A 144179-nucleotide genomic window follows, 5' to 3' on the forward strand; every position below is an offset into this window, starting at 1 on the left:
CACAATTGCGCTTAGATACACAATTATGAGCACAGAAAGTAACTCAACTTTAACCGCACAATAGGGATTTAATGTATGAAAGCCATATGTCCCAGGTGCTACAATAAAAAGATGATGAGCATCGGTTACTGTAAGTGCTGATTTAATTTGCCTCACACGTTCTCTGGATAACAAACTTTGCACGTTACATTCAAATGCATTTAGATTTTCTTCTCAGAATCTGTCAGTGTTGAGAGCTTTGTGAGCAAATTGGAATCAGGTTAAAGCCAGCAAGGAATTCTTAAATTGAAAAGCTACAGCAGTGGAGGGAGAGGAGAATTCCCACCTGGTGGCTGGCTGCAGTATAGCGTCTAAATCCAGCCTCCTCCATGTCAAGAGATGGGACTTGGACCAAACTAAAAATGAGGGTTCTGTCATTTTAGGAGGTCCTTATCACTGATGTATGTTAGTTTAATTTTTCTGGCTAAGTTTGGTTTAAAGTTGCATTCTGATGCTATAAAAACAGGGCGAAAGTTCACGATTGGAAGCTGAGACTGACTCGTGGTTGGCCGGGATTGTAAATCGGCAGGACCTTGCTAATGTTGCTCCATCCCCTGGTTGATAGGGCACGGAATCTGGCTCCAAATGCCCAGAGTTCATATCCAGGATATATTGGCTTCGTTTCTGGATAGTAGGAGCGGGTAGAGAATCATCGTCCATCTTTATACATCTTATGATTTGAATATGTTTGACAGCTATCATGTCATAAATATTCAACCACTGTTAACTTCTTAAATTCCTGTCAGGTGGCGACTCAGAGCCGAGCCGTTCTGATTTAGGGGGAGGTCTGTGAACTAGGTCTCGGCGCTACACATTTCTCGAAAAGACAGAGGGAATCTCTCCCCAGGGTGCCCTTACGTGCTCAACCGAGAGAATGAGTCGGGGAGAGGAGACAACGGGATAAGACGTTTTCTGGGAGACAGATAAGATGAAGCGAACTGTTGACAGACAGAAACCCTGAGAACTGGCCCTGTGTGAGCTGCCGTACAACAAAGAGTCAGACAGACAGAGAGAGAAAAGAAAAAAAAAATTCTTAACCTTAAGGAACAGAGCTGCCAGAGAATTCTCTACAAGTTGGATCAACTAGAAAATACTGCAGAGACAATCAGTGACACAAGCATTTCTGATCACATTATGTTCATTAGACATGGGGTCATGAGATCAGTGCGGGTACCAGTAATGATCGCGGCGGTAGAGCTGATACCGAAATAGCAACGGTTGCGTCAGCTGCTTCGCTATCTGCCGCTCCAGGATGAGACGTTTTCAAAGCTGATCATCAGTTAAGTGAAAGAGTTATTAATGCTTAAGTCTAAACATGTGCTTCCGGGTGAGGACAGGCCATTTAAGCAATGCACGATAATCCCGAGAGAACAAAGCCCCCGGATGAGCAGTAATCTGATGTGATGGGCGGTTATGTCTGCCGTCCTACCACCCATGTGGAACAAAGACGAGGCCGTAACATGGGCTGGCTCGAGCTGGGAGACAGGTCCACATTCTTATACAGCCACTGTGACACATTGCAAGGCACCAGTCAGATATTGCTCTGTATTACATGAAAAATTGCAATGTTCTTTGTAACCTGACAACTGGTACACACTGGGTAGTTGCTCTTGCTCAGGGGCTACTTGGGGGAGTCTGGGACTGTCACCGGCGGGTGATGTAAACAGCTACCTGCAGACAAGCCTAATCCTGATGACAACTGTGACAAGTGAAATTTCCTACTTTCTGGGATAATACACCAGCACGATGTACAGAGATATGGTCAGACAGAGGCAGCAAAACACAGATCAGAACGCTGTAAATGTAAATACATGGCTCTGAACAAACAGGTTTCTTTATCAGCTAAAAGCAAAGACATACCCACAGAGAATACTGCATATATACCCATGCAAAAGTTTACTTAATGACATCGAAACGTCATAAATCTGTGCCTGTTTTTATAGTTACTTTCAACTCTCCTATTCCTGCTCTGACTGAAATGACCTACAGATGCACGGTTCACAGCAGATGTACCGTCTTCAGTGCAGAAGCCTCCTTTTTGCTTCACATTAAAAAGCTTCTGTCCATAGCGAACCATGGGGCTTTTGTTGTGAAGCAGCCACAAGAAAATGCAAATGAGTTTCTCGCTGAGGTCGGCGTTGACTGATACTGATCACGCTCATCACGAGACAAGCTGCACTTTTGGTTGTTTTCACCAGACATCAAGCTCCCACTTGTGAGAGCCAAAGCTGATATTTAGGCTTTGACAGAACATGCTGGAATGTATTTGAGTATTTTTATGCTGTTTGTTCTTGACGGACAGCTGAAGACTAACTGGATTTTAACAGTATATGCTGCTGCTTTCTCTCCACTTCATCCTTTTAAAACCATCACAACCACTTCAATTGACTCTGGTTTGCTTTGATAAGGCACAGAAAGAGATGAGAGGATCAGAGCAGACAGTCCTGAAAACTGCATTTGTAGGGAAATCAAGTAATTTAATCGGGAACACAATCATTGGATTCGCCCAGTAAATCTGCACAAATCAAGTTAAACCACCACCTATACTGGATTTATTAGTACGTTATATAATCTAACATACTACTACATCATAAGTGTGTTAACTAACCAGGTATAGTAGCCGATCAACTACTCTAGCTCCCCGGCTACCCTGCTGAGATCCATGAGGATGGATGGACTTTCACATTTCTTGCTGAGATTTACATGAAAAGATCGATACCACCTTCATATCGCTGCTTTAAAAACAGGGGTACAGACAGCAGGTGGTAAGCTTCACATAAAGACTGAAAAGCAGGGAGAAATAAATCCTGTCGGCTCTGCCCAATCACGCAAATCTGCACCAATCAATTGCAAGGCTCCCAAACGTGTTGGTCTTTGGGGGAATGTAAAACGGAACAGTGCAAAATGGGGGAAACCATGATCTGTGTTGCACCTTCAACTCTTATTTAACCTCCACTGTTGCGGTATAGACAACTCCACTAAAGAGGAATTGTTTAAAGACTCCATCTCATCAATTTGTCATTGAGGCATTGTGTGTAAAATAGATTGAGCCGCATGAGCTCAGGCTGCATGAGCTCAGGCTGCATGAGCTCAGACTGCAGTAACTCACAGCAGGATGGAAATTATTGATTTCATTAAAACGTGACCCAGTCAGGCTAAAGTCGTTTGGCTACACTTCAAACAGACACAAAAAGCCACACATGCCTTTGGCTGATGTTAACATTCATACTTACAAACACTGTATATGAAAACAATTGCATCCTGAGCTACTCTGAGCGGCTGCGTTTATTTGTGTTTATTTCCTAATGTCCATTGCTTAGGATGTGGCCCATGAATCGAGACAAAGCTCCTGACTCTTTCTCCTTAAACAGGCCACCATACACCTGACAGACCCCATCTGTCACCTACGCTCTCCTTTCAGCAGAAGGAACATCAGTTTGATAACTCCACGCTGAGCGTCTGCTCATTTATTCTGAGAATGTTGCTTGTGAGTGTATTGTACTATTGAGCAAACTCCCATTGTGAGTGATGCATGTGAAGAGGAGCAGACAAAGAGAGAGAGAGAGAGAGAGGAAGTATCAATAGGATGACCTGTGTGTTAACCCAGTTTGAAGTCCCTGTGGACGAAAAGTGACGGGAACTGTCATCGCAAAAACTAAACACAAAAAGAGACGAGAAGAGAGAAGAAGAAAAGACGATCAGTTTAAAGCGGCTCCATTAAAACTCTGTCTGTTCCCTCGGTATCAGATTAACCTAGATGAGGCTTTTCCTGATTAGTTCATTAGACAAACTGGAGAGGGCCTCTGATCCGCCACTGCAGATTTCTGATGATACGGTGAACATCAACGGCGCCACGCTCAGAACAAGGTGCGTGGCCATGATGGTGATCTCTGCTTGTGTGGTTCAGCTGCGTTCAAACTCGGGGACATTTAATCCTATAACTGTGCATTGATATCATCAAGTGGGAAACGCTGGAACGTTCATAGAGTTTTACTGAAGGTTTCAATGAGGTTTGGTTTTGGTGAACAATTGAAAAAGTTCCAGTTCATCTCAGTACTGGTTTGTTTTAGTTCTACTTTATCCCCTTAAACTTGCACAACCATTTAACCATCGCAGGTGGCATTTCAGTCCAAACTGCTTTAAAACAGCACATCAAGAAAAGTGCTTAGAACAATTCAATTACACAAAATACTCCACAGAATCAACTGTTTGGAAAACTTCACAATAAAAGACCAGGACACGACAGCATCTAAAACAGATGCATTTTTTTTTTTAGGGGAATCATTTCATTGAAATCAACACAATCAGTGGATTATTTGGGCAAAGTAAATCTGCACAATGTACAATGATGTTGGGCATCAAGTTCAAACTGAAATTTGCACCAAATTAACCAGCGTCTTTATTGGATTCTTTAGTACGTTATATAATAGTTATCACAGTAATCATTTGTGTGTTCAATCTGTCCATAACAAATGAAGGTGCAGCCGCCAGGCAGTTAGCGTAGCTTCAGATGAACACTGAACGCAGGAGAAGAATTAGGATATAAGATGCAGATTAAGTGAGCATTAAAGGTGCTGGTAGGCCGGTCTTTGTAATTTAAAAAGAGCAAAGTCACTGTTTACCACTAATTCCAACTCTTTTATGCTAAGCTAACTGCCTCCTGGCTCCGGCTTCATCTTGAAGAGCCGAGGATGGTATTGATCTTCATCCTCTCATCTGGTTAAGTATGGATTAACTGTAGATTTATTTGCTAGATAATTCCAGAGCACTGTTGAAGCTGTTACCAAAGCCTGGGACGTGATGAGTTTGCTTGAATTAACACAGCGCATTGATCGCCCCGTAAAAATGTGGCATCCATTTAAATTTAAATCTTGCTTTCTTCTCTCTGCTCCATGAGCAAAGTGGTAGAAAATCTCCCTGGTAGCCGTCAATGGCTGCGTGTGTTTCCTCTATCAGCGCTAGCAGACACCATTGATTATTAACTAGACACACAGAGTGGAAATAAATGGACTGACACTGACTGTGTCGTCTCGTCTGATGGTTCCAGTAGCTATGTGATTTCTATTGGAGAAATAATTAGACACAGACATCAGGACCGTTACACTAACAAATGTCGGACTAAATTGATTAGCATTCTTTCACATAAATAATGTGACACTACGCTGCAAAGTACGAGGTTCTCTTCGGTTTTACACTAAGTGGTTTTCAGCGTTTGATTCAAATACCTGTTTGGATAAAGGTGTTAAACATGTGTGAGCAAGTTAAGCAGTTTACAGTGATTGGATTGAGTGGGTGCTCCTGTGTGTGTGTGAGAGAGAGAGAGAGAGAGAGAGAGAGAGAGAGAGAGAGAGAGAGAGAGAGAGAGAGAGAGAGAGAGAGAGAGAGAGAGAGAGAATAAAATACAGTCAGTGTAAGTAGTTTAAAATTACAGGCTTAACTGAGTGTTTGTCCTTGGATGTGTATGTGAGCCTTTGAGAAAATCGAAAAATAAAACACGTTTTTGTCCTACTACATGTGGTTTTACAGGCTGAGGGGGGGCACATTAACACCCCCTCCCACCTTAACACAAGTTGTCCATGAGCGTGCATAACGCTCATCAGCACCGAAGGCCTTTTACCTCAAGGTCGGTTCTCCAGCTCATTGAGCAGTAGATTTGAGGTCTCAGACACACTTCACCCTAAAAGGCCTCAGGGAGGAAGTTTGGAAACTAAACCAAACTACTCCTTGATTGATTGATTGATCCGAACAATAAAAACCTAATCAAAAAGCCCTCGCTGCATTTGGTAGAAGTGGCTTGAGCCTGGATTGCTCCGACAAGGAGGTTACGTTTTCTTTGCCATTTGTGTCTCCGTCTTTTACCAGGATTACGGGAAAACTACAAAACCAAATTTCTTGAAAGGGTGGTATATGGGCCAAGGTTGTTGTTTTTCTTTGGGGACACTTTAACAGATTTCCCAGAGAATACTCCACAGATTGTGATGAAAGAAACAACCTGACACCTTCAGGGGACTGATAACTATGAGTGTGTGCAATTTGGTGCAGCTTGATTTAATTTAAAGGGACTGTTGGGCCTTGCTGTTCTAGCTGGTTTGTTTATTTGTTGGTTTATTTGGTAGCAGGATTACACACAAAAGTACAGAACCGATTGCCATCAAACTAAGTGAAGGAATCGATCCTCAGCTGGGGAAGAACCTATTACATTTATGTGCGGATGTGGGTTAAATGACAAATAAATGCTTAAGGTTATCTGATCACTTCATAATTATTTTTATTTCTACTTTAGGTCGAGACATTCTTCGATCTTGGTGATTAGCAGCAGGTTAACAGTCATCCCCTGTTATAATGTGCTGCTGGTTAGTTTACCAGTATTCAGGCTGCAATTGAAAACCATCACTTTAAAGCCACATCAGTAACAAAATATGTGACACACTGAACAGCAGCACCTGCACTTTGAGTTAGAAAAGCTCTGCCATCAAATCCTGGACAGACTTTTCTTCTTAAGTGCTTGTATAAAGTGTTAAGTGTGTGCTTTTCCCCTGAAGAGACAGAAACAACACTGTGCCGTTGATGTGTGGATTTGTTTGCAGAAGTGTGAACAGGTAGTTTTGCTGTGTACCGACTCTGTGGGCTGCTGCTGCTGCGGTCGGCTGGTCACAGGCCTTGAGACGACTCGTGTCATTCTACTGAGGGGATTTACTTTTCAAAGCTGTTCTCAGTATTCTCAGAATTCAGCAGCGGTAGAATGAGGGTTGTGTGTGTGTGTGTGTGTGCGTGTGTGTGATTGTGTGTGTAGACGCTTGGTTTAAAGGTAAGAATCCTATTAGGAACCTCTTGGCTCAGTGCTTAGTCTGTCAGCTGACACCTCACCTTCCTGCACTAAACACTAGTTCGACTCTTGACTCGCTGTCTTGATCTGATTTGTAAACTGCCTGAAGATATATGATAACATTCACGATCAGAGTGTGTGAAAATAACGTATCAAAAAAATGATCTGGCAACATCGAGGATGCATATAAATATAGTTATTAAGTTTAATTTAGTTTTATTTCAAATCCTTTTTTTTCTTTATTATTCTGGTATGTACGTGTTTGTTTAAATTTTTACGAGTGTTTATTCTGAGAGATTGTGTGTGAGATATTATTATCAGATGTTGTGACACAGTATTTCACCAGTTTTAAACAGTTGTGTTTGTGGTGAAGTGAGAAATAGAACACGACATTTTTCATGAAGTGGCACTTTCCTGGACATCCAAGGTCAATGTTGCTTTTCATATATCCTGTATTTCTCATTCATTTCATTAATTTTCTGGCATTTTTATGTTCAAACAGGAATTTCCCCACATTTAGTTTGTAGGTACATATACTCAAACATGTGGGTATTAAAGATTTTTTTAATATGTGGGTACTAGAAAATCCGCAAGTTAAATATTAACCATGAGACAATTTTAAATACGTCTACTCTGTGCATCAGTAAAAAAAAAAAACGTTTTTACTTGTGTGTATCTTAACAGCAGAGTTTTAATTAATCCACTCACATCATCCACTTAAGCACTAGCTTTAAATAACTAGACAAATTAATTGTATTCCAGCTTTACTGATGAGAAGAGAGGATGGAGGAAGAGGAAGAGGAGGAGGAGGAGAAGTTAAGGGTTGATAAATTCCTCCTAGGACAACATAAGGACAGTGATCCCACTGCGGGCGGAATAAATGGCAGATTTTGGGATGATTAACTTCCTAATTTAAATTTAGAAACAGTAGATTTACAGTAGTTCATTCTGTCAACGTCTGCTCTTGCACTCTTGGTTAAATAAAAAAAAGGTGGCTTACATTGGATCTTAACACATTCAACAACTGGATCAAAAATGTGAAGTGATATGATACTGATGGTTTCTGTTGTCCTTGATTTTGTGTCAGGCTGCTGGTTATTTTTAACACTTGCATGATTAAACCAGGGGCTCACGTTGAAGATGATTACACTTCTCACCCCGGATGCTAAACTCGTGTGAGAATGTCCCTGCTAACATTTAAGCCCCTGGGGTTTTCTTAGAGGATAAAGTGTTGTTGCGTTCTTTTAAAGAATGTGTCCACATGGGAGGAGAGGAAGGGGGAAGATGGCGGATCAGATTTACTGATGTCAGTCTAGTTTTTATAACATGGGACAAAATGGATAAAGTTTTTATTTGACATGATATGTTGCTTTTTTTTTACGTTTTTTTTTTTTTATAGGTTGAAAATGGGCCATGTTTCTCTTTTTATGAAAATCTGATGGCACATAGATCCATCCAGTATTTAGAGAGGAAAGGGGAGGAGATAAGGGGAGGTGGAGAGGAGAGGAGAGGAGAGGAGAGGAGAGGAGAGGAGAGGAGAGGAGAGGAGAGGAGAGGAGAGCCAGCAGGCAAATCAATGGAGGAAAAAAGAGACATAGAGATGAATGAAGAAGGGGAGGGGGGAGGGAAGAGAGGAGAGAGAAAGAGAAGGAAACGCAGCATGAAATGATATTTAAATGTCAAGCTCGACCCAAGTTGCTGCATTTAAGGTCACGTGGGATCAAAATGTCAAAACGATAAAGCAGACTGTGGCACATGCACACTGTCACTTCCAACTCCTTCTAGGAAAAAGTTTACAGGACATTTTCATGACAATTCATACATGAATTACTTGAACAATTACTTTTAAACTGTATTAAACTGTAGAAGTCAATGTAAACACTGGTTCATACGCAGGTAAATCAATTTCACAATGGAGGAAATAAAACTTTACGGTTCACTGCACACTGTGAGTTATTCAAAGCTTTGTCTAACGAGTAATATTGATTAATATTGTTTATTTTTCACTCATGAACAACACAGCAGGAGATTTGATTAGGTTTTGTGTTTTTTTTTCATTTGTATATGTCTATAGATGTATAATGACAGAACATATACACAGATGAACATACATTTATGTGTATGTATAGGTTTGAATTGCTCAATAGACTTCCAGGACAAAAATTAAGACTGTATTATTGTATAAATATTATATTTTGATTATTTGTATGACAGGAAAAGTACTCTGGGTTTCCCAGGATGCATGGGCTCCTACATTTCCAGATGAACACTAAACTATGAGTCCAGAAACTTCTTTCACTTTCTTCTCAACAGGATCTGACTTCGTAGTAGTTCCTCTTTGTTGAGATTTTAAGAAAAGCGTGCAAAGGTCAAATCCAATCTGGAGGGAGCCCGGTGTTTGTGAGAGGGCTCGTGCGGAGGAGAGGACACATTGTCAGGCAGAGGGCACAGCAAAGAGCCGATGGCCTCCGACACCAGCAGCAGACACAGGAGGAGGATGAGGAGGATGATGATCCCCTTCATCATCACCATCATCATCATCATCATCCCCATCACCAACACACAAAAACCCCACAGATCACGAGCCAGCACTCGAGCTAAGATGTTTCTAAAAGCCTCACCTCGCTGTGGGTCAGTCTCACACCGGGTTGTACGGACCGGTCCTTCTCCGGCTCGATGCTGCCGCTGCTGCTGCTGCTCGCTCCGGGCACCGAGCGGCTTCTCCTCGCTCCTAGCATGCGCTCACGCTGCCTGAATCCAAATGTGTGTTTCTTTGCTCCTCGCGAAGCTACACGAGCGGACACAATGAGAAAGCGTTAGCGGCTACAGCCGTAGCGGCGGGTACCGGGTGGAGAGAGGGGCTGGTTCCGTGGAGAGGGACCCGGGCGGCGAGGCTCCAGCACCAGGAGCAGACCGAGCAGTGAGGAGTCGCCAGCGGGGGCAGGAGGAGCAGGAGGCGGCGTCGAGCTGCTGAGTTCCCGGGAGACACGATTTTCTGAGAGCCGCCGACCACCGCTGTCACCCCCCGCCTCAATACACTACTTCCTGTTGGACCCTTTCACAATTAAACTCCCACACACTCTCAGTGTGGAGGACTCACAGCGTTATATGCATATACACATACAAACACCAGTGAATACACATGTATATACGTGTGTGTGTGTGTGTGTGTGTGTGTGTGTGTGTGTGTACTTGTACAGTGTGTATATGTGAGTATGAATGTGTTTATACACAGATGTTTGTCTTTAGTTCGTGTATAAACGATATATAATTACACAGTAAATGGACATGTGTATGTTCTATATGGATGTGTGCTTATATGTGTGTATGTATGCGCATTCTAACATAATCTATATATATAATTTGAAACGTTTTTAAAGAATTAATATAACAAATCAGTTTGTATAAATTCAGTGAAAGCATCTAATTAAAGCAATTTGATAGATGATATAAATTTGCTTTTTTTTTTTAAGGAAATGGCCTGAGACCAGCCACGTTCTGCATTTATACCCGATCCCATCATCAGTGTGGTGACTCACTGTTTGTAAAGAAGCTTCTAATGGAGCATTTACTTTCTCTTAGACGGGTTAGGAATAGTGTAATAGACCTTCAGCATGACTCACCACTTAGTTCTACTTTCACTACTTTTCGCTGTTTTTCACTGTTTTTCATTGATAGAGAGGTAAAGTAGTGTTTTGAATTTCAAGCTATTGAACCTCGTCTTTGTGGCCCTCCTGTGTGTTTGGTGTAAATTCATTCAAGGACACTGTAGGGGTTATGTACACTCAGTTGAGCCTGTTGGTGCACGTACTGCAAACTACACTGAAGTCATTACTGATTGTTTAAAGCCCCTATAGAGAGGCCCATTAAATCAGCATGCATGGATGCACCTACAGTATTTACAAACTAGCACCACACTGGGAAATATTGTGCCTCTTATACATTACACTACCGGTATTTATCTCCTACATTTCAAAATGCTGGGCTGGGCACATCAGTGACAACTGCTGCAGAACATTTGATCCACCAGTAAACTTACAGGTTACAGAGTATTAGACTGCAAAGGTCATAATGATATAACAACTAAAACACTGAAATGAAAGACAATCATTCTTTAATATAAATATAATATAAATATTTAGTAAAGAGAACATTTCTTAAAATGTCTCAAGTATCTAGATTGATTTGAATATTTCTGACAGATAAACGTTTAGTTAATTACACACAAAATTAATACAAAATACATGAATGAAATGTTAATAATTTGAATGGGGCTTGGTAAAACGACAGCTTATATGAAAACCACACACAAACTTCACGAAACAATCACAATAGCAAGAGTCAAAAATAGACAACAGTAATAATAAGTAACATGCAATATTCTAGTGTCAGGAAATATATAGATAATATTGTAGAAAATATATACAAATATGAATAAACCAAATGTTTGGGTGTTTATAAGAATTTAAAACCATAATCTTCATTCAAGACCCAGATCAGTCTTTACACATTTAAAACAATTTATCAGGATAATCATCGATACTGACTGGTGTGAAAAAATTCCTAACTTGATATGATCTGGCTATATTGCCTTCCCTATGGTCTAATTTATCGTAACTATTTATTGTGACTATTTCACTGCCATGTGTTCACTTTTGTCCACGTCCTTAACACTGAAGTTAAATCTTCAGTCCTAACAGAGTCAGAGATGGGAAGTTGTATCGTATGTGGTGGAAATTTGGTCAATAAACAATTTTTTTTTATTTTTATTTAATTTGTAAAAGCTTTGTGCAAAAAGGATCTCACAGGCAAGGTGGAGATTGCAAGTGAGATGAAATGTGAAGTGTCATATTTAAGTGTCTCGGTGTGCGGTTTCCTCCTGACCCCAAAACCCACAGGGGTTGTGTGAATTGGTTGTGTAATGTGTCTGAAGTCATCGTCTGATAAGGTGTGACTGAGAGGCTGCATCCTCAATGTTCTGGAGAGGAAGTAGTATCATGTCTGGTTCAGGTGTTGTGTCAGTCAGATGAGTTCTTCAAACAAAGGACAAACGCAGTCCAACCAGAGAAGAGCAAAAGGTCACATGATAAGGTGACATCAGGATCAACTTCTGCAAGACATGAATAGACAATGGACCCTCATGCTAGACAGTGGTGCACCATAACGTTGATGTTATGGTAGTGTACATATTGTGATCTTTTTTTTTTCATTGTGCTTCGGCACTGTTACTTTAATTCTGTTTTTCTATTATTGCTGTAACAAGTGAATTTCCCCATTGTGTGGATAAATAAAGAAATCTAATCTAATCTAATCTAATGTTGAGCTGTACCCTACATTGACATTTCTGCTGTCTGTTTTTTTTGCAGAAAAATTCCTGACGGCCCCCCTTCGCTCAGCAACTTACTCAACAGGATTTATGGTGATGTGATGCACCTGTCAGGGGAACATGTGCACAATAAATCCAGACACTGTTGTCCCTTTGTTTACTGTGTCTGTTTCGGTGCCTCCTCCTCATGCCCCATCGTTTGAGTATCTTGTCTTTAGATGGATCCGAGCAGTGAGACGACCACGAGCTGAGGCCAAAGACAAATGTTTTTTTCAATTTGCATGTGTTTTCTTAATTTACAGTGCGTCAACCTCTGTCGGCCACTGTACCATAGCTCATACAATCTTCTTCTAAATCAGAAGTCATGACCTGCACTGATTCCAAATTGATTTTATTTGTATAGGTCATATTTTACACATCACAATATATCTCATAGGGATTTACAACATGCAACATCCTCTGTTCTTCATCCTCAACAAGAGTAAAAATACCCAAACAACTATTAACGGGGGAAAAAATTTTGAATCGTCGGAAAGAGACATATGTGAGGATCCCTCTCCCAGGACGGACAGAAGTACAATAGATGCTGTGTGTAACTGAGAACATCAGCAAAATAACAACATTTACTACATTGTTACTCTAGCGTCACACAGCACCTTTGAGTGTTTATAAAGTCCTAGTTTTGTATTGTATTCTTAACTGTTGCACTGCTGAGCTTCCCGGTTTCTTCTTGTCCAACACCTTTCATTGTACTGTTGACACTGTGCTATCTTGCATATGACAAATAATACTTTAAACTTGAAAGAATAAACCATTTGTAACATGATTGACAAGAGTATCAATGTATAAATATTAAGTGTTTGTCATAAAAACCAATAAGGTGTTTGTTTTGTCCAGTCTAGACTTCTGTAAACAAATATAAAGTATTTAAATATACAGGGTCCATTCTAGGGTAGAGAAAACAACAATTTAGATTAAACACTCCTATTGAAACATCACTAGGGTTATAGAATATATCAATTTCACCAAGATCTTTCACACTGGACCTTTAAAGTATTTTCACTTAAGAAAATGTCTGAAAGAGATGAAGGGAGCAGCAAAGACAAATTAATGGATGAGTTATTGTCAGTGATGGTGGAGTATGTGAGTTTCTAAACGGATGTGGACCGGGCGGAACATTTTCTCCTGCTTGACTTCGCTCGATGAGTTTCCCAGGTCTCTGTCGATCTCTGCTGGAGACCCTCCACCACTGCAACATGTGTTGGATTTCTATCAGGCACCGCGGAGGCCACCTGACGCGACGGCGCTGCGAGTGACGAAGGACCCAACAAACGGCGGCTCGTCGTCGGCTTCCTGGAGAATCAGAGAAAACAGTTTGAATCAATGAAACTTTATCCAGCAGAAATCCGACGCATCTTATTTAACACAGCGGTAAATATGTCATAGTTACATTCTGCAGCTTGTGCGCGATTAATGGGACGTTGTTTTGAGCGCGCAGTTTGTACGATGCTAGGTGAAATGGCTAGAAAACCTGAGGATGCGTCATGAAGAAATGGCGCTTTGTATGAATGGAGGCTCTGCAGCCCGCTGACTGCATGTGTTCTCAGTGTGGCCTTTACACTATTTCCACCCGAATGTGTGACGTTGCGCGATGCTAGCTAGCGCGATCTAAAAGTTAACGTGGCAAACACTCGGGAAAGTTCGCTCGCTAGGCTAACGTGTAGTAGTAGTAGTAGTCAGTTAGCTAGCGCTAGCAATGCTCAGCGGTTGCTAGCATGTAAACAGTCATGTTTCTGCGTCCCCTCGGTGTTTCAACCCTCTGCTAACTTTTTAAAGCCACGTGACGAGTTTATTAGTTTGGAAACGGTTTGTTAGTTTCTCGGCTACACTTCCTCCTGCCTGGTGTAACTTAGACATGTTTGTTCAACCCAGTTAAACTGTACCCAGCCACTGGTAACCTGAGCAGGTGCACAGTGTCCTTCACCACAGGAGTGTATTTGGTTATATTTGAGTTCACACAGTGTTGTTTCTCCCCTCTCCGTCTCTCCAGTGTTAGCCGGGCCAAGCGCTCAGTTTGCTGCCCCTGAAGGACCTTGTGGGGAAGGAGCCACAGAGAAGGAGCCATGTTCCTGTACAACATCACCCTTCAGCGCGCCACTGGCATCACACATGCCATCCATGGAAACTTCTCAGGTGAGTTGACCCCGGGAGGCTGTTGTCTGCACTGTTCTACACACTTTCTCCTATAGTGCATATTTTGTCCGATCTTCTTTTCACTCAGGTAATTGTTGGCTTGCTCGTTAAAGTCTCTGTTTACATGTCTGGTGGATTGTTCTTTAGTCTGACGGGATATATGCCTTCTGTTTCTGGATGTGTATAGTTGGGTTTATTCAGCTGATGCACAGGCCTGTTAATTTTCAGTTTTCAGATGGCTTGGTTTTTCTTTTTTATGACTACTCATAAATGGGAAGAACCACAACACTCCTGACTGTAGTATCAAAACACATGTGTTCTCATGGCTTCAAATAATAATTTTCTTCTCGTCTTGGGAAACTAAGATGTTTTTTCCACAACTGGGGTTTGATGTTTAAAATGAATCATGATGGTGTCTCATTGTGGGGTCATTCTCTCATCATTAGAGACACAAAGTCATAGATGTAACTTTTTTTTATGACTAAATATTTTCATTTGTAGGAGTTTACACGCGTGCAGAACATCCTAATGGCAGAAAAGAGCATGTATTGTTTGCATAATACAGCAAATGTACCAAAATGTATTATAGTTCCACATGAAATGTTTACCAAAGCGAGTTTCTTACAAACACTGAACTGTTGGATCTCATTAGTAGAGCACAGAAGAGCCTGTTGTGGAGACAGATGCAGGGTTGTACAAAGCATTATGACACAATTGTTGTAGATATGATGAGTTTTCATGTCTCTTCTCTGACAAGTCTGAAGAAAGATTGAACATCTCTGATCTCAGCACAAGTTTACTCACTGTACATTAACATGCTCCTCGGACGGTCCAAATTCCGGAGTTGTGAAGTCGTGATTCCAACCTTGGTGTGTGTTAATGAAGTTGGACCATGATTGGCAGCTTATGTGGTTTATAAAATGTGGCTTTATTTCATGACACAAGGAGCCTTCAGGACAAACTATTCAGAACCGTTTAGTAAAATTCTCCTGGGCTTCAACTATAATTTGCCCCTTTCTAACACATGAACATGCTGAATACTTAAACGTGTTGTTTCTATTTTGGTAGGAACCAAGCTGCAGGAGATTGTTGTTTCCAGGGGAAAGATCTTGGAAATAATACGTCCAGATGCCAACACAGGAAAGGTGCACACTCTGCTCACAGTGGAGGTGTTTGGCATCATAAGGTCTCTGATGGCATTCAGACTCACAGGAGGAACCAAAGGTTTGTAACCAAAGTTTCCGCTGCGCTTGCATGAATGTAACACGTCTCTGATAGGTATTTGTGGTACCACAGCAGGGCAAAAAAAAAAGAAGGTTACATCCCTTGTCAGCTGTTGCACAAGTTGGCTGGAAAGGATAGCAGGAGGCACAAAGGTATCACGTGCTGGAGACTCAAATGTGGAGCAGGGAGGAGCCTTGCTTGCCAAAATCCACCAAGTGGGGACCATGGAAATTTGATCAGCCAGATTTGAAATATGGATTTGTTTAATACTGGATTTGTTTTCAACAGGTTGTGGCTGTAAAATTAAAAAAACGTATAAGACACCCACACACGTGTTGTAGATATGATGAGTTTACATGTCTCTTCTCTGACAATTCTGAGGAAAGATTGAACATCTCTGATCTCAGCACAAGTGTCAAGCCCCTCAAACGGAGACATGGGAAAGTTGTTAAACATGGATTATACAATGACATTTAAAACGACCATTAAAATCAAATGTGTATTGGTTCATGTGTTTAGTTAGATACTGTTTTTGATGATTACTTTTGACGGGGGAAGATTTCTCTCCGATTCCCTTAAATCTAATAATGAGATTAAATGTTTGATCTTGATTTTTGTAACCTCAGAATAAACAGTCAAACCTCAGAATTACCAGGGGAAAGGTTTTTGTCAGAGGTACCGTATTTGTATGTTGTGTATTTATTCTTGTCTGTGTTTTTCAGATTACATCGTTATCGGAAGTGACAGTGGTCGCATTGTCATCCTGGAATATCATCCATCAAAAAACATGTTTGAGAAGATCCACCAGGAAACCTTCGGGAAGAGCGGATGTCGGCGTATTGTTCCCGGACAGTTTCTGGCTGTCGACCCAAAGGGCAGAGCCGTTATGATAGGTACGAATATCTGAGAGTTTACACTTGTGTTTTTCATTAGCAATAAATCCAGAGCAGAACATGCTAATGGCAGAAAAGAGCAAGTATCGTTTGAATAATACAGTAAATGTACAAAAATGCATTATAGCTTCACATCATGTCATTGACTGTTTACCAAAGCGAGTTAGTACTTTTATGTATTTCTTACAAACACTGACCTGTTGGATCACATTAGTAGAGCACAGAAGAGCTGTTGTGGAGACAGATGCACGGTTGTATGATTACAAAGTATTATGACACAAATGTTGTAGATATGATGAGTTTTCATGTCTCTTCTCTGACAACTCTGGAGAAAGATTGAACATTTCTGATCTCAGCAAAAGTTTACTCACTGTATATTAACATGCTCCTTGGACGGTCCCATTTCCTGAGTCGTGAAGTCGTCATTCCGACCTTGGTGTGTGTTAATGAAGTTGGAAAGTGGAAAAACACGGATGCTGTAAGCAAAATGTGTTTAGAGCATTTAAAGCACACCTTGATACCTATGTGTTTCCTTGTCCTGTCTAGGAGCAATCGAGAAACAGAAGCTGGTTTATATTCTGAACAGAGATGCAGCAGCGAGGCTGACCATCTCCTCCCCACTGGAAGCACACAAAGCGAACACACTGGTTTACCACGTAGTCGGAGTCGACGTTGGCTTTGAGAATCCCATGTTTGCGTGCTTGGAAATGGACTATGAGGTGAGGTCATGAAAACGCAGCATGAAGAGATTATAAGAACAGACAGAGTCCTCAAAGATCACACACTGCTGCAGCTGTGATGAGGGTGTCATGTCTCTTCTCTACCAGTGGAGAACGCCTTTGATCTCAACACATTTTTTCAAGTCATCTTCAGTGTCTCACGCTGTTATCGAGCTAAAATTGACACACTTTGCCAAACTCTTATCCTGTTAATTCTGTCTGTGTCCAGGAAGCTGACAACGACCCAACAGGAGAAGCTGCTGCCAACACGCAACAGACTCTCACCTTTTACGAGCTGGACCTCGGCTTGAATCACGTGGTCCGCAAGTACAGCGAGGCTCTGGAAGAGCACGGAAACTTCCTCATCACCGGTAGGTGTCTGTGGTGACACATCGGGGCAACAAAAAAAAGGTTACAAAAATTGGCTGGACTGTCAAATGTGGAGCAGAGACGAGCCTTGCTTGCCAAAATCCACCAAGTGGGGAAAATTGAAATTAGATGGGACAGATTTGAAATATGGATTTATTTAGTACTGGAATGGTTTTTCACGCACAGGCGTGGCTGTAAGCTTAATAAACCTTATGAGACACACATGTGTTGTAGATATGATGAGTTTTCATGTCTCTTCTCTGACAACTCTGGAGAAAGATTGAACATATCTGATCTCAGCACAAGTATCAAGCCCCTCAAATGGAGACTTCTAGAAACGAGTCCCACTTTGGTTACACTTTTTAGTCTTGACTTTTTGGAAAGGTTCATGCAGACTCCCCTGCTACCTACTTATTCATTTCAGTCCCTGGGTTCTTCCCTTATTTGTCACGCTCTGATCACAGATACTGTGAAACAAACGAATGTCACGAATGGATGATTATTTCTGATGTAGAGCTTTAATGTTCGTCAGGGTGGATGTTATTTTCTTTTGTTTTAAAATGAAAACATATTTGTGTGGACGTAGCCCAAAACACATTTCAAGAGCTACTTAAAGTAACAAGGGGAAAGATCTGAAAGTAGAAGAGCCCCTCCTGCTTTTGGATTCCAGCTGTGTAAATCATGACTTTTCAAAAGAAGCGCACCCACCAACTGCTTGTCTCTGTTCAGTTCCCGGTGGTTCCGATGGGCCCAGTGGAGTTCTGATCTGCTCAGAAAACTACATCACTTACAAGAATTTTGGAGACCAGCCTGACATCCGCTGTCCTATTCCACGACGCAGGGTGAGTAGTTAATACAATACCAGATCATAAAAAACAATGCTTTATACATCCACACTCTTTCTGATGTTTTTATGAAGGCTTTGAATTCTCTAATTGAGTGATGTTGTTAGGCAGTTTAACGAGTTCTGTGAAATGAATTATTTCCCTGTTTATGTGAAAGCTGTCATGATTTAGTTCACAATCCATCTGTGTCTGGTTACTTTGGTCTCTGTATACACATCTATTTTCATTCTGTTTTTCCCTCCTAATCTGTCCCATCCTCAAGAATGACTTGGATGACCCGGAGCGTGGAATGATCTTTGTCTGCTCAGCCACTCACAAGACCAAGTCTATGTTCTTCTTCCTGGCCCAGACGGAGCAGGGAGACATCTTCAAGGTTACTCTGGAGACAGATGAAGAAATGGTGAGCACTGATGGGAAAGAGAAAATGGGATTAAATCGTCACTTAGTTTATTCAATAGATTAATCCTTTCATTTTTAAACTGTCTCAAACTATTCACAACATACTATCAGATGATCCTCAAGTAGACGTGAGCTTGCATTAATTATTTGGTCTCAGCAAAAGGAGAGAAAAAAACATAATTTTCAGTTTACTAATTTAAATGAGACTATGCACTAATGCTTAAAGATTATCCTACAGTAAAAATTGACTATTGAACAGAAGTAGTGTATACCACAATATTATAATATGTAATATACAGTATTATACCATCTCTGATAACCATTGCTCTAAAAAATGCGATGTAAATGATGGTTAATACTTCTGTCCCTGAAAAAGTATCACAGTTTCATGTATGTTATGAATAATACTGCGTTGTATCGTAGGTCACAGAAATCAGGCTGAAGTACTTTGACACGATCCCGGTTGCAACAGCCATGTGTGTTCTGAAGACTGGCTTCCTGTTCGTTTCTTCAGAGTTTGGAAACCAGTGAGTATCACACCGTGCATAAGCTTTTGTTTTATTTGTCATCTTGTTGTTCTGTTCATGTTGTTGAAGTTTATTTGGCTTCGGATGTCTCAGGTTATCAACTCATGTTTTTTTTTTCTCTGTTTCCTCTAGTTACCTTTACCAGATCGCTCACCTGGGTGACGATGATGAAGAACCTGAGTTCTCATCTGCGATGCCACTGGAAGAGGGAGACACCTTCTTCTTCCAGCCTCGTCCCCTCAAGAACCTTGTGCTGGTGGACGAACAGGAGAATTTATCACCCATCATGTCCTGTCAGGTGAGTTTTGGTTTATTGGGGCGGATTTAGAAAGAGCAAAGAAAGATGGAGGCTCACCGTCTGTTGCTCTTGTTTTTGGCAGATTGCTGATTTGGCCAATGAAGATACACCTCAGCTGTATGTGGCCTGTGGACGAGGACCCAGGTCTACTCTCAGGGTCCTTCGTCACGGACTGGAGGTACATACATATACTCTTTGTAACATGTATGCAGGTGCACAGACAGACATGCGTCTGTTCTAAAATCCCTCATAGCGCAATATGTCTGTGTATTTGAGATGGAAAATTATGTAACCAAGGGAAGACTAGTTGTTTGTTAGGGTTGTCAAAATAATGCAATAATTTAGATTCACTGAGGGGGAAAATAATGTTCAACCAGAATTAAGCAGATTAATAACACTGTGAAATCCCTTAGCCCCATAACGGATGCAGGGATGTTGTCATCTGACCTAAGAACATTCAGATGTTCCTGTGCCGCAGTGGAAAGCTATCTATCTATTTATCTATTTATCTATTTATCTCTATCTATATATCCAAAAAAAAAATCTGAATTTCCCACGGGATTAATAAAGTATCTATCTGTCTAAAGCAAAAACTCCCTCAAGTGGTGTATTAAATATGACTTATAACATTATCCATGTTGGCACGTTAACATAAAGACCAGTTTGATTCAAACTCAGCATGTGAAATTCCTCCAGGTATTAATCACACGGTAACATCATTGAATCGGGTCATTACAGTAGCATGTTTAATGATCAACATTATTCCCCCTAACTTCCTCTTCCTCCTCTCTCAGGTTTCAGAGATGGCTGTGTCCGAGCTGCCCGGTAACCCCAATGCTGTGTGGACAGTGCGTAAACACGTGGATGGTAATAACATCACCGCAGCTTTTCACCTTTCAAAAATTCCCTTTTAGGCTGATGTAAACAACCAATTTCTTTAGTTATTTACCTTATTCTATGATGTTTGCTTGCATGCTAGCTACCAGTTACTCCAGACCATTTCCTGTTTATTTGAGTCTTTGCGATGATGTCCATAATTGACACCACTTAACCAAAACCAGCATTTAAGTGATTTCTGGTGGACACAGAAACAAGGTTCAGAGTAAACCACAGCTTTACCCAGTTTCACCTTCTGAGGACAGTGTAATGGGATTTAAGAGACCACAAGTTAAAACACATCCTCAATCCTAAACTGCAGCTAAACTAATAACAGCTTCAGCCCCACTAAATTAGTCTGTGTATCCACCTGTCAATCAACATAGGTTGACGGTAATGTTTTAAGATTTTCTTGATGGATTGGTGCTTTTTTTTTAAACATAGGTTAATAAAATGGTTGTAGATATGATGAGTTTTCATGTCTCTTCTCTGACATTTCTGAAGAAAGATTGAACATCTCTGATCTCAGCATAAGTTTACTAGGTTTTACGATATCCCATTTCCTGAGTTGTGAAGTCGTCATTTCGACTGTGTGTTAATAAAACAAACTTTGATTCCTGAACCAGAAGAGCTGCTGCTGTAACAAATCCTCCAAACTTAGAATTTCTACATGTTTTAAAACTTTCCTCGATGAACATTGGAGATAAATGCTGATTTTTTTTTTTTTTTTTTTTTTTTTTTTTTTAATTCCTCTCTTAAGTCTTTTTTAACTGTTCTACAGTTCAGCTTTACTTTTGAACAAGGATTTAAAACTGCCTCAAACGCTGAACATCTGTAAATCACAGGTTGAACTTGTTAGAGGTCGACTACAATTTCATTAATTAAACTCTTTACAGTTGCTGTAACCTTTTGACTGTTAAACATGAACTCCTGTGCAGCTGTATCCAAACCGAGCCTGGCTACTTCAGCTCTGTCTGGCCCTAGCGGCGGCAGCTACGCACATGAGCATTTCCAAGCTGAGTCTCTTTCTCTTCCCAGAACTGTCATCCTCTTTGGGCCTTGGGCCAGATGGTCAAGTGTCTTGAAATAGTCAAAAGTTGCATTTTCTAAATAATTTGATAGGACGGTCTGGTTTTCTGGCGTCTGCTTGCAGCAGGCTGTCTGTGTTCTTTCCTCAGAACAGTATCAAACCCACACATTGTTTGTTTCCAGTAAAGTTCCATTTAACTTTGGAAGAATATGCATCACCATATAAAGCTTTCATGTTTTCTTTAACTGGAAAATCATACACGACCCAGAACCTTGTGTTTATATAGTGCTGCTTAATCCCCTCTGGTGAACAAACATCATTGTGGTTTTTTTTTTATCTACAAATTTATCAAGGTCACTTTCTAGTGAAGGAAGTGAGCGTTGTGTACAGCTGTGAATTTTGTGGTTTTCTGTTGCTTAAAATGAGGCAAAACTGAACCCTGGCCCACTTGAACATTACAATGTATGCAAAGTCCTAACAGATGTGAAAAACTCTGCTTCTATCACTAGACGAGTTTGATGCCTACATCATCGTGTCTTTCGTCAACGCCACTCTGGTTCTGTCCATCGGAGAGACTGTGGAGGAAGTGACAGACTCTGGGTTTCTGGGAACAACCCCCACCCTGTCCTGCTCACTGCTTGGTGAAGACGCATTGGTGCAGGTGAGTGAATGCAACATTTAGACATTTTCCACATATTTTTAGCTTTGGCATTAAGACACACACAGAGAAAATAGACGTGACGGAGAAACATGACGATAGACGGCAGTGAAATACCTGTAGAGACTGAAAACATTGAGCTGAAATGAAAGAACTACGTAGAATAAAGGTAAATAAGTTTTTCCATCTTTAATTTCTCTTTTCTCGTCACAGGTCTACCCAGATGGCATCCGCCACATTCGAGCAGACAAGCGTGTGAATGAGTGGAAGACTCCTGGTAAGAAAACCATTGTCCGCTGCGCCGTGAACCAGCGGCAGGTGGTGATCGCCCTCACTGGAGGGGAACTTGTCTACTTTGAGATGGACCCGGTAAGAAATGAGAACGTGACAACCAAATGACTTGATTGTAACTTTAGAACTAATATTACAGACCAACAATAAATTGGTCTAGTTGACCATAATAAACACAGCAGAGAAATGTGATGACTGAGGTGTATAGTAATCAGTTTTCTCTCTCTCTCTCCTTGGTCTTTCTAGTCTGGCCAGCTGAACGAGTACACAGAGCGGAAAGAGATGTCCGCAGATGTGGTTTGCATGAGCCTGGCTAACGTTCCACCTGGTGAGCAGCGCTCCCGGTTCCTGGCGGTTGGACTCGTCGACAACACTGTTCGAATCATCTCCCTGGACCCTACAGTAAGAACAGTGACAGTTAATAAATGAAATAGATTCTCAGCCCAAGAAGCAACACCCAGATAATTGGTGATGTCCATCTCCACAAGTGCTTGTGCATCTGTAATCGCTCACTTATATATATTGATGTAGGCCTGTTATTAAGTTTAAGAGACTGACACTAAAAACTGGCTGAAGATGCGGTGATTAAAAAAATAATCATTTGTTTATTCGATTGTAGAATTGCAGAATTGATTGAAATGTAACGTATTGAGAAGTTATGTGCCTGCTTATTGTGACAGTGACGTAAATAGTGAAATAACTGAGCATTTTATTGGTGAAGTATTGATGTCCATAATTGACACCACTTAACCAAAACCAGCATTTAAGTGATTTCTGGTGGACACAGAAACAAGGTTCAGAGTAAACCAGTTTTACCTTCTGAGGACAGTGTAATGGGATTTAAGAGACCACAAGTTAAAACACATCCTCAATCCTAAACTGCAGCTAAACTAATAACAGGTTCAGCTCCACTAAATTACTCTGTGTATCCACCTGTCAATCAACATAGGTTGAAGGCAATGTTTTAACATTTTCTTGATGGATTGGTGCTTCTTTTTTTTTTTTTACATATGTTAATAAAATTGTTGTAGATATGATGAGTTTTCATGTCTCTTCTCTGACAACTCTGAAGAAAGATTGAACATCTCTGATCTCAGCATAAGTTTACTAAGTTTTACGATATCCCATTTCCTGAGTTGTGAAGTCGTCATTACGACTTTGTGTGTTAATAAAACAAACTTTGATTAATTCCTGAACCAGAAGAGCTGCTGCTGTAGCAAATCCTCCAAACTTAGAATTCCTCCATGTTTTAAAAGTTTAGTCCAGCCTTTAAGTCAGTTCTCTTTCATCAGGAGAAATCAGTGCTGACACTCACTGATTATTTATTATCTCACAAAAGATCCAATAGCATTCAATGAACCAAAATAGGAGGAGGGTTTATTTGTAGTCACATTGTTTTGTATGTTGAAACTGTTCTAACCCTGTGGATCTCTATCACGTTCAGGACTGTCTGCAGCCGTTGAGTATGCAGGCCCTTCCCGCCCAGCCGGAGAGTCTGTGTATTGTAGAGATGGGAGGTGTTGAGAAACAAGATGAGCTTGGAGAAAAGGGAACCATTGGATTCCTCTACCTCAACATTGGACTTCAGGTATTTCTCATTCACCGACATGCGTACATCTCTTAGACAGTCACATCTACTGTAGATATTTTACTTGGAGTGACTTTTCTTAGCCAATTAATTCATGTTTGCCTTATCGGGCATTCAGGAAAAATATTAACATTGGCTTATAGAATATCTGCAACATCTAATAACGTCTAGCCAAATCAGGTCATTAGCCGCCATCCAGTGCAGTCTACAGATGATAATAAATAAGTTCTTGTCTATTTACATTTGTCATTCTCCAGGCTGTTCAGAACCATTTCTCTTGATATACATTTTCGATTGTGCCGTCTAAACTTCATTTTTTTTTTTCCCTTTCTCAGAACGGTGTGCTACTGAGAACTGTTCTGGACCCAGTCACCGGAGACCTGTCAGATACACGAACACGCTACCTGGGGTCACGACCTGTCAAACTCTTCAGAGTCAGGATGCAGGGGCAGGAAGCTGTACGTGACTCAGCATATACATACAATCAACAGTATCATAATACAGTTGTAGCTTAACTAAAATACAAAACAGCACATTGTTTGCTTTTGTATTAGATATAATTTTTTCGGAATCTCAGCATAAATGTGTTAGCCTTAAGAACCTGTAGATATGTGTTTTTTGACATTTAAACGACCAAACAACTTGTTATTAATCATAAATCAGAGGATGAATCGTAGTGTAACTCTTTAAATTATAATTTTGCTCTTTGACAGGTGCTGGCAATGTCCAGTCGCTCTTGGCTCAGCTACTCGTACCAGTCTCGCTTCCATCTCACCCCTCTGTCATATGAGACTCTGGAGTACGCCTCTGGCTTTGCCTCCGAGCAATGTCCAGAAGGTATAGTGGCCATCTCCACCAACACACTGAGGTATGGAAACACACTTAAACTGCTGTTGGTACATGTCTGCATGTAGAAGAGCTCAGTGGAGATTTGTTAATCTACTGTATCTTCAGAGATGGCAGTGACTGACTTTCCCTTTCCTCCTTCCTCACATAACTATCTGTCCGGCAGAATTTTGGCTTTGGAGAAGTTGGGAGCCGTCTTCAATCAGGTGGCCTTTCCTCTGCAGTGCACTCCCAGGAAGTTTGTGATCCACCCGGAGAGCAATAACCTCATTGTGATCGAGACTGACCACAATGCCTACACGGAGGCGACCAAAGCTCAGCGAAAGCAACAGATGGCTGAGGTAGGCAGTGCAAACTACATAAAACACTATTTGAAACGATAGTTCTCGACTAAAACCATAGAACAGCTGTTCTCTGTCACTGAGGGAACTATGACAGCACCAAGTGATCTGCTCTTAAGCGTCATCGTATGCTTGAAATGCTGTGTTGCCCCTGCAGGAGATGGTGGAGGCTGCTGGGGAGGATGAAAGGGAACTGGCCGCTGAGATGGCCGCTGCCTTCCTCAATGAGAATCTCCCAGAAGCCATCTTCGGTTCACCTAAAGCTGGAGCCGGGCAGTGGGCCTCCATCGTGCGACTGATCAACCCCATACAGGGCACAACATTGGACCAGGTGCAGCTGGAACAGAACGAAGCCGCTTTCAGGTGAGAGGGAACAAGGTCACAGATCCAGTTTTCATCTATTTTAGGATTGCATGAACACAGATGAAGAAGTAAAGTTGGGAGTCCAAACCCAAGCAGGGCTCGGTGTTCAGAGAATAAGGGTCATGTTTAATTCTTAGAAGAAGCAGAACATTTATTACCATGAAGGAAGGAAAAGATGGCTATTAACACCGGGTCCACCCTCCTCTTTAGTGGAGGATTTAGTGAAGCTTTAAACGATATGAAATAATGTGTATATATAAAAGCGCTGACCCTGAAGAATCCTCAAATACATAATGTTTCATTTTGAGAAAATGCTGCTCTAACCAAATGTCATCAATCTTACACATTTTTTCATAATTTACTTATTCTCTCTTTTTGTTTATTTGTTGGAAAGAAATTCTCACTTTTCCCCCCCATTTCCATGTGTTTGATATATTTCAGTGTTGCAGTGTGTCGCTTCCCCAACACGGGAGATGACTGGTATGTTCTGGTGGGTGTGGCCAAAGACATGATTCTCAACCCCAGATCGGCGTCCGGCGGCTTTATCTACACCTACAGGCTCACCGGTGGCGGGGAGAAGCTGGAGTTTGTGCACAAGGTGGATTTAACTGACACTTTTTGAATGAATGTAATCCTTCCTTCCATCCCTCTCCTTATCATTTAACAATCAGAAATGAGGAAAGAAGGAGTTCTTTCCTCATTTCTGATTGTTAAATGATTTTAGCTGCAGTTCTTTTAGTTTTCTTATTAGATTTTATACTCTTCAGGCAGAAGATTTTTACCAAGGCACATCTTAAATATCTCCTGCAGATTTATAGCACCTGATTTACTCCAAACGTTGGAATTATTTGTTAACATCCCTTTTCAAGCCAGATAGTCAAGCTCTTATGATTTGAGCTCATCCTGTTGTCCTTTCTTTGCCTGTAGGTGGCGACCCCTGACTTGTTTGTATATTGTGCATGTCCTAACTGCTGCTGTCACTTATGTGATGTGCAGCTCAGTGCTTTTGACTGAGGCTGGGAAAGTTACACTTGTGGAGAGACTGTGTTCAATTGATGAAACGGGAGATAGAAGGTTATTGTTTGAGATGGCTGCTGGGATAAGGATTGGTCATGAGGGAGGAAGATCAGACGGCAGAACTGAGAAAAGTTTACACCAAACACAGATGTTACTGCTCCCGAGGCATTCCCCCAGAAACTCGAGCAGGGTGGAGGTCAGCAGCCCACATGCATTTGTTACCTGATGTGGATTAACTGGGGGAGTGACTCATGAGTAATGTATTGCACAGTGGTGTCAACCACTCAGTTCATATTAGAGGGGTTTCCCAACCACTTAACCAGACTGGATGTTTTAGGAAACTTTTACTCATGCACTACACTGGTGTATCATAAGGAGAGGACTATGCTGTGTGAGGTCAGGGTTTCATCCTTTAGCAAGATAATAGCTCAAAACCCGAGTGGAAACTAGCTAGACTCCGGCTTCAAATGATGGTTGAGATGCCCAGTCTCTAGACTAGTTTGGGGATGACCACAAGGTGAAAGCAGAAACCCCTTCAAACTCAACACATTCATGGGAACGGTCTACACAAACCTTCTGACCAACTTACTGTCCGCTGCAGCCAGAGGTCAAACAGGGCTGTTGTGTTAATGTATGTAAACTACAGGGAATCAGAAATAAAGGTCTAGTACAAGCCTTCCTCAGTCACGTTAGGAAATGTGTCAATAAAGCAGTTTGACCTCAGTGAGACTGCCGGGCGTCGCAATTGACCCATGCAGTCAATATATATATCAGTGACAAGCGACTGATAGCCAATGAAAGAGTGTTGCGACTCCAGTCCACAATCAGAAGAGCAATCAAGTGACACATTACACTTTTATTCATCTGAATTCTGACGTCATTTCGAGGCAGTGTCAGTTCCTCTCGTCCTTAATCCAAAACCACAAATGTTCTCGTAAATGATCTGAACACATCGTCTGCTTATGGTAATGTCATCTCCTTTGTGCCACCGGTCTCAGATCGACATTACTCCACAAGGAACTCAGTCGATCCCATTCATAAAACCAGTTGCAGATGTAGGCTTCTTTTTAATTCGCCACAACCTGTTGTAAATGTGTGTTGAGCTGGTTCATATAAAATTAAAACCAGTTGAGCTCCTGCACTTAACCAGATGGGCCAAATTTGGAAATTGACCTGAACTCTAAAGGTCGGGTCAACAACTGTCCAGGTCAGTTATTGCATACAACTGCTGCAGGCAATCATCAAGAGAAAACGTATCGTATTAGTGGTTTATATTCTGAAGAACATTTGCTGGTGTTGGATTCCTGTTATCAAAGGAGGATCTGAACCCTTCTGTCTAAAGCTGTGTTTAGTAACACACGCTATTCTACAAATCTTCCTCCAAATGTGAATTCTCATCAAACCTGCCCAATTTAATCTGACAATGTGTTTTATTAACCCTGTGTTTTTGATTGGCAGACCCCCGTAGAAGATGTGCCTTTGGCCATTGCTCCATTCCAGGGACGAATTCTGGTGGGAGTTGGTAAACTCCTGAGAATCTATGACCTCGGCAAAAAGAAGCTGCTGCGCAAGTGTGAAAACAAGGTAAGCCTCAGAGATGCTAAATACACAAAAGGCACATTTGTGAATGGCTGTCGTCATGGTCATTTTTCTGGCTCAAAATGAAGTAGATTATTTGCTCACGTGTAGAGTTCCTTCAACTAACCTCTTTTTATAAGCAACATATTTTTGGACTTTAACCTTCAACTTCTTTAACAAATAGGCCATCTTTTATGAATTAAAGAAAAGGCTTCTGTGTTATAGTCACCCAACTACACTACAAGGGGCCTCCTGTGAACTGTAAATGAAGACAAACGTCTTAGTGTTTTCCATTAACACACCTGTCTGGGTCTTGTTGAGGGCTGCAGGCGGCACACAATGTGATGTATGTTCCTTGTAATTCTCTAAGCAGGAAAGAAACATGCTGTTGTTCAACTACATTTAGCTTCATCCACACCAGCTCTGATGAATCTAGAAATTCATCTTTTTCACTCTGTATTTGTTGCAAGTGAATGATGTCGAAGCTCCTTAAAGAGACTGACTGGTGGACTGGATGCAGCACTGGTAGTGTTTAGAAAAACTTGAGGTGTCACTGACCTCCAGACTAATTGATCGTTCAGGGACAACATTCATATCCTCTAATATATATATATATATAATAAGCTTATTCTCGCCCGTTAAGTCGACACTGCAGTGTGAACATGTCTGTAACTAGATGCATTTAATCCATATTAACCTTTTAAAATTATAATAAATAACACAGCCCAGTTCTTTATTTGGGTCACGTCTCAGGGTTAAATAAGAGCTGCACACAATTATCACAGTTCATCTTAGAAATTAGTTAACATCGGCTCCTGCAGACTTTATACTGTGGTGAAAATGGTACTGCAGCAGTGTGTCGCAGCATGCAAACCTATTTTAGTAGACCTTCAAAATAAAATGATCAGCCTGTAAATTGAATGTACAATATATATGAAAGATATGCTCTTAAAGATTATGATCTGAATGAAGCACACAGCCCTGAAGACATGGTCTGTTTTTGTATCATCAGTATTTCCATTTGTGTGCGTGTGCGCATACACACAATGAGACAAATTAAAAACAGGTGGTGAAAATGTGCTGTTTAATAAAAGATGCTTAACGATAATTTTATTGCTAGTTTCATAAAGTTTACAGAAATGTTATGAGGCCAAGTTCCTGAAGCCTTTAAACACACAGACCAGCTGCTGTATTTAGTGAAAGCTGCACAACTTGCAGAGTTGTTTCTCACTAACTCTTCTATTGCAGACAAGATGCACAGTTTGCGTTTGATTACATATCTACACACGTATGTGTTATTGAAATACAGATCATGAGATTAATTCGGTTATTGGCCGTTGTACAGTTTTCCTTGTGTCACTGTATAGGTTTTAATTAGTAACTCACTGGAACAATGATCTATGAATGAAGTCACGACTGCTACTGCTGCACATTAGGCAGCTTGTTGAACAGAGCTGCAGGTTCCCCACAGTATCACACACTGTGGATAAAGATGGACGATGCATCTCCACGTCCTCCTTATATCCAGAAATTAAGCAAAGTCTCCTGAATACAAACTTTGCCAACTTGTCGGTGGATGGAGATGGGCCATTAACATTGAGGAGGTGGGGTTCATGACCTTTTAGTGGGAATGAATCTAGATGCTCATCCATCTTTTATATACAGTTTTGGCACAATGTAAATGTGTAGTGTGTTTTTAAACCGACCTAACAATGTGTACTTTGTTGATTCTTCTCCACTGTAGCACGTACCCAACCTGGTGTCTAGTATCCACACCATCGGCCAGCGGGTGATTGTCACTGACGTCCAGGAGAGTCTGTTCTGGGTTCGGTATCGACGGAACGAGAACCAGCTCATCATCTTCGCCGATGACACGTATCCCCGCTGGGTGACGACGGCCTGTCTGCTCGACTATGACACCATGGCATCTGCCGACAAGTTTGGGAACATCAGCATCGTAAGTACAGGGACAAGGATTGTTAGGAATGTGTATGTCTCACTTGCTGTAATCATTTAGAAGTGTCACCCTTTAACTGAAAGACAAAACACTTCAGTATGTGATGTCAGCGGAATAAGTCACTATCCGGGTTCCTATGAGATCTTGAAATACATATACGTTTTGTAATAGATATTAACCTTGATCCATGAATTTGACCTGAAAACACCCTTTACTTGTTTTAAGAAGGTCTGGTACCCCTGCACAACTCTTTTTGCAGAAATACTGAAAATATCAAAAAAATCAAACATTGAATCCTGTGCACAAATCTCACAGGTGCAGGGTTGTAAAAGTTCCTAACTTCTTTTGGATGATAAGAGAAATGCATATCCTCATTTTTCATTTCCTTTACAGGTGCGTCTTCCCCCCAACACCAGCGACGACGTGGATGAAGACCCCACAGGAAACAAAGCTTTATGGGACAGAGGCCTCCTCAATGGAGCATCACAGAAGGTAGAACTCACCAAATTCTTCTTCTCGTTAAAGGCTGCTGCTGAACTTCATCAGCAGTAATGCATCTCCTGAGCTGGTTTCAACAACTAACAGCACTAATTAAAAAGCAGAGTGTGAAAAAAGTTGCTTCAGACATCGACGTGTGTCAGAAAGAAAAAACTGACGCTGTTGAGGTTGAACATGTGAAGCGATTCAGGTCAAACTGCTTCTTGCGCGGGGCTCTGTCCTGATTCACTCATCTTCCTCCTCCACTGCTCAGACCGCAGACACAACACACATGCTCTCACACAAACTGCACAACACTGTAAACCACAAGTTTAACCTACTCGCAAATGCAACACAACTCGCATACACAGCATCACATATCCCACATTTCAAGCCTGGTCAGAAACTGTTTAGGTAGCAGATCAACTGGGAAAGTCCCTATAATTCAAACGTTTTGAGTTGGTCCCAGTTGCCTTTATGACAGTGTTTGACTGCTATTTCTGCCCGAGTGCACATTGACAATTTTATTTGAATGTGGAAATGTACCGTGTCTGTTTTTAGATGCTGGTGTGGTTGCCTGGATTTTCCTTTATTCAAAAGTGTGTGTGTGTGTGTGTTTTCACATCTCCCTGGTTGAACTTAATAAACCTGCATGTCTTGGCTAAATGCCGTCTTACATTAGATTAGATGCATTCCTCAGTTATTTGATTAATGTATCTCAAAGATCAAGAATGCACAGCTGTCTGTTGAGCAAAGTGAAAGGACCGACTGTCCCAGCCCCCAAAAGTCAGTGTGTGAGGAGCGTTTCTGTCACGATGTTTCCAACCATCTCTCGTTATTATTCTTATTAGCGTAAGAATTTCAGTTGCTCGTCAAATTTCACACACTTGGATTGTCTAGGCATGTTCTACACATATTTAAGGTGAAACATTCACATAAACCTCACAGGGATCCACCTACAGCATAGGGGACTGAAGTTGGCTTTAAATTACTTTTTTGTTTGGATTTTAAAGAATTAAGTAATCACAACCTCATCTATCTTCTTATATTTCCTTCCATGGTCTTCAAAAAGATTTAAATTTAACTTGTTGAAACATGAAAGAACTCATAAAAGTGTTAAAGCTTTTTTTTAAACTGTCATTAGCTGGCCCGTGTTCTTTATTGAACAGTTTTACACTTGCGAAAAATACTTTAACTACTTCTCACGTTAGACAGCACTTTGGCTCAAGCAGAGAAAACTTTATGGAAGTTTCATTCAGGCGCTAAAACACTGCAGATGTTTTGACTGGCCAATAAAATGGAAATGGATTCTTCCTGCTCTGGAGTTTTATGAAATGGATCAATTTCACAGAGCAGCACTGTCAAACTGGGTTCTGATCAAACGGGGACAATAGATATTCATTGTCACCAGAGGATGCATCCTCTGACATTGGTGAGCCCCTGATTTTTTTTTTTCTTGCGGTGACCTTTTGTTGTTTAGTGCTAAATGTCCTGAGAACCGCTGGATGAGTCTTGTGCATGTGGTCGTGGTCCCCTCAGGGTAAACTGCAGTAGCTTCAGTGGCCTCCACTGTTAGTGTGAGAGGAAGCATGAAATCACATTAACATGTCGACCCTGGTAAATCGTATACCTGCTTCTTTGTCTGGCCTCACTGAGCCTCGTTCACAGGCAGGGTCCTCAGGCTTCACTCTGAATGTTAAACTGTGTCGAGTCCCCTGAGAGAATGAAAGGATATTGGTGATGACCACGGCAGTGAAATCATTTATACATGACTTATGTCCGTGTGCAGTTGTCTATATCAATTCTCAAAAGGGTCCATTTCCTCCCTCTGGGGAGGTGACTGTGCTGGTTTCCTTCAGACATGTTTCCCATGAGAGGAGGCTGTGTTCTGTAAATGCATCGTCTGCTTGGATCTGGGACACTGAACTGATTTTACTTTAACCGTAAAATCAGTTCAGTGTCTTCGCTGGTCCCATGGCGTCAGCGTCATGCACGACCTTAATACAGTTTGTGGAGTGCTGCCCAATGCCATCTTTGTTTTCAAGGTTTGTCCTGATTGTTGCATCTAATTATTGGTTAAGCAGTATTTTTTTTGACTGTTTATTGAATTAGGTCGGACCATCCGGACCAATTTCCTCTAGGCAAAGGATGAGTGTGTGTTCTCTGACCTTAAAACAGAGTCTGCTGCTGTTGTATTTTATACGTACATGCAGCGGATGATCTTAGGACCTGAATGACAAAAAATGTACATCTGATATAATTATATATGTATGTGTGTCTAATATCTTAAGTGAGCTCCTTGTTTTCAGTGCTGTATGTTTATTTATGTTTGTACGTACAGAGTATATAGGCTTTATAATTGTTTTCATTTCATAACCCATAAAGACAAATTGGCAACAGAATTCAGAAGATTTTTATTAGAAGAAATGACCATGGCCTGACATGCAGCCAGGCTAGAATATGTTTTATTTATAACTACAACAGTAATACAGTTTTATTTGTAAAGTGCTTTTCAAGAACTTTTAAAAATAAATTGTTGTAATGAGAATCATCTTAATGTATTTCATAGTTGGTTTCTATGTATTGATTGTCTCAGCCCAGAGGATCCACACCCCCGATTCAGAAACCTCTTATTTCCACCACAGGAACTTTCTCCAGGAACTTTTGCGTTTCCACCGCAGGGACCAAGATCTAAATTAAGTTTAGGGAAAATCTCTCTACCCCCAAAAGTCCCTGCTCGGGGGTGATACTGTACAAAAATCACTTATGGGGTGTAATTTACTAGATATTTTAGGGTGTCCCATCTTTGTTCTGTCTTTTAAAACACTGGAATTTTTTTTATTGCGTGTCCATATACGGTTGTCCAGCAGCAAAAGCTTATAGTTCTCTCCCCCCCACGCTGTCTCTCTCCAGGCTGAGGTGATCGTCAACTACCACGTAGGTGAGACCGTGTTGTCTCTGCAGAAAACCACTCTGATCCCCGGAGGCTCAGAGTCCCTGGTGTACACCACGCTGTCTGGAGGCATCGGCATACTGGTCCCATTCACCTCACATGAGGTAAGACGCACAGATTCACACACGTGCACCAGTTGTAAGATGCTAATTCATCATTGTGGCCCAGAAAAGCCTCATTGGATAAAACATTTAATTAACTAGATAACTAAGAATGTTTCCGTTTGCCCTTATCCTTATTTTCCAGTTCTCTTAATCTTCTTTATTGTCTCTGCTGCTTTTCTCCAGGATCACGACTTTTTCCAGCATTTAGAGATGCACATGCGCTCAGAGTTCCCTCCACTCTGCGGCAGAGACCATCTCAGCTTCAGATCCGCCTACTTCCCAGTAAAGGTTGGTATCTGTTGTTAAAGTGAATTAGATTGTTGAAGCTGAGTCCATTTCCTTTGGAAGGATACGGGAGGTCCACCGTCAATAAGTGTCCTCACAATTATACAAACTTCTGAGTGAGTTTGTGACGAGACGCTAACAAATGAATCCTTCTTGTCTCTGTCTCGTCTCCAGAATGTGATCGATGGAGACCTGTGCGAGCAGTTTAACAGCATGGACCCTCACAAGCAGAAGAGCGTGTCAGAGGAGCTGGACCGGACCCCCCCAGAGGTCTCTAAAAAGCTGGAGGATATTCGCACACGTTACGCCTTCTAATTGTACACAACGACTCCCTTCCCCCCCCCCCCCCCCTTTTTATTGTCCATCACACCAACTGGGACTCAGGACACAGATTGATGGAGACGTGTAGATGGCCGTGTGACTTGTAATATGAAATCATGCACAATGTCCGCTGCTTGTTAATCCATCACATCGCACAGATGTAACATCAGAACACTCAAAGATTCATGTGCAGGAACCAACACCTGCTCAGCGACGTGATCACAAATCTTTTCTCACACACAAACTCATGTACTGAGAATTTTTTGGCAGTTTTTTATTACACCTCTGTGCAGTGACTCACACGAAGCCACAGTTTCACAGATTTAAGGCAGGAAGTCCCTCAACATCGGGTACAGATGTGAGAACAACCTTCACACAAACACACACACACTCAGGAGTGTGAACACAATTCACACGCACTCATGCATAAGCAATAGTCGTCTGCTCATTTCGAGAACAAACTGAACCCAAATCCTCCGTCATCTGCGAGCGAGTGAATATCAGCTCACACGAAGTCGAGTCCTCCATCTCTGGTTTTCAGCTAAATATCTCTTTGTATGGTGTGATTATTTTAATGTGTATTGATTTAGAATGAGCTGTGGTGATGCAGTTCTCCTCAGCCCCCGGCCCGACCCGGGTCTTTAGCCGTCGCCCGGATCGTTCAGGCACATCGCTCAGTTTGCAGCTGCGAACCAAACGGCAACGACCTCTTAACTAAGTCGAAGCCTCAGGCCGCGGAAGAAGCGTCGCCATCCTGTGGCATTAGAGGCCCGGTGAACTCAGACTCGATAAGTGGGTGGAAGAATACTGAAGGTTTGCACTGGGTGTTGTTCCCCTCAGTCCAGTAAATTCCCAACCTCAGCCACAGACATTGCATTCCACAGTAGTCACTGAATTTAGGGGTTTGTGGGCCCGGGGCAGTGGTCTGTTTTGTAAATAAATAAAGATGTTTTTTTTGTACTTTATAACGCCAAGTGTTTGTATATCATTTCATGCCCCTTTGTGTGTGTGTAGGCAGGAAAATCTCACACACAGGCTTCATGACTACAGCACATCTGTCTCAGCCGGGGAAACGGTACAGGACAAGTGATGTGATGAATGTTCCTGCCAACAGATGTAACAGAGTTTCTGTGGCGTATGAAGAAGTCTTAGTACAATCTGAAATAATCCATACATTGTGTACTAGATTGTGTTTTTATTGTAAATCTTTAATAAGTTATCGTTCACTTATCACTTCTGTCTTGCTTTAAAATTGGTTTTGTTCTTCAAGAGAAGTTTTAGCAACATAGTTTTTAATGTTTGTGTTCTTTCTTAAATGTACAGATATTAATACTGTACATTTACAAACAAGAGCACAATGTGTAACTGATACAAACACCATCAGATATGATTTCTGTAGTTTCAGAAGGTTTTATTCTACTCGCCTATTTACACCTTACCTCAAACTACGGGGAAGTATGCCTCATTCAGGAATCTGATGTTCCCTCTTATCTGTTGTACTTGACATGGATTTAAACCTGATTCATTATATTCTTAAATAGTATTTAACTTGAACGTAAGATTTTTGAAGCAAACCTGCAGAATCCCAGTCAGTGGGGATGTAACAAAGTACATTTACTCCCTTAACTGTAGTTTGGTACATTTTATGCATATATCTTATATACTTAGATTTAGGTTTTCACGTACTTTTAACTTTTACTCCACTACAAGTATCTACTCTCTATTCCACTACATTTTACAAAGAATTGTTACATATTCTAGAAGTAATCGATAACAAAAGGAATAGATCCACTGATCCAATCAGAGCAGTCAGGTAACATTAGAACAAACACCTGAAGTGGATTCAGAGACTCGATAAAGATGTAGTCGCCTCATGCAAAACGTTACACTGTGAGTACATATAAGTTTTCATACTCTTTTTAAACTGATACTTACCTAGCATTAGGAAAGTACTGGTACTTTTACTAGAGTTTATTTTCGTCTATTTAAACTCCACTACTGAAACTGAGTATTTGTTTGTTGTCTGACATCCCTTTACCTCCGGGTGCAGTGTTTTACATGAGGCGCCCTCTCCGTGGCCAGTGGTGTGTTCAGGATGCGTGACCATAGTGCTTTGTACACTGAGCTGCAGTGAACTCCTCCCCTCTGGTCTGGTACCTCTGCACCGGCGATGGGAATCTGCCTCTGTGGGAGAAAAGCACTGAACTTTGCCAGACTAAACTTTCCCTCTCAGAACAATGGCACTGTAGAGTTTCACAAAAGTGTAACCACCAGCTTTTAAAAATAAGTGATGGAGGACGGAATAGTTCCCTGTGGCGAATTCCTAATTGGAGGAGTCGGCATTAGAGAAACCTCTGGATCTATGAAAATGTCCGACCTAATGAAAATCACTGGTTTCACATTGTCCTGCACCACTGACTTCATCCTGGAGGCTCATGGTCTTTATGGTGGCCTGTGACACAGGGATTTTTCACTCAAATAAGAAAAATATCCATTAACAAGGATATTCCATTTCAGTGGGTTTGACCTTCTGTCCTGCTCACTTAAACTCTGTGTGTGTGTTTGGACTCTGCTCAGTGAATTGAATTGAATTGAATCTGGAACTCTGTCACTGTGGCTCTTCTCAGTGGCAGGATGTTCTTGATATGTCAGAAACCATCTGATAACAGGATACTTTTAAATCTGGCTGTCAAGGAGGGACGTATTTAATGAGAGGATCTTCTGCAGTTCGGTTACTTTTTTCATCCCCGAACATTAAAAAATAAAAACTAATATGAAGTTAAAGTTCAATTGAATGTCCAGCGTGAGGGCCATTCAGTTTGAAAACTAAACCTAAACTTCTTTTACGTTTTTCTTTTTCTTTTAGCCTGTTGAACCAAACCAAGCAGTGAGGAAAAATGTAAGATAATAATAAAAGAAGTCAAAAGAAGTCATATAAAACTAGAGAGGTGATCAACGCTAAACCAAATTGAAGGGGTTCCTCCATCAGGTTTCATGGGAATCAGGTCAGAAGCGTTTGTGTGATCCTGTGGTTTTCATACGCTGATACAAACAGCACCAACTCCACATGAGCAACGTTCTCACCATGTTCTTGTTATAAACAATATACGAAACCTTTCAGTCTGATATGAAAGAAGAAGGATCTCAGAGTCAGTGCCTGACGGGGGGGTGCTCAGACCTCTAAGATTCAATGACATGAATTATTCCTTGGAAACTGATGAAAATGTCAAATTATGTGGAGTTTCTGTGAAATCCTGCAGAAACACAACAGCCAGCAAACAAACAGAGGTAGAGATTAAGTGATAAAGATATTACAATTCCTCGAGAATAATATATTAAAAAAGGATGTGAGGGCGGTGTTGGGACGTGACGCAAGCGAGAGCAGCCTCGTCCACAATTTGTCTGTTTTTAGAGGTAACACAATACGTGTGGTTCTGGTTAGGTTAACCCCTAACCCTAACCCTTTTCACACATGACCCCCCCAAAGGCAAATTCTTATTACCGGTTACGGGTTGTTTGTGAACGCAGCGTTGCAAAGCCAGCGGCCGGCTGAAGTTCTGGGTCGTGACCCCCCCCCCCCCCCCCGATGAGAGGGGCTGATGTCACACTGCATTCCTCCGCCACCTGAGTCGTTCTCAAGCTGCTCAGATCATCTGTGGCTGTTTAGAACGTATCTTTCCCACAGCCGCAGTTGGTGAAACGTGGTCCGGCCGCTGCAGCCTCTTCTTCTACTTCCACCGCATGTTGCAGCTTCTGAATTACACAACTCGAGTGTGATGGAAGATTGTGTTGCCGCCTCTGAGCTTGTTTGGGTTTTTTGCGTGAAGCTGTTGCAGACGGAAAACTATTTTTGGTCTTTTTAGACATTTAGTCTTGAAAAGAATGGAAAAAATCAATGTTTATTTATATGAAAGGAACAATGCACGTTATGGTCCACATGCAAAATGAGGTCCAACATGTAAATGTGCCAGATTTAGACACTTTTCATCTAAAGCCTCTCACAGGTTAAAGGTGAAAAACGTGTCACACATGCATGAAAAACACAGAAGTACAAACATAGACTATGAACATAAACAATTAACTACATAATAATAATTGTTTACAGTGGTGAGTAAGATTGAACTTCATGAGCTTCAATACTTGAAAATATGAGTTTATCACAACAGTCAAACCAAAAAGCGTTTTAATACGTTAGAGACAACTCCGATTCAAACCGTCTGTGGAGCGAGCTGAAGAAAACACGTCTGGTTCATCAGCTCGTCACATCATTAATATCAAGAAGAGAGATTCTCAAGGTTCATCTGATCCCAATGCCAGAGACAGGTCGTCTAAAAACACACAACATCTTATCTCGTGCATTACAATTCTCTAATGTTTCTCCTTCACAATATTAAATGTATAGAAGTATCGATCACAATATCCCTGATGTATGAAAACATTGGAGAAAGGCATAGAAGTAGAAATGATCAGTTAAGGAAGGAAAGGTACATAAATGCTAAAACAACAATAACTTGTGTAGCAATTACTGTATCTAAACAAGGTGCTTCACAAAAATTTAAATAAATGAGGATATTAGGGAAACTATTCAGTTTGATTTGCCAAGTCATAAGATCAAAGAGGAGACCTTAAGAAGATAAGTCAAAACTAATTAGATCCATAAAACAATAACATCATATACCTGATTAATTATTGATCATTGTTTTAGAAAAGTAGTTAATATTTGTAATTATGGTGTGTGTCTGCTCATGTCAAGTTTTGAATACATGTTATTTTATTATGAAATACCATCACAGAAGAATTACCATAATGGGAAATAGAAGATTTTTTACTGGATGAAAATATCTATATTATTCAATGTCCATGGGAAAATCATCTATTTACAAATATGGTGTCTCTTTTTCTAAACTGTATTGTAACGTCTTTTTTGTCCGATGTCCAAACTCACTGTGTTTGACCTGTGGACGGACGAGTGGTAATAAACTAAGCCATAAAGTTCTGTGACACCTGTAAAGTAGGTATCAAACAGGAACATGACCTGAGGGGAATTCCTCATTTTTCTTTAACTCTATGTTGAGATTTTACATCTGTGAGTATTCACTGCTGTCGGCAAAGAACAAAACGCTGTCATGTATGTGTTTTGGGTGATGGCTGCACACTGGGTTTTCATGAGGGTTAAACCACAGGAGGATTTGACCTTTAGTGACCTTTACACCACATGTGGAACTCCCCTCTGCCTTGACTTGAAATCAAGAGCGAAAGATTATGTTCAATTTATAAATAGATTTTTTTGTATCATGAAACAAATATTCAGGAGAAGAATGCCTCGAGAAAATATGTAATTTTAGGAAACATTAAAACTCACCATGAAATGTTAAATCAGCTCCCATCATCAAGGAGGACAGCTGCTTTATCCATTCTATGTTCATGTCGGAATAGTTGAAAGAAATGTGTTCTCGTGAAAAACAACTGTGTGGACACCTTAACACACAATTACGCATTCGAGAACTGTTTGATATGTTGAAGTCAAATAGTTTAAAACGTAATTATGAGCTGCCAGAAAACACGAGCAGGCTACCCTCTGGCTTGTAATTCCCTGTGGGACATAAGTCATACATTTCTCCCGCTTGGTGAAAAGAGCAACAAACATGTCAAAAGAAGCGTTGCTGCAAATACATCACAGGAAACAGAAATGAACGAGGAAACCTTGAAGTATGTCATTGTGGATTTAGTTGATTTATTGCCCTGAGATGCTTCTGTTCCTGGAACACGTCCATAAACGTTTTCGTCCTTTCCATTTGGAGGTGTCAAGTCCTCCTTGTGCTCGCTCCTTCAGCTCCTGCAGCTCATTGTGGGTCTGGTTCTGACTAGTACACTGCTCGGGATGGTGCCTCGGCCTTTGCCCCTGTGCATGCTGGGAATGGCTCCAACCCCCCATGTAGAGAAAGTACAATTTACAAGAAAACAAATTCTGTCCTGCTTTTCCCCCCAACTGTATTCACACTTTCTCTTCATATCTCATCACGTTGATTTTTTGTACTCCTGGATTTGTGAACATCTTGACAAACTGTCCAGTGAGGTGTCGGTCAGACATGCACCGTGCACCATGAGCCACCAGGGGGCTTTGCTATTTTTAATAAACTCAACATCTATTTAATAACGCGTAAGAAAAATAAATCGGATCCAGGAAGCTCAGAAAAACAGTTTGAACAGTTTTAGAGCGTCTGAGCAATTTGATAAATCCAAATCGTCTTTAACTATGAAGCCTCACAGCCTCTAAGTCCGAGGTCGACCGGACGAGTGACTCTGTGGTTAAGTGCTGCTCAGCGAGTTGAGTGACTTTTAGCTTAGAACAATGTGAACTTACTTTTTACCTTCTGGAAACATGTGCTTATAGAAGTGAGACAATTTCGATTTGACAGGTTTACCAGTGCAAGCATTTGAGAACTGCAGGGTTTAACGAGCAGCTCGGCCAGACGGCACCGACACACCACAAAGCTTCACAGGCTCAACCACGTAAACTTTCATTACTGCAGTTTGACCCATCAAAGGTTCCAGCGGAAAACGTAACTTTTTATATCAGCTCGTTTACCAACTTTCTCACAAATGACACAACTGACAGCAATTGTCTTAAGATTAATCCTTTTGATATATTGAATTGTAGGCAACCAAGAAAATCAACTTGTAGCCGGTGAAACCGATAATCCAGCAGAAGAGGTTTATAGCGATAAGTGAGTTCCTGTCTGAAGTTTATTATCAGTCACAACCTCTGTGTAGAAAGTATGTTTTCTTTATGTCAACTGTATGTTTTCTGTATGAAAGTATGTTATCTCTCTTCTTGGATTGATTTAATTTCATTCTCTATAGTTTTAATATATTTTGTAATGCATAAAGAGCACAGGCCAGATCTGCTCCATATGAAAAGAACTCTGACATAACTTCTGATGTGATTTGGTGCTTTACTTCATTTCACTTTACTTTACTTTACTTTATTTCACTTTACTTTACTTTACTTTATTTCACTTTATTTTACTTAACTTTACTTTATTTCACTTTACTTTACTTTACTTTACTTTATTTCACTTTATTTTACTTTACTTTGCTTTATTTTCTTTCTTTATATTACATTATATAACTTTCCAATTTACTTACACTATATTCAAATTACTTCTTATGTTACGTTACGTTAGTTTACACTTTACTTTACAATTTTCTTTACTTCACTTCATTTAATGTACTTTCACTTTACACTTTACACTTTCCTGTACATACAAGAGCAGTATCATGAGAGAGTATTACTATAGAGAGTAGTGAGTTCTCAGTGAATTCCTGAGACTGGATGAGAAATAACCAGCTGTGGTTGGACTTCCTCTTTGCTTCTGTTCCACTGGGAGAGTTTCCTGTGTTGATTATGTTTCTTTGTCGGCTTTGATCAGATTATGTGAACTTCTCGTCATGTTATCAAAGCCCTTGGGTCTAATCGTATTTTTACATTTGCTGTGTAGATAAACTTGACTTGACTTGACCTGGTTAATAGCACCCCCGCCTCTCGATGCTCCCCTGGTGGCAAGTTCGACAGATCTCTGCCCTCAGATGAGAATGAGCATCTGGGTCATGGGGGGTGAAAGTCATTCAAACTCGGGGTGTCAAATGTTAATATTTTTTTCTTCTTGTCCGGTAGAAAAGTGATGATTGAGATGTCAAAAGAAAAACTTTCTGTCAAGACAATGAAAGACAAGCAAAAAGAAACAGATGTCTGGAGAAAAATTACCAATACTTTTCTGTTAATGCAGACACACACTGGTAATGAGGGTTAAGGTAAAGTTGTACCAGAGCCTTCGGGTGGTCAGCGGAGGCCAGGCTGCCCGAGAGCATAACTCACTGTGATCAGTCAAGGCTTTACCATTTGTAATAAATCTCAGGGAGGCATGGTGGGCTGAGCACATTCAGATGCTGGGCAGAGGTTTGCATATAAAGGCCATTGTGAGGATTGTGTTTTTGTGTTTTTGTGTTTTGTTGTTTCTCCACCTTCGTGTGCCTCCCCGCTCGGCTTCTCATCCTCTTCTCAACCAGGATCTCCTCCAGCCTTCATCTACCTCTCCTACAAACAAACTCTGTTCATTTACCTCCAACAACTCGTCCGTGTCTGCTTTGGGGTCCGAACCTTCACTCAAACCTTAACAGACATCACCATAATCAAGTACACATGAAAAAGTTGCAGCAACAAGTCGCTTTCTTACAGTAAAGGAACAATTCAATCTTTTTCTCAGGTAAAAACCCAGTTTTGGTCTCAGCTTTCTCAACAGGTGCTGCACAAAGTTCTCTGTCATCCACAGTGACACACGCTCGTGTCTATTCCGAGTAAACAGCATCATTTTTGAAGTAGCAGCTGAAGTGAACAACCAGAACTGAAGGAACTCATCATCGTCCACTGTCACAGTTACAGTGCAGCAGCTCCAACACATGAAGAAGTCAGTCAGTCTCTGTCAATCATCCCACTGTGTGGACCTTCCTAATGTGCTGCACATGGACCTGTGTGCTCAGGCATGTACTGCTGGCAAACAAATTAGGTGATGCCTGGTGTGTGTGTGGGGGGGGGGGGACTCGAGTTTCTTGAAATATGCTTTGACTGAATGGGCATCAGCTTAATAAAATTTATTTTTAACTGAATTGGAGAGGGAGCGAGTTACCTAAAATAGCTGCAGAAGAATCAGATTTTTTTTAAATACTCCAACGTGCTTCAGCAGTAAGTACTTAGCAGGTGATTAGTGGTCGGAGACAGTTCAGCCTTTGAGGGAAGAATGGCACAATACTTTCTTCATTTATTTTGGTGGAAGGAATGAAAGGCTGACCACCAGTATTTGCTGATTTGCAGGGACTTGTGGGCAGGATCTTTTTTCTCCAAACCAAAGTCTAAAAATCCAACTTGTTGATGCATGAAACGTTTGTTTTTTTCTGCAGAATAAAGGTGATTTAGTTTTGTCCCTGCGTGAGAAATGCAAGTGAAGGCAGCGTGAACGTCTGATGTGGACAAACATGCACTTGATGAACCGGCATCGGGAACAGGGTAAAAATAAAAAAAACTCCAAAGACAAATATGTGCAAAATCACATATTTGAATGGGCGAGGGTTTTTAAAGCTTGGTCATTGACAGCAACAGAGACAACCTGCATCTCTTGACTGAGGACGGGTCTGTCTCTCTGTCTGTCTGTCTGTCTGTCTGTCTGTCTTTCTCTCTTTGTCTCTGTCTGTCTGTCCCTCTGTCCATCTCTCTGTCTTTGTCTCTGTCTGTCTGTCTATGTCTGTCTCTCTCTGTCTGTCTGTCTGTCCCTCTGTCCATCTCTCTGTCTTTCTCTCTTTGTCTGTCTGTCTATCTGTCAGTCTGTCTTTCTGTCTATCTATGTCTGTCTCTCTCTGTCCGTCTGTTTATCTCTCTGTCTCTCTCTCTTCGTCTCTCTGTCTCTCTCTCTGTCTGTCTCTCTGTCTGTTCATCATTTCTCAGATTCTTTCGTACGTGGCGTTTAGAGACTTCCGATCTTTCTTCTTCATTGAACTCATCTCAGAGGAAAATTAATCAGATCCCATCATGACTTCCAGCGTCAGTTTCCAGTGAAGTCAGTTTGTCTTTAATGGGCCGACGTGTGACACTTTTGCAGAAATCCTGAATCTGTTTCTCTTGACACGGTGCCAGACCTCCCCTCCGCAGTAGATCAATTGCCTCCCCCCCCCCCCCCCCCACACTGACCAATGAAGAATTTTAATTGTTTTCCTGAGACGTCTCGGGGGAGGGAAGTGTGAGCACGCTGCAAGTCAGAGATCAGAACCATCAAGTCGCTGCAAGGGATCCTGGGAAACGGATACAGCCGTGTGTGAAGGCTGGTTTTTCAGTAATAGAAACTGAAAACAGTTGAGTCAGATGTTGCAGAATGTGTGTGTGTGGATGATCCTGCACTGCAAACAAACTGTGACTCAACTACACATGCAAATTAACGCCGAAACACACAAGATGCACCGATGCACAAATGAAAGATGACAAAACAGAACGTGGCGTTATCTATCTTTGAAGAACCTCACGTTCCCCGGAGAATATTCAGCGTCCTGCTTAATCTTGACAGAGCCCAGACATTTCCCCTCATCCACACATGAGGTGGACATCTGTGGGTTCGACTCGTCCTTGGCAGGCGACGGAGAGAAATTCTGATGTGTGATTCATCCAGTGTGTCCGTTCTCAATAGGCAGCTGCGTTAAAGGCAAATCGATCACACAAAATACTACGGAAATAAATCCAGACACGATCCATGAGCATCTGAATGCTTTTGTTTTTAGTTAGATGTTTTTAAAACAGGGAGAAATGTCGAACCAGTTACCAGAGCGAGACGGCGGCACAGTGGGAGGATGTGGAGCCGCGTCGTCTTTATTATTTGAACCCACAACTCCCCTGTGCAGCTAAAACTGATTTGATGGAATTGCTTTTCTGTGCAATAACAAACATTGCCCATGAATAAAATCCAATAAACTGTGAAAACGTTGCTCACAAACCGACAGGTGGTCCTGCTCCCCTTCGTTTTTCATTGTTAGATAAACCTGAGAACTTCACACCGCTGCTCACCTGAATGTTATCCCGCTGCGCTCTACACATGTGAAAGACAAACTTCAGAAAAGGTCCAGACCCAAGTTTCTAAACATTTCCCAGAGCTGGTGTCTGAAAACGTCTCCTGACTGAAGCTGAGGCCACAGAGGAGCAGGGGATGCAGGAGGAGACAGCTCCGCTACATGGAGCTGACGGATGATTGACATCTGGGCTGTTTTCCACTTGGCTGCATCCCTGGTGGTGGGAGCTGGATTAAAGTGATTTAGCAAGCCTCAGTTTACCAGACTTCTGCCACTACTACTGGGCAGCGAATTGCAGAGCGTTAATGTATTGGCAAAACGCACATCAGGGTAATGTTACTGCCCACACCCCATCTTGGCTCGCAATTGAACAAAGTCTCCCCGTCAGTTCTATGCCAGCCCTCCTCTTCTCCTCAGCTCAACCCTTAAAATCCATTGCTGGAAATAATTTCATAGTTACAAGCTCTTTAAAAATTTGGTATCAAATAAGGAAATCATTTAACCTGCCTGAGATCTCCTCTTACACCCCTCTCTACCGAAACCACGCTTTCCCACCTTCATTGTCTGATAACACTTTCCTTTTCTGGAGGGATAAAGGTATTGCCACCATTGGGGACCTTTATCTTAACAAGACTTTTGCCACCTTTGCTCAGCTGAAGGGGAAATATACACTGTCAGACACGCACTTCTTCCGCTACCTGCAGATTAGAGATTTCACCCGCAAAAATATTCCTTACTTTCAATCGTTGCCAGCTCCCATTGAATTATACACTCTTTTGACTCGACCTCCTGATTCTAAGAAACTCACTTCGCGATTTGTTGATCTTTTCACCTCACTTAACCCGACCTCATCCCAGCACTTAAAGGAGGCTTGGGAGAAAGACTTAGCCTTGTCGATAAGCGACAATGACTGGGAATCCTACCTCGGTGATATTCATAAATGTTCAATAAATTCAAGGCACCAACTTATTCAATTTAAGGTTGTCCACAGATTACATTATTCCTGTACCAAACTCCATTCTTTCTACCCCTCTGTATCCCCAATCTGCTCGAAATGCCAGTCAGCTGAGGGAACCTTAGGCCATCTCTTTTGGTTTTGTCCCAAATTGAACCAGTTTTGGTCTGATATTTTCAAATGCTTTTCTGAGGTATATGAGTGTAACATTTCTCCAGATCCATTCACTGCAATTTTAGGTGGCTCCCAGCACCTTTCTATGCTCACCAACGAACACCGTAGGACTATACAATACGGCATGGTCATAGCAAAAAGGAACATACTAACTTTATGGAAGAGTGGTGAGGCGCCTTCCTTTAAGGCCTGGCTTTCAGAAACTACCAGTCTGCTGCATATGGAAAGGATCCGACACAATGTCTCTCTCAGCTCTGCAGCCTTTGATAAGATTTGGCAACCTTTCTTTTTATATTTGTCAAGAATGACCCAACAGTGATAGTCATGCTCCACTCACATTCCTTTCTACCAACGTAACTTCATGTTTTTGACTTCTATATAATGACAGGTATGTTCTGTAGATAATTGTATGTACTGTTTCAGAGCAGGTCCCCTTTATTTATTTTTTTTTAATTTATTTATTTTTCTCTGTCTCTCTCTCTCTTTGTACTCTCTGTTGTTTTTTTTGCTGTCTGTACAATATGTGTTTGTCCATGAACACTTGTTCAATGTGTCTTTTTTCTGTCACAATATGCTTATTGCCTGTTTTATATATTGAAAATTTATAAATAAAATATGGAAGAATAAAGTGATTTAGCAAAGACAAAGAATAACACTGAGAAGTGAACCATGTAATATTCTTTCCCTGAAGGGCAGAGAAGGTTAAACAGCCAGAGGAGCAGGTGAGATGAATCTTCAGCTGAGTGAGCAACAGAGGAGACGGGATGAAAGAGAAGAGGAAGGTGCCTGAGGAAGAGGATTCTCGTGTCTCACAGTGTGTAGACACCTCACCCGTTGTTCCAGCTCTTCTGATTTAATGAACAGCAGCTGGTGAGGAGCAGTGAGATTCCTTTTTCATTTATGAGCCGTGAGCTTCACTGACTTGCAGCCATCGCTCCACATCTGCTCCCGGTCCCAGGCCGGCCCTGCGTGTCTCTCAGCCGAGCAGGAGCACATACATAACACAATCCGACCAAATAACAAGGTCCCAGGAAAGATTCAGGGGTCAAATCCACACACGTGTCTGTAACAGATATGTCTGTTAATGCTGTCTCTTATTATCATCATCATTAATTCACTATAAAAGCTCCAGCTCCTCCTCTCTGTGTCAGTGCCCAGCTCACCCAGGACGTGTGTCAGAGGCATGTGGTCGATTCCCTGCGGGCGCTGCCTCGTCTGATGGGACTGAATGAATCACACTCATGTCACTGTGGTTGAGGTGAACATTAACTGTAAATGACTTAATGACGACTCGGGGATATTCCAGAAAACAGGAGTGATTCACTTCCCCCCGGAGCTCGGTGTTTTATTTGAATTCCTCATCGTTGATTTGCCGTTAAAAAAAACAAAAAACAGCTAATTTATGTGATGGGATTTAACAGCATCACATTTTCCACATAGTAAAAAAAGTTGGAGCTGAAGAAGCTGCCAACACATCAGTGACATTGTCACCTTGTTAAGTTTTTACAGGAAACATACGAGCAAACATTTACATATCCTGCAAACATGAAGTCAAAATTTGTATATGAAGCTGCCTCCTTCCTCTGAAGCTTTCCTCCGACCGCTCCACTTCATAATAACTTGAAAAGCACCTTTTAACACCCCCCCGGAAATAAATACATGAATAAAGAAATAAACCAAAGGACAGGAAAACTCAAATAAAGAGCTAAAAGATGCTTAACAGCTTTTTGTGGCTGAGAGGAACTGTTGAGTTTGTCTCTGCAAAACAATACGAAACAACACATCATTTGTATTGATTTGATCCATTATCCTTAAAAAAAGGACTGTACCAGATTTAATTTTTGTTTTTGAACGAGTAAAAAATAATCAATTGTGTTTGATTGACTAGAATTTGCCTCCAGAGCAGAGGACCTCAAAAGGAAAGTGGAAAACATGAGGAAAACTAACTTATATTACATTACAGGGACAGAATGTTGCATGGCTCCAGACAAAGAGGAGGATCTTCTTTATTACTTTCTTCAACATTGAAGAAAAATATTTCAGGGACAGGAAATTATGAGAACTTTGGTTACAGCTAGGTTCCCCTCAAACCCAGATCAGCACAACAAAAAGAGTTTTCTTTAAAAAGGTCACTTTTAACACAATTACACTCACGAAGTTACGCTGATTCGTCAGAAGTCTTCTCCGGCTCGGGAGGAGTTTCTTTAAGGCTTGTTGAAGAAAGTAATTCTCATGGTGCTTGTCTGATAAAATGCTTTAGAGTTGCATAATGGGAACTGTTGGATGAAGCGTATGAACTATCGGAGGCTCGACGAGGAGACGCTGCTCACTCACTTTGAGTGTGGTGACGTTGTGCTTTACTGAACTGTATTGAGGTTCTCTTGCATTTCAAAGGTTCACTGGATAAAAGGGACCTTGAGGCCCCAGTGGCTTCAGCTCATCCTCCAAAGTCAAGACGCTCTGGGTAGGAAGCCATGGGGCCTTGTAAGGAGGTTTCTGACCAGGCTGCTGTTTCCTGTACACAGCCAATCAGAGTTTAAGAGAGGTCTCAAGAGTTGTGGTTGCTGTGGACTGATGCAATCATGTGTCTCACTCTGTTAACAACTTAAGGGAAATGTCAAGATAAATTGTTGGAATACTCCTTTAATGGGATTTCGTTTTTTTGCAGGAGACACATCCGGAGAGAATTACAACATACGACCTTTACAGAATGTGAAATGACTGTGGACTCGACACCCAGACACACAAAAACACACACACACACACACATGCACACAAACACACACACACGCACACACACACATACAAACACACACACAAACACACAGTCATGAAGAGGTACCGTTTAAATGGCATCTTATTTGATTTGATACATATATGATAAATATATTATAAACTAAAATTATATTATTAAAAAACATATCTGGCTCTGACAGTTGGAATAAATATTTTTAAATCTCCGACCTTTTGCCAATGAAAACCAAGACTGAACTCAGTGGTCAGACATACAAATCACATTATGTATTAATGTATACAGTGTAGCAGCTATCACAGCTTTTTTTTACATTTTATATTAAAAAAAAAAACTAATTGTAAGTTTTAATTTATATCACAGCAGCCAGGCCTGTGATGTCCACACTACTCCGGTGTTTTCAAGTTCCTAAAAACAGAGAAGTTAGGAAACGTTCTTGGCCTCATTTCAGTTTGAGCAGCTGTAACCTGAGGATTCCCCTTTACTGCCATCACACTGTGCATGTAAACCCAAATGGTGTGGCACAGTCTCAAACTGGTTCCATCTTGGCTTTCAAGTTACCATAAACCTCCTTTATGCCAAACGTCACAATGGGCAGTGTCACCCTTCACAGCTTGCTTCACTAACTCATGCCACCTTGCGTGTTGCCTTTGATCCGCCGACACATCAGGCTCATACAGTCTGTGGTTCACACAGAGCTGCTGTTATGAAAGTGCTCTCCTATGGATTCGCCATGAGGGAGGAAACATCGATGTGTGGTGGGTCCTGATAATCAAACAGTCCCCAGTGTCCCCGTCTGTGATTCACGTTGATCCTTTGCTTTCTCTCTCACTCTCACGTCTCGTCCAGTCGAATCCTCCGGAGACGTTCACCTCTCAGCCGCCACCGCAGCTTCCTTCTCAGAAGAGATTCCTGTTCCATTAAGACTCCTCAATTGATTTTCCCTCGGAGGTTTTAAGTCTATATGAAGCTGTGATTCAATAAGTGTCTCAGTCAGCTCCGTACATGAGCTCACTGCCGGACTTTATCATTAAGATTAAGATTAAGATGCATTTATTTGTCCCAAACACAGGCACACTCATGCAGGTAGGGAAATGTAACCTCTGCTTTTGACCCATCTGGTGCAGGACACACAGAGCAGTGAGCGACCATGTACGGCGCCCGGGTAGCAGATGTTGGGGGAGTAAGGTGCCTTGCTCAGGGGCACTAGACAGGGCAGGGAGAATCCTCTTGGATTTTTGGACAGATCAATCCAGGTTCGTCTTTTTGTTGTTTCTCCGTGGAGTCGAACCAGAGTCGAACCAGAGACCTTTTCTGCCCATAGTCCAAGTTTCTGCCACTCGTCCACCGCCTCTCCCGTGGGGATCATGGTCTCTAATGTGCCATGTTTTCAGGTTGATATCAATTAAAAAAGAACTGAGGGTGACATATTTTAAACACGAGTTATAGGGATTATGGAGAATTTTAGAGTCCCTATGAAAACAAAAGATAAAGTTGAGAATAAAGTCTAGACTAATTCAAAGGATATTTTGGGGTTTTTGAGAATAAAGTTCAAATCTCTTCACAGTCCTGATCACCACGCTGTGATTATGAGCTAAAAGAGAATTTCATTGGAACTAAAACAGACTCTGAAGAAGAATTTCACCATTTGGAAATGTTCAGGAAGCATTTTGCAGAGGAAATTGTATCATATTCTTAAAAGTTCAACTTTTATCTTGAAATACTGTCTATTCCTCAGCATCTTGACTTTGTCTTCGGTTTGCTAAATCCAAAAAAAACCTTCTGATTTTGTTCGACTTTATTCTCAAAATGCTAAATGGATGGAACAGATTGAGTGTGAAAGTGAGAGCGAGAGAGGAGGAAACACAGCAAAGGACACAAGTCAGAGTTGAACCTGCAGCAGAAGATTTCAGCCTCAAGCGCCAGGCAGAACCAAACATTTGTGGAAAATCCTTTGCAATCAGTAACTTGTGGAGCCTTAAGGGCAGAGGAGGTTTCACCTTAGTCCCATGAGGCAAATTGTGACTGTGGGTTATACAAATAAGACACTTGGTTTCATTTTGAATGCATTGTATTGTTCCTGTGTCCTTCTGCATTCATCCTATTGCTTCCGCCGCCATATTTGACCGAACCTACATCAGCATGGAAGTCTAGACTGAAGGAATCTGCTCTATATCAAGTAAACACATGTGACCACACTCCTGTGATCTAGCTTCCACTTGTCTGAAGAGTCAGGGTGGAGCCTCCTCGACACCGTCTATCACATCCTCGCCACATGGGTCAGAGCCTCTTGTGAAGATTGATTCTTGGGGAGGCCAAATGGTCGGCCCTCAGGATGAGATGGTTGTGGAGGATGAGGAATGTGTGGGTCAGATCAGGTTGGAACCAATTCACTGGTTCCAACCTCCAACGTGTGGGATTACACCATAATTGTTCTAATTTAGTTAATATTAGATAACTAATGAAAGGTTTTCTATTTTATTATTCCAGAAGTCAAAAGGTGCTTGGCTTAAAATTTAAAAAAATAATAAATGCTTAATGTTCTGGTATTTACAACAGACAAAATAAAAGCACACAAACACACACACACAGACACACACTGTTTGAGCTGTGTGTTTGTGTGTGATTGTGTGTGTGATTGGATGTGGTGTGACAAGTGAGATTGCCTGGGTGTTTCTGTACTGCTGGAATTTATTAGTCTTTCACAGTCAATAGTGTTAACGACCACAAGAGTCATTTTATGGGTTAGTCTCGCAAAACAGACGACAAAAAATACCTTCAGCTCATAAATCAAGACACATTCTCTGCCCTACGGATCGATACACAAGCTGCTTTCACCAACACAAGGTATCAATGTTGGTATTGAAATCATTGATCCTTGAAGATACTGATTCACACACTGATAATTTTAACAAAGAGACAATCTTTCAAAGTGAAATCACATAAAGAGCATTTTCTGTAACTGTGTGAAATGGGTTGTGAGTTTAAATTGTGATTTTTTTTCCATTTGTAATAATTCTGAATCGTTATTATATTTTTGTGTTTTAGAAAAACGGCTTTTAAAGGCACAGTGAGATTTAAGGTTTGTGCAACAGGGAATCTCCCTCCATTAATTAAAGGTTAACAATTTTTATTGCTCAAATAAAACCTACATGACGTGATGGTAACATGTAAATAGATCGATAAATTATTAATTTTCTAAGGAAATCACAACAGAAAACATTACAGAATAAAAGCACATTCAATGTTTTCCAGTTTAGTTTCACGTTTGAATTCCAAATTTTTAGTTAGTGTTTCTCCTGATGAAATGAAAAAACGACTTTCATCTCAAGACTCTTTATGACACTTTTATATACTTTTTCAAAATTGTATTCAACATTTTAGAAAATTGACATTAAATCATCTAATTTGTCAACAGAGACAAATTAGATGAGAGAAACTAACTCAGATCATAAAATCCAGATTCTCTTGGACGCTGCCATTTGTTGATATTTGCTCTTTTGCCAATTTTTCAGTTAATATATTGTTGTTTTATGTTTTTTGCACTGACCACACCAAGTCAATTTCCTGTATGTGAAAACATTCTTGGCCAATAAAATAATTCTGATTCTGATGCAAGTCCACCAACGCTTCCGGTCCAACATGCTCCGAGTATTTCAAAGTAAAAGGCCCAATGGTTCCACTTTGATTAATTTCATCACAACTGAAATTTATTTAACGTTATAACGAAAGTATTTTATTTTTTACGAATTACTTGCTCTAACTTTTATCTTACCGTTGATACAGTACTTTGTTTAGCATCATTATAAGAGTGCTATATTTACCTTTAATACATTGCACTTTATTGTGACGGTACTTTATTAAATTGTTATCACAACAGCAGTAGTTTAACTTCATTATAGTATAATAAGCAGTACTTTTTATTACTTTATCACAGCAGTACTTTATTTTAATATATTACAGCAGGTCTTCATTTTACTTTATTACAGTAGTAATTTGTTTGAGTCATTACAGCAGTACTTTATTTAACTTTCTTATAGTAGCACTTTATTTAACTTTTTTTCAGCAACACCTTGTTTTGCCTTATCACAGCAGTGCTTTGTTTTGGAGGGATGATTTATACTCTGAGTGTGTGCCTTATCTTCTGGTGCTGGCTCCAGATGTGCTGGGTAAGTACTGAATGTGTCTTCATGGTATTTCTGACAGTGACCAGACCTGCCTGAGATGACCAGGGAGGTCTGGGCCTTTCATCATGCAGCAGCATATCGGAAGACATTTTTGACACTAAAGGATTTAGAGCTACATGAACCAGCTTTTCTTCTTCAATACCAAATACTTTCTGACACCAGCGGAAATATCTCTGAACTAAAGACCTTAAGTTGCTCCCCGTCATGAGGGAGAACGGCAGCAGAAGTGTCAAATCAATTTCAAGAGAGGCATTTAAATACACTTTTCAGTCTTTAGGCCGCGTGAAGATAAGAACAAGGGGTTTAACTCAGCTGAGATGTGATTCTAAAACTACTAAAGAAAAACAAAGAAACTCTTAAAACAGAATAATCAATGTAAAACACAATCAAAATCACAAAATGGAAATGAAATACATTTCAAGACATAATAATCGATCACATTCTATTTCACAGTTCCAGAGCAGTAATAATTAGATCATGATAAAATGAAGGGAATTAAATCCTTTATTGAGTCAGTTATTGATTTGTCATTGGAGGGGGTGTTAACACTCCTCTGATAGGTGGTGACATCTGCCAATTTTGCAGCAGTAGCCCATCGCTGATTCAGGATCGGAACAGAAGGACCTCTTCACACGTGTTTCTGACGTGAGGCTCTAACAGATGAGGAACCAGAACTTCTGAGTTTATATCAGAAATGAGACGTTTATCAAAAGGATCTGTTTATAACCTGAGGCTTCCGTTGTTTTACATCAAGGTGTGTGTTTAAACTCTGAGTGTTTGAAGCACAGACTGCGGACGACGTGACCACTGCCCTAAAGCGTCTCAATCGCCCCCTGGTGACTAGATGCAGTATTGTTCATAAACCCCTACTCCTCTATGTTAGCAGATGGGACATGAACCAAAATATAAAGTCAAACATGATTTCGTTCATTTAAATGCACAAACTCAGGGTTTATTTTGAGGACAGTTTGGTTTCATGTCTGACATGTTGTATTCTTTAACTTCCATAGAAAAAGTTAGATTTTGTGAATTCGTTTCCAATGTAATATCATTATAGCCTCACTACCAGGTGAAGACTGCAAGACCACATATAATCCTGTGAGCTGCATAACCTCGATTTAGAATTACACACTCGCTGCTTGTTAACGTTGTTTCTTTTACTCTGTTATTTAGTTAGAATATCTCATGGTTCATTGGCTTTTCTGATAAGTTTAGTGTTGACTTGTCTATTCCTTTACCAGAAATCCTTTAGCGGCTCCTTGAACAGACACAACAACTGCTGATGAGGTGTTACAGGATCTGAGGAGTTAATGTGTGTAAATTGGTTAAAATGAACAGCCTCTCACGCTGCTGTTTTACGGCCCTTTAAATGTGTTGGTGTGTAATTTGTTGGGTTTCACAGCAGATGTTTGGCTTGTTCTGTGGTTATTTTCAGGCCAGACAAGGCGAGAAGATAGAGGACATAACATTAATTGATTTTAGATTCATGGGCTATTTTTGTTTCCATGAAATGTCCGATTCAGATTAGTGGAAAGAAATGAATTTTACTTCGTTGAGTTTTGACAAAAATGGCATTTTTCCCCTAAAATTTTGTTTCTCATAAACTGAGCAAGAAATGTCCACTTGCACACACAGAACTTTCTCTTTATGATGAAGGTTCTCCTGGAACAAAGATTTTTGAATGGCCTATTGATACATTTTTCAATTTTTTTATTACAGAGAGAGAGAGTAGGCGATGAAGGGGGGCAGACGGAGAGTGGGGGACGACAAGCAGCACAGAGCTGCCGGTCGGACTCGAACCTGGGCCGCTATTGCTGAGGCCTAGACTCAATGACGCGGCTGCTCCACCAGGCGAGCCACACGGCGCCTCTATGACAGATACTTTAAATGTCACAGAGGTAAAACTGTGTGAGTGAGGGTACGTATAGAGCAGACTGATAACATGACGCTTTGTGCAGTCTTCCTCAGGGTGATCATCAGGACTCATGATGAAGCTCCCCAGGCTGGACCGACTCTGACGTCTGACTCTGGCAGAAAACAGCTTTGTATCTCATTATGTTTTACGAGGGTGAATATCTGCATGACTCACAAACATAAATCCATAAACTCATAAACGGCCTGACCGATGCTACTTCCACACAAGGACTAGTTCAGGAGAAGTCACACAGATAACCCTCCTGTCGGTCAACACTGGAGGATATCAGCACCTCGCACCCAGCCACATGTTGGGTTCGTCACGTTTTTCTTTATCTGGGGATCCATGTTTTTATTGTGTCAACTACTTCCTCAAGCAGGTTCTCAGGTCCACTCTAATGAGATAAATACAGTGCGCTGGCTGTCCAACAGTGAAATAAACCACAAAGACACTCAGTAGCTTCTCCTGGAACCGTCACCTTATCGTGGTGGAGAGGTTTGCGTGTCCCTATGAACCTGAGGGCTGTGTTGTCTGGAGCCTTGTGCTCCTGGTAGGGTCTCTCATGGCAGAGTGGTCTCAGGTGAGGGGCCAGACTAAGAATGGTTCAAAAAAAACCTCAATGAATAACGGAAAAAGAGGAGATGTGACCCGGCCCGGAGGAAGCCCGGGGCCCCCGTCTGGAGCTAGGCCCAGACGGAGGGCTCGATGGCGAGCGCCTGGTGGCCGGGTTTGCCACGGAGCCCGGTCGGGCATAGCCCGAACAAACTACGTGGCACCCCCCCCTCTCTTCATCCCATGGGCCCACCACCTGTGGGAAGACCCGTTGGGGTCGGGTGCACAGCCACATGGGTGGCAGCGAAGGTCAGGGGTCTCGACGGACCAGACCCGGGCGGCAGAAGCTGGCTCTGGGGACGTGGAACGTCACCTCGCTGTGGGGAAAGGAACCGGAGCTTGTGAGGGAGGTGGAGCGCTATCAGTTAGATCTGGTGGGGCTTACCTCCGCGCACAGTCTCAGCTCTGGTACCGTACTCCTGGATAAGGGTTGGACTCTATTCTTCTCCGGAGTTGACGAGGGCGTGAGGCGCCGGGCGGGTGTGGGGATACTCATAAATCCCCGGCTGAGCACCGCGGTGTTGGAGTTTACCCCGGTAGACGAGAGGGTCGCCTCCCTGCGCCTAAGGGTTGTAGGGGGGAAAACTCTGACTGTTGTTTGTGCGTATGCACCAAACAGCAGCTCAGAGTACTCGGCCTTCTTGGAGACCCTGAATGGAGTCCTGTATGGGGCTCCAGTAGGGGACTCCGTAGTTCTGCTGGGTGACTTCAACGCCCACGTGGGCAACGATGGAGACACCTGGAGAGGCGTGGTGGGGAGGAACGGCCTCCCTGATCTGAACCCGAACGGTCGTTTGTTATTGGACTTCTGTGCTAGTCATGGATTATCCATAACAAACACCATGTTCGAACATAAGGGTGCTCATAAGTGTACCTGGTACCAGAGTACCCTAGGCCGAAGATCAATGATCGATTTTGTGATTGTGTCATCTGATCTGAGGCCGCATGTTTTGGACACTCGGGTAAAGAGAGGGGCGGAACTGTCAACCGACCACCATCTGGTTGTGAGTTGGATCAGGGAATGGGGGAAATTTCCGGATAGACCTGGTAAGCACAAACGAGTAGTGCGGGTGAACTGGGAACGTCTGGAGGAGGCCCCCGTCCTAGGTATCTTCAACTCACACCTCCGGCGGAGTTTTTCTGGCATTCCTGTGGAGGTTGGGGGCATTGAGCCAGAGTGGGCGGTGTTCAAAGCCTCCATTGCTGAAGCTGCGGTGGCTAGCTGTGGCCTCAGGGTCTTAGGCTCCTCAAGGGGCGGTAACCCTCGGACACCGTGGTGGACACCGGTGGTCAGGGAAGCCGTCCGATTGAAGAAGGAGGCCTTCCGGGATATGATATCCTGGAGGACTCCTGACTCGGTTGCAGGGTACCGACAGGCCCGAAGGGCTGCAGCTGCTGCCGTGTCGGAGGCTAAGCAGCGGGTGTGGGAGAAGTTCGGAGAGGCCATGGAGAAGGACTTTCGGTCGGCACCAAAGTGTTTCTGGAAGACTATCCGGCACCTCAGGAGGGGGAAACGGGGAACCATCCAAGCTGTGTATAGTAAGGATGGGACTCTGTTGACCTCAACTGAGGAGGTCGTCGGACGTTGGAAGGAACACTTTGAGGAACTCCTGAATCCGAATAACACGCCCTCTATGTTGGAGGCAGAGCTCGAGGTTGATGGTGTTTCGTCGTCAATTTCCCTGGTGGAGGTCACTGAGGTAGTCAAACATCTCCGCAGTGGCAAAGCCCCAGGGATTGATGAGATAGTCTTTAGGCCGCGTGAAGATAAGAACAAGGGGTTTAACTCAGCTGAAATGTGATTCTAAAACTACTAAAGAAAAACAAAGAAACTCTTAAAACAGAATAATCAATGTAAAACACAATCAAAATCACAAAATGGAAATGAAATACATTTCAAGACATAATAATCGATCACATTCTATTTCACAGTTCCAGAGCAGTAATAATTAGATCATGATAAAATTAAGGGAACTAAATGCTTTATTGAGTCAGTTATTGATTTGTCATTGGCGGGGGTGTTAACACTCCTCTGATAGGTGGTGACATCTGCCAATTTTGCCGCAGTGGCCCATCGCTGGTTCAGGATCGGAACAGAAGGACCTCTTCACACGTGTTTCTGACGTGAGGCTCTAACAGATGAGGAACCAGAACTTCTGAGTTTATATCAGAAATGAGACGTTTATCGAAAGGATCTGTTTATTACCTGAGGCTTCCGTTGTTTTACATCAAGGTGTGTGTTTAAACTCTGAGTGTTTGAAGCACAGACTGCGGACGACGTGACCACTGCCCTAAAGCGTCTCAATCGCCCCCTGGTGACTAGATGCAGTATTGTTCATAAACCCCTACTCCTCCATGTTAGCAGATGGGACATGAACCAAAATATAAAGTCAAACATGATTTCGTTCATTTAAATGCACAAACTCAGGGTTTATTTTGAGGACAGTTTGGTTTCATGTCTGACATGTTGTATTCTTTAACTTCCATAGAAAAAGTTAGATTTTGTGAATTCGTTTCCAATGTAATATCATTATAGCCTCACTACCAGGTGAAGACTGCAAGACCACATATAATCCTGTGAGCTGCATAACCTCGATTTAGAATTACACACTCGCTGCTTGTTAACGTTGTTTCTTTTACTCTGTTATTTAGTTAGAATATCTCATGGTTCATTGGCTTTTCTGATAAGTTTAGTGTTGACTTGTCTATTCCTTTACCAGAAATCCTTTAGCGGCTCCTTGAACAGACACAACAACTGCTGATGAGGTGTTACAGGATCTGAGGAGTTAATGTGTGTAAATTGGTTAAAATGAACAGCCTCTCACGCTGCTGTTTTACGGCCCTTTAAATGTGTTGGTGTGTAATTTGTTGGGTTTCACAGCAGATGTTTGGCTTGTTCTGTGGTTATTTTCAGGCCAGACAAGGCGAGAAGATAGAGGACATAACATTAATTGATTTTAGATTCACGGGCTATTTTTGTTTCCATGAAATGTCCGATTCAGATTAGTGGAAAGAAATGAATTTTACTTCGTTGAGTTTTGACAGAAATGGCATTTTTCCCCTAAAATTTTGTTTCTCATAAACTGAGCAAGAAATGTCCACTTGCACACACAGAACTTTCTCTTTATGATGAAGGTTCTCCTGGAACAAAGATTTTTGAATGGCCTATTGATACATTTTTCAATTTTTTTATTACAGAGAGAGAGAGTAGGCGATGAAGGGGGGCAGACGGAGAGTGGGGGACGACAAGCAGCACAGAGCTGCCGGTCGGACTCGAACCTGGGCCGCTATTGCTGAGGCCTAGACTCAATGACGCGGCTGCTCCACCAGGCGAGCCACACGGCGCCTCTATGACAGATACTTTAAATGTCACAGAGGTAAAACTGTGTGAGTGAGGGTACGTATAGAGCAGACTGATAACATGACGCTTTGTGCAGTCTTCCTCAGGGTGATCATCAGGACTCATGATGAAGCTCCCCAGGCTGGACCGACTCTGACGTCTGACTCTGGCAGACAACAGCTTTGTATCTCATTATGTTTTACGAGGGTGAATATCTGCATGACTCACAAACATAAATCCACAAACTCATAAACGGCCTGACCGATGCTACTTCCACACAAGGACTAGTTCAGGAGAAGTCACACAGATAACCCTCCTGTCGGTCAACACTGGAGGATATCAGCACCTCGCACCCAGCCACATGTTGGGTTCGTCACGTTTTTCTTTATCTGGGGATCCATGTTTTTATTGTGTCAACTACTTCCTCAAGCAGGTTCTCAGGTCCACTCTAATGAGATAAATACAGTGCGCTGGCTGTCCAACAGTGAAATAAACCACAAAGACACTCAGTAGCTTCTCCTGGAACCGTCACCTTATCGTGGTGGAGAGGTTTGCGTGTCCCTATGAACCTGAGGGCTGTGTTGTCTGGAGCCTTGTGCTCCTGGTAGGGTCTCTCATGGCAGAGTGGTCTCAGGTGAGGGGCCAGACTAAGAATGGTTCAAAAAAAACCTCAATGAATAACGGAAAAAGAGGAGATGTGACCCGGCCCGGAGGAAGCCCGGGGCCCCCGTCTGGAGCTAGGCCCAGACGGAGGGCTCGATGGCGAGCGCCTGGTGGCCGGGTTTGCCACGGAGCCCGGTCGGGCATAGCCCGAACAAACTACGTGGCACCCCCCCCTCTCTTCATCCCATGGGCCCACCACCTGTGGGAAGACCCGTTGGGGTCGGGTGCACAGCCACATGGGTGGCAGCGAAGGTCAGGGGTCTCGACGGACCAAACCCGGGCGGCAGAAGCTGGCTCTGGGGACGTGGAACGTCACCTCGCTGTGGGGAAAGGAACCGGAGCTTGTGAGGGAGGTGGAGCGCTATCAGTTAGATCTGGTGGGGCTTACCTCCACGCACAGTCTCAGCTCTGGTACCGTACTCCTGGATAAGGGTTGGACTCTATTCTTCTCCGGAGTTGACGAGGGCGTGAGGCGCCGGGCGGGTGTGGGGATACTCATAAATCCCCGGCTGAGCGCCGCGGTGTTGGAGTTTACCCCGGTAGACGAGAGGGTCGCCTCCCTGCGCCTAAGGGTTGTAGGGGGGAAAACTCTGACTGTTGTTTGTGCGTATGCACCAAACAGCAGCTCAGAGTACTCGGCCTTCTTGGAGACCCTGAATGGAGTCCTGTATGGGGCTCCAGTAGGGGACTCCGTAGTTCTGCTGGGTGACTTCAACGCCCACGTGGGCAACGATGGAGACACCTGGAGAGGCGTGGTGGGGAGGAACGGCCTCCCTGATCTAAACCCGAGCGGTCGTTTGTTATTGGACTTCTGTGCTAGTCATGGATTATCCATAACAAACACCATGTTTGAACATAAGGGTGCTCATAAGTGTACCTGGTACCAGAGTACCCTAGGCCGAAGATCAATGATCGATTTTGTGATTGTGTCATCTGATCTGAGGCCGCATGTTTTGGACACTCGGGTAAAGAGAGGGGCGGAACTGTCAACCGATCACCATCTGATTGTGAGTTGGATCAGGGAATGGGGGAAATTTCCGGATAGACCTGGTAAGCCCAAACGAGTAATGCGGGTGAACTGGGAACGTCTGGAGGAGGCCCCCGTCCTAGGTATCTTCAACTCACACCTCCGGCGGAGTTTTTCTGGCATTCCTGTGGAGGTTGGGAGCATTGAGCCAGAGTGGGCGGTGTTCAAAGCCTCCATTGCTGAAGCTGCGGTGGCTAGCTGTGGCCTCAGGGTCTTAGGCTCCTCAAGGGGTGGTAACCTTCGGACACCGTGGTGGACACCGGTGGTCAGGGAAGCCGTCCGATTGAAGAAGGAGGCCTTCCGGGATATGATATCCTGGAGGACTCCGGACTCGGTTGCAGGGTACCGACAGGCCCGAAGGGCTGCAGCTGCTGCCGTGTCGGAGGCTAAGCAGCGGGTGTGGGAGAAGTTCGGAGAGGCCATGGAGAAGGACTTTCGGTCGGCACCAAAGTGTTTCTGGAAGACTATCCGGCACCTCAGGAGGGGGAAACGGGGAACCATCCAAGCTGTGTATAGTAAGGATGGGACTCTGTTGACCTCAACTGAGGAGGTCGTTGGACGTTGGAAGGAACACTTTGAGGAACTCCCGAATCCGAATAACACGCCCTCTATGTTGGAGGCAGAGCTCGAGGTTGATGGTGTTTCGTCGTCAATTTCCCTGGTGGAGGTCACTGAGGTAGTCAAACATCTCCGCAGTGGCAAAGCCCCAGGGATTGATGAGATCCAGCCAGAAATGCTAAAGGCTCTGGGTGTTGAGGGGCTGTCATGGTTGACACGCCTATTCAACATCGCGTGGGAGTCGGGTACAGTGCCAAAGGAGTGGCAAACCGGGGTCGTGGTTCCCCTGTTCAAAAAGGGGGACCAGAGAGTGTGTACCAATTATCGGGGTATCACACTTCTCAGCCTCCCTGATAAAGTCTACTCCAAGGTGCTGGAAAGGAGGGTTCGGCCGATCGTCGAACCTCAGATTGAAGAGGAACAATGCGGTTTTCGCCCCGGACGTGGAACTACGGACCAGCTCTTCACTCTCGCAAGGATCCTGGAGGGGGCCTGGGAGTATGCCCATCCGGTCCACTTGTGTTTTGTGGATCTGGAGAAGGCGTATGACCGGGTCCCCCGGGAGAAACTGTGGGAGGTGCTGCGGGAGTATGAGGTAAGGGGGTCTCTCCTCAGGGCCATCCAATCTCTGTACTCCCAAAGCGAGAGCTGTGTTCGGGTCCTCGGCAGCCAGTCAGTTTCGTTCTCAGTGGGTGCTGGTCTCCGCCAGGGCTGCGCCTTGTCACCAATCCTGTTTGTGATATACATGGACAGGATATCGAGGCGTAGTCGTGGTGGGGAGGGGTTGCAGTTCGGTGGTCTGAGGATCTCGTCACTGCGGATGATGTGGTCCTCATTGGATCATCGGCTTGTGACCTTCAGCACTCACTGGATCGGCTGGCGGCCGAGTGTGAAGCGGCTGGGATGAGGATCAGCACCGCTAAATCTGAGGCCATGACTCTTAGCAGGAAACCGATGGATTGCTTACTCCGGGTAGGAAATGAGTCCTTAGCCCAAGTGAGTTCAAGTACCTCGGGGTCTTGTTCGCGAGTGAGGGTACTATGGAGCGTGAGATTGGTGAATCGGAGCAGCGGGGGGCGGTATTGCGTTCGCTTTACCGCACCGTTGTAACGAAAAGAGAGCTGAGCCGCAAGGCAAAGATCTCGATCTACCGGTCGATCTTCGTTCCTATCCTCACCTATGGTCATGAGGGCTGGGTGATGACCGAAAGGACGAGATCGCGGGTACAAGCGGCCGAGATGAGTTTTCTCAGAAGGGTGGCTGGCGTCTCCCTTAGGGATAGGGTGAGAAGCTCAGTCATCCGTGAGGAACTCGGATTAGAGCCGCTGCTCCTTTACTTAGAAAGGAGTCAGCTGAGGTGGTTCGGGCATCTGGTAAGGATGCCCACTGGGCGCCTCCCTTGGGAGGTTTTTCAGGCACGTCCAGTGGGGAGGAGACCTCGGGGAAGACCCAGGACTAGGTGGAGAGATTATATCTCAACACTGGCCTGGGAACGCCTCGGGATCCCCCCGTCAGAGCTGGTCAATGTGGCCCGGGAAAGGGAAGTCTGGGGCCCCCTGCTTGAGCTGCTCCCCCCGCGACCCGACCCCGGATAAGCGGATGACGATGAGATGAGGGGAGATGAGACTCAGTAGAACACACGCCTCAGCCACGGCCATTTCATTTCAACACCAAGTGAGTCATGTTTGTTTGGACATTGCTCTACAGCTACTGAAGATTTATATAAACTGTTAAATACTAAATCATCACAGCTACAGTTACAGGTTCTTTAGTCGTACTTGTTAACTTTAAAAAGCCTACCCCGACACTGAAAACACATTTCATTCACTCGATCTGGATTTTTATTTGGATCAGTATCAAATTCCACACGCTCATAGATATCAGTGCATTTAATATGCCTGATTTGTTTCATCAGAATCGATGAATTATTCTCTGGGAAATCTTTGAAAATGTCAGAAAAGTGCAATGTTAAAGAAATTGAGTTTTTTGTTTTTTCTGGACCTGCTCCTTTGTCCGGATCCATGTGGAAGTACAGTGCTACTAACCCTTTCTTTCATTCTGGTCCATCCTTCCAACAAGTTTCTTGCTAATCCATTCTGTAGTTGTTGTGTGATCCTGCTAGAGACACACTGAGAGTTAATCCGATGTTTGCGCTGCAGCTTTAAGTTGGTGCAGTTCAAACAAATGAGGGACAGTCTTGTGTGGTCTGTTGGTGCCTGAGCAGCATGGCAGTGTTTTCATATCATTATATTAAACATAATAACAAAGACTGGCACTGGTTGTTCTTCAGTGATCTGAAAAGAATGAAGAGAAACTCCCTCCTCTTCCACCCACTGTGCTCACTCCAGTAGGTGAGCTGTCATCTGGTTTGAGTTTGAGAGGGACATGGGGTGATTTGTGAGTTTACGATTCAGTCAGGTTTCGTTTATTTCTGTCGTTATCCCATTCTACGCACACTCTAGCGTATCGTTTCTGACATAGAGGAACCACAACAAATCGCGGGAGTTGTTTCTGGGACGGTAGACATCCCAGATACCCAAATTAACGTGTAAAGCAATACAAAAGTGGAATTTTCATAATATGTCCCCTTTAACAACAAATGGACAGAGATCTGATCCAAAGTGCGGATCGGATGTGTCGAGATCCAATCACTAAAACCACATTCAGAGGGGGGGACAGTTGGGTTGAGATCTACCTGGTTTTAAGTCTCTGTACAGACGTTTTCAGACATCAGCTTCTGAGGAAGTCTGCACATTGACACTGGCGTCAGGCTCGCATCACAACAAGCTCTCCCGGCGTCTCCGTCATTGTCTTCGACTTGTATGAAGACAGTTGTCAATTTAGCGCCTTTGTTGCTCAATTAGCAAGGTTTTTTCAAAAAAACTCTGAGAAAATAATTAAAGCTCTGGATTGTCACATGTGGATATGAAAAAGACAGGGCTGCGGTTCGTTAACGAGGAGAAAAGACATAAGTGGGTCACATTCTGTGGTTGGATAAGTTAGGGGAAGGAGGTGACATGTCATGGACAGCTGTCACTGTTGTCTCACAATTACTGGGCACGTCCAGATGTTTGACTGTTAACATGTGTGTTCTCAAGTTCATTGCATCAAACAACTTTCGGTGATGCTGCGATGCTTTATTCAATTAGTACGGTGGCCCTGAGAGCTCAACGAACAGCAACTTAAGAAAACACATGCAAGTTAACAAAACACAAGCAAAGTAAGAAAACATCTTCATCAATTTCACAACACAACACATTATGGAAACGCACTGCAAATAGACAAAGGCAAATAGAGAAACGTGAAGAAAAAGAGGAGAAACAACAATGGAAGTGTTTCCAGAGGACAGCTATAAGTGATGGACACTGCTGCCACAGGAGACACAAAAATGTGGCCGACTTGGCTGAGGAGCTCTCTGTGATACTCGTGGACCAGGACCTCGTGGTGTGGATCATGGACAACATCACTGACCGATGTATTTCAGGCTGCAAGGCACAGTCCAGGGAACTGCCTTTATCTTAGTTCATTCTTTACACCTCTGACTCGGAGTCTGAAACTGTTCCTAGAGCGGTGCAGCTCCAGAACAAACTGGACTGGTAGGACATCACTGAGCTCCTCTGGTGGTGGAGCTGGGAGGGAGAGGAAAGCTCTCATGGACAAATGACCCCTCTTGTCCCCTCTGGAGTTAGCTGAGGTTACACAGACTCCTCCAGCCATGTCCTCGAGGAGCGGCTCTCCCTCTGCTTAGGACTGAAAACAACAAAACATTTTATACAAGTTCTATAAATAGTCTGCATCTCACATTGCACATGTATAGGCCTTGTTTGAGTCTAAATTTGATTTTAGATTTTTCCCACTGGAATATTATACATTCATAGACGTATGAACAGTCTGAATCACAGTGTAACATCTGGCACATCGCACACCTAGATATAGTATTTCTATTTCTGTCTTTTATTTTTCCATTTAATTTTTTTTCTTACCACATTTTCCATAGCGGCTGTTTAAAAAAATCAAATCGCCCCTGAGGAGATGAATTTAAAGTTTCATCTTACCGTAACTCAATCTCGGAGCTCATCGGGTATCGAGAAGCAACATAATCGGGTGTTATGTGTGGAGATATCAGGCCAAGACGCCATCTTCCATTCAACGCACATTGTTAGAGTCCGACTAGTTTCTTTAATAACCCAAGTCGAGTGTTTCTCCGCACAAACACAAACAGAGATCGTGTCAGGATAAATCCATTCTAGTTTTGCCGTCTCCTGATGGGTGTGAGGTTTGAAACTCCAATGGGACAAAGTTTAAATCAGTTTATTGTTTTCTTTTTCAGTTTCTGGAAAAGCCGTTTTACAACAGCAACACACGAAACCATGTCAAGTGTGTGCACTGTCCTCGTGTGTCATCGTGTATTAACATGTCCTCAATTAGGATTTACATTGTTAATTGGGTTTTACGAGCTCTTTGCTAAACCACGAACAATGGGAAGAGAGGGCTGAGAAAAGTCTGAGCTCAACCACAGAGTCGTCAACCATTGGACGCAGAGCTGAGTCACTACTGGGACAGGACGGGGCTTTTTATGGTTTTATCCATATATGTTGTTTCAAGACTGTTTTACAACACAAATACATTTGTCACATAAAAATGTATGATGAGAATAAAAGCTGTACAAGTAACTGGAACACTTTAGATCTCAGTGGCACAGGTCTCACTGATCTCAGCTCAGCTCTGCAACGACCTGGTTAGTGTTTTGTCTTCTCTGGACATGTTGTCTTATTCCTCCGTCCTGTTCTCTGGATGCGAGCACCTGCCACATGATGCAAATGTAAATCCAGCTCCTCTCTGGGTCGTATTCAGGACTGAGGTGTTTCATTTCAGGTGGACGGGCCTCAGAGCTTTGCACAGAGCTTCTCTCTCTCTGCAGCCGTCCTGACTCTGAAACTCGTCCTCTTCAAAGTAAATAAAACACAAAAGTCGATCTGATGTTTTTCCTCTTCTTTAATTCGGAGCTAAATTTGCAGGATGTGCCTTTTGTGTTTTTATTGCTCTTCCCAAATTAGTTCAGCAACTATTGACTTCAAATATTTAACACATTATTTAACACCTTCAACCAGCTCCACATTAACACTGTGACAAATCAAAGAAACTAACCCTTGGTGAATCAATCTTTGAATCCAGGGTTGGTAATTCTGGAAAACAGTGAAGCCTGTGTCTGGCTAACCTCTGGCCGTTGTCGTGCTTAAAAAAAACATGATAACAAAATAATTGTAAATCATTAATTTATTTTTGATGAAGCAATTCTATTTGGCAAAACTCCCTCTTGATATGAAGCCTATATAAAGGATGACTTATTAAAACTTGCACTTAGTACTTTTCCTCTTCTTCCTGCCCTTAAGTCCCACAGTCAACAACATGTTTGGACACAACTCTGACCCTGCTTTTAAAATATCAGTCCTCTACATTTGACTCAGCTGCTCTATCAAAAGCGACCTCATGTGACACAATGGAAACTGAAGAACAGAAATGCCCGGCCGTGCTGCCGCTGGACCCCAGTGGGCTTTCCCATCTGAGCTCAGCAGCCAGCTGGGAGCGACACTGTGGTTGTGGTGGAGGTCTGGCTCAGACCATGTTGGAGTGATCTGATTTTGTTCTATAATAACCCAATAAAATCCCTCCGTCATGCAAAGTCATCACAGAGGACAGAGAGATAGAGAGATGGATAGATAGATATATAGATATGTAGATCGATAGATAGATACAGATATATGGGATCGATAGAGAGATAAAGGGGGAGGGGGGGATTAGTACATACAGCTTTAAGTACTCAAAAGGCACTTGTGAGATGGCTCATCCAGCTTTCAAAGTAAACTCCCCACGGAGCCTTTTAGTGACGCAAAGTGAGGAGAAAACTTTTGAGGGGGACTCCCACACACTGGGACGTCAACACTTCTATAGATTAAATGACTGTGTGGGAAAGAAACATGCTGAGCAAATGTTTAATCTTCTAAGCCGGTGCCAACTAATCGGGTTTTCTCATCTGCATCCCGGTAATATTGACATGGCCCAACAGAAGTTTAGATCAATAGAACAAAAGAAAGTTTAGAGACATATTGAACCATCCTGCTTTCGTTTACAACACTGTTTTTACTTATCTGACCTTTACACAGTAAATGTCTTACAGCCTACATTTTATTTACAAATTAACATTCTTTGTACTTAATGAATTTAATTGGCTTTTTAACTTTTAAAGACTGAAACATGGCATTTTGTTTAATAGCCTGGTTTAATAATGAATAAGACCGACTGTTGGCTAAATGTATTTTCATGCTTTGGAATAAAAAGCAAAGACATTCATTGTTTTAAATTATATTCTTTATTTCTATATTGTTACTTATCCCCATCAATCAACCAATCAATCAACCAATCAATCAATCAATCAGTCCATCTATCAATCAATCAACCAACCAACCAATCAATCAATCAATCAATCAATCAATCAATCAATCAATCAATCAATCAATCAATCAATCAATCCATCTATCTGTCTATCTGTCTGTCTGTCTGTCTATGCCAAGCCACCCAGAGAGAGAAATGGAAAAGGCCAGAGAGAGAGACAGAGAGGTAGAGAGCGAGAGAGAGAGAGAGGGGGAGAGAGAGAGAGAGAGAGAGAGAGAGAGAGAGAGAGAGAGAGAGAGAGAGAGAGAGAGAGAGAGAAAGAGGAGGTGTGGTGTGTGGGTGGGCAGGACCGCGAGGTTAGCGCATGCTTTTATTTTGAAACGGTCTCTCTGCCGTGTGTGTATGTGTGCGTGTGCGTGCGTGTGTGTGTGTGAGTATGTTTGTGACCTGAGATTGGCTGGAGCGACGCGCGGGCTCTGCCTGTTGCGCACTTGGCGTCACACACGGACAGCAGCGCACAGCAGCTGCGTGGATGCGCGGAGCCGCTAATGGACTTTCCCCACTCTCTTTTCCTGGCAGTGGTTTTATGACTCGGATCCTCTCGGGCCGGCGGCTGCTCTCATCCAACCCGGGGACTCATTACAACGTGGCACCGTTACGCATCCAGTGGCCGCGGCAAGACACGCGCGCACACACTCGAGGTGCGTGGATTTCTCTTTAAATCTCTTTTTCAGTGTGTGGGTGTGCGTGTGCGTATTTTAGCCTAATTACCTGCCCTCGTGCACTAACAGGTGTGCGTCTAAGTGTGTGTGTGTTTGTGCGCGCGCGGGTCTCTCTTTGTTTTTCTGCGTGTGTGCGTGCGTCCAGCAGCACTTTCACTTTCATTAGGTGCGTGTAGGATTTTCATTGCACAAGAGGTGTTTGAGTTCCGCCACAGGACAAACGAACCCCCCCCCCCCCCTTCCTCCTGATCTGGGTGTTTGGATTTGTGCACGAAGCAAATAAAGTGCGCGCGGCGGAGGCTGCAGGGAGCTGGAGTCCTGCAGAGCAGAGATCCCGAGCGACGAGGTGAGTCTTTGTGGATCCCCTGTGGGGGATTCACTGGTCCCACTCTGGCAGACCAGTAGCCTGAGGTCCCAGTGCGTAAACGTCTGCGCTCAACCAGTGAAACAGAAAAGTGTTCAACAGATCAGGTTACGCAGCGGAGAAGTCATCTCCAATGAGCGCAGCTTTAGAGGAACAGAGGACAGTCCGAGTTAAGGCTCTTTTTAGAAGGTGTGGAAGAGGCGGAACACGAGGTTTCATCCTTTCTTCCCTCAGGAGTGAAATGAGAGAGAGATTAGGGAGAGGAGTGGAGGAGGTTCACTCTGTCATTTTCTACATCGTCTCTTAAAACGTTCAGTTTTGGTGACGACTCGCAGCTTCTGCTCCCACTGCGAGATGAAGGCTCGTTTTCCAACTGTGACCAACTGATTGCGCTGTCTGTTCTATCGGATACCCTCCTCTTCGTCACCTCTCTCCAGGTGCCTTCTCCTGTTTTCTCCTCTCCGATCATTCTCCCTCTTCAAGTGTCTCATCTTTCTCTCTCCTCTCCTCTTCTTTCTTCTCCTCTCTCATCATTCTCTCTCTTCTAATGTCTCACCTCTCTCTGACTGTCTCCCTCTCTCCGGGTGTCTCCTCTCTGAAAATTCTCTCTCTTCAAGTGTCTCATCTTTCTCTCTCCTCTCCTCTTCTATCTTCTCCTCTCTCATCATTCTTTCTCTTCTAATGTCTCATCTCTCTCTCCTCTCCTCGTCTGTTTTTTCTTCTTCTTCTTCTCGTGTCCGGCTCAGAAAAGAGAAGCAGAATATTCAAACTAACATCTCTTGTCTCCGATGTTATCAAAAGGTCCAATTTATCAATTTGCTTTATGCGAATAAACTTGTAACCACTTATTTGACCCCCCCCCCTCCCCAGCCAGCAGCAGATCACACAAAGCAAACTGTTCCATCTCCGGCTGTTGTTGCCCATGAGCTGACAGTCCCAGTCGATATTCACATCAGCCAGCATCATATTGATATTCTCTCTCATAGATGGATATGTCCCACCATCAGTAACAGCAGTTGGTTGAATGGATTCTCTGCTCTGACATCATTCATCTTCTATAACATAATCTAACTGCTGCTCTGTGCTTGTTGCTCGGTCCTGTCTCTCTCCGGCCGCGTCCAAACGGATATGTCTTAGTTTTAAAAACCCGTTCTTGCCGTCCACACTTCCCCTGACTTTTCAAGATGCTTGTTTTAGACGAGCAGAAACGGAGAGTTTGCAGATACTCCAGATATCTGTTCCTTTTCATTTACTCTGCAGCTTAGAAATTCCAGAGTAAACCATCTGCCTCTGGTGTGTTTGTGCGATATGAATGTTCCTGTGTGTTGGAGCGATATGAAGGTTCATGTGTGTTTGTATTACATGAAGGTTCAGGTGTGTTTGTGTTACATGAAGGTTCAGGTGTGTTTGTGTTACATGAAGGTTCAGGTGTGTTTGTGTTACATGAAGGTTCAGGTGTGTTTGTGTTACATGAAGGTTCAGGTGTGTTTGTGCGATGTGAATGTTCAGTTGTGTTTGTGCGATATGAATGTTCAGGTGTGTTTGTGCGATATGAAGTTTCAGGTGTGTTAGTGCGATATGAAGGTTCAGGTGTGTTTGTGTTACATGAAGGTTCAGGTGTGTTTGTGTTACATGAAGGTTCAGGTGTGTTTGTGTTACATGAAGGTTCAGGTGTGTTTGTGTTACATGAATGTTCAGGTGTGTTTGTGCGTTATGAATGTTCAGGTGTGTTTGTGCGATATGAATGTTCAGGTGTGTTTGTGCGATATGAATGTTCCTGTGTGTTGGAGCGATATGAAGGTTCATGTGTGTTTGTATTACATGAAGGTTCAGGTGTGTTTGTGTTACATGAAGGTTCAGGTGTGTTTGTGTTACATGAAGGTTCAGGTGTGTTTGTGTTACATGAAGGTTGAGGTGTGTTTGTGCGTTGTGAATGTTCAGGTGTGTTTGTGCGATATGAAGGTTCAGGTGTGTTAGTGCGATATGAAGGTTCAGGTGTGTTTGTGTTACATGAAGGTTCAGGTGTGTTTGTGTTACAAGAAGGTTCAGGTATGTTTGTGTTACATGAAGGTTCAGGTGTGTTTGTGTTACATGAAGGTTCAGGTGTGTTTGTGTTACATGAAGGTTCAGGTGTGTTTGTGTTACATGAAGGTTGAGGTGTGTTTGTGCGTTGTGAATGTTCAGGTGTGTTTGTGCGATATGAAGGTTCAGGTGTGTTAGTGCGATATGAAGGTTCAGGTGTGTTTGTGCGTTATGAATGTTCAGGTGTGTTTGTGCGATATGAATGTTCAGGTGTGTTTGTGCGATATGAATGTTCCTGTGTGTTTGTGCGATATGAATGTTCCTGTGTGTTTGTGCGATATGAATGTTCCTGTGTGTTTGTGCGATATGAATGTTCCTGTGTGTTTGTGCGATATGAATGTTCCTGTGTGTTTGTGCGATATGAATGTTCCAGTGTGTTTGTGCGATATGAATGTTCCTGTGTGTTTGTGCGATATGAATGTTCCTGTGTGTTTGTGCGATATGAATGTTCCTGTGTGTTTGTGCGATATGAATGTTCCTGTGTGTTTGTGCGATATGAATGTTCCTGTGTGTTTGTGCGAAATGAATGTTCCTGTGTGTTTGTGCGATATGAATGTTCCTGTGTGTTTGTACGATATGAATGTTCCTGTGTGTTTGTGCGATATGAATGTTCCTGTGTGTTTGTGCGATATGAAGGTTCCTGTGTGTTTGTGCGATATGAAGGTTCAGGTGTGTTTGTGCGATATGAAGGTTCAGGTGTGTTTGTGCGATATGAAGGTTCAGGTGTGTTTGTGCGATATGAAGGTTCAGGTGTGTTTGTGCGATATGAAGGTTCAGGTGTGTTTGTGCGATATGAAGGTTCAGGTGTGTTTGTGCGATATGAAGGTTCAGGTGTGTTTGTGCGATATGAAGGTTCAGGTGTGTTTGTGTTACATGAAGGTTCAGGTGTGTTTGTGTTACATGAAGGTTCAGGTGTGTTTGTGTTACATGAAGGTTCAGGTGTGTTTGTGTTACATGAAGGTTCAGGTGTGTTTGTGTTACATGAAGGTTCAGGTGTGTTTGTGCGATATGAAGGTTCAGGTGTGTTTGTGCGATATGAAGGTTCAGGTGTGTTGGTGCGATATGAAGGTTCAGGTGTGTTTGTGCGATATGAAGGTTCAGGTGTGTTTGTGTTACATGAAGGTTCAGGTGTGTTTGTGCGATATGAAGGTTCAGGTGTGTTTGTGCGATATGAAGGTTCAGGTGTGTTTGTGCGATATGAAGGTTCAGGTGTGTTTGTGCGATATGAAGGTTCAGGTGTGTTTGTGCGATATGAAGGTTCAGGTGTGTTGGTGCGATATGAAGGTTCAGGTGTGTTTGTGCGATATGAAGGTTCAGGTGTGTTTGTGTTACATGAAGGTTCAGGTGTGTTTGTGTTACATGAAGGTTCAGGTGTGTTTGTGTGATATGAAGGTTCATGTGTGTTTGTGCGATATGAAGGTTCAGGTGTGTTTGTGCGATATGAATGTTCAGGTGTGTTTGTGCGATATGAAGGTTCAGGTGTGTTTGTGTTACATGAATGTTCCTGTGTGTTGGAGCGATATGAAGGTTCATGTGTGTTTGTATTACATGAAGGTTCAGGTGTGTTTGTGTTACATGAAGGTTCAGGTGTGTTTGTGTTACATGAAGGTTCAGGTGTGTTTGTGTTACATGAAGGTTCAGGTGTGTTTGTGTTACATGAAGGTTCAGGTGTGTTTGTGCGATGTGAATGTTCAGTTGTGTTTGTGCGATATGAATGTTCAGGTGTGTTTGTGCGATATGAAGTTTCAGGTGTGTTAGTGCGATATGAAGGTTCAGGTGTGTTTGTGTTACATGAAGGTTCAGGTGTGTTTGTGTTACATGAAGGTTCAGGTGTGTTTGTGTTACATGAAGGTTCAGGTGTGTTTGTGTTACATGAATGTTCAGGTGTGTTTGTGCGTTATGAATGTTCAGGTGTGTTTGTGCGATATGAATGTTCAGGTGTGTTTGTGCGATATGAATGTTCCTGTGTGTTGGAGCGATATGAAGGTTCATGTGTGTTTGTATTACATGAAGGTTCAGGTGTGTTTGTGTTACATGAAGGTTCAGGTGTGTTTGTGTTACATGAAGGTTCAGGTGTGTTTGTGTTACATGAAGGTTGAGGTGTGTTTGTGCGTTGTGAATGTTCAGGTGTGTTTGTGCGATATGAAGGTTCAGGTGTGTTAGTGCGATATGAAGGTTCAGGTGTGTTTGTGTTACATGAAGGTTCAGGTGTGTTTGTGTTACATGAAGGTTCAGGTATGTTTGTGTTACATGAAGGTTCAGGTGTGTTTGTGTTACATGAAGGTTCAGGTGTGTTTGTGTTACATGAAGGTTCAGGTGTGTTTGTGTTACATGAAGGTTGAGGTGTGTTTGTGCGTTGTGAATGTTCAGGTGTGTTTGTGCGATATGAAGGTTCAGGTGTGTTAGTGCGATATGAAGGTTCAGGTGTGTTTGTGCGTTATGAATGTTCAGGTGTGTTTGTGCGATATGAATGTTCAGGTGTGTTTGTGCGATATGAATGTTCCTGTGTGTTTGTGCGATATGAATGTTCCTGTGTGTTTGTGCGATATGAATGTTCCTGTGTGTTTGTGCGATATGAATGTTCCTGTGTGTTTGTGCGATATGAATGTTCCTGTGTGTTTGTGCGATATGAATGTTCCAGTGTGTTTGTGCGATATGAATGTTCCTGTGTGTTTGTGCGATATGAATGTTCCTGTGTGTTTGTGCGATATGAATGTTCCTGTGTGTTTGTGCGATATGAATGTTCCTGTGTGTTTGTGCGATATGAATGTTCCTGTGTGTTTGTGCGAAATGAATGTTCCTGTGTGTTTGTGCGATATGAATGTTCCTGTGTGTTTGTACGATATGAATGTTCCTGTGTGTTTGTGCGATATGAATGTTCCTGTGTGTTTGTGCGATATGAAGGTTCCTGTGTGTTTGTGCGATATGAAGGTTCAGGTGTGTTTGTGCGATATGAAGGTTCAGGTGTGTTTGTGCGATATGAAGGTTCAGGTGTGTTTGTGCGATATGAAGGTTCAGGTGTGTTTGTGCGATATGAAGGTTCAGGTGTGTTTGTGCGATATGAAGGTTCAGGTGTGTTTGTGCGATATGAAGGTTCAGGTGTGTTTGTGCGATATGAAGGTTCAGGTGTGTTTGTGTTACATGAAGGTTCAGGTGTGTTTGTGTTACATGAAGGTTCAGGTGTGTTTGTGTTACATGAAGGTTCAGGTGTGTTTGTGTTACATGAAGGTTCAGGTGTGTTTGTGTTACATGAAGGTTCAGGTGTGTTTGTGCGATATGAAGGTTCAGGTGTGTTTGTGCGATATGAAGGTTCAGGTGTGTTGGTGCGATATGAAGGTTCAGGTGTGTTTGTGCGATATGAAGGTTCAGGTGTGTTTGTGTTACATGAAGGTTCAGGTGTGTTTGTGCGATATGAAGGTTCAGGTGTGTTTGTGCGATATGAAGGTTCAGGTGTGTTTGTGCGATATGAAGGTTCAGGTGTGTTTGTGCGATATGAAGGTTCAGGTGTGTTTGTGCGATATGAAGGTTCAGGTGTGTTGGTGCGATATGAAGGTTCAGGTGTGTTTGTGCGATATGAAGGTTCAGGTGTGTTTGTGTTACATGAAGGTTCAGGTGTGTTTGTGTTACATGAAGGTTCAGGTGTGTTTGTGTGATATGAAGGTTCATGTGTGTTTGTGCGATATGAAGGTTCAGGTGTGTTTGTGCGATATGAATGTTCAGGTGTGTTTGTGCGATATGAAGGTTCAGGTGTGTTTGTGTTACATGAAGGTTCAGGTGTGTTTGTGCGATATGAAGGTTCAGGTGTGTTTGTGCGATATGAAGGTTCAGGTGTGTTTGTGCGATATGAAGGTTCAGGTGTGTTTGTGCGATATGAATGTTCAGGTGTGTTTGTGCGATATGAAGGTTCAGGTGTGTTTGTGTTACATGAAGGTTCAGGTGTGTTTGTGCGATATGAAGGTTCAGGTGTGTTTGTGCGATATGAAGGTTCAGGTGTGTTTGTGCGATATGAAGGTTCAGGTGTGTTTGTGCGATATGAATGTTCAGGTGTGTTTGTGCGATATGAAGGTTCAGGTGTGTTTGTGTTACATGAAGGTTCAGGTGTGTTTGTGCGATATGAAGGTTCAGGTGTGTTTGTGCGATATGAAGGTTCAGGTGTGTTTGTGCGATATGAAGGTTCAGGTGTGTTGGTGCGATATGAAGGTTCAGGTGTGTTTGTGCGATATGAAGGTTCAGGTGTGTTTGTGTTACATGAAGGTTCAGGTGTGTTTGTGTTACATGAAGGTTCAGGTGTGTTTGTGTGATATGAAGGTTCATGTGTGTTTGTGCGATATGAAGGTTCAGGTGTGTTTGTGCGATATGAATGTTCAGGTGTGTTTGTGCGATATGAAGGTTCAGGTGTGTTTGTGTTACATGAAGGTTCAGGTGTGTTTGTGCGATATGAAGGTTCAGGTGTGTTTGTGCGATATGAAGGTTCAGGTGTGTTTGTGCGATATGAAGGTTCAGGTGTGTTTGTGCGATATGAATGTTCAGGTGTGTTTGTGCGATATGAAGGTTCAGGTGTGTTTGTGTTACATGAAGGTTCAGGTGTGTTTGTGCGATATGAAGGTTCAGGTGTGTTTGTGCGATATGAAGGTTCAGGTGTGTTTGTGCGATATGAAGGTTCAGGTGTGTTTGTGCGATATGAATGTTCAGGTGTGTTTGTGCGATATGAAGGTTCAGGTGTGTTTGTGTTACATGAAGGTTCAGGTGTGTTTGTGCGATATGAAGGTTCAGGTGTGTTTGTGCGATATGAAGGTTCAGGTGTGTTTGTGCGATATGAAGGTTCAGGTGTGTTTGTGTTACATGAAGGTTCAGGTGTGTTTGTGCGATATGAAGGTTCAGGTGTGTTTGTGCGATATGAAGGTTCAGGTGTGTTTGTGCGATATGAAGGTTGAGGTTTAATTCCATTCTAAGAGCAGGAGAAATTCGCTCTATCCGGTCCAGCACGACGCCCGCTGCCACAGACAAACCAGCGACCGAGCTGGTTCGTCTGTGGAACCAGGAGTTAAGAAATCTCCTTTGCCTAGAAATATTCCTTTGTGTAACTGGCGATAAATGAAGAATCATTGAATGACATTAACTTTATTTCCCTTTTAATAAATACTTTTGTAATTAAAGTATTTGTATTTCTGTGATTATTTGTACATATGTATGTGAATACAGCTGGATTACTATAGCCTGTGCTCGAACTTAAAACCCTTCATTGTTTATTATATAATCTTTAATATTAATTATTGATATTATTAATATAACTTATATAACTCGAGACTGATATTTAAAGATTGACTTGTTGGTCCCTGTAACCAGGGTGGTGCAATGATTACAGACTGTATTATTATTCTTAATTGATAATTTTATTGTTTTCATTCATTATTTAACTATTATTAATGGATAACCGTATAATTTCTAATTAATTATTTTACTATTCTTAATTAATAGCTTTATAATTTTTTATTATTTTAAATAAATAATTTTTATTTTAATAATCATTTTTCATGATTATTAATAATTATCCAACGTCAAATCTACTACTACTATTGCACAACAGTGTCAGGTCTGGACTAAAATGAGGACTCAGATGCAGAGGATTCACGTACCAGCACACTTTATTGAAATCAGTTCCTCTATGCAGAGTGACAAAAGATCAGGCCATGAAAAAACTCACCTAATCTATTCAAAACACCCACTAGAAAAAGAAGGTTTTAAAACATAAATCGCTCCCGAAGGATATCAAACAAAAGGCTAGAGCAAGAAATCAAAAGCGCTCCCGAAGGAGGAAAACCAAACTATGAAAACGGGACAAAAGAAAAGGCTCACCTAAACAGGAGGCTCAATAAACTAACTAAAACTCTCTAAACATAAATCACTCCAAAAGGGAGGAAGAAAAACTGATTACCAAAACAACACAAAACGAAGCTAAACTAGAAAACTTTAACAAACCAAAAATCACTCTCAAGGAGGAAACAGAAAACAACTTACGTGGCGTAGCAAACCTCATAGGCAAAAACGACAATGACTGTGGATAAGGGCTAAGGGCAAGTGACCTGAAGTTACGAGACAGAAACCCCAAGACAAGACAACCCTCACCGCGGTGTGACAAACAGCTGATTGACTGATTCACTCTTCTTGTACCAACTCTAGCTTCACCAGCACAATGACAAGTGATGGTCTGTCACACAAATAGAACAGTAGTGTGAAGTAGATCTGCAATGACTGGGACGACCTGTTAAAAAGTCAGAAAGAGAAGCATCGGAGGGATGATTCAACTCTGTTTATACCCCAATCAGTCAATTCCATCTTTTTATATTGTAATAATCGCATTTCATGATGGTGTCATCATGACAATTTCTACATCATGATGGTGAATGACTGGTTAATCTATTTAAACTGTGGAACATGTCAAAAATGTTGCAAAAGTTAAAGCATTTCTACACGATAGGAAGTCATTCAATAGTAAATCATTCATTCATAGTGTTGTCACAATGACAGCTTTTCATTCATCACATGACATCACATGACATCTCATGATGGGATTAATCTCCTGATCAATCTAAGCTTTTGATCTTGATTATGATACAAAATTTGATATGTTTTCTATCTTTGATCTTTGACAGATCCGCTCCGAAAGTGACTCATCTGGAGATACGCTCTCATGTGATATTCACACCAAGTTTTGTGAAAATCTGTCCACACACACACACACACACACACACACACACACACACACACACACACACACACACACACACACACACACAAATGTATTTCTATAAGATCCAAAGATAGAAAAGAGAGGGAACTGGAGGAAAGAGAAAAGGAGAAACGTCCGGTTTATCAGATCCAAGCAAAGTGTTTGTGTGTGTGTGTATGTGTGTGAGGTTATGGGGCTGCGGTCAAATTGTTGTGTATGCTTAAGAAAGTTCCTAAATGAGTAAAGTGAGGTGTGATTATCAGTCACAGCCTCGAGGAAAGGAAACCAGACTTTGCCACAGCTCCTTGCAGCAGCAGCAGCACTTCACTGAAGTTTAATCAGGACAGTTGCATGTGAAGAGCTCGTGTTTTTTCACGAATCCCCCCCTTCAGCTGACAGACAGAGATTTCTGGATTATTTGCAGGATTAATATTTTTAACAGCTCAACTTCTCCAACTATTTGTGTCCTCCTTTGTGTTGAAAGGAGCCAGTGGAAGTGGTTCGATGCCTGCTGGGCGCCTTTCTGTAGAGATTTTCAAGGCACTTTCTTGGTGGAGAACATGGGGTAAACCCAGAACTTGCTGGAGGGATTATATATCCTGTCTGACCTGGTATTGCCTCGGGATCTCCCAGGAGGAGAAGGAAGTGTGGATGGGTTTGGAATGTTTTTTCAAAATCAGCGGATACCGGTTTAAGCGTTTTTCTGTCGGAACACTTTTATTTAACAGAATAAACGATAACAAAAAGAGACTATCTTCTTAATTCAGGTTTTATATATTTGGTTTTATTTGTGTTGTCTTTTTATTTTCAGTAGTTTATAGTCAAGCTTCAATTACCTTTCTTTGTTGTAAGGGCTGATAACGATATTTTAGGAGTTATTGCTAATATCGGAAAAATCAGAAAGGGGCAACGATGGGGGGATATGCATGAAACCAGTGTTTGTCTACCCAGCAGGATTTACGATGGCTATGTGTGTGTGTGTGTGTGTGTGTGTGTGTGTGTGTGTGTGTGTGGAGGGGGGGCAAAGAGCGCTGTGTGCAGCTGTACAATGATGCAGCGGCACAAAACCCTAACTGGAATATCGTTCCTGTAGCTCTGAGAAGTGTAAAAATGTTTTTTTTGATTCATAATGAAGCTGTGGTGGTTTAAATGCAAGATGGGGGGCTGCAACACTCTAGGTAATTAATGGGAAACCCTGTGTACTTGTGCCCTCGCTGTAATTACAACCTGTATCATCCACTGAACATGTGAAACCAACAGTCTGGTTTACTTATTTGTTGATGTCTGCAGCAACAGGCTGGCAGGCTGCCGCGCTGACTTCGCCCCTGGTGGAATATTCATGCATCCAGTAAGTCGAGGAGTCGTAGTGAGCCGGTTGCTCCCCGGGGACACGAGGTGCAGCTGTGGACTGTTAAAAAACAACTCTCTCTGAACCTGAGAGTCTCTGAACAGAATGGAAATTCCTCAAACATCCCTGTACGTGTTTCTGATGCTTTGGCAGAAATACGAGAAACACTTTTTGCATATAATAGGAGGCAATCCATTGCAACACCACCACAAACCGGAGCGTGTCAAAAGATCTTTAAATTCCAGTGTGAAGTTTATTCACTCGGCCTTTATCTCCTTTATCTCCTTTCTGCTCGTCTCTCTGCTGCGTGCTGTAAATTTAAACTGGGCTCTGGAGCTGCATCTAAATTGACCTTGTGGTTCGTCAGACGATGTGAGATTGTCTTACATGTCGAAGGAGAGAGGACAAACATATTTTCTTTACCAGAAACACATCTGATCACCATATGTGAAGAAGGTGCCAGAAGGTGCCCGAAGGTGCGGGTTTGAAACTGAGCTGGTGCAGCAGGACTCCTCTGAACTGCAGAGAGACCTCATCCTTTAGGTTCTGCTCATGGGTAGGTTCTTTATTGATGATGGGTGGAAGATGTCGTCTCTGTGGGATTCTTGTCGTGGGATTCGATCGCTCTCTGGATGCTCCAGTGTGGTCAACCCTGTGATTTGTGGGATTGTAGGTGCAGTGATTTCCTTCTGTTACGATTATGAAGGCCACATTCAATTTAATACAATTGTATTTGTACAGCACCAAATTATAACATACATTATTTCAAGGCATTTTGCAAAGTAAGATCAAGACCTTAAAATTCTAGAGAAACACAACAGTTCCCACAATGAGCAACACTTCTTTCCTTAATGCTTTTTTTGTGTTGTCTTTATGTTTTACAATTTGTCGTTATGCCTTTAGTATTTTATGTAATGCACTTTGAACTGCCTTGTTGAAATGTGCTGTACAAATAAACCTGCCTTCAGCCAAGAAAATGTGGAAGAGAGGAGAGAAGAGAGACAGATAAAGAGGGAGGAGTAGGGAAGAGAGAGGAGAGAAGAGAGAGAGACCAGGAACAGTTGTGTAACCATAGAGGTGTGAGGTGTATGACGACATCCTCCCCCACCTGGAGCGTGGAATGCGTTTTAAGGATAATGTGGCCAGAGGTGTGGAGATAGCAGCAGGATTTGTATCCATTTTTAAATACTGGTAGTATATGAAGAACATGCAGAAAAATCAGGTGCTCCATAAATCCAGCACTTACCTCTGAACATGTGTGGGCCTCTGTCTTTTCCACTAACTGGTCAAAGCTGTGATTCAGCCTTTGAAATATCTCATAATGAAATGGTTCAGCCCAAAATAAAAAATGTATTCAAATACCCCTTAGAATGAACTATAATGTCTAAATCAGAGGTCTTCAACAGGGGGTCCGTGACCCCTAGGGGGTCCGCGGAGGTACTGCAGGGGGGTCGCGACATTTTTGGTTGAGACAATGTTTTATATATATATTTTTTTCTTTTTTGTTTTCCAACCAATTTTTTCCCCACAAATTTAAATGTCTTTAAATAGACATTAACATGCATCAAACATATTGTGAGCCTGATTTGACCCTCTGCCTGACAACCTCCATCTGTCCAAGGTTAGATAAGTTGTGTGCTACCCATCAGGGTCCAACATCTCACTAATGTGGGAGTATGTGTGTCATCCACAGATGGCTTGAGGATTCACTGTCTCTTCTACATGTATGTTTAAAATAAAAACATGAATCTGTGAATTATTTTAATAGCTCAGTGTTGTATGCAAGATGTATGTTCATAAATGGCAATGGCATGGCCACCCTGTACCTTGCACATGTTTAAATTAAAAACATGAATATATGAACCAGTGTAATATTTGAATAGTTTACTATTGAAAGCACAATAAAAGGGTAGCTATGTTTATACATGGCACTAGGACCAGTTTCATATAAAACACAATTTTATACAATATATATAGTATGGGGTCCCTGCTCCATCTCTCCACCATTTTGGGGGTCCATGGCCTAGAAAACGTTGAAGACCCCTGGTCTAAAATTATAAACAATATGAAAATACGTTTTAATGATCAAATACCTTGAAAAAAATAAAGCAAAGGGCATTTTAGTTTACTGAAAGTTTTTTACACAATAACCAATGCACAAAAGATCTGCACAATCCATTAATATTTTACTTCAAATTTTGTTTTTTTCCTTACTTTAAGGTAAATATAAATGTGTTTATATATATATAAATATGGATATATTTTTGTGGTTTTCATAAATTATCTACTTTAACCTGCGTACATGTCCGCATACGTATTTACCAAGTCGACCACACGAGTCGGTGTAGTCGAGTGCAAGCGGAATAGCAAGAACTCTGCAGACCAGTTCCTTCCTGAAGTAAACTGCAAACTGACAAAAGGAATATTAAAAAAAAAAAAAAATCTAAATCGTCGACGTGCGGGGGGGGCAGACCTAAAGAGCACCCTAGTTAAGTGCTGCTGTTCTAATTGGAAACATAACCACATGAGATCTGGAGCTCATCAGAACCCGATGTGAGCTGTAACTGATTTCTTGCTCATAACATGCAGATGCAGGTGTAGAAACACAGGGATTTAGGAATAAGTTGGGTTTATTAATAGTCCTACGGTTGCAGGCTGCCTGATGAATGGAAAACGCACTGTCTAAAGCAGAGTATTGAAGAGATTGAAAAAAGAAAATGGCTACTTGTGGTTGGTTTTATGGTTTTTACCTTCTTACATTTTCAGAATCATTTCAGTGATGGATTTTGTAACATTCGTGTTTCTTGTTGCTGTGTGTTAAGCTGTTGGTTGTTTGCGCTGGTATGAGCTCATCGCTTATCACTCGCTCTCCCTGAATCGTCCTTGATTTGTGACACAGACTCCACATTAGATTGACTTTGGTCAACTCATTTCCACATCTGATCATGGAAATGGTAAATGAAAAGCAAAAAGTTTCCTCTTAGTAATAAATCCTGAACTTGGGTCTTGTCCACATATATCATAACATAGCGAACGCTCAGTGAACTCCCTGCACACATGTGACATACTGCTGTAATTTAGTATCCCACTCAACAGCATAGCCCAGAGCGGCAAACTCTGTTTTCTCCTGTCTCTGTGTGTGTGTGTACAAAATTACTAAAGAACAAATACAACGATTTTCACCAACCTTGGCGAAAATGTTAGCCGGGAGCTTCTCTCCAGATGATCAACTTTTAGAGACGAATAGATGAGTGTCATCCTACACTCTGAGGTCTAAAGGCTGGCGCATGCTTCTGCGTTTTCAGGGTCAGACATGCGCAAGAGCCCCTTGCCTGCTTGCGTACCCCTTCTTGCCTGCTTGCGTACCCCTTCTTGCCTGCTTGCGTACCCCTTCTTGCGTGCGTCGCCCAAATTTTCGAACTATACGACAAAGCTACGCAAGCCTCACGCAGCTCGCAAGGCTGTGATTGGTCTGTTAATTACATCCTTTCCGGAGTCACATTTCCGGTTTCAGGCCCCATAATACCGCAGAAACCACGGAAGATTTAGAAGAACGAATATGGACCAAATAGAAGAGGTTTTGGCAGAAGAGATCCGAAAATATGCCATCGTTCACTGTGTGTGTGGAGAACACGACTGGGAGAAGGTAAATAAACAGTCAACGACGACTGCCACACACAAAGAAGGCGTCTCCAAGTTTCACAAAAAACGTTACTCCGCCTAGTGTTCTGGCGGTGAATTGCTTTGCAACACGCGCAACCCTTGGGGAACCATACATTAAAACGAGTCCGTCGACACAACTCCGTGAAAAGCCGCAGTTGCAGAAGCATGCGCCGGCCTTTAGTGCCGGCTGAGAACGATATGCTTGACATGTGAACAAGGGCAGGATCTACTGAGTTTATGCTGAATCCTGCCTGGCTGCCTGGGATGGTAAAAACTTTACTCCTGTTTTAACGGGCCACGGAAAGAGAGAGAAAGAGAGAGATGTGCCGGTTATGCGTTGCCACTCGGATGCCATTCATTCTAATTTGTGTTACTTCAGCTTGTATTTCTCTCCTTTTCATTGACCATCCAGTTCAAACTAATTCATACTGTTTGGTCGTGGGCTGGATAACCTGGTGGTGGCTGCGGATATACAGTCAGACAAACTGTTTAACTATGACTCAGATTGTGTTAAATGTTTGGGCCCGATTGGGGCTGAGAGATAATTAAATGTGTTGTTCACTAGAGGTTTGATTATCAAATAATTATCACTATTAAATACTGAAAAAGTATCATCCGTCTCTGTTAGAGGTGATGCACAATGAGAAAGGACTCCTCTTAGTTTTTTGCATTTGTAGGAATATGTCAGAATGTGGAAGTTCATTAGCTTCTTATTTAAATGTGAAGGTGAAACAAATGTTGATGGCCACCTGCAGAACCTGAATCGTTGTTGTGTGGTCCTCATCGGTTCACTCTGATCCATAGTCTTTGTAGCTTTCTGTCGACTTCATCTTTAGAGCTAACGTGACGTGTGGACCCACATGTTCCATTCAGGAAGAAACTTTGATTTCCAACCCTGTCTGACCGGTTTTTGTCTCTTGTTTCCAGACGTTCTACATCAGGAAGCACAGGAGCCGTAGGAGGATCTGTCTCTGCCAGAGATGCACACCAGTGCAATGAAGACCTGAAGCCTGAGAATCCATGTGTGCCCCGCTGAACACACACACTGACGAGTTACAGACACCGGTGGTTGTAGCAGTGTGTGTGTCTGTGCGTGCGTGTTTGTGTGCATGTGCCTATGTGTGCATGTATATGTGTGTGTGTGCGTGTATGTGTGTGGCCGACCCTGTGTCTGTATTTGTGCCGAAAAATTCAGCTGAGGACGTAAACCAAAGAGCATGATCCAACTGTCCACCTCAGTCTACCTGCTAGGAGGCCTTTTAGGTAAGAAACGTGCGAGTGTGTGTCTGCGCTGGTGCACGCTGTAATTGATGCTGAGCTTGAAATCTGTGTGTTTATATGTGTGACAGATGAACAAGATATGTGATAATGGTGTGAGACAGAGAGGGAAAGATGATGGTTGTATAGTAATGATATATCTGTATTTTTTAAATCCTTCTTCAAATCGGGTTTTTTTCATGATCATGTTGTCGTCATACACACATTCAACGGCAAATGTGTAAGTGGCCCTTTGATAATCAGTTCCTTGCCCAAGGCCGAAGAAGATGACGTGATGCATGCTGGACTTATACTTTATTTTCACCCAGATGCAGATAATGTTTTCGCTTCAGGATAAAGTGTCATCCTTCCCAGAGTGAGATGCGTCAACCCCCCTTCAGGCTTAATTCCTTTATAATTACTTTCTCTTTGTTCAGGTTTACGACTATTTCAACACACTTATAGCATTTGCGGATGATATAATACATCCTTTCAAAAATCATGTGAGTGATATAAGGTACCACCGTTCTAAACACGGATCACATTGAAGGCATATGATCAAAGCAGGAATTTTCCACACATGTTTCATCCTGAAGGAATGGAATCAAATCTGAAAGTGTCAAGGTTTCTTGACATCCCATCACTTCAGAGCCATTATCCGAGTCACAGACGGGGGTGTTTGCTGTGCTCGCCCACCCTGGGATGTAGCTAAATGATAGAGTAGAAACACAGAGTCAGCGTTCTGTCTCCAAATGTGTGATATTTGGAAATTCCCAGTATAACAATATTCTGATCCCCATTCAAATCTCAAGACAGGTTATATATTACATTATGTTTAGAGCCGCAGCTAAACATTGTTTTCATTATTGATTAATGTGCAGATGGTTTTCTCAAATAAGAGATTGATCCTTGAGTCTGTAAAAGGCTGTAAGTCTAAAGACCGGCTACTTTATTATTCATTAATCCTCAAATACAAATTAGATTTACGATCCTGGAGTGCTGTTCTACTGTTGTTCCAGCGGGGGCACTGTTGTTGTCAGTCACCTTGTGTGCATATCGTTGTTAGAACTTGAGATTGAGGTCACAAGTATCTCTCACGATGATGCTTCATGCAAAGAGGAACCTTTGTTCTCCCTGTGTCTCCTGCTGCCTCCCACAGTGTGAAGACTCATTGCCCGTAGGTGTGACTGGTTGCTTGTCTCTGTGTGTCGGCCTGTCTCTGTTTTCAGGTTGGACCCTCAAAGGTTAAACTTAAATGTTGTGCTTTGCTTTATTCCAGCTCTTTTACAAATCAAACAAATCATTGCATCATTCGACTTAAGCTTCTTCTACACCAGTGTATCTCCTAGAGGCAAAATAAATTTAGTAAATATAGAAATGCTGTCAAAGTAGTCAGACTAAAAATAAACACACCTGTCTGCTCGGTGCTGATACTCCTCTCCTCTGAACTGCCGCTGCAGGGTGCGCGTGCAGCGGCATGACACATCTCCGAAACATCTCATTTACCCTCTGGCAGCTGACTGTCGGTTTAGGAAGCACTTGAAATGATATTCAGTAATTTTCTTAGACCAGATTCAGCCAATCATGTTCATTTAACTGTGGGAATCCCCAAATCCTGATGGAGATAAATACATTTCACCCAACGGTGTATCACTGGCTCACTTATCTTCGTTTAAGACTTTAAGACTATTTTATTCAGTTCTTTCAAAGAGATAATCTCGCTCAACTGGGTCGTGACATTTACTCCCATCATGGTAAAGTGTTATATCACTCATTTTCTCTTGATACAGGTCGATATGCGATGCAGACCATGTCAGGTCCAATAACTGGGTGTTCAGCAGATCTGTTTTGGCACAGCGCAAATCAAAAAGTCTATCAATGATTAACATCAACCGCAAACACTCTCAAACCAGCCATTCCCAAGTATTGCCCATGCGGTGGTTCATGCATCTTTCGCCATGAAAATCCCAATAATCATTGATCAATAGTGTGTGTCTCACAGAATCTGCGCCATGCTTGTCCTCAGGCCATTCAGCAGGCCTCACAAAACATGAAAGCGACTCGTGGTACCTCTCTGAGGAATGGAATGAAAGCACTGCATTTAGATTCCTGTGGGTGATCATGTTGTCATGTGGACCATCAGTTAGAAACATGACAACATGAGCTGTTAGTCAGACGGATCGTCATACTGCTGCTGGTTTGCTACCGGGCACAGAAACGTGTGAAAATAATATGTTGTAAATCAGTGAATCCAATTTAGTTTTTTTGATTTTCTTATACGAGCAGAGATACATATTTGAACAGGGAACTTTAATTTCTGATCTATTTATGACTTCTTCTTGATAATCAGACATCATGGTGGAGAACATTTTCTGAATAAAAAGAAGCTTTAGATATCGTGGAAAATGGGTTTCTCTGACCAGACTTTCATTCAGCTTGAGCTGTGACCTTTAAACGAATAGCTTCAAAACTATAAAATCTGGATCTACGCCCCCCCCATGTAATACTCACACCCTATGTGTTGCACATATGCTCACACACGTGGATCAAAACAATACCCGACCTCCGGCTTTGCCAGCGAGCGGGGTAATAAAGCGGAATGATCTTTTCTGTGGCGCTGCAGTATTCAAAGACTTTAATACTGTTCATGTTCTTTTTAAGTCTCAATCTATAGAGACTTGTGAACTTTCTAAGCTGCGGGATATGGGTATTTACTGGTGACTGCAGCGTTCTGCCGAGTGAACACCCCCTGGCTGTAGTTATGTTTTCATCTGTGTTTGATTTTTAGCAGGATTACACAAAAACTACTCACCCGAGTGCCATGAAATACTAGGGAGGCGTTTTTAACATTTTTTAAATGTATTTCTGACAAAATAATTCAGTGATCTTGATGAAAAAAATCAGACCTGTTTAGGGGACTCTCTGAGGGAGATTCACCTGAGATGAGTGTTGGACTATTTGAACTCAGACTGAGGAGCTCCGACGATTCTGCACCTGTAATAAATATGTGGTTAATGCATGATGCCCATTTTGTCCAATTCATGCCCCTTCAATAGGAGACTAAGAGGTACTACCATGAACTACACATGCATTTATAGGCAAGTACTTCCCTTGGGCTGTGTCCTGAAGCTTCTTCATCACCTCTGAGTCAAAAATGCAAATCGAAGGAGAAGGTTGTTGAGTCATTGAAAGTCTCAACAACCTAGTACATAGTTTGTAAACTCTTGAATTTCCACTCATAAACAATGAAGATGTGACAATCAAGCACAAGCTGAATTAGATTCGTTGATATAATAAAGTTGGTTTAAGTGTTTATCTTAAAATATCTGCAAGAAACTGTTGAGAGGCTGACAAACTGATGAAGGTGTGGCTGCAGAGCGTTTTTACAGCTGGAGGTGGTGGAATGAACTGGAGAGTGAAAATGAGCCGGGTTTAAATACTGCTGCAGGTGGTTGAGATTGACTGATGGACAAGTGGGGAGAGCCGGAAAACCTGGGACTCACACACAAACACACACACACACACACACACACACACACACACACAGACAAAACCTTTACTTCTATCTTAGTGAGGACACCCATTGCCTTTCTTAGCCACTTACACTAACTTTAACTATCACAACTAAATGTCTAATCCTAACCTAAACCTAATTTTAAGCCCGAAATCAAGTCTTAACCCTCAAACAGCCCTTTGATAGGAAAAAATTCCTAACTTTCCCAAAATGTCCTCACTTTGTCAAAATGTCCTGACTTTGCCAAAATCTCCCCACCCTGTAAGGTCTTGGCTAAACATGGTCCTCACAAAGACATTTGTACAGACACACACAAACACACCTTATCCCTGACAATGACCTACCCTCTAAACGTTTGGTCCCCATAACGTCTGCTGCTCCTGGCAAGGTCAGTGTCTATGCTAAAAAAAATTACCTCAGGCGAGAGAGAGAGAGAGAGAGAGAGAGTGAGTCGTCCACTAACTAGAGGGTTGGTGGTTCGATCCCCTGCAGGTTGTGTTTCTGAAGTTACTGATTTGCCCCTGACAACAGTGCGACTAGTGTTTACACACACACACACAGACACACACACACACATAAAGGAGGGAAGATCAAGGACAAACAAGGCTGTGGAGCAGTATTAGGAAGACAAAAGGACAATATGGACATATTTGTTTAATACTGCAAATTCCTCTGTGACTAATGGAGGAAACCTGGAGGCAGATGTTGCAGTTGGCATTGCGCACGTCCTTGCTCATGCACCCCAGCCTTTGATAATAATTCTTTCATAATTATAATAATCATAATCACCCTTTCCCTGCTGTATCTCTACAAGCCAAAGTTTTGTTTTTGTAACGCTGGCATACTAAGCTCATCTGATTCCCTGACCGTGTCTTTATTGGTTCTAATGGCTCCTGGATTTGTTTTAAGATAAGAAGAGCAAACGCGTGGTTGGCGTCCTCCCCAAAATCACCAGCCAACCTCTTGGATTTAAAACCCAAAACAACACGAGTGTGAAATAGTTAGACTGAGGGCACCGTGAAAACCAAGAATGCATCAAGAGCAGTAAACAACAGGGTGGATGAGGACGGGACATGATTATTAGGTGAATGGCTGAAATTATATTTATAAAACCATTATGCAGCCTGGAATGTGGTCGGTTTCAGGCTACGAGGCTATTGTCCAGGTCAAACAAGGACAAATATTAAATTAAGTAACCTCGTAACAAATCAAAAATATTATTTGGATAATTTAATCTGGTTAAATGTTAAACCTATTCTCAACGCTCACAAGGCCACATTCAAAGTCATGCAACGAAATAGTTTGGATGAGAGAACCAAACGCACAACAATAAAACATCTGATTCCTGTAATACCACCTTTGTTTTAAATACGGGTGAAATAGTGATGGAGATTCCCAAAGCACAACCCCACCAGCTAGTGGAAAGGAGTGAAAACTTCAAAAATATAGGTCCTTTTAATGCACAAACCAGAAGAGGACTCGAGAGGTTTATCATTTTACTCGAGGACGAGACCTTGCTGTGACACCATTTTATTTCCAAGTGTTGTATAATGACTAGGATGTAAAAAAAGCTGACATCTTCCTTCATCCAACACTATCTCTACCTGGAGGTTATCAACAGGGCCCCATCTGCTGACCTCAGGGGTCAAGAGGGCACTTACCAGGTCAATACATTTAAGAGGTTTTAAAGAGCAAGGACACTGCAGTACTCTTAAGTGGGTTGTGTGGAATGAGGCCATACTACTAATCCTGTCTGCGCTATCCTCCAATGGGGAGACGATCTCCAGATCCTTTCCTCTTTACAAGGAGGTTATGTTTTCACCCCTGTCAGTTCTTTTGTGGATTTGTTTGTTTTGCAAGATTACACAAAAACAACCCTACGGATTTTTACGAAAGTTAGTGGGTGTATCTGTTTTGGGTCGGGGAAGACTTTTTCTTTAAATCACTTTCTGAAACATAATAACAGTAATAATAATGAGGATAATTTTATTTGTATATTCCCTAAACAAATGAATAAAATGTAAAAGATGTTTGGGACATTTCAATCCAATTTTAACCTCCGAATCACAACATGGTAAGGTAGAGACCTTAAAACATGATAGAGAAACTCAACAGTTCCCACAATGAGCACAATTTGAGCATTTTGGACTGTACTGCCTTGTCACGTCTTTTCTTAAACTCTAATTTAAACTTTTTGTTGTTGCCGGACCTCCCGCCTCACATAGGAATCCTGCCATTCTCATCTGCCCCTTTCATCTCCAGTCTGGACACTTTGCTGTTTCCTTGACACAACCTGATCTTGTTATACATCACAGACCTGTTCTCTATATCCATCTAAACACTCCAGCTGTGTGTCTAGGTTTACAAGATTTAATGGGCCCTTTCCACTCGATCTGGATGTTTTTGTCTGTCCCCAGTCCTGCAAAGAGGTGTTGACCTGAACCCTGAACCTCTCTTGTTCTGTTTATCTCCTAATTGTCCCCATTTACTCATGTTGCAGTTATAATTTCCTCACATGTTTCACCGTCATGCTCGGTCTTCCCTACAATGTCTTGCATTTTCTTGTGTTCTTTTATGTCAATTTTTTTTTCACCAAATTGTTTTCTTTTCCACACTTGTTGCCTGAAGGCTGCGCATTTGTTCTTGTTTTGTCACCACAAAACTTGCAACAGATCTTGTTGTGTTTGTCTTGAATTTTCTCCACCATCCGTTATTCCTGTTCTCCCGTGACATGTCTCTCAGTCCTGGTCAGATTCTCTTCCCTGACTAATTCCTCCCTCGTTTAGCAGAGTTGTTTGTGTCATATGCAAATCAACAGGTGTCCAAATTTTCCAAAATCACAAATGCTTACCCACACTCTCAGGTCTGTCACAACGTTTTCATTTCATTCTTGAATTCACACGGAATATCTGTACCTCTTTAGCGTCTCATTTACTCTTGGTTTACTGCGTTCATCGTCACAGTCCAGTGGTTCCACAAGACAAAATAAACTAGGAACATTAGTCCTTTTGGTTCAACTTGTTGATCTTCAGCCTGCATGATCCTCGCGACAAAGTGAAATAAAGGGCGGAGAGAACTCAGGATTCCTAAATTCTGACCCCTGAAGTTTTGTACCCCGTATGTCAGCAAAACCCCCTTAAACTAAAAACTCAACTTAAGTGTTTCTACATGCAATTACTTATTCTTTATTGCTAGATGTAAAACGTGGAATATCTAATTTATTACCGACAGATAAATATACAAGAGGATTCTTAACCTCATGCCAAATACTGATAACAGTGGAATTGTATTTTTGGACGAGTCTATAATAGATTTTCTCTGTTCAAATAGCAATTTTATGGAACTTTACCTGGAATAAGTATTTTCAAATTGTCTATAATATCAGGATCAAAGCTCTACAGCCACTGGAGAAAAACATGCAAACTTGTAGGTCAGACCCTTGAGCGAAGATTGATGTCACATTTCAAGAAACCCGTCAGTTTATTACAGTCGGACATCTGTGAACATTTATTTGTTTCAGATGTTCCTGCATTAAAACACAGAACTGCACAAAGAGAATAGTTACTAATCACAGTTAAGTTGATCAGAATGAGAATGTACACAGCTTGCGTTGACATGTTCAGCTATTCCCCTTGGACTTGTTTTTGAAAATCTGAACCATACCAGACAAAAATGGCATTTTCAGACATAGAAACAGAAATAAAGCATAATATTTTTGAGGTTTTAATGGTATCAAGAAATGGAAACCAATATAAAAGACAGGAAAGTAAACAAACATGAGTTTTTAGAAGAGTTTCAAAAGAGGCCACCAAGGTAGCTTGTCATTCCACAGTCGGAGTAGCCTTACAGCAAATGCCCTACCACCCCCTTGTCTCAAGCTTTGCCCTTGGGACAGGGAGGAACAGCTGGTCTGCAGATTGGCGAGTACAAGCAGGGATGGAGGTGTTGGAAAGGTTGTTAATGGAAGATGAGGCAATGCTGCTCTCTAATTTAACACGCAGCAGTAATTCTTTGTAATCTGTTTTGAAAAAGACGTACGCAGTGGAATTTGGAGATGTTAGAGGTAGTCTTTAGGGAATTCCACTAAAATAATATGTTTGTCTCTAAAATCTTGACGACCAGAGATAAAAGACAAGCTTCACTGTTGGGAAGCTTTCAAGTCGTCCATCTTTCTATATTGTCTGTAGTTTAATGGGTTAATAGCCTCAGCATCAGAGGCGCTAAGAAAGAAAGCACAGGAATGATGGGGTTGTCCAAGAATGCACTGTCGACCATTTTTCTGGATTGTTTGAAGTTGAAGTCCTGAAGTGTTTGCCAGAACCAGGAGAAGACTTGTGGAAGCATGAGGAGATTTTAATGAAATGCAGACTCGAGGGGATCGCTGTGTAAATGGACACAAGATGTGTCGCACATCACACACTGGGAGCCATCAACCTTTGGGTTCATATTTGAACCAACCATTTTTTAACCAACTGTTACAGATCAGTCGGTTTTGAGGAGTTTCAGCAATGAGTTATCATTCTATTCAGTGAGGACTGGAACATGTATCCTGCTTGACCAGTTTTCAGAGATTGTACAGTATATTGTATATATATGTATATATATGTACAGTACTGTGCAAACGTTTTTGGCAGGTGTGAAAAAATGCTGTAAACTAAGAATGCTTTCAAAAATGGAAGTGTTAACAGTTTATTTTCATCAATTAACAAAATTCAGTGAATGAACAGAAGAGAAATCTAAATCAAATCAATTTTTGGTGTGACCACCCTTTGCCTTCAAAACAGCATCAATTCGTCTAGGTAGACTTGCACACAGTTTTTGAAGGAACTCGGCTGGAAGATTGTTCCAAACATCTTGGAGAACTAACCAGAGATGTTCTGTGGATGTAGGCTTCCTCAAATCCTTCTGTCTCTTCATGTCATCCCAGAAAGACTCGTGATGTTGAGATCAGGGCTCTGTGGGGGGACATACCATCACTTACAGGACTTCTTGTTCTTCTTCACGCTGAAGATAGTTCTTAATGACATTGGCTGTATGTTTGGGGTCGTTGTCCTGCTGCAGAATAAATTTGGTGCCAATCATACGCCTCCCTGCTTGATAGATAACTATCTGCCTGTGTTTCTCATCATTGAGGATACCATTAATCCTGTCCGAATCTCCAACTCCATATGCAGAAACTTGCAAGGAACCTCCACCATGCTTCACTGTGGCCTACAGACACTCATTATTGTACTGCTCTCCAGCCCTTCAGCGAACAAACTGCCTTCTTCTACTGCCAAATATTTCAACTTTTGACTCATCAGTCCAGAGCACCTGCTGCCATTTTTCTGCACCCCAGTTCCTATGTTTTCGTGCATAGTTGAGTCGCTTGGCCTTGTTTCCATGTCGGAGGTATGGCTTTTTGGCTGGAACTCTTCCATGAAGACCACTTCTGAACAGACTTCTCCGGACAGTAGATGGGTGTACATGGGTCTCACTGGTCTCTGCCAGTTCTGAGCTGATGGCACTGCTGGACATCTTCCGATTTTGAAGGGAAATAAGCTTGATGTATTTTTCATCTGCTGCACTAAGTTTCCTTGGCCGACACCTGCGTCTCTGATCCTCAACGTTGCCCTTTCTTTGTGCTTCTTCAAAAGAGCTTGAACAGCACATCTGGAAACCCCAGTCTGCTTTGACATCTTTGTCTGGGAGAGACCTTGCTGATGCAGTATAACAACCTTGTGTCTTGTTGCTGTGCTCAGTCTTGCCATGTTATACGACCTGTGACATCAAACTGTCTTTCACAACCTCACATTGGAAGCAGAGTTTGGTTGTTCCTCACCCAGTTTGAAGCCTCCTACACAGCTGTTTCTGTTTCAGTTAATGACTACGTTTCAACCTACATGTGAAATTGATGATTATTAGCACCTGTTTGGTATAATTGGTTGATCATACACCTGACTATAATCCTACAAAATCCCTGACTTTGTGCAAGTGTAAGTATAAGAATTGAGGCTGGTTTGAAGGCAAAGGGTAGTAACACCAGATATTGATTTGATCTAGATTTTTCTGATGTTCGCTCACTTTGCATTTTGTAAATTGATAAAAATAAACAATTATTTATATTTTTCAAAACTTTCTTTCAGTGCCTGTCCTCACAGGCTCCGTCCTCCCACCTTCAACAGACTCAACAGGGTTATAACCCTGGAAAAGGAGTAATTACTCTCCATTTGTTCGTGAACCCTTATCTTTTAAGAATAGGTTGACCCCACGCTAAGGCTCAGCTCTCCGGTGGAGTCGGCCTCTAAAGCAGCTTTCAGACATGATACACTGCAGAGGTGCAAGTGTGAGAGTGAGACGCTCTGCAGTTTCTACAGACTTTATCCACCTTGTATAAAGTAATCACATGATCTCTGCAGTGGAGTTAATCTGTCACTTCCTGCCGTACATTGTGGAATCGTCAATACACTCTTTGCATATTGGAAGTCAGTCAAATAGATATGGTAGAAGTTTTAGAGTTGTGAGTTATCATTCTAAAGCATTGTGGATGGTTTGCAGTAGTTTCAAGATCCTTCATATTTTTTCTATAATTTTCTTGACACTTATTATTATTTATTGATCCCTATTTGTGACTTGCAGCTGTATCATTGCAAATGTTCCCATTTAGGGGCTAATAAATGATTATCTTATCTTATCTTATTTTATCTTTTCTTATCTTATGGCGTTTATCTGAAAAACTGTTTGACCAATGAATCGCTCCCAGTTGTGTGTTTGTGTGTTTTTTGTGTGGCTCAAACAGATTCAACAGACTGAAACACTGCAAAAATAATGCCTTCATTGCCAAGAACACTTAATGTAAAAATTATCAGTGCAAATTAGTCCATTCAGTCTCTCTCTCACAGACTAAGACGCAAGAGTTACAAGCATTCGCATATGGAGCGACATGTGCCTGCACGCAGGATCAGATGCAGAAACATATTTTATGAAGCATTTACAGCCTCTATGAACTTTTCACATGTGCAGTTCTTTGACAGCCAGCACAGACTCATACACACATCCATCATCATTAAAACCAAGCTAACTGAGATGACTCAATTCATAGTGTTCCACTGCTAAATCAAGGGGCCAGTCGTTTTTCGTGTAATATACGAGTAATGTAATGTGAGTAATGGCGATTTAAACAATTATAACGAGCTGCTCATCTGCATCAATGGTCTGGATTTAGTTGAATTCATGCAGGTAAAAAGAAGCAGCTGTGAATAAAAACCAAAGCAGAGACTTTTCTGGGATATTGAGCTTTTGCATGCTTCATCTGACAGTCATTTTCTGTTCTCTACATGAAGGAAGACTTCCAGATGGAGTAGCAGCTCTTCCACTCTCTTACCTTTGGGTTAATAGGCTGTCAAAAGAGTGTCGGCATCAAACAACCCACAGACGCATGATGCAAGGACACATATGGTTGTTCTTAAAGAAGATGGAGTAGTCGGAAGTGGTTTTTCACATCCTATTCAAATAGTAAAGAAAACATCAAGAAAATAGGATTTTTACCACCAATGGTGTGAGAATATGAAATTGAAATTATTGTGATGTTGAATGTGACAATACTGCAATTATTACCTCTGTGAGGGCAGGTCTGAAAGAATCCACTGGAGGGATTACCATGAAACTTGGTGAAAGGGTGTGGTGTGGGTCAGAGAAGAGCCTGTTAAATTTGGTGCGGATCCATATTTCTGTCACTTTCTTTAACATCTTTATGAATTTATATTTTTGCGAATGATTGTGTGAAATTTGGAGCAGATCCAAGTATCTTAAGAGAATTTAAATGTGGTTTCATAAGAGGAGTGAACCAGTTCCAGTTGCAGTTATAAATACTTGAACTTTTCCTTAAATTAAAAGTGAACACTGCTTATGTAGAAATTGGTAAAAGTGGTAAACTAATCTATTTAATTTAGATGTGGTTTTCATGGGCCCTGGCAGAGGACTGTGCTCTCGGAGCGCCCTTCTACTTTGGGATTCAGTGGAAGAATAAATAGATTCATATAATATATCAAGAACAAGAATAATAAATAATGTATCTCATCTTATAGTCTGGGAGATTTTATATTAGCTCCGGGGGAAGATCTCCAACTCGAGCTCTAAGGTTTCCAAAAAATTCATGCTGTGCTGGAACAACTTTGCAAAACAAGTGAGATCCCCAGAGTTTTGTGGTCAGTGTGTAAAAGTGGTTTCTAATGAGGTCAAACACACATTTGAAAAACCTGCAACGAAATGTTGGAAATCACTTGGACGATGAACTCGTCAATGTTGTTTTTTCCTTATTCAATTATTTGCTTTTGCATTGCAAAAAACCTGAAAATGTGTTAAATGGCAAGACAAGCATTTTCATGTGAGGTGAGATGCAAATCCCTTTTACTGAATTCTTAAAATAACAGATTTTATTCTTTAGTATTCCCACGACATCAATTGGACAAGATACCGTAACCCAAGTTGTGCTGTCATGACCTCCTGACTTTATCCAGAGGGGCTTGTGCGAGAATGCAAATGTCCGAGTCAGTGTTTCCCGCCGGTCTTCTAGTTAAAACTCCAGAGAGTGTCTAAGTCGGGATGTTGATTTCGAAAGCTGTTGGTAAAAAGGCCCGAGGCCGGTGTTGATGTCCCATAAACAAAATCACAAAATGATTTTTGCAGCAGAGTTTATACACCATGTCCGGCCTCCTGCTGCGCTAACCGGCCTCCACCCCCCACCCTCACCTCAACTGTTGTGTTGTGTAGAAATGGGACTCATGAAATATTACTGTCAATGTGTCTCATCAGCTCAGTTGAGAGCAGGCTCTAGTCTTTACAGGACAACCTCCGTTTCCCAACATCTGGTTTTATAAAAAATTTTAAGACTTTGTTGAGAAAGTTTCCCTGACATGTTTTTATTGCAAAGAGATGCCTGTCAAAATCATTGAAACCTTGTATTACTTACACAATAACTGAAACATGAAGTAAACTAATTTGATTATCATCAAAGTCAATCACAGGCTCTTCAGAGCTGTCACAATGACTTTATATGACTGTTTTTATTTTTTTTCCTTAACCCTCTCCATAGGAGACATTACACTGGGGCTTTCTATTCAAAAACAACGTCTGATGCTCTGAACCTGTAGTTTTCATGGAATGTGAAACGATACCAAAACACATTTCTGTGAGATTAATAGAACTGTTTATGAATCTATCGTATAATCATGTCCAAAGGGATTCAAATCGTTTTTATAATAATCACTAAATTATGTAAATTACACTTGATTTGGAACTCTAGTTCAAATTAAGAGCTTTCTGACTCTATCTTTGTGGAATTGACAAACTAAGAAAATGTTGATTGGGGTTCTTATATTTTCAGGACTCTCCAATGTTTCGTTATTCCATCATAACCTGCAAGAGTTTCTGAATAAGCTAGTGTAGCATGCTGTGCTGCCAAAGGGGAAATAAATCCATGACAAGTGTAAGCTAGCTATTAGCGTCTCGCATGCAGCAGGCTTTCATGCGCACCCCAGTAAAAAGACAATAAAAAGTTAATGTATTTTTTTACGGCCCGCTGCCTATGTGGCAGTGCTGAAGGCCAGTCCATTATGAACCAGAGAGAAAATCTGTTAGACCGCCAGGAGTTACGTCAGTCACTGCTGATGAAGACTGAGTAGGTAAAGGCCGCTGTCAGAGGGTAATTGTGCGAGAGGAACGAGGGCGAGAGGGAAATCAATCATCAGTGAATATGAATCCCTGAAAAGAGTAAATACTGACGGCAGTAAAGTGATGAACAAGAAGCCATGTAGAAGGAGTGTACCTGATTGAAGTCCTGAAGCAACACCCCATCTGTCTGCGATGGACTGACACACAAGTAGTTCGAATGACTCGCTAGCCTGAGTATCTTGAAGCTTTCTGGAAATCTGACCCCTGTGTGTGTTTTACCAGTTAGGATTAAGGCTTAGGGACACTGAGTCAAAATAAATTAAACGCAGCTCAAGAGACATTCGAGAGCATCGGTAACTTGTAGAAATGTGTAGAACAAGCTGTTGACATGTGGTGTCCAGGTGACGTTCCCTACTGACTGTGGGGGTTCCCTGACTTTTATAAGTTGCCATGAGGTCGACCTTTGTGCTCTTGAATCAGTGGCGTGACTGACAGTCCCAGAAGGGCTCAAAGAGGGAGTGCTGAAGTTAGACTTCAAGTCTGAATGATTATTATCAAAGCGCTGTCAAGCCACAACACAAGCATAGAAACACCCTGTGCACATACACATGTTGCACACAACATTGCATTTACTGGGACAGGCCGTATAATGGGGTTTGGCCAGTCAGGTAACCCCATTACTCTATGTGTTGTAGCCAGACTGTAAAACAAAGACAGACCCAGTCCATATGTAGACTGTGAGCATTTACTGTGAGTCATGGCCCGTGCACGGCAGTTTTATGCTTTGTTGAAAAATGAAAGTTCATCCTATCTGTTGCTCTTGTCTCCGTAGGCCTGTGTCTGCTTGAACCTGTTCTGACGGCCCTGACGCCAGCCAGCATGTGCACGCCCTTAAAGACACTCAACGACAGCCTCAGCCACAGGCGACGGTACATGGTGAGAGAATGATGACATGATTGTAAGATTGTCTCCATGAAGTTGTTGTCAGCTCAGCAGGCGCCCCCAGGTGTGGGAAGGTGAGCGGTCAGTTGTCATGACTTCTGACTCAGGCCTGTTATCGCGGTGAAATCTCCTTCCTCCCCTGGTGCACGTTGGGTCACTGTAAAAATCACTTCCTAGTGTTTTAAATTAAAATATCTCTGTCTGGTTATAGTTTAAAAAAGATAACTATTCAGGGTTTTTCATATTTGCGGTTTTCAAACTCTGAGAACAACAATAAAACCTCAGTTGGGTCTTCAGTCTTGATAAAGTATGAATTTGTTCCTATAATAATAAACAAACATCGTGTTTATACAAATTAAAATACTGTAATAAAAGATTAATAACTTCGAATTTTTATTCCAGAGGACATAACACAATGGCAGCTTTGTGTCTTACTGAACTGGATTTGTGGGCTATGGAAGAAAATGTTCCTACTAATTTAAAAACATTGATGGATCACTAAGTGTGCAAATTGATCATTTGATGAATAAAACATTAATGGATTTGTAATTTTTCTCTCCCTTATTTTTAACTGTGTTACAGAAGCACAACTTCCCCATCAACTACAGCATCAGGGTTCATCAGAAGGAAATCTTCAAACTGTCAAACATCCGCAGAATGGTAAAAATGATGACAAGCTTTTACCCTTTGAGTCTTGAGTTATTGACTCTAATCAATTTCCTGCCAGAGGACATGAATCTAGTCTCACATGTCCATAGTTGAAGCCTTTGGCTTTATTCCACCATTAATCTGGAGATCTGGAGACAGCAGACCATAAAACCTCCAACTGAACCTGAGCCATCAATAATTTAACTTCATACATCCTCTCCTCTCCTCCTCTCCTCCTCTCCTCCTCTCCTCCTCTCCTCCTCTCCTCTCCTCCTCTCCTCTCCTCATTAGAAGTTGCAGGTGGAGGGATTGGATGAGCTGGTTCTCCAGAGGCTGTGGTTCCAGGTCAACCAAGGAGTGTTAAAAAAGGTACGGAAAAAAGCTTCTCCTTTGAGATAAGGATCACTTCAAGAGACCAAGTAGAAAGACAGTGTCTCTCTGTCGTCATTCAAAACCAATATGGAAGATAAGAGACACATCAGCAGCTGTCAACACTCATTTAGCTTTAAATGCTGTAAAATTGAATTGAAGATGATTGAGGGTCATAAAATACAAACAGACGAATGATCTCCATTCACGGTGCAGCACAAATCAGAGGCTGATCAATTAGAACAAGCTTTCCAGTGAGTGTTTGTTCTACTTAAGACGCATCAATATTAATATGTTTGACCAATATGTATTTTTGGCTTCCAATATTAAGGAGTAGAAAATCCCAATGCTGATATATTGGCTGATATATGAAATAAAAAGTTGGCACTTACTCCTAAGATGTCGTTATCAAATACTTAAAACAAATAAGTCGTAGATAAACAAGAATATCCAAATACAGCCAATTATAAGAACTTGATTAAAGTGAATGAAATGTTTTTTATATAAAATGTAAACTCTTCTCATTTTAACCATCCTTTCTGAATAGGGTGGGTTCATCCCGGTGAAATATAAATTATTTAAGATCCTAAAATCCTCCAAACAAGTGATAAATTGTTAAACTCAACAAAATTATGCACTTTTTAATGTGAATTTATTGTATTACAAACAATTTAAAACTTTGTAACTAAATACTCGTGTAAATTCAGTTTCTTTAATTGCTTAATCAGAAGAATCAGATGTGACTCTCGTGTGTGGTCGTTGGCGGTGGTTCCTCAGAGAGACTCGTCCAGAGCTGACTGACCGATGACCTTGAGCTCGCATGTTGAGCCCCCTCCCTCCTAAGTGGAAACGCAGAGTATCAGTTACCGTTGGAACATATTTAGTTGGTTAAATGCAGAACTCACCATTTTTTTTTTTTTTTTTAAATATTTTTATTAGGAGGTAAGGCACAGTAGGACAGAAATCAATGTCAAATTTACATTGGGTATCATAAAATCTCAGCACGACAATCAGCAATACACAAAGACATTGATACCACAAAAACACTGCGCATCTTGATCAAGAGTAGTATATACAGTCTTCCTCCTAGGAAGTTTTTCTTATTTTATGGACCACATGAACGTGGTCCAGCAAACAACACATTACACAACTCAATGAAAACAACAACAATAATGATAGATAGATAACTGGAAATTATATTAAGTAACAATTATGTATTAAAGCTGCACAGTATAAACAAATAAAAGGAAAGAAAAAATAAAATATACATAAATAAAAAATATATATATATAAATAAAATAAATAAATAAATGAATGAATAAAAAGGAAGAAGAAAGAGAGAAAAGAGAGAGAGAGGGGGTTCCGTCAATCAGGGGGCAGGGACTGGAGAGAGTGGAAGAATGTAAGAAAGGGAAGCCACTTACTATAAAATTTGTTAGAGCTGCCTTTTACTGAATATCTGATCTTTTCCAGCTTTAGAAGAGACATGGTGTCGTTGAGCCACTGAGTACTAGAGGGAGCTTTAGTCGACTTCCAGTGGAAAAGAAGGTGGCGTCTTGCCAGTAAGGAAGTAAAAGCTAAAATGTCTAATTGTGTAGAGGTAAACCGGTTATGGTTCTCTGTGAGCCCGAATATGGCAACATGGGGGGAGACTTTTATAGTCACTGAGAGTATTTTTGACATGGTGTCAAAATAATTCAGCCAAAAGCAAGAGAGTAGCGGACAAGAGTAGAACATATGGGTTAAATTGCAGGATGAGGCATGACATTTGTCGCATTTGTCAGTGATACTGGGATAGATTTTCGACAGTCGCGCTTTAGAAAAGTGGACTCTAACCACTATTTTAAACTGTATAAGTGTGAGACGAGCGCAGGATGAACTTGTGTGAATTTTCTTAAGAGCAGTGTCCCACCAGTCATCCTCCAAATTCAGATCTAGTTCAGAACTCACCATTTTATGAGAGAACTCAATCCCGTCTTCAATCCCGGAAGTAAATCTGCTTGGACATCAAAGTCCGGACATGTGAAGTATTAACGACCCAGTTACTGCGGTTCCTTTTATTACAACTCGGCCAATATAATAACGCCGCTCACTAAAACGCTTCTTGTTTTTACAGTTTGGTTGAAATGCTCCTCGACCTTTTCTATCGCCCGCGAAGCTGCTCTCACTCGGACCTAAAGAGTGAGGGAGGAGCTCAAGTTAAATTGGGTCATTCCAGTTCAAACTAAATAGTAACTTACAGTTTATCCACCGAAACAGAGAACGAATATTTTACATTTTATTTATCATTTTCATATCTTAAAAATGTCCCAATCTCAGCACATCACAAAATATGACATATCGATTTTTGTTGAAGCTCCTGATTGGATCCTTGGTTTTGCTTTGAACTATTCTTTTGTTCCATACTGTATGTCGTATTGATAGGTGCTTGCGTCTGCTAGTGTGATTCTAATGTGTGGTTTGGCTTTTATTGTTCATGTTTGTATTCATGATGTAATGTAAGGTGTGTTTAGATTGTTTTTTTTATATGAGATAGATAATGATTGTAAATACAAATTATTTGATTTAAGAAAATACACTTAAACAACGTGCAACAACCTCCTCTCCTGCTTTTTGCCTTCAGGTCAAAAGTAAACGAGCAAGTGCCAATCACCCAAGCTGCTGAGAAACCTAATGAGGCGTGCCCCCCCCCCCCCACCCTCTTTAACCTCTGTTATCTAACCCTTACCCCCTAACCCTGCCTTAAGTAGGGACTAATTGCATATAACCCCCAGTTATTCAAAACGACAACACCCTCAAACAAACAGTTGATGCCCACTTAACCTAATACTGACTCATTTAGAGCTAAGTGAGTCTCATGGTTCCTCGCAGTCGCCTGCAACACACCAGGCTCTGTGGACAGTAATGCACTTAGAGGCTGACCAACAAACTTAATGAAATCAACCCCCAAAAAGCTAAAAATATCAACTTCATTACATGTTGGATCAGGCAGGAATTCCAAGATTCAAGACTTTCTTGTGATGTGCACAAAAATTACATTCAGCAGTCGCTGGAAATGAAAGGCTGTGGTCACAGGCTCTCCTCTAGCAATGCTCGAAATATTACGCAAGAATTTTTTTTAAATGTATATGTAATTTCATATTAAGAATTAAAAATTAAAATAAAAAAATATGCACCGAAACAAAGTTGTGCAATGTGCAGAGTTTAGAGGAATTTATTGCAGATTGGAGGAATGTAAACGTATGGCCTGGGGGATGAAACTGTCTCTGAGCCAGGCGGGGATGCCAGTCAGGATTCTCTCTATGGTGCACCTGTAGAAGTTGCAGAGAATACTGGAATCCATTTTTGAGCCTCTACAGCCTGCGGAGGAAGATGAGCCGCTGACTGGCCGTCTTCCTGATGGAGTCTGTGTGATGGGTCCAGGTCAAGTCCTCACTGCTGTGACTCTCTCCACCTGGACTCGCCACACAGACTCCATCAGGAAGACGGCCAGACAGCGGCTCCAAAGAGAACAACGTTATAAGTTAGCCTGAAAACAAGGCCAACCTTTTACCTACAGCGATGCCCTGCATGCTGCAGATTAGTGTTAGAGGGTCCAGGTCTTCCCCTGTCGTGGGAAACAGCTTCCGTGAGGCTGGTAAGATGGGGGGGGGGGGGCTTGTGGGCCTCTTTTGACCTTAAATGGATTCCACTTCATCAGTTCATAGTAGCATATAGCACATGATTAACGTTCCTCATAGCTAAACCACACATATTCCAAGTGTGAAGCCCATAAGCTGAATGCATTATGTGCACGTCACATACAGACAGACGTTTCTAGAATTATTCTAGATACTCTGGATGTCTTTATTCTGTCATTCAATGGTTACTGTTGTTAAATACTAACCTAAAGTCTCATTTAAATTTCAGATCATCCGGATGATGGCGGAGAGACATCCTTCGCGGCCATACACCGCTGAGCTGGAGCGACGGTTCAGGGACGCCGAGGGAGTCTTTGTGGAGTCGCATCCCACCGAGGTGAGGCAGAGGTCACGGATCTGCACCTCAGCTGTGTTCACTTCCTCTGCAAATGAAGCAATTCAATAAGTGAATCAACTTCCCCCAGACTCTGAGGGTCGGAGGAGATCTGGCAGCAGATGGATATCACATTGATTCTATTTATCAATACAGGGAATGAATGCCCTCATCATTAGAAGATTAAAGGAAGCAATTTATGACCCCCCCCAAAAAAAGTTAGTTGAAGGTGAATTTAGTAAACGCATTGATCATTGAGTGAAATGCGTAAGAGGGATTTTTTGCCGGGTCATGACGACTGGGATGCTGTTTTTCTTCTCTCCGTGATTTTGACTCATCTTCACTTCTATTTGATCAAAAAATCAAATGTTCCAGTGCATTTTTCAGCATGAATAAGTCCAATCTGAACTCTGAGTCGCTTCAGGACAGAGGTCACGGCAATAAAACTTCAAGGCCAGCTTCTTAACGTCAGACATGGATAATCGAACAAATTAAATCCAGATCCATTTACCTACAGATGTTTTTATCAGGCATCATCACCCCATAATTTAGGCTTAAGCAGGGAGTGAGTTTGATGTCGGCAGAGACAAAAACATCAGACGGTCTACGTTTGCTCCTAATTTGTCCTTTTCTTGTGGCGTTCCATCGTCATCTCAATTATTTGGTTAAATATATATGAAAAGTGGAAGAGGTCAAGGACGTGCATCTCTTCCATTAATCTCAATTGTCTCAGTTGCCCATCTTCCTGACTCACCTCAGAATCCCTGAGAAACATCTACAAAAAAATGCTTTTTATCTTATCCCAATGACAGTAATCGTTCATGTGTGTGTAGGTGTTCCAGAAAGAGCTTCCAGAGACAATCCAGGACATTTGGGATTGTTTAACAGAGGAGCCTGAACGAGTGCCGGAGACCAGCTGGAAGTTCGCTACTCCAAAATCCCTCTTAGACAACTTCTGCCAAACCATGTACTGCCTCTTCAGCGACTGCTTTGCCAGCGGCGGAACACAGCAGGACTGTGAGTTTAACTGAAGAAATGTCACAGCAACACGATCTACAGCTAGAAACGTTTAATCCTAATGTGACTGCTGTGTAGTAACCGACATTTTGATGCAAATCTGAAAACTTGTGGGGACTAAACATGTTGAGAAACTCACACAGGACGATTTTTTTACTCTTCACATTCATACTGTAGCCAACAATTATTGAAAGGTCCAATCCTTGCTATGCAAAGAACCTTGTAAGAAAGTATGAAATGAGGAAAAACAATTTAAAGGTCCAGAGTGTAAGATTTAGGTGAAATTGATCTATTGGCATAAACTGATATTTGATCAGTCAGTTTAGACGTGACTCAAATTTATTGGTACGCACAAATAACTTTTGTTTCTGAGGCCAACTGTGATGTGTAAGTGTCCTCTCTGACAAAGCCAAGCCTTTGGTGTTTCAGATGCATTTGGACAAATCCTGGAGATTTACAAGTGATACTGATATTAATTTAAATTCCAGACCGACACACACAGATCATAGAACTAGACGATATCTCAGTCATTTTTACATCTGGCTGCATGAACGATTTACAGCACATCACAGAATCAAGGGGAATGGACCAGATATGTTTTTAGAAAGGCACAGTGGAGGCTGACGGGGTTAATAGTTTACAATTTAAATGCAACCGGCCTTGTTTTCAGTCTGTTGGGACATTTTAGGTGCATTTTCATCAGGTGTGTCAAACCTCATCATTTGAGAAGTAGACAGCTACATGAAAAAACTGAGCAGTATTTGTCAAATTAATATATAGTATATTTAATACTACGACTATAAAAAGGTTTAATATTGAAACAGTAGTGAAAACTGCACTTTAACGTTTTTTACTAGACATTCGGTTATTACATTTGTCGTACACAGAGTTCTGTCCAATGACTGTCTGTGGTGTTAATGTGCGTGAAATGCCGCGTAATGTGTCATTATGAACTGGTTTTGCTAACCATGGCTAGCTCTTGTGCAGCTGGAACACTACAGACTCGGGTAATTCAGGTGTGATGTCATTCCAAGGGCCGACCTTCTCTCTCCTCTCTCCTTTTTCCAAGTTTCTGGACCTGGGTGGTTCTGAGTCATTGTTTGTCATCTCCATGCATGGGTTTCTCCCTGTGCAACAGCTGTTTCTGCTCATCCCGATATTGTAGTGACACCTTCTCCTCTGACATTTCCATGCTGGATTCTCAGTACAGGTTTGAGGCTAAAGCCCTGGCGTCCAGATCTTGAGAATTTGATGGCCACTCTCCCAATTCGGGTCATCTTGCTCCTTGACTTCTTTGAACTTCAATCTTGATTTCCTGTTGAAAACTAAACACCACTAACAGTGTATCAAGAAATATGTTACACAGATGTTTTACAGATGTTGCTATGTGCTGTAAATGCACTTATACCAAGGGTAATCATTTTCTAGATGGAACAGTATATATGTTAACATCTGGAAAATATAATATCACTACCTTCCTTGAAGAAACATCTCTCTTGTGGGCTTTAAGTGACAGTATAAGAAGTAGCTCACAATCTCTTGAGAATGGAATTAAATCATCTCTGAAAGATGGTCATGAAAACTTTCTTATTTTTTTTTCCTTTGCAACAGTGTCATTGTTCATTGTAGAAAATCCCTGAGGATAATCCATCACTCCCTTGTCTGTCTTTGAGTTACAGTTTGTCCCGAACACCCAAATATCAATCACGCCTTTGGCTCGAGGCAAACTAACTAATTTATGGCCAAAGTTAACAATCTTGGCTTCTTTGGGGAAAAAAAGTCTCCCTGTCCTCAGCAAGAATCGAATCGTGTACTTTGTCTTTAGAATTTAATTTAGAATTCTAAATCCTGGCTATTGTTGGTTTGGTTCCCGCTCCTTTGTTTCGTCGGGGGAGCTGCCTGTCACTCTTAGGAGAAAGTCCGTGTTTGAGTGACATGCCAAAGCCAGCCAGTAAGACACAATAGGATTTCCCAACAATAAACTATTCATACAAAGTGTGCAAGCTGAGCCAACGACTAAGCCAAGACTGAGCCGAAGAAATTATCATGCACTCTTTGTAGTGTTGTGATAAAAGCATTATTTGTCAACCATGTAATTAGTCCAACTCCTCAGTCAGTCGAAGGGGCTCCTGTATGCACCTGAGCAGGATTGCACCAGTTAACGTTGAGCCAGGAAAAACCCTAATGTTTACAATAACCTTCTGAGGCTGAATCCCTCGTCTCAAGAAGAGTGAAAACCTCACAACTCTATGGACATGTTTCTCTATTTAAACTCTTGACCCCCAAAAAGTTGCTGTTGACTATTAGAACTGCTCACATTCCTCTTTTATATGTGTGCAAATCCACTTTTACAGCTCAAGGTAGTAAATCATCATATTTCCGAAAAAAACATCTTGGAATCCAGCTTGAGGTGTGAAAGTCAGTCGTGTGTGGTTTCTCAGTTGTGTGAACACTGTGTGATGTGGGGGAGGACTGCGGCTCTGTGGCAACACCACAAACATTGATAAGCATCTGAGAATTGATAACAATACGATGGGTTTATACGGAGGTGGCCTGAAGAAGAGGAGGAGAAAGTTAAGACATAATCCAGGTACACAGAGGGAGCATGTTGCTACTGCAATGGTTTATCAGTGCCACTGGTCATGGGAAGGTGATTCACTTCTGTGAACACTTCAGCTTGAGTTCCAACAGCAGGATTCTTAAAACCAACATTAAGATAAATAAATTAAATGTAATAAATAAATGCTACAACAAATAACTACAAAAATCAGGGCTGCAGCTTTTGAGTTGAGTTTGAAATCCACAGTTCGGTTTAGACCTCGATTGTTGAGCCACAGTTTGGGTTTTGGATTAATTAAGTAAAAAAAATGCTCCTCATAACTGACTTTAATGTGCCTGTGGAGTCTTGAGACTCAGGGTAATTATCCCTCTTGAGATATTTAAACTACTTTAACTTGTAGTTGTTGAAAGTGTGGTACTTTTTACCTTAAGTTTTTTTTAATTAGTAATTACCTACTTAATGTAGGCATATGAGCAAACCAATCGTGTTCCTTGACCCTTAATGGATTCTCATATTGTCTATTTCACAGACTGTGGCGTTTTCCATCGGATGAAAGGCAGGAAGAAAGACGAAAGCTGAGAAGAGCCGAGTGGGGCGCAGGCCCTGTGGATACTGACTCAGGATTTGTATCATTAGCTGTCGGGGTAGAGGGGTGAACGGACGACCCACAGCCAAACAAGACATGAATAAGTCTTTCTCAATATCTACCAAAGAGGGCCTAGATTGTCTGGACGATCCGATGGAGACGCTCCATGAATCAAAGCAGACTGAAACAATAGGCACATTAACAGCATTCATATTATTTTGTGAGCATTTGGACTCTTTACTTTACATAAAGCTCATTTTGGAGTAAAATCTCCAACTCCTTCCAACTCTTTACCCACTGAGGAAGCCCAAAGTGTTTTTATCGCTTCATAGCATCTCACACTGATGCTGTAGTATTTGAGATTCCAGCTTTGGAAGATAACTATTCATGTTCACACATACGGACTAAACTGATGTACGATCAATATATTCGATATATTCTCTCCTAAAGTGGATTATTCAAGAAAGGGGGGCGCACAAGCTCCCGAATTCAGTGAGGGGTTAACTTCTGGACTGAGAACATCAATGTGGCTTTGCAAAATCTCTACCAACACCCTGATGTTCTCCCCTGGGCCTGGATGGTCCAACTCAGAGACCCGACCAGAGGCAACAAGAGAGACTACACATTGGATTGTTAGTGGATTGAAAAACAACCGAGTTTGTACCCGAGACCGACTTCTCTTCTCTGTTTGCCCCATCACATCATGTGTATGTGAACTGAACTTCAAACCTTTTAGGCAAACGGATAACTACTGTTTTCTCTTCCTTCTTCAATTGTTGACAATGCATTTCTTAACCTACAGCCTACATTTAAAGTGATATTCTATCAGTGTGTCATAGACCCAAAACTGCATAAACATAAACTTTCAAAAATGTATTTATTTCTATTTGTTTATCGTGTGTGAGTGAGAGCTGAACCCAGAAAAACGACAACATACGACCTTCCTCCATCCGAGCCGTGCATCTTCATATCTACTGTAGAATATAAATCCTGCTACTAGATTAGATTTTTCCTCAGATGCAAACAGAGTCTAGAGAGTTTGCGGTGATAAAAGCCGACGCCGGTGTCTATGCATGTTAAGAAAATTCCTGTGATCTCCAGCGGAGTTAATAAGCCTAAATAATTCGGAGGATTAGTTGCTGTTGTGATTGCAGAGAACCTCCTGTGTTGTGCAGGTGTGAAAGGAAAAAAAGCCCCAGGTCATGTTTGAAAGCGGGTTTTGTTTCACTCATATTCATCAGGGTGTTGAACCAAACCAGTCAAGAGACCCAATGACCTGATGTACTCACTAAGTAACAAGCAGCAGAAAATGATGAACAGCTGGGCTCAGAAAGTCAAGCACCTGTTTAGTCGAGGTTGAGTTGCGAAACAACTGTGATTTTATTATTTTCACACTTACAACACATCAGATCCCTGAAAGAGGAAGTTAGGAAATCCACTCAGCTTTTCTCAGCCATTGTTATCAAGTGCTGAGGACGTTCACTGCTGAGTGGATCAACAGATCACCTGAAGGCCCTCTGCAACTGTCGGGGTTGGAATGCAGCCTTGATCTTGTCTCGTTACTCGACTGAAATATGATTTTTTGTTTTACATTCCTCTCATGGATTTTACATTCCTCGCGCGATTATCGATGATGAAGATGAAGGTGGAGGAATAAGCCGATTATGGTGGACGGTTCCCGGTCGGAACATACAGAGCAATGATGTCAGGTTGGTGCACAGGAAGGATTTAGTAATTACACATAGAGGACACTGTCTGCCTATTGAGAAGTGTGTAGGAATACAATTTTGTTCCGTACAAATTGAACATTGCGATGTTTCACTAATCTTCAGGTATAAATTTGAGTCTCACCCAAAACTGCAGTAAGAATCCACTTTCAGTTCATGCGCTCACTCCTCATGTCACATATGATCTACGTACAAGCTTTGCAAGTCCAATCGTGTCACTCTTTAGACAGGAGAATGATGATGTTAAATTATTACTATATATATATATATATTTACAGCATTGGGTTGAGCAGCTTCCATGCGTTTCAGAAGGCAAAACAAAAGAAGCCCTGTTATAATGTATCAGATGAAAGATAAATATTGGTGTATTTCTATAAATGCAGTAAATGTATTTTTATTATACTTTATCGATCTTATGTAACCGTATGGTTGTTTTTTCGTAACCATAAGAACATTTTAAGGTGTATTCAAAGATCCTTTATTATAAAGATGTAGTGATATTTACTACCTGACTGACTGGCAACAACAGAAAGATGATAAACTACAAACACACGGATGGTTGTTGTCTGTGGTCTGAAGATATGTGTAAGAAACATTTTTTTTTATACACAAGATAATGAATTATTTATTTTTGGGAAATGTATAATGCTACGTGACAATACTTTTATGAAAGAAAAATAAAAACCAAATTTTTTATCAACTAATCCTGTGTCCAGAGTCCAGTCAGTGTTAAAGAGCCATTAAAGACATTATTATTCCACTGGGTTCAGTTGTCTTGCATAATAAAATGCGGGTCTTTCAATGATGTGTTGATCATATTTTATCTTTTAAGTTGATTATCTAACTTTGTTAAGAGTTAATAAGGTGTACATGGAGAATAAGAGAGAAAGAGAGATAGACTGTTCTTGTGCTAAAAATTTACTCCCATGTATTTCGTCTCAGAGGTTAAACTAAAAGCCGTTTAGAGCTTGGATCTGCCTCTGTGGCCTTTTCTGTAGATAGAAGGGTGAGGGTGAGGGTGAGGGTTATATATATATTTGTGGACTATGTACAGAAATAAAAAACACCTTAAATATATAAGTTAAAGTTGTAAAAGCTGGCTAGCCATGTCAATTTTAACATTTTCAGCATTGTTTGCCATGGACATATGTCTGATTAGAAAAAGTAAAGACCCTTACAAAACCATAAGTGCCTGTAAAAAGACGTCCTCCTCGATGGCAAAAGCACAAAAAAAACTATCTCATACCGAACAACCCACCGTGTGGCAGGAATGCTGTCTGTGATTCCTACCAGCACACTTTTTAAAGCTGGAATCAGTCCTAGTCACAGAGTGGGAGCCTGGGTACTGATAACCCTTTGAAGACCCTCACTGACTCACTCCAAACAACTGCGCTGCTCCTGGGAACCAGGTCAGTCTCAGCTTGTTTTGAAAAGATGTTCCACCAGCTGAAAACAGAAGTTGACAGGAACCAGAGCCGGCCTAACAAGAGAACCAGAGGGTAATGACCCAACAGACACAAGGCGGAGAGAGAGCAACCAGGAAAGAAAGACCCTGACTGCACCCTACCGCCCCGACTGAGAAATGCAACAAAGCCCGTCTTCACAGGGACTGGGATACACGAAATTCAGAGATGTGATGACAGCCATGCTCAGAGAAATCAATGACATGTGGGAGCTGCGAAAGACCTTCAGCAGATGAAAGACGTGCATTAAAAGAGCATTGACGAAGTCAGCGAGACCACCTACGCTCTACCAGTCGGTCAATGAGCCGAGAGAGGAGCCGGAACACATACCGAGCCAGGGCAGGACAAGAACCTACTGCTGGTCAACAGACACACCCTCTCAACCCACTCCCTTCCCTGGACCCTTAGCCTTGGTTGAGATAACCCAACACCTCCCCCCCCCCCCCCACCGCTGACCAGGTTGACTCTTTCGCTACACCTTCATCTAATGTACCAGCCAAGCTAGAACCACAGGCGGTGCTACCGAAGGACTCCAACCTCCTCTTTTGCCAATGTGTTGTGTCCAAGAACCGCAGGACCACTGGACAAGCGTTAGAGCGGCTGCTGCAAGATTCCCAAGGTTGTCCCCAGAACATTTAGTGATTTGGGAGAAACCATTAAAGATGCAAATTTCTTGCATTATACCTGAGCTAAGACACAAGCCAGGCAGTGACTAAGGCTGCAGTGTCCTCAGGCTGAACTCTGAACCCTAGCTTGCCATATTGGTTTAATTTGGAGAATGATATGTGATTAAAAACGTGTGGCATATAGAAGCAGTGTATTTTTCACTTTGAGTGATCGTTAAGACTAGAAAAGTGCCACATAAATCCAGTCCACTTACCACAAGGATACCTGATCCTCAGAAACCACCCATTTCTATGAGCAGTGACAACATGAACAACTCCTGTGTCCTGAGCAGAAGGTGGAGGGAGCAGCTCATTGTCTTGGACTGGAAACAGCGAGAAATTGAAATCTAATACCCAACAATTTCTTGGTCAAGAGCAATAACTTCCTGGTGTTGTCTTTAACAGTCCGGGGACATTAGCCACTTGAGAGCAGCAAACTGTTGTTTTAAGGGTTTAACGAGATATGACATATTTGCTATGGAGCTTTAGAGGTTCTGGTTTGTGGATTTCATCATATTTGGGCAGAACTATATGCTAACCCCCCCGTGTCTAATCCTTATACCGAGCTAAGCTAATCGGTTCCCCCGACTTCAGCTGCACACGAAAGTTGTATAAGCCCTCTCATCTATTTCTCAGCAAGACAGAGAATAAATGTGTTTCTCAAAATATTTAACAACACCTTAACGCTCTTTGTTGCGTATAACTGAAACATATAGTTTTCACATATTTCAAAATATTAGCCAAAGATTTGAATTTCTATCAGATAAACAAGCTTCTCATGAGATACATGTCTATGAGTCTATGTGGAAAGAAGCCAGATAGAATCAGTTAAATATGCAGAGACAGGTCTACAACTTAAAACTCACAATCTTATAGCATGTGCACACTGCAACTACAGCTGTAACTACTTTGTATGAACCTCTTCAAAAAAGTGAAATATGACAGTGAAGCGGTGCTTAAGCTGAGAAACGCCGGTCCCTTGGATCATGTTAAATATCATGTGGAGAGAGTAAAAGAGTGGTGATCCATTACCATAAGGAAGGAATGTGGTGAGAGACACTTACTTATATTCATAAAACATAATCCCTGTGGATTTTTCCCATTCCCGTGGTAGGAAGAAAGACTTGAGACTGAAAGAGGAGTTTAGGGAGTTGAAGGTCCTGTTCACCCTGATTAGGGATTAATTTTGCCTCCAGCCTCCAGCCTCCAGCCTCCAGCCTCCAGCCTCCAGCCTCCCCATCATTCACTCCGACCTTGCCATTGTCCGGACGGACCAACCCATTCACATAAACAGGCTCGGGGGCCGTAGTTTGGACACCCATTTGGGTTTTCAATTTTCAAATTAAATCTCTGGCAACCCAATGGATGTATAACTGTCCATGCCGGTCATGGCCTTACCACTAGAATACGCTATGAAAAGTATCTATGTAAATTGAGTCAGTATTAAACCGTACAATGTTTGCAATGTTAATATTTTGAATGTGAACATTTTTATTAAGATGATCAAGTCAAACTACAGTGAAGGCAAATACAACAGAGCTTTTACAGGGAAAATGTTTCCAAATGTGTTTTTTAGAAAGTTTAGGTTTACCAGTGGCTTGCGAGGGAATGCCAGTGGTACACCTGGGAATGTTAGTGGGCAGCCGAGCATTGTGAGTGACCAGCAAAGTCAGTAACAAACCCATTCGGTTTGCCAAGGTAGGAATGTGAGTTGTCCACGAGGAATGTGGTTTTTCCTGCTGAGTAGGTTATCATCCAGTAGGATAGTGATATCCGAATGTGAGTAACTTCCCCATGGTCACGAATAATGGAAATGCGAGAAGGTAGCCCAGAGATTGGCGAAAAAGAAATACAAAGGATTTGAAATTAACTAATAAATAAAAAGAAGCACGAAAAGGGGAACAAAGAACAACATTTTAAAAGAGACCAAAAAACAGGTTTGGGACGCAAAATGTTTAAAATACGATGTTTTAGCCTTTCTGTTAATTTGTCCCATACATTTTAAGGACTTAAATTAGTTAACTAAGCACAGTGAAGAATGGGGCACTGCTGTGGATGGTATTTTCCCAGAAAAATCACTGAGAGCGATGGAACACATGGTATGTTTTTTTAATTGGAGACATGTGGACAATTATAAAACAAATGCTAAATGGTTTTGGCAGAACAAAAGATGTCTGGGTCTACTTCAAATTTGAAACTGAAGAAAATCCCTAACAGGGTGAATTGCTGATTTGAAATTGATTTCTTTGACCTTAGGAACAAAATGGTTAAAACCAGACCATCTGTCATGTTATCCTACAAATTATGTGACCAACTTGCAGTGGAGGCAGAACAGGTGAGACCAGAGGGGGGAAAAAGGGAACTTCTTTGTAGAGTTTATCATAAGCTTCTCTTGAAGTATTAATACTAATAGACATACTGGGGAAGTTTCAAGTGACCTCAGAACTCAATAAATCATCAACAAACGTTGGTCTACTGTCAAAAGGGATTAGAACCCTGTTATTCCACAGTAAAGAAGGATGTTGGGGCAAATTGTAGGAGAAAATAACTTCAAAACCACATTTAAGCAAGTGTTCGATCCCTCCCACCTTATAAAATGTAAATCTTCTTCGAAATACAATTAATGACAATGTGAAAGTCGATTTTTCAATGGACCCTTTTTACAGACAATGCAACAACATAATTTCCCAGAACCACACAATAATCCCTGTAAATCAGATTTTATTGAATTATTGAGATAAATAACTTGTAAAACATAAAATCTAAATGTAGAATATTCTTAGATAATATCACATTAATTAATACACTGATAACTGGGCTTCTAAAAGGTCTGCAATTCCAATGGGAGGATTGAATGCAGCTCATACAGGTTCATCTCAGTTAGAAAGATACAGAATAAAAACTGTTTTTATCCTGACTTAACTCCCAGTGGCCATGAAGTATTTATGAAAAACAAGCCGTCAAAAGATACTGTGCGTTGATCTGCCTGCTCGATAGTATGAACACAAACCCCTTAAAGTGTCTGGCACTTAACCTTGGCACGGAAAAGGCCTTCAAACGTTCACGATGGAAGTTAAGTGTTGGCGTGTCTATGCTTGAATGATGAAGTCAGAGGATATCTTAAATCCATCACTCACCAACTGCCCAGATCAAATTAAATGGCCGTGTCTTTGGAGACCTCCCTTCGCACAAATTATGGAACCACTCCCTTGAGCATTTAAAGCAGATGTCAAACCAACAAGAATTCCAATTAAAGAAGCAGATCAAAAGACCTGTCAGTTTGATGAGGACTTTCTTTTTAGCCCCACCAATCCAGACCAGGAAGCGACATTAAGTCCTGCCATGAACGCTTTGTTATTTCTATTCAGGATTTAAATAAAACATACAACTCAGGCTTTAAGACATTAAAAACATCTGTGAGTCTATCTAATATTGATAGTTGCATACCTCCACCAAAGCCCAACAGTGCCCTTACAGATTTAAATCCACAAAATCCAGGTTCTATATTGGATTCTTTATTTTTTTTTATATGCCTGATTATCTTAATTGAATTCCCTGCTTCTGTGCCCTGACATCTGTGACACAATGGTCACGTTAGGGAAAACGATCTTAAGTAAAATCTTGCACATGCTCCTTTCTCCGGATCTATGCCAAACTTCAATGGCTTCTTTCTTGGCCCATCCGTTTTGAAACATGTTCCCATAAACAAGGTAAAAACACTGTAAAGTAGACAGCTGTGTGCTCAATGTGTGAAGGTTGAGGTCACCAGTGTTGCGCAAGTGGAGGAAAGTTAAAGCTTCTGGGGGGGGGGGGGGGGGGGGGGGGGCATGGTATTTAGTTGAACTTCTGAGGGCATAATAAATCAAACAGGACACTTTCCAGTTTCCCTCTGTCAGAGTCAGTCTCGCCTCAGATGCTAAACGGTAAATTGTCTGTATTGATTTAGAGCTTTTCCAGTTGTGATTACAACACAAAGAGCTTTACAGTACAGTTTCTTTCCCCATTCAAAGACATTCAAACAGTGCATCTATGAGAAGGGGCATATTGGGGTTCAGCATCTTGCCCAAGGACACTTCGGCATGCATGTGGGGAGGACTGGGATTGAATTGCTGACCTTCTGGTTAGAGGACAACCGCTCCAGCCCCTGGCTTATTCACAATTTCACAGACTCCCACTGAAGGATTTGAATCTTTGACCTGTTCAGAATATCGGGTGAATTACAGTAGCTATTAAGATTATGTATTTCTTAGAGATATGCTTTATACGCTTACACACAACTTAACAAGAAAGTAACAAAACGTATGTTTTATAGCTAAGCCATAAACGTTACCTCTGACATTCTCGAGCTTTATCTTCTAATGCACCAGGTGCTTGAAGATAAAGATCATCTGGTTGTCAGAGTACAGACGGGTGTGGGATATCAACATCGTGGTTTGAGTTTGGGCTGATGTCTATGTCAGATGATGCCTGTGTGATCTTTTGTCAGGTAGTCTGATAAGGTCTGCGTGTTCGTGCTGTGAGGCGACTGAAAGCTCCTGCCACTCACCATCTGCCTTCTCTGAAGCGTTTTCAACGTTTGCGTTACATACAAAGTCAATAATGTGATGTTTCAGGCATTTGTCTCATCCATTTGAGTTCCTACACGAAGAATCTACCTGTGAAAGCTCTGCTCGTGTGAAAGCAACAGTTTCAGTTGATACGCTCACTCCTCATGTCACATATGATCTACCTTCAAGCTTTGCAAGTCCAATCGTGTCAGTCTTTATGAGGGATGATGATGATGTTAAATCATTGTGATATATATATGAATATGGGTCTAACAGCTCCATCAGTTTCAGGAAGCTTAACAAAAGAAGCTGTATATTGGTGTTTTTCTATAAAAGAGTTTCTATATTTACTACACTTTATCAATTGCATTTAGCCATATGAGCCTTTTAAGGTGTGAACATTTTCTTATAATAAAATTGAATACAACAAGGTTGATATTTCGTACAGCTGATTGGTAACAATGACAAGATATATATAGGGATAGATGGATAGATAGATAGATAGATAGATAGATAGATAGATAGATAGACAGATGGATAGACAGAGAGACAGACAGATAGATAGACAGAGAGAGAGATAGATAGATAGATTGATAAACAGACAGACAGACTGATAGATAGATGGATAGATAGATAGATAGATAGACAGATAGATAGTTAGATAGATTGATAAACAGACAGACAGACAGACAGACAGACAGAAAGACAGACTGATAGATGGATAGATAGATAGACAGAGAGAGAGATAGATAGATAGATTGATAAACAGACAGACAGACTGATAGATAGATAGATAGATAGATAGATAGATAGATAGATAGATAGATAGATTGATAAACAGACAGACAGACTGATAGATAGATAGATAGATAGATAGATAGATAGATAGATAGATAGACAGATAGATAGTTAGATAGATAGATAGATAGATAGATAGATAGATAGATAGATAGATAGATAGATAGATGGACAGACAGACAGACAGATACACATACGAAATGTATGCATCCAGTAGCACATAAAATAGTCAAAGCCAAGATCATATTCATAATAATAAAAGTATATTATGTATTTTGAATATGTTGAACTCGAACTTCTGCCTCTTCGCGTGTGCGTATTAGTGTGATGAAGTTTGTCCCTCGGCGCTTGCCGTGCAAACAAGAGGAAGCAGGAGGAGGAATAAAGTGTAAAATTGTTGATTTCAGAGTGAACAATAACGCGAGAGAATCGAGAAACAGCAGAAATACTGTTTGATTCTCTCTGAAGACGCGTTTTACTCGATTTCTGCTGATTATTCACGAGTTAAAGTCGCCGGGGAGAGTTTTATTTCGAAACTACAACCCGGAAGTCGTATGTTTACATCTGCCCCGCTCGTGTGACAGTGGGACAACTCTCAGCTGTTTGTGTTCGCGGGACTCCTCCTCTCGCAAACCGGGGCTTGTCTTTTAATTAAAAACAACAACAACAACAACAACAACATCAGACAATGGCCTCCAGCGACGGGATCCAGATTCCGAGCCGCCTCCCGCTGCTGCTGACCCACGAAGGCGTGCTGCTGCCGGGCTCCACCGTCCGCTTCAGCGTGGACTCCCCCCGGAACATGCACCTGGTCAGCCAGCGGCTCCTGAAAGGCACCTCGCTGAAGAGCACCATCATCGGACTGATCCCCAACACCAGGGACCCGGAGCACGACACCGACGACCTGCCCCCGCTGCACAAGTAACACACTCAGCCCCAGGAGAGAAAATGTTTTGAAAGACAATATTCTGTCTGTTGACTCTCCTCTAACATCTGCTCTTCTCCTGTGAAGGAGATCCATTTAAAACATCTGGATCACAGATGTAACCGGTCACGTCTCTTGTCTACTGTCAGATTATTCACGCTGCTTCTAAAACAACTAGTCATAATTAGACTCAGTTGTTATGATTGGGACATGCACAGGTCATATAACGTGTGTGATTTTGTTCCCGAGTTCTAGGAAAGTCTACAGTTCACAAACGGCCCCGGGGTCACAGAGCGGTGGACTTTGACCTTTCGTCAGCTCGTCACCAGGCCTGTCAGGACATTAGAAACTGTTTGTCTTTGGGACACAGCGTTTCCTCTGAATTATGCACGTTCAGTGTCAGAGGTGGTCATTGTCAATCTGGCTCAAAAAGACATATATAACTTGGAGATATAAGTGGAGCAGATGAATTTCATGGTTGTTATTCAACTTTTCACACATTACACGTGTCCTTGATTTAAAATGAGCCGTCTCCGTCTTGGATGAGCGTAACTGTGTTGACTGACCCCTGTGCCTGACCCCTGTGCCTGTGGGGACTGACCCCTGTGACTGACCCCTGTGCCTGACCCCTGTGCCTGTGGTGACTGACCCCTGTGCCTGTGGTGACTGACCCCTGTGCCTGTGGTGACTGACCCCTGTGTGTGGGTTCATTTAAATCACCAAAGACAGTTGACCACTACACATGTCAAGTGAACAAATGGTTGACGAATATAATTTAAATAGTTATGGTAATGAATGCATTCGTTTTTGTATTTGAGTTATTATTTTTCCGTCTTAAAATGTAAATTTGGATGAGTAAGATACTGGATAATTGCTTATACAAAACACAACCGCAAATTTATAATGGCTTAGGCAGTGTACCCTCTCATTAGCCAAAGATTTAACTTCAAATAAATTGGAGGACAATATATACCAGTAGTATTTAGTGGCGCCAGCTGACATTTTCAAGCCGCCGATCTTCTGGTCAGCCGGTGACCTTCTCTATGCTCCCTGCTTCCCATGTTAGATGACACACTTGATCATTTCATGAATCTGCATCAGTTTGTTTCACATGAACCACTCACGTGAGTCCACCGCTTTTTACTCACGTTAGAATAAACTACTGGCCCAGTAAATTACAAAAAGCTTGACTGGCTGAAACCAGCAAGTCTTCCCATCAGATGTTGCATCAATGCAGTGATCACTGAGGCCCCTGACACTGCATGTCAGTCCAGCTCGTTTCCCTGGAAGTCTGTTTTACCACCAGAGAAGTTAAGATCTCCCTGGAGGCTGTGAACGCTGCAGGCAGACGGGGTGTTTATAGATGGAAGTGGGAAGAGCCGGGTTTCCACTGTCCTCTCACGGGAAGGAGGTTCTTTCCTTGTGTAGGTTTTCTCCGGGCACTCCAACTCAAATCCCAAAACATTCAGGCTGGTGTTAAGTTAACTGGAGATTTGGTGTGAATAGTTTGATCCATGTCCATCAGTATCCAAATAAAAATCTAGAAATTAGTACATAAAGCTTTAAGTACTCAAAAGACACCTCTGGTAAGAATGAGTGTTATAATATGGGAAATGTATTTAAGTGTGTATTTAAAAATCAATAATTACTATATATTATATCCCCTCAATCCTAACAGCTATCTACCACTTCAGGGTTAAGGACAGAGGATGTCACACCATGTTAAAGCCCTATGAGACAAATGGGATTTGAGGATATGGGCTAGACAGATAAAATTTGATTGATCAGTTAACATGACCTCTACCGTAGCCTGGCCTCACTGGGGTCGACCCAGATGTTCACTTGTGAGGAGCTTTCATGTCGTCTACCACATCTGTGGTTGGGATTTTCTTTTAAGTGAGTCGTCTCTCAACACTTACCTCCCGTGTCTAACGCCCTCTGACACTCTGTCTCCGTGTAGGATTGGAACAGCGGGGATCGCGGTGCAGGTGGTGGGCAGCAACTGGCCCAAGCCCCACTTCACCCTCCTCCTCACCGGACTGTGCCGCTTCAGTGTGTCAGGTCTGCTGAAGGAGAGACCCTTCGTCCTGGCAGAGGTACAAAACTTATCAGACTTTGTCTCACGAGTCAGAGGATGTCAAACATTTGGAGATTAACCTAATATTAACTCTACAAACTATTGCTACATGTCTTTGCACTTTATGTCTTAGTCCCTTTTTTTTTTATAGGTAATATATAAGATTAAAAACGCAGAGGTCTGTCATTAATAAAATTGCAGGTGGAGCAGTTGGATAAACTGGAGCAGTACACGACACCAGCATCACAGGGGGTCACCACTGATGATGGGGAGCTGGGGGAGCTGTCTGAGAAATTCTACCAGACGGCTGTACAGGTGTGTGTGTGTGTGTGTGTGTGTGTGTGTGTGTGTGTGTGTGTGTGTGTGTGTGTGTGTGTGTGTGTGTGTGTGTGTGTGTGTGTGTGTGTGTGTGTGTGTGTGTGTGTGTGTGTGTGTGTGTGTTTTATTATTATTGATTGTTTGTCTAATCAGATGTAGGGAAGAAAACAGTGAATAAATAGATAAATTAAATTATATTTTGGGCTCATTATTGACTTATTAATTTAATAGACTTGATAAAAACCCCACAGAGTTTAAATACCAGGCTCTCTGCACCCGTCAGTTATTTATTTATTATTATTTATGAAAAAGTTTATGCTTAATCCGCATCTATCGATAGATTTCTTTTTTTCTTATCATAAATTTGATAATCACATCTTTCTGTTTTTATATCACTATTCAAATTTTTCACTCCCTTATATTGGAATGTGCAAATATCCATATGTGGAAGTTTGGGCTCTAAACTTCACCAACTGTGTCATAAGACGTTTGATATCAGACATTTTCCTCTCATTAATCTGATTTCACGTCATTAATGTTTTCTATTAATTGTGTTTTGCTTTTTCCTGCTAATTTCTGACGGCTGGACTCGAAGCTCTGTCGTGGGAATTCTTTCTTTTCACTGAGGTGTAGGGATTAAAGTTCTTTGGCGCTCTGAAGGATTTCCATCGTTTGGGTTCCTGAAGATTCCAGCATGCAGTCAGTAAAGATCACAAATCTTAAAAAAGCAACGGCTGGGGGGGAGGGGACGAACTCTGTTAGATGTAGAAGATAAACAATTTGAAAGGTAAACAGTTTATGACCCAAACACAAACGCTAATTTAGGCAAAGGGCCTGTCTGCTTGTTTTCTCAGCTGCCTCCAGGTTCGTTCATGAAAACCTCTGGGAAGTGACCAAAAGGCAGATCACCGTCTAAGTCCAGCCGGCTTCTCGACTTTATTACGTTTTGATTCCAATAAAACAGTTTGAAAGAACATGTAGTGTCAGCTTAGAGGTTCTGTCCGGCTGAGTAGAGCAGCGTTATGTCAGATCAGCTCAGGAATTAGATTGACTGCACAGACAGAGGACATCAGACTGGAGTCCTCTGAGAATGAGGCTTTTTCCATGAACATCCACAGAGAAGTGTGAACAGACTGATGAATTTACATAAACTGAGTTGGCTGTTCTAAAGCTGCCTGTTTGGAATGAGCTGCATCAGAGTCCCAGCCCCCCCCCCCGCTGCCACACACACACACACACCTAAGTTTGCTGTTCATTCGGCTCCAGTGTCTCCTGAGACGGAAAAGCTTTGGCTCGGCTGTTTTCTCAGGTCCAGCTCGTTTGTGTAGCAGATTGACTCCAGGATTGCGGGTCATTGTGTTGTTGTATCACCCATTGTCCACTGAGCTTCAGGTGCAGACAGCCACCCTGGGAGCTCATTTCCTCTCCTTCATGCCAAGCTGTTGTCGCTCAGAGGAAGAGGAGCAGCTTGTGATCCTCTCTCCACTATATTTAAGTGTTGGCTTAATGTTTTTTTTTTTTTTTTGCACTGCTCTTTCTCACAGCGTTTATAAGATCTTAGTTTCATCACAACACATTTTCACAGTAGTGCTGTTTTTATACACAAAAAACTCATCATGCCTCCGTACTGATCATGTGGTGTCATCCAAGTGTCAGCAAGCCCCGACTTTTATATTCTACTCTAAACGGCGTCATTTACACTTTGTTTTAAGCCTTAATGTCCACTGAGCTAGCAGACTTAGTTTCACAATTGTGTGTCCGAGGGTGGGAAGACATCTGCTGATATTTAAAACAGACATTACTTTCAAACACCACCCTGTCTTGTTTCTTCTCTCTGGTCTTGCAGGTTGCAGCACCTGGACTTTGTCAAACCTTTAAGTTCTTAAGCACTAACAAGCTCATTCTTCATTCAGCTAATGAATCAGATTTTGACATCTGTCTTTGCATTCTCTGTTCGTGATAAAGCTGGTCTCACTCCCACTGGGCGTGATCCTGGACAACTCCCACTGGACACTTTGAACCTTGAGATTTGTCACAGTAACAAGAAACAGGCAACGTTTACCTTTTCCAACATGGAAACTTAACTGGTGATGGATTGTAGCAACTAATCATTTGCTTAATTGTGTCAGTAAATCAAGTTGTTTCTCAACTGTGTGTGTGTGTGTGTGTGTGTGTGTGTGTGTGTGTGTGTGTGTGTGTGTGTGTGTGTGTGTGTGTGTGTGTGTGTGTGTGTGTGTGTGTGTGTGTGTGTGTGTGTGTGTGTGTGTGTGTGTGTGTGTGTGTGTGTGTGTGTGTGTGTGTGTCTGTAGTTGTTAGGAATGCTGGACATGTCCGTTCCAGTGGTGGCTAAGTTCAGGCGTCTGCTGGACAGCCTGCCCAGGGAAACGCTGCCTGATGTGGTCGCCTCCATGATCCGAACGTCAAACAAGGAGAAACTAGAGGTGAGGTGACACTTCGATGTGTGCGTCAGTGAATTTCTAAGAACCGGACGTCCACCGTCAGCTGCTGTGGTTTGTCGTGCAGAGCTTGTATGAATCCTTGAAGCTTCTGGTGACTGGGGCCAGAGACACAAATGACCGGTGCTCTATTTACCATCTTGTGCTGTGAAGGTCTTGGATGCGGTGAGCCTGGAGGACCGTTTTAAGACTGCTCTGTCCATGTTGACCAGACAGATAGACGGACTGAATCTACTGCAGAAGACCAGGAAGAAGAGTCCCGATAATGAGAAGAGGGTAACTGACGTTTGCATTTTGGTTCTTTGGATTCAGACTGTGTGTGTGTCTGCGCACACAGTATATACCTCATGATCTCTCATCGTCCAATCAGGTGTTATCGGTGCGTAAAGGTGGTGTGTTCCCAGGCCGGCAGTTCAATGTGGATGAGGAGGATGAAGATGATGGAGATGACACCTCAGTCCTGGAGAGGAAGATTCATGCGGCGAACATGCCTGAGGCTGCTCTCAGAGTTTGTCTGAAGGAGCTCAAGAGGTGAGCTTTCTTTTTTTCATCTAAATCGTATAACTATGAGTAGGTATGGTTTATTTCAAATCTTGAAAGCCCCCTAGTGGCTGACTACGGTATAGGTCGCAAACTCCTCCCTGTCTGCAGCTATGACATTGATCCATCTAAACACGTCTTTTTCTAAATTGGCTTCTGTCATTTTAAGGTAGTATTTATTTTTTCCATAAGTTTACTTTTAATCTCCGTCTTCCTCTGGTTCTTCTACTTCTATGTTTTTTTTGCTTATCTTATCTTGGACTGGTGCAAATGAGGATGTGAGCCAGACAGCAAGCGATCACATCGCACGCTGCAGACGCACATTAATACCAGATGTAAATGCAATCAGGCTAAAATGCAAAAAGAATCTGGATACAAGAAACATTTTCATAGCAGATGTCAACACAGTCAAAGACATTTGCAGCTGCTTTTGTGTACTTCATGCAGATCCAGTATTATTGAATTAAAGTGAGATCCCTTTTTCTGAGAAGAAAAGTCAAACATTAGGAAGAAACCAACATTTTAAAGCTTTCTGAACCATATTTAGCACTTTTGATCTTTTAAATCACAGCTCTCATGTGGTTTAGTCTTAAATAAACACAGAATGTGTCTGTTTTTGTGTGATTTCTCCCCGAGGAGCCAGAAACAACAGGCCCAGATGTTCAAATTTATCCTTGTCATCTGTTTTCAGATTGAAGAAGATGCCTCAGTCCATGCCTGAGTCGGCCCTGACCAGAAACTACTTGGACCTGATGGTTGAGCTGCCGTGGAGTAAAAACACTAAAGGTAAATGAAGGTGACTTTTTGAAAGGTCCAGGTCGGTAGGTCAAAAATGTCTCTAACTACTTTAAACCACCGTTTATTATTATTGCTTTGCTGCTGTCAAAAGATTGATTTCATATTCAGAGGAATGCTTCATGTTTTTATTCTGAGTAATGTTTGACATGTGGTGACTGAGAAATTGTTGCAATAACTGTGTTAAATACTTCAGTCAGGATTTTACTGATGCAGTAATTTGCTTAAAGTACTGCTGGGGCTTTTGAAACCATTTGAATATTAACGGTTAAAGATCAGTGAGCTGTTCCTTTAAGATGTTCATCACTTAAGTTGACTCATAATTTAATTCAAAATATTAATATTATTTGTATCGCACATCTCGAGAACCGTAAACTTGAGAACACACTCGGCTTTTGTAATGTTTAGAGGTCATGGAAGTGCAGTGATTGAATAAACGTGTTTTTATATTTTAAGAAAGAAATCTGCCACCAGCATCAACACCAAACAAAGAATTGTGGCAAAAAGGAGTAAAAATTCTTGAGCTTTTACTTTGTAGACAAATTGGTAGAGAGGACTTGATTCTATGTGTGTCGTTGCCAGAACAGATCAGCACCTGCTTGTGGAATACAGAGTAAAATCTAAATTTGTAAACTTCTTGCCAATGGGTCAGATCTTTCATCCCGGATCGCTCACGTCTAAATGTGAACCCAGAATCATTTCTATTTTAATTTCGTGGTGATCAAATTACTCGGACAGAACGTGCGGCGCTCCACACGAGGACATGAAGTTTATGTGGTGTCGGGCCACAGCAGCGAAGACGGCCCGCTGCCAACGGATCTCACACACGGACTTGTATCGTGCCAAGAGCCACAGTCACCACTTTGCATTGTGTCTCAGTCTGTGTCTCAGACCACAGACTGAACCTTTAAATCAGCAACAGCAGATCCCTCCAGGGCAAAGTCTATTCAGTGGCAGGGTCGGAGGTTATAATCATATTATGAGCTGCGATAAACATTAAGTGCTTTTATTTATCGGTTTGGAAGGAACATCTTGAACAGCCGGGGGGGCACCTTTCATCTTCTCTGGTGCGTGTGTGTGTTTTGTGTTTTTCCATTATTAGCTGCAGATGCTAGTTTCTAAACCTCCACCTGGTGGTAAACTCTCATCTTCTACTGTCCAAGCTTCCGTCATTTTTTTCTAGAGTTGCAAGTGAATCATTCCTCGGCTCTCTGTCTTCACCGACTGTAATGCTCTCTCCCTTTTTTCTTCCCCCCCCGACTCTCACCTCCTCAGACTGCCTGGACATCCGATCTGCTCGCACCCTGCTGGACAACGACCACTACGCCATGGAGAAGCTGAAGAGGCGTGTGCTGGAGTACCTGGCTGTCAGGCAACTCAAGACCTCACTCAAGGTGCTGCAGCCTATTAAACATATATAAAGGCAAATCTTACGTGTTATATGAAGCTATTTATTTCATGCCTCACATGTGTATCTGCTGTGTGGCCTTCAGGGCCCCATTCTATGCTTTGTGGGGCCCCCAGGAGTCGGTAAGACCAGTGTGGGCCGCTCCATCGCCAGGACCCTGGGCAGAGAGTTTCACCGCATCGCTTTAGGAGGCGTCTGTGACCAGTCGGACATCCGAGGACACAGGTAGGCTCAGAGCGACTCCACAGGAGGCTCTGGAGCAGCAGGGGGTTTAGAAGCCCCATCGAATTTGATGGGGCTTCCTTTTGTCATTAGCAGAAGGAAATAAAGTAAGTTAGTCTCAGGATAATTGAAGCAAAGGATATAACAGTGTCCCACATCAGTTGCTGTTTTGATGGTGTAGTCGAACGCAGGACTCTCTGCTGCTGAGGGCAACATGAATTCTTGTGGTGAAATATTTAGATAACATTTCAAACATGATCACAATCACACTGACTAGAAAAACCACGAGGGGAATTATTAGGATGGAAGCAGCTTGTGAGCATTTCGATTTTTCATGCGTTCATTTCAACTTCCCCACCAAGGGATTCAAACCCAGGACCTTTGTGCCGCCACAGTATGTGACTGACCACAAACCTTCTCACATCTCAAGGCAATGACAGCCTATTTTTGACAGTTTTAAAGATTTTCAGAAAATATCAGATGTTCTGCCGGTTTTTGCTTTTGTCATCAATTAAATTTGAAGTTTGATCAAACTTTTGGCGAAATGAAAAACGCTCTTCATACAGTAATAAATACCAAGTGACACTGAATGACACATTGGTGGACACATCTGAACACAACAGATATTCTCCTGAAGAATTCTCTTAAATCGGTTCTCAAGAAGTTTTCTAAGAAACTTGTTGCATTCTCAAACTGCAGAATTGTTTGCATCTGTGTTCTTATGTCGATGAATTCCAGGTCTTCGTAAATTCCCAATAAGCTTTGACAAACGCCCCATCAATGCCCATAGAGGAGCATCAGGCTGCAGCCCCATGTGCACACTGAGAAATTGCGCAATCATAGTCCCAAACACACACACACACACACACACACACTATCTCCTGTAAGGTGAGGTAGTGAGAAGAATCATTAGAGTTCTGCAGTTAAGTCTAAGCTGGCCTCGTGTGTGTGTGTGTGTGTGTGTGTGTGTGTGTGTGTGTGTGTGTGTGTGTGTGTGTGTGGGTGTGGGTGTGTGTGTGTGAAGAATAAACATCCCTCTCAGATGAGAAACATGTGTCTGACATACCAACGTGATAAAGATGAAAGTTAGCTCAAATGAAACTAAAACAATTCTTTGAAAGAGGCTCATTTGTGGCTGATTTTGTATTTTAACCTCAGAAGCTGGTATTTTGTCACAGAGTGTCTGTCTCACACGTTAATACCTCGGGGGGGGACGTGTTCTCACCTTCCTGGAACCAGCTCGTGAGGACGGCACGCAGAGAGGAACCAGCGCTCACATGTTGTTATCGTCACAGGTTAACACCGTTCACGTGATAGCTTCTGGTTTGAATCCTGTGGCGGTGGCCTGCTCCATTCTCACATGGATTCATCTGGACGTCACACTGAGCTGCTGGAGTCCAACTGTCTCAGATATCTCAGAGCCTGTGTTGGACATGGAGGTTATGGTACCGTTTCTCTGTTGCCTGCAGGATTAACCACTGAACAGATTTCCATGAAGAGGAACATTCTATTCTCTTCAGCTGTCGGCTGGATTTCGCAGAATTGACTCGATATGTATTTATTTTGTTGACGTGTCCAGTTACACACAGAATCTGGTTTCCCTGTTGAGAAGGGGTTTTGTTCTGTTTTTCCTGACTCTTGCTGAGGGTTAAGAACAGAGGATGTTGCATCTTGTTAAGTCCCATGGGACAAGTAGTGATTTGTGATCATGGGCTTTACAAATAAGATTAGATTGATTGAACATGGACCAAGAAGGATCCCATTACATTTCAGTGCAGATCCAGGATTCTTTCTCTCCTGTTTTAAACCTTTTGAGATGATGAGATTGGAATTTTTTTTTCATGGATCTTGATTCAAACAATCAGGTTCATTCAGGGGACCGATATCCATGAGTGAGTGGAATCTGGTGCAGCCTGATGGAACTGAAGGGGGCATGGCGGAGGGCTGCTGTCCTTCTTGTGCCTCTTTCTGTGATACTTAGCTCAGTTGATAACCGTCAGAGACAGTTTCTTCCCCCAGGCCATAAGACTTTTAAACTCCTCTGAACTGCAATAACTCCACCAAACTAGCACCGTGACATATTTGCACCATTGCACAAATTGCACTATTGTTTTTTTATTTTCTCTTCAGCTGTTTTTATATATATTTTATTTTCTATTTTAAATTTTGATATTCTATTTTATTCTATTTTATACTATTTCTATTCTATTTTTTAGGGGTTGTAATTACTTGAGCATTGCTAGAAGACAGCCTGTGACTCAAGCATTTCACTGCCAGCGACTGCTTAATGTTATTGTTGTGCATTTGATAATAAAAATCTTGAATCTTGAATCTTGAACCATTCAAGTCTTATTCACCTTGCCATTATATATATATCTGTTTATATTTGTTTTGCTCTTGGCTGTTCAATACGGTTCTGTACCTTCGGAGCCTTTAGCTTGTTTGAAACCGAGAGGAAACCTTTCCTCCGGACCTCAGCAGTTCATTTCCTGCCTCTGTCTCCAGACGTACGTACGTGGGGAGCATGCCCGGCCGCATCATCAACGGCTTGAAGACGGTGGCTGTGAATAATCCTGTCTTCCTGTTGGACGAGGTGGACAAACTGGGGAAGAGTCTCCAAGGGGACCCTGCAGCTGCTCTGCTGGAGGTGAGTCTGCTCGTCTGGAGTCTGGAGTCGTGTCAGACGTCTTCCCTGCGTTTCAAACTCTCTGATGAGAACCTCCCCCTTTGCTAATAAGGACTCATTACTCCTCTAATTGTTTTTGTCCTTTCGCTGTTCTTCAGTTTCCTCACTTTTCCATCTAAGTTTGATTTAGTGTGAGGAAGTGAAACCAGCGTCCGTTTGTTTCCCGAGGTCCTGGATCCGGAGCAGAACCACAGCTTCACAGACCATTACCTCAACGTGGCCTTCGACCTCTCACAAGTGCTCTTCATCGCCACAGCAAACAGCACGGCCACCATTCCCCCGGCCCTGCTGGACCGGATGGAGGTGCTGCAGGTTCCAGGTGGGTTCAGGCTCGGGTCAAACATATCGGATAGATTCACTGACCCGCCTGTGTATCTGGATTAAGATTCTGATGGATTTGACATTTATATCCAGTTCTCACACTTTGATCTGAATGTTTTGACAAGGTTAAGCTCAACCGATTTGACCTTGCGTTTGTTTTTCCAGGTCTTGAGGTATGCAGATCGCTTTTCCCAAGTAATTGTAAAAAAGGATTTTAAAAGGAGATAGGTTTGAAGCTGGGGGCATTGCCCTGGGGTTGCTCCTCTGAGACGGATGTGGATTTTAACACTTTACCTTCTCACAACAGAATTTAGCTGTGAAACGTGGGACAAGCTCCTCCTACACTGACCTGAGAGATCATCTTACTTCTACGCTTAACGTTTGAGGTGACGGGTTCAGTTCATTTATTGGGTTAAGGTCACAAAGAAAAGATCATTTTTACCCATTAAGCCTTTTATTGATGATAAAAAGTGAAGATGTGCAGCAAAGGGCAGAGTTGGAATGGTTTCAAGCCTCCAGACCTGGGGAGTCCACTCTATCAAGTCTGTGTGCAGGCGTTGGGAAGCACAGCTGCATACACTGAAGAGAACGTCTTCTTGTGGCTCCTCAGGGACATGTGTCGGGTCTGATGAATTGTCGACGGGGGATGAAATATATACAAAGTTTGAAAAGGGGGAGTGAGAAGTGAGAGAGAAGGGAGATCACCCGACCTCTGATCAACCCAGTGGCTGCTCACCTTGATTTCACCTCCTGGTGGGGGAGCCGCTGATTTGTCCAGAGTCCTCTCGGTTCTTTGAAACCAGAAGTAGGAGCCTGAGTGAGAACTGTACATCTGTGACCTGCACCTATTGGACGGTACAAGCTGTCAATCACTCTGTCTCCATGCATCTTCTACTTGAACATCATCCTGTAGTGAGGAAGACTTGACGCTAGAGATTGAGACTTAAACTAAAATGTTTACTGACGTTATAAAATGAGAAGCAGAGTCATTTTCTCATGGGATTCTATACAAACCACCATGGAGTCGCCCTCTGCTGGTCATTTGAGAGAATATATGTTTCAGGCACTTCAGTGGCTTCACTTTCTGGACCTGAATCCTTTGACCATTTTTATATCCAATCCATGGACTAAACTGTTGATGGTCAAGTTGCATTGTGGGTAATACAGGTGCCAGAGTTTGGTGAGGAGATGTGTAGATTAAAGAAAGATCACATCTCTGGTTCTTCTTCTTTGATTTCCCCCTGTGACCTGTTTCCAGGCTACACTCAGGAGGAGAAGGTGGAGATAGCTCATCGTCACCTGATCCGAAACCAGCTGGATCAGCACGGATTAACACCTCAGCAGCTGCACATACCACAGGACACCACGCAGGCTATAATCAGCAGGTAAGACACTACAGAAGAGAAAGTCCACTTTTCACTGAGCCTTCATTCTTACTCGTGGTTTTACTGCAGGAACTGACGATGACAGACTGCTCACTCAAATCTGTTTTTCTAGGTTGATAAAGGAACATTTTAACATTTGGGGAAATGCATTTATCCATGTTATCTGCTGTGATTATTATACAGTAAAAACGTTGATACCACTTATGACTGTTTTGTGAAATATGCCTGTGGACCCAGGAGCTGATGAGCTTGGTTTGGCCCGGACTCCTGGATGCAGGGGGAAACTAAATCTCTGACTCGGCTCCTCTGAGGTTCACTTGATGCAATATCTCATTTGTTTAATCGCTACAAAAGCCGAAAATGAAATATTTGAGGTTGTTTTATGCAGATATGGGATTTGGCAGGGCGCAGTGGCCTCTGGACGCCTGGCTTCTCTGGACTCGAGGAATATTTGTCTGAGGATGAATTAGGAAGCTTGAGAGGAGCGATTTAAGTGGAGCCAGACAATCAGTGGCGTCCTCTGGATCTCATGCAGAGTTGGCAGTGAAGTGCGTTCAAGCTGCATATGTAGCAGCTCTGAGAAACCAGAGGCAACACGGAGAGAAGATGATGATAAAAGCAGCTTCATGAAGAAGTAGCAGTGGACGTCTCTGTCCAAACGTCTGAGGCTGTTTCCCTAATCACACGGTCTTTGGAGAGGTTGAGAAAACTTGTTAGAAAGCTTTTATTGCCAAGTTGTTAAACTGTTGAGCAGGAGAAACTCTCACACTGATCCTCAATAAAAACACAAGCAGCTGAGTTTCTGTTTGTCTGCAGGACTACGCAGAAACCAACACACAGATTTCCATGAAACTTGAATAGAATTTGAAAGAATTCATAATTTTTTTTTATTTTAAATCTCTTCAACATTTTGAGATGTGAATTTCACGGTTCACACTGGTCACCAGCACTGATGTGATTTAGTTTATCATGATTTCTGTAGAAAAGAAAACTGAGCTTTATCATAAACAGGCTTAATTATTTTATATCAATCTAATTGATCATCAGAGTGATTAAGAGTTTTCTATAATCACTACAATCTATAATTTTCCTCTTCATTTATTTAATCATTATTATTACTTGTAGTAGAAATCCAATTGCTCCCACACACACGGACAAAAGATATGAAGAGGTGAATTCAATGGTAATAAACTAACTTTCAGTCTTGTTGTGTGGTTGGAAATGAACTTTTGAGATTTCTTATAACAGATTGAATTGTAATTGAAACTCAAAAACCCACAATGAAATATTTTTATGGAAATATCTGCAAATTTATCCTCCATTCATGTTCACATTGCCAGTTTTACCTATTTCCAATGCAATCTACACCTCAGTGAGGTGAAGGGTTTGGAACTGCTGTCTGAAACCAGTGTAGATCTTTTATTTGTGTTTCATTTTCATTTACCCTCAGCTAGTAACATCTGCAGAAATCTGTTTCCTTTATATCGATTCCAGGTTTGTTCCAATAGACCCTGTCGGTGCAGAGTTACACACCAATCCCTGTGTTGTTTGTTTGTGTGTCTGTGTTTGTCGTAGGTACACGAGAGAGGCAGGTGTGCGTTCCCTCGAGAGGAAGATCGGAGCCATCTGCCGCGCGGTGGCCGTGAAGGTCGCTGAAGGTCACAGAGCTGCCAAGACAGAAGCTCTAGTCCCAGAGGGGCCTTTAGAGCCAGGAGGTGAGTCTGTGCTTGAACTGCAGCCGCCCTGTGTCGGGGGTTTCTCCCTGAGCCGTCACACGAGGATCACATGTCCTGGGTTTGAGCAGAAAACGTTTCCCTGTCAAAGAAGGAGAGGAAATATCACGACCCTGAACTTCAGAGATGCTCAACGACCCCAAGAGAATAACAAAAACCTAAAGAGCTGGAGTTCAGAGAAAAACACATTAAAAAGAAACCAGTCGAGTTCCGGAATAAAGATCTAAGGAAAGTAAAGAAGAAAGTGTGGAGATAAACAAAAAGGAGCAGTTCCTGATCAAAGTCACATACTGTCAACCATTGTGGTTCTGTTATAGCTGGAGCACGTTCATCTATACGTGTGTTTAACAATAGATTCACAGATTGTTTCCTATTTTGCACAATGATCACAATCATGAAGCAACACAAAGACACAGGAGGTCAAAGGTCACAATCTATGCTAAGGAGAGGTTTTGTGAAATTAAGGAATTCTCAGGTTTCAGATAAATCTTTGTAGAAGTGATCACAAGACATAAGACGCTTATTACCTGGTGACCAAAGAGGCGGCGGTGAGGTAATGTGCACAGTGTCTACGCAGCAGAGGAGACAATTACAGTCGCCTGACACAAGGTGGTGCTAGTGAGTCTCAATAAAAGTTCAGAAAGAAGAACGTGGAGTATTCAACATGGCCCTTTTAATGAGTGTGGATTTACAAAGTGACGCTGGGCCTGTTTAAGTGTGTGTAACTCAAGTGGCGTCATTAGAAAACAGTTTAACATGTCCGCCGGGTCCTCGTGAGCACAACATGATGTTTCAGTCTCTGTGTAATGAGCTGGAAAATGTGCAGCCAGCTGCTCCCCAGTAGAAACTAAAGCTCCTGGCGGCAGCTTGTGTTCGGGGGACGGGCTCTTTATATATTATCTCCTCCTCCTCATCTGCTTTTCACACTGAAGGCAAAAGCCCAGGTTTGTTTATTTGTCTGTCGAATTCCCCCCCGAGATTAGATCGTGTCTCCCGGTGATTGTGATGAAAACAGCAGCTCTTGTTGTTGTGAAATATGAAACTGTCGTTAGAGAGAAGTGAAAGAGGAAGAGGCCAGAGCGGAGTTTTGCATGTTTTCATGGAGATGTGTTTATGTACGTCTCCATATTTGATTTTCTGTGCATCTTTGCATAACGTCATTGTGTGTGTGTGTGTTTGTATAAACAGCTGATTTTCCAGGCTCTGCTCTTGTCTCTCTCTCTCTCTCTCTCTCTCTCTCTCTCTCTCTCTCTCTCTCTCTCTCTCTCTCTCTCTCTCTCACCTTCTTTCTATATTTCCATATTTCTCTTCACTCCTCTAATCCAGAAAGTCTCCCAGTAGAACACACACACCTCAGCCCAGGAACAACAATCCTCTTAAAGTGAACCCACTCATAGATCTTAATCCCTTAAATCTACCAGATCCATTCATCATTCACTGGGGAATTAGTGTCAAACATCTCACAATGTTTAAAAAAAAGTTGGAAAAAAACTAAACTTGCTCTCCTGGATTTTGACGGATTGATTTTGGGCCCGTTCTCCTTTGAACAACTAGAGTTCACTCGAGTCCAGAAACATAGAAAACAGAAACGTGTGTTCTGGCTTCTCCATCGACTACTGAGCCGGTTTCATTGGAACCTGGTGTGAGGACGGAGAACCGGCCAAAGAAGAACACTCTGACATTTGGATTCGTTTAAGACGTCAGATCCAGGGTTTTTCCCCCTTGGATCCAGTGAGGCTGTGTGTCCCACTGACCTGTGATGTCTGGGTGGACGTCTTTCAGCCACTTCCTGGTTTGGTGATGATGTGTCGCTCTGTGATTGGAGGCTGTGACCACGCCTTCCAGCTGTTTGACCCCTCGTGCTGCTGCAGATGAGCGGTGGCTCCTCTCTGACCTCAGGGGCTGATCTCTGATCTGCAGCGTCACCAGTTGAACTGATGAATCAGAGGCAGGCCGCCTTGATGCCTCGTTTCTCATTTAGTAACCACATGCTGACATTGTGTGCGTCTGTGTGTCTGTGTGTGTGTCTCTGTCTGTGTGTGTCTGTGTGTGTGTGTGTGTGTTTTCAGACAAGGCGGCGGCCCCCCCAGAGATGCCCATTGTGATCGACCACATCGCCCTGACAGACATCCTGGGCCCTCCGCTGTTTGAGATGGAGGTGGGTGGGGTCAAGTCCCGCAGCCGCTCCAGCTGTCATCAGACAGTATAATGTGGAATATGATATGATTCTCTTCTCCTCTCTTCTCCTCCATCGACTCATCACTCACTCTGCCTCATGCATTTTCATCTCACGTCTCTCTCGGGTCACGTCGGCCTCATGATTCACTTCATTCCTGAATCGTTCTCCCGATTATTCCCCCAAATACAGTTTTGCAGATGTTTCAATGTGTGTGTGTGTGTCTGTGTGTGTGTCTGTGTGTGTGTGTGTGTGGATTGGAAGGTGTCGGAGCGGTTCATCCTGCCCGGTGTCGCTCTGGGTTTGGCCTGGACGCCGCTCGGGGGGGAGATCATGTTCGTGGAGGCCAGTCGGATGGAGGGCGAGGGTCAGCTCACTCTGACCGGTCAGCTGGGAGACGTGATGAAAGAGTCCGCCCACCTGGCCATCAGCTGGCTCCGAGCCAACGCCAAGACCTACCAGCTCACCAACAGTGAGTTCCCACACACACACACACACACACACACAGACACACACACACACAGATGGAGGCGAATTCAAATGAGAGCACATTGTGTGTTTGAACAGTGGTGGGGGGGCCAGATCCTCTAGAAGGAACCGACATCCACCTCCACTTTCCTGCCGGAGCCGTGACCAAGGACGGCCCCTCGGCTGGTGTCACCATCGTCACCTGCCTGGCCTCGCTGTTCAGCAGCCGGCTGGTCAGATCCGACGTGGCCATGACAGGAGAGATCACGTTGAGAGGGCTGGTGCTGCCGGTGAGTGATCACATCTAACACCAGGACTCAGACCTCGGACCCACGTTTGACCGGATTGGCCTGTCGTTCTCAGGTGGGCGGGATCAAGGACAAAATCCTGGCGGCCTACAGGGCGGGAGTGAAGCGCGTCATCCTGCCGCTGCGCAACCTGAAGGACCTGGAGGAGCTTCCAGCCAACGTCCGGGCCGACCTGGACTTCGTCACGGCTGCAAACCTGGACCAGGTCCTGAACGCCGCCTTCGAGGGAGGCTTCCCTGGGGCGGAGCAGCCGCACACCCCCCCTCAGCTGAGCAGCAAGCTGTGAGCGGGCGGGGAGCGACTGGGCGAGGGACTGGGCGAGGGACTGGGCGAGCGACTGGGCGAGCGACTGGGCGAGCGACTGGGCGAGGGACCTCAAGACCCTTTGAGATTCAAAGTTACACAGACACAAGTGTTCGAACTCTAATTCAGCTCAGTAGCATTTTGCTTGATCAGCAAATGACTTGATGCAGATTTTGTATTTTATTATTTGTTCAATTTTTGTGACAACTCAAGACAAAGAAATGTATATTGTTGAGGTTTCTATGCAATATATGAAGGATTATAAGGGTCATGTTAAAGATTAAAAGATATTTCCAGAATAGGAATATTTACAAGAATAGAGATATGAGAGAAGTTATAATTAACAAGAAAAGAGTCGTAATAACTCAAGAACAAAGAAAAATGTATTATCTAGAAAATGAGCAGCAGGAGAATCTGATGTTTTTTTCTGTGAAATCACTTTGATCTTATAAAATTGTGTTGTTTTTCTCGTATGATACTTTTAGTGTTGTCAAATTACAACTTTCTTTCTTGTAATATTATTGTTTCATTCTTGTAAAATTAAGATTTTTATTTGTAAAAGGTATTTATTTCCTGAAATATTACAACTTAATTCTCGTAATATTATGACTTTATTAACATAAGATTACAACTTTTAATCTTGGAATAATTTCACTGTATTCTCGACATTAAGGGAACTTACCTCCCTGTCATCACTTTGACTCTGATGCTGTGACTCCAGGCTGTGATTCTGCGGATCTGACTAACACCTGGATTATTCCTCCCACTAACATGACACACGTGTGATGTAGCAAACGTACTGACTTTAAAAACTGTGATTTCATATTAAACCACTTGTGTCTCAGTAGATAACGTTAAATTAAAGATGCTTAAAAACATGATAATGTCGCTTTATTCCGAGCACGTTAAATACACACGTGTTTGTTTGTGGAAGGTAAAACTGACATTAATCCCAGATGAAGCAGAAAAGATGAACTCACACGTGGGATATGAAACAGCATCAACTCATAAATATGAATATTTCCTTTGAACGGTTTCATCAGCCTCCGTCCTGGGCTCCATCTCTTTTATTTGATTTTGGGATGTAACAAACGCATGAGCCTCCGGGGGGCGCTGTTTGACCTGAGAGGATTTATCAGAGCTGCAGATGTTTCTCCTCCTCCTCCTCCTCCTCTGCCACCACATCCATCTCCTCGTCCAGACTTTAATCCGTCCCTTCGCTCCTTCATGGTCACGACATGAAAACCTCAGAGTTCACGTGTGGCTCCTGTAGGTTCTGTGCATGTGAGTCACACCCAGTCTCAATGGAACCCCAGTATTAGAACCCCCCCCCCCCCCCCCCCCCGACCACACACTCTGCTGACTGGAGGACCTGAACCTCCACATAATTACCCAGAGTTCCGCTGGGCACACTGGCAGCTTGCCAACTGCCACCAGGGTGTGGACCCCTGTGACCACATGAGGGCAGGAAAGGGGGTCGACCCCACGGGTCTGGATTTCACTTTAAACTCAATTCAGTTTCTAAGTGACTCCGTCCGCTTCTTCATCTATAAATAAATTAGCATCGTGGATGTGAAACCTGATGTTGAAGAGTTTAGGTTGAGTGGAGCCCGGGAGGATCATATGGGGGAGTTTATTACGGGTGTGTGGTTTACATTTCACTTTATGAAAAAGAAAGAAGTCGAACGTGCAGATCTTTGGAACTTACACGAGACAAACACCAGGGGGCGATCAAGATTTGGCTTGTCTTTTTGGGAGCTGTCAAATCGTCCATCTTTAAATAACGACAGTATCAAGTGAGAAAGTCGGTTATTGTTTACAATTGTTTACACTTTAATTTTGTACAGATTTAATAAATAGTGATGAGAAAAGAGCTGTCGGCCCGTTTCCTATTCGAAATATGAGATTCTTTACTTTTGTTAAATAACTCTTAATTAATACACAAGTTTCGATTCAGAAAATAAAGAGAATCCAGTTCCTAACCTCCCGGAAAAACCTGTCGGACGTGTGACCGACAGAAACTGATCCCAGGTTCATGCTCCTCTGTGTTTCCCTGTTGTTCAGTGAATAACTTGTGATTCGTGGATGAACTGATAACAATAATAAATAAACAATAATATCTCACTGCAGCACCTGGAGGGTTTTCCTCTAGAGTTAGTTCAGATGTTTACTTGGACTCAAGAATGAACCGATTCAATTTCAGTGGTCAAAGTTCACGGGGATCTCACGAGGCTGGAAAAACAAAGAATGCATCCCGAGGCTGGGCTGGTAGCTGGAGCCGACAACCACAGTGTGGAATTACAGTTGTTGACATCGTAGGAATCACCGGCGCCAAAAATCCATCAGTCGGGTTCTAACAACCAGACGCTGCTCAAAGCTGGATTAAAAAAAAAACAGAGACTCAGGGTCCGAGTCGCACGATAACAGAAGAAAAGACACCCGGTATGAAAAAGATAGATTTATTTAATGACAAATTAAAACAGAAATAAAGTCAAGGAGTTGAGGGAGAGCAGCAACATGACAGACTCCACGTGGAGAGCAAGGGAGAGATGATTGGCTTGACCTCCCTCCCTCCTCACAGACAAAAAGAAAAGGAAACGACTTACCACACAAACAGAGACAAATAGATGAGGGGGAGAAACAATCCACTTGTAAGAGGGGAAAGAAAAACACAAACCTTCAGAAGAACGACACAACTTGCTTTTTAACTACAAACACTGAAGTTTAGCCACAAGTTTTACAACTGCCTTTTAACTTTGTTTTTAAAAGTCATTACAAAAATGATAATTATGATAATCTCCATTTAATAATAACAATAGCAACATTGTAACGGTAGAAACTGTCCCTCGTTCCTGGTTGGGTGATCAGTCAGTCAGTGGTTGAGGCCGACGCCGGCGAAGGAGTGAGAGGAGGAGGAGGAGGAGGAGGAAGGAGAAAGGAAAGAAGAGTCTCGGAAGAGGAAAGGGAGAAAGTGAGCAGGCTTCATGCCAAATGTCCGACTCACCTACACACATACGTACACACACAGACTCACAAAGACACACATCAGGCGTTCTTCTCTCCTCTCATACAAAAAAAACTGAACTAAAATAATTAAAAGAAACAGACTTAACAATAAACCCGGAAAAAACAAACTTTGAATCAACTGAAATGCAGTGTTTCCTCTTCTCCTCGCTGTGAAAAACTAAAACAAAAAAAACTTCCTCTCCTTCTCAGACACACACTCAGTTCGCTGTAACACCTGTATACACACACACCAACACACGGCCTGTTACACAGAGACTTTAGTGTGTGTGTGAGTGTCAGGACTCCACTGATGTGTCCTGTGAAAATAAAGATTCAAGAAAAAACCCAGGGCTGACGTCATGAAACCTACAGTATGAGAGCAGACTAATAACTGGGACGACGGTCCAATGCACAACCGTTAGCCTGTGTGTGTGTGTGTGTGTGTGTGTGTGTGTGTGTGTGTGTGTGTGTGTGTGTGTGTGTGTGTGTGTGTGTTGGGGGGGGGGCCGTGAGGAGGCTCCAGGGACCTTCGATGCCGATCAAAGGTCTGGGTCCTGGACAGACCCGTGGGGGGGCCTCAGTGGTCCCGGCCTGTGGCTGACGATTCCAGTCGCAGCATCAGTGTCACAGGTGGACTTCAGAATCCAAACGCTGGACTCTGGGGTCCAGCACAAGCCAGAGCCGTGGTTCCGGTCCTACTTAGTTTAACGGTAACCAGGAGGTCCGATGGCCACAAGGGTGGGGGGGGGGGGGCGGGGATCACTAACAGAAAGAAGCTAGACCGCTGGCGAGCTGCCTAGCCCTGACCGGGAGTCCACGATGAAGCTAGAGTTCACAGAGCTGCTCAGCGGCGAGCGGCCTCCGGCGTCCTGCAGCGTGTGAAATGTGTGAGGATGAGGAAGAGGAGAAAGAGAGCGACACCGAACCATGAGTGGTGGAACTCACTCCCAGGGAGACGTGACCGGAGGAATGAGAAGGTTGAGGAGTTAACAGCTTCTCAGTTTGTGTCTGTGTGTAAGACCGAGAGGACGAGACAGCGTGAGCGTGCACGAGTCTCACATACAAGTTTGTGTGTTTGTGTCAAAGTCTATAACCATCATCGCAGTTATGTCCTTGTGTTTATTATTCCTTCACTCATTCATCCATCCAACCATCCATCCACTCATCCATCCATCCCACCCACCCCCTGGGCCTCCACGGCTGCCCGATCTGACAGTCCAGTTCCACGTCTCTAGGGGTGGGGCAGAGAGGGGCGGGGCGCTGTGAGGTCACAACTTATTTGACCCCCTAAAAAAATGCCCCGTGACAATCTGTAACTGTTTGACCCTCTGCTCTTCAAAAAAGGTTCTTAGCACATGGAGATGGTGACGTTGATGCCCAGGTTGCCGTTCTCGGCGAACAGCTGCGCGATGGACGTGTCGAACACCAGGCAGTCGCTGTTCATGATGGCCGTGGCGATGCCCTCGTGGATGGAGCGCGGCGTGGCCTCCCAGGTCAGGCGGCGCCGGTGCCCGTTGAGCTCCAGCCGGTAGGCGAAGTTCTCCGCCTGCTTGCGAGTTCCGATGAGCTGCACGATGGCGAAGAACTGCTGGTGGCCGTCGTACTTCTCCTGCTTCTCCAGCACCAGCATGAAGTGGAAGCCGAAGCACGACTGCATCATCACCCAGTCCACCGCCCCGGGGAGGTTGATGTCCGTGGCCAGGAACACAATGTCCTCCCCCTGCACAGACACACACACACACAAGATCAACTGGTTAACAAAGCTACACAATCATTAGAAATCTCTGAAGCTCTAAACTTTAGAAGTTTCAGAGCCACTAAAACCCAAGCACTGCTGACTTGTTTACATGTTTATATCTGTTTGTTTGTCAACAGGATTACACAACAAGTACTCCACTGTACATCTCAGTGAGGTTTATATGATCAGTTATTAAATGAAGGTATGAAAATCAGGCAGAAATGAGCATAGATCAGATCCTGCAGAAAGGGGCGGAGTCTACTGAGTGGAGGTAGTGAAGTAGAAAGTGACCTGCAGTGTGGTGATGGACTTGTGCTGGTGCATCAGGTGAGGCATGACGGCGTCCAGGGAGCCCTGCCACTTGCAGGAGGCGCCGGGGCAGGGGCAGGAGTACGGCCGGAACTCGCACAGCTCCTCGTGCTCCGTCTTGTCGGTGTGGGGCAGCGTGACCTCGCAGCCCGACGAGGCGTACTTGCAGGGGAAGAGGACCGAGTTGGCCACCTTCTCCATGGCCAGGTTCCTGATGGAGCCCAGGGGACCTCGGCAGGTCGGGCAGCAGGTGAGCTTGGGCCGGCAGTTGGAACATACCTGGAAACAGAAAACATACATTTGAGATGTAGATTTACAGGCAGATGATCGTCTCTGAGAGTTCAGCTGGACTGTACGTACCAGGTGCCCGGACTGACACTGCAGGATGGGGGGGAGGACATAGTCGAAGCAGACAGGGCACTCGAACAGACTGGCCAGGTCACTGTTGGAGGCTGTGGTGCCCGACAGGGTGGGCACGCGCTGGGAGGGGGGGCACTTGGAGGTTCCTGTGGGCAGCGCGGTGGCAGTCTGGCGACTCATTTCTGGTGAGGAGAGAGAGAGAGAGGGAGAGAGAAAGAGAGGGAGAGGATTCTTCAGTGGAGGAAAAACCTTCACCTGCTCATTGAAGATGTAAACATGACGTGTGGAACATCTCGTCACACACATCTAAACAGTGGCTCAGAGCAGCCGGCCTCCACACGTCTACCTTCCTACCAGCACTTTGGATTCTGAGATGAAGTATTCACATGAATATGGATTCAGACATTTTAATGTAAACGTCATTTCATAACATTGTTTTTGTGAGAAATAAACCCCAGACACATTTGTATTGAATGCAATAGTAATACAGGTGCGTGAGTGTGTAGTTGTTTCTTATCGTGCTGTGCAGTTGCCGTGCTAACATGTTTGTGGTTAGGTGTGTGTTATGTCTGTGGAGCAGAGGGCAGAGAGGAGGCTAGTGAGGGCTGGAGAGTAAGGCATGTGTTGAGGAAGAGGAGCGGGGGGACATGAAGTGAGGAGGACAATAAAGAATCCAGCATGACGTCTGTTTTAATAAAGCTTCAGATTGAAAAGGCAGTGTCCAAACGCAGAGGAGGGCGAGGAGATTTTAGAAACAGGAAGGTGAGGAGGATGTTTCTCTGGTCAGAAGTAGAGGAGATGGGTGGGATGACTGTGCGTGCCGGTGACCCCGCCTACTCTGCTACCCGGCATCCTTTTTATAGCCCTGCCCACAAACAGAGGCAGCTCAGGGAGACGCAGAGGAGGGAGAGACAGATAGGGGAGGAGAGGGGAGGGTGAAGTGTGTGGGAGGCGATGACAGCAGTGGAGAATCAAGTGGTGAGATAGTGAAGCAATGTGCAGACAGACAGGACATCAGCTGTGCTGCCCCTTCTCAGCTAACAGCTAATTTAACCATTTAGAAGGAGACGTATCATATGAACATATTCAGGTTTATAATCTTCATCTGTGTCATCACTTGAAAACGGTTCAGAAAACACATGACTTCCCTCAAACTGTTCATTTCTGCAGCTCCTCTTTTCTCCCTCAGTCTGGAACACGAGGATTTAGCTCCTGTCTCTTTAAGGCCCCTGGTTTTGTAAGCAGTTATCTGATAGGTGTGCATTATGTCATGTGACATCACAATGGTGCAGATTTTTTATTTACAAATTCTCCGGCGTTTCTGTTGACTTCAGAACATGGTGAGTGTTAGTAAGCGGATCGTGTCGGAGCTGCTACCAGGCGGACCAATCACAGCTCTTGCTGTTTGCGTGGCCTTGACGTGTAGTTACATTTTGGTGGAGGTGCACGTCGGGTTCGGTGCAGCGGTCTGCGTAGGGCACACGTCTAAGCCTAGGCTGCGGGCGTAGCTTCAACGCAGAAGCATGACTTGGCCCCAAGTCCAGCGTGGCAGCTAGCAGCGTGACCAGCAGGCTGCAGAGCTACACACTGGATCTATTGAGAGACATTACAGTCAAGCAGACGCAGGGACAGTTAAACACATCTGCTGTGGTGAAGACACTGTCTTAGCAGCTATATATAGAGCTTCTTAGTCCGGCTAGCATGCTAGCACAGAGGGACCAAATTAGCTCAGAACATTCTGCTAGACCAAGGCCAGGGTCACAGTCAGCTAGCATGCGACAGAGATATCTGACATGAGAGTATCTTTAAACAGCTGTCACCAGTTTGTCTAATCCAGCTTGAAGACAATGCTATGATTGTGATCAGAGGGGAAGTCCTTTCCTGTGGTTGTGTAGCTTCCTTAAATACGTGTGTATAAATCTTGTGTATATTTAAGTTCCTGCAATCCATATAAAATGTAATGTATCAAATATTTTTATTATCACCTTTGCTGGGACAAATTCTAACGATTGGTTTTCATCTTCATAGTTTTACTACAGGGCTAATATATATATATCTAGTTGCTTTAAATGAACCATAATCTAATCTATTTAAGACTCAGTACATAAATGAAGTATGTACATATTTAAAATTCAGATTGACTTTGAGATGGAAATTATGTTGCTTAAAAAAGCCTTGATGTGTTTAAGACACATCAATTTATCCCGAGATGCCATCTGCTGCTGCGTGTGTGTGTGTGTGTGTGTGTGTGTGTGTGTGTGTGTGTGTGTGTGTGTGTGTGTGTGTGTGTGTGTGTGTGTGTGTGTGTGAGAGAGTTTGTGTGAGGCTGATTGTTACCACAGAAACAAAGTGCAGAGTCATCTCGTGACATGTGTGGATGACGAGTGCCAATGGAAGTCAGAGAGAAAGTCTCGGCTCATGTTTGATTAATAGAACAAGATGAAGCCTGACAGCAGAAAACAAACTCGCCTGAAATAGATCAACACTGGACCTCAACCAGGAGGCCACGAGAGGGGGCGGCCATTATGGTCCTAGAGCCCAGAGCAGAGGTGCCAGACCAGATCCCAGAAACACTGGATTAAAATGTATTGTTTTAATTCAACAGTGAGGATGTCATCCGTTCAGGAACAACGATATATAGTCAAACTTATTATGGGATTTCTGGCAGGGCATCCGCACCCACTGCTTTTTTCACTGGTGCACAGAGATCTTTGAAAAAGCCAGCTCAGTTGTGACTGATGTGATTAACACATTGCTTCTGATTGGCCGAGCTACACACAGGCTCTTGGAATTTGGGGAGCAGAAATGTTGCCAACATGGCAGCACAGACGAAGAGCACACTTTGTCAAAAGCGTTGTCCACTGTATGAAAGACATTCATAATGTTCTTTAGCTGATGTCATCCTGAACATGGAACATTACCCCCTCTCTTTGTGCATCTAAAACCTTTTCTAGTCAGTTTTTACAGAAGAATGTCATTAAAGTGTGCATTTAATTTTTTACATTGATTCCTGTCTCTTTTGTGTCCCTGACAGATTGTATCTCAATGGGATCTTCCTGGTTGAATAGAGGATTAATAAATCAAATAAATAAATGATTTAAACTTCACTTCTAACAATACCCTGCCCTTCTGCCTTCTAAGAACCGTCAGGACAGACAGTTGGCAGCACACGAGGTTAGAACAAGTAGCCACATGCTCAGCTAAAAAGAGAGTGTGGGGATAAACATAGCATCACTTGTTAAGCTGGCATATAGGGGGGCAACAAAAAAAAATGACACTGCCATGATAAAGGCTGCATGCAGATAAGCAGGGCTCGACACTCTTGCTGTGAGCAGCAGGGTTACAGCTCGTACAGTGTGAATTTACAATTACACGGCTCCTGCGATTTGCTTCTTACAGTGTGGACACCTGGCTGCTCATTAGGGATGAGATCATTTATACAAAAATTATACATCCGAGAAAAAGATACGACAAAAACAGTGTACAAGACATGTTGAGTGTGCAGGATTGATACGTGCAAGTTGTTATAATTGAGGCTACTTCTCGAACCATTGGTGTTATTTCAGCTCAATAGAAGTTGGGTTATAATCCCAGAGAGAGGGGCAGACACAGGCAGGTTTTCTAAAAACAACAAGTTACTTATTGTAGTCTGGCCTCAGAGGTCTGTGTATAAGGCAGGGTACTGAAATAAATGTGTCAGTGGTCAGAGTCACAACTAAGTTGAATCTTAGTCCACATATCTTTTAAATCTGTGTGATGCACATTGTTAGAGGACATCATTATCTCTGATGACCACTGCAGATAAAAGCCCATAAACTAACTCCCCCCCCCCTGTATAGAAAGTTGACAAAACAACCGAGACAGACAAGAGGACAGACAGAACTGTATGATGTGAAAACAAAACTGTGGCACGTGTGAATAAAAATAAATTAATAAAAAGCTTCAGATGTGACTCAACAGAAGCAGTGACAGATGGAAACATTGAAAGAACTGAAAGTTGTACTAGACACTGAATGTTTTTTTATTTACTTCTTGTGGACATTGTTTTCCTCATGTTGCTGATGAGGTCACTACAGATTCCTCTACATGGCACTTTGTATAGAGCGAGGAGGGAGGAGTGAATATCGGACACAACCTAACTGAATGCAAAGCAACATATACTTCCTGTTTTCTGAAACAGTTTCATCTGTTCATATAAATTAAGACCAGTGTCCAAAGAAAAAAACCTCTACTGGGGGAAAATCTGAAACTGGGCAAACAATACTTTGATTGAACAGTTTATCTAGGCTCTGATGAATCTGGCAACACTGAACAAACGTGTGAGAGAAGGAGGTGAAAACAAGGTAGAGAGTAATGAGCACACACTGCTCTGTCTGAAGAAGCTGGAGGGAAGGATGACAGCAGAGAGAAGAGAAGACAGGTCCACAAAGAGAACATGCTGCCCGACCAGT

General features: G+C 42.5%; 4 protein-coding genes across 7 annotated transcripts in view; 3 read left to right on the forward strand and 1 right to left on the reverse strand.

Moving 5' to 3' along the window:
• The first annotated feature begins 13492 nt into the window (after positions 1-13492).
• sf3b3 (splicing factor 3b, subunit 3) lies at positions 13493-34367 on the forward strand. Its single transcript, XM_053427408.1, has 27 exons — positions 13493-13622; positions 14242-14384; positions 15453-15608; positions 16331-16501; positions 17048-17220; positions 17450-17591; positions 18319-18431; positions 18697-18834; positions 19257-19360; positions 19493-19658; positions 19741-19836; positions 20453-20525; positions 22074-22225; positions 22436-22591; positions 22760-22915; positions 23958-24101; positions 24437-24559; positions 24815-24969; positions 25114-25288; positions 25446-25651; positions 26093-26249; positions 28127-28252; positions 29991-30203; positions 30597-30695; positions 33594-33737; positions 33921-34025; positions 34197-34367. The coding sequence occupies exons 2-27, from the start codon at positions 14315-14317 to the stop codon at positions 34335-34337; spliced, it is 3654 nt and encodes a 1217-aa protein (XP_053283383.1). The 5' UTR covers positions 13493-13622; positions 14242-14314; the 3' UTR covers positions 34338-34367.
• Positions 34368-67999: 33632 nt separating this feature from the next.
• On the forward strand, positions 68000-109425 carry il34 (interleukin 34). 2 transcript variants are annotated; one of them, XM_053427405.1, is made up of 8 exons: positions 68000-68228; positions 83364-83699; positions 97691-97794; positions 98383-98460; positions 98740-98817; positions 102727-102834; positions 103665-103848; positions 106938-109425. In XM_053427405.1, exons 2-8 carry the CDS (start codon positions 83654-83656, stop codon positions 106985-106987), a joined length of 648 nt encoding a protein of 215 aa, XP_053283380.1. In that variant the 5' UTR covers positions 68000-68228; positions 83364-83653; the 3' UTR covers positions 106988-109425. The 2 variants fall into 2 exon arrangements, with proteins under 2 accessions (XP_053283380.1, XP_053283382.1); XM_053427407.1 differs by lacking the exon at positions 68000-68228 and adding an exon at positions 68500-68595.
• A 7121-nt stretch (positions 109426-116546) lies between these two features.
• lonp2 (lon peptidase 2, peroxisomal) lies at positions 116547-134298 on the forward strand. Its single transcript, XM_053426475.1, has 17 exons — positions 116547-117115; positions 119080-119215; positions 119398-119511; positions 121824-121955; positions 122124-122246; positions 122341-122501; positions 123202-123296; positions 124581-124699; positions 124799-124938; positions 127441-127582; positions 127790-127940; positions 129201-129327; positions 130903-131042; positions 133130-133218; positions 133501-133708; positions 133804-133994; positions 134068-134298. Exons 1-17 carry the CDS (start codon positions 116883-116885, stop codon positions 134296-134298), a joined length of 2532 nt encoding a protein of 843 aa, XP_053282450.1. The 5' UTR covers positions 116547-116882.
• A 2460-nt stretch (positions 134299-136758) lies between these two features.
• Positions 136759-144179, reverse strand: part of siah1 (siah E3 ubiquitin protein ligase 1) — a 20898-nt gene continuing 13477 nt past the window's right edge. For all 3 annotated transcript variants that reach the window (XM_053426477.1, XM_053426478.1, XM_053426476.1), the window contains 3 exons: positions 139729-139910; positions 139351-139647; positions 136759-139041 (listed from right to left, as the gene is read on the reverse strand). In XM_053426477.1, the coding sequence (XP_053282452.1) occupies positions 138670-139041; positions 139351-139647; positions 139729-139910 (851 nt within the window). In that variant the 3' untranslated portion in view covers positions 136759-138669. The remainder of the gene's footprint in view (positions 139042-139350; positions 139648-139728; positions 139911-144179) is intronic.

The sequence above is a fragment of the Pleuronectes platessa genome, chromosome 7 (genome assembly GCF_947347685.1).
Source record: "Pleuronectes platessa chromosome 7, fPlePla1.1, whole genome shotgun sequence".
Lineage (NCBI taxonomy): Eukaryota > Metazoa > Chordata > Actinopteri > Pleuronectiformes > Pleuronectidae > Pleuronectes > Pleuronectes platessa.

Excerpts from the sequence above, each read along its gene's own strand:
- lonp2 (XM_053426475.1), top strand. The coding sequence starts at position 116,883 with ATGGCCTCCAGCGACGGGATCCAGATTCCGAGCCGCCTCCCGCTGCTG. Across the intron at positions 123,297-124,580 it reads GTGGAGTAAAAACACTAAAG|ACTGCCTGGACATCCGATCT; the intron begins GTAAATGAAGGT and ends TCACCTCCTCAG. Across the intron at positions 133,219-133,500 it reads CTCCGCTGTTTGAGATGGAG|GTGTCGGAGCGGTTCATCCT; the intron begins GTGGGTGGGGTC and ends GTGGATTGGAAG.
- il34 (XM_053427405.1), top strand. The coding sequence starts at position 83,654 with ATGATCCAACTGTCCACCTCAGTCTACCTGCTAGGAGGCCTTTTAG. Across the intron at positions 98,818-102,726 it reads ACCAAGGAGTGTTAAAAAAG|ATCATCCGGATGATGGCGGA; the intron begins GTACGGAAAAAA and ends TTTAAATTTCAG. Across the intron at positions 102,835-103,664 it reads TGGAGTCGCATCCCACCGAG|GTGTTCCAGAAAGAGCTTCC; the intron begins GTGAGGCAGAGG and ends ATGTGTGTGTAG.
- sf3b3 (XM_053427408.1), top strand. The coding sequence starts at position 14,315 with ATGTTCCTGTACAACATCACCCTTCAGCGCGCCACTGGCATCACACAT. Across the intron at positions 22,592-22,759 it reads TCTACTTTGAGATGGACCCG|TCTGGCCAGCTGAACGAGTA; the intron begins GTAAGAAATGAG and ends TGGTCTTTCTAG. Across the intron at positions 28,253-29,990 it reads TGCGCAAGTGTGAAAACAAG|CACGTACCCAACCTGGTGTC; the intron begins GTAAGCCTCAGA and ends TCTCCACTGTAG.